At 54.0% G+C, this 122,894-nt stretch overlaps 2 protein-coding genes across 7 annotated transcripts; both read left to right on the forward strand.

Moving 5' to 3' along the window:
* Positions 1-15,631: 15,631 nt before the first annotated feature.
* On the forward strand, positions 15,632-33,059 carry Cetp (cholesteryl ester transfer protein). The gene is made up of 16 exons (XM_026395710.2): positions 15,632-15,898; positions 16,901-17,015; positions 17,907-18,041; positions 18,133-18,203; positions 18,437-18,524; positions 19,441-19,510; positions 19,737-19,797; positions 21,690-21,781; positions 22,919-23,098; positions 23,751-23,801; positions 26,951-27,118; positions 30,492-30,559; positions 31,171-31,204; positions 31,650-31,722; positions 32,624-32,709; positions 32,850-33,059. The coding sequence occupies exons 1-16, from the start codon at positions 15,781-15,783 to the stop codon at positions 32,922-32,924; spliced, it is 1,485 nt and encodes a 494-aa protein (XP_026251495.2). The 5' UTR covers positions 15,632-15,780; the 3' UTR covers positions 32,925-33,059.
* Positions 33,060-38,005: 4,946 nt separating this feature from the next.
* Nlrc5 (NLR family CARD domain containing 5) lies at positions 38,006-120,295 on the forward strand. Of its 6 annotated transcripts, XM_077793339.1 has the most exons (52): positions 38,006-38,034; positions 64,946-65,018; positions 65,499-65,573; positions 65,717-65,814; positions 66,532-66,648; positions 69,487-69,794; positions 70,977-71,024; positions 72,436-72,504; positions 73,706-75,380; positions 76,382-76,465; positions 76,611-76,694; positions 78,008-78,091; positions 78,209-78,298; positions 79,258-79,317; positions 80,805-80,870; positions 81,276-81,359; positions 83,257-83,340; positions 84,277-84,366; positions 86,323-86,391; positions 87,118-87,186; positions 87,851-87,934; positions 88,288-88,371; positions 89,551-89,640; positions 90,466-90,510; positions 91,287-91,376; positions 92,410-92,493; positions 96,112-96,195; positions 98,189-98,278; positions 98,460-98,522; positions 100,432-100,515; positions 101,243-101,326; positions 101,800-101,889; positions 102,170-102,238; positions 104,183-104,266; positions 104,351-104,434; positions 107,036-107,122; positions 108,073-108,153; positions 108,785-108,868; positions 109,107-109,196; positions 110,134-110,217; positions 110,596-110,679; positions 112,754-112,837; positions 114,196-114,279; positions 114,659-114,742; positions 114,955-115,038; positions 115,149-115,226; positions 115,874-115,957; positions 116,041-116,112; positions 116,347-116,430; positions 117,709-117,792; positions 118,128-118,211; positions 118,965-120,295. In XM_077793339.1, exons 5-52 carry the CDS (start codon positions 66,632-66,634, stop codon positions 119,074-119,076), a joined length of 5,634 nt encoding a protein of 1,877 aa, XP_077649465.1. In that variant the 5' UTR covers positions 38,006-38,034; positions 64,946-65,018; positions 65,499-65,573; positions 65,717-65,814; positions 66,532-66,631; the 3' UTR covers positions 119,077-120,295. The 6 variants fall into 6 exon arrangements, with proteins under 6 accessions (XP_077649465.1, XP_026251416.2, XP_026251415.2 ...); XM_026395630.2 differs by lacking the exon at positions 64,946-65,018 and having other exon boundaries at positions 38,012-38,034; XM_026395633.2 differs by lacking the exons at positions 64,946-65,018; positions 114,659-114,742 and having other exon boundaries at positions 38,012-38,034.
* The last annotated feature ends 2,599 nt before the right edge of the window (positions 120,296-122,894 follow it).

The raw sequence follows: 122,894 nt of genomic DNA on the forward strand, positions 1-122,894 counted from the left end.
CAAAGTCGGTCGGTCTTTGGTATGGTCATGATCACTGAATCTTTACTGGGAATATCATATGCATCAAATAGACACCCCCTAAACAACCCATAGCAAGATGCTAGCGGACACAAAGATATTGTATGTATGGTTGTGCTTGCAAGGGCCAACTAAATTATGTAGAGTTAAGTGGCAAAAAGTTTAAAATCGCAGGGTGCCCTGGGAATAGGAGCTATGAGAACGTGGTGGTGATATTGAGAACTTATACAAGATGATATTTGCTTGAAGGAAGCAAAAGGCTCGAGACTGGAGTTTTTATTTAAGGAGGTTTATAGGTGAGGGAGTGGTGTGAGATGAGGGCAGCGTTTGCTGAGCACGAGAGAAAAGAGAAAAGTCACAGCAAGCCCGAAGGGCAGCTGTGGGACTTGCCCATCTTGCCAACACCTGATTGGGACATGCTTGGGAGGTCCTGTATTGTTGGTTGAAAAGGCACTTGTTGAGAATTGGTGAAGTCTTGGGTGGAAAAGCCTGTTGATTTTCAGAGGCAAAGCAATCACCATTTGGCAAATGGCCTGAGGCCCTCAAGGAACTGGAGCCCATCCCCTGTTTCTGTGGGAGCCTCTTGTGGTATCTGGGGGCTGAACTCTGCATTCCACAGCCCCCGGATCAGCAGTGCCAGCCAGCTTCCTACAGCCTTAGTGTGAGTAAAATGTTCTAAGGCATCAAATATGTGGTCACATCATACTGTGGTCTACTGGTGTCCTCAACTCCTGGAAAGAGTCACCAGTGCTGTTACATCTACAGAACCAATTTTGAAACCCCAGACTAATTCAGAATGCTCAAGATTCTGTTCCTCTAGGACTACTCTTGGCACTAAATCTCTTATCAACCACAGTTCTAGAGAAAGCATTAGTTCCTCAGAATCCGTGAGACACGTGTTTTAAGACCTAGTAGGCTGGGCATGGTGGCACATACCTGTAATCCCAGCTACTTAAGGCTGAGGTAGGAGGATCAGAAGTTCAAGGCTAGCCTCAGCAACTTAGACTGCCTAAAAATAAAAAGGACTGAGACTATAGTTCAGTGGTAGAGTGCCTGTACTAGACCCTGGCTCAATCCCCAATAACACACACAGTTGCCCAGTAGTACCAAAGCAATATGAACCCAAATAGCTACTAGGTGACTAATGGGAAAGTAGTTGACAAAAGGGTGATTCATATCCCACTGAGATGATGTGAGTTTTCATCATGCTACTCAGATGGGTATGCAATTTTCAAAAACTTTTTAGAATATGTATTTTTTTAGTTGTAGGTGGACACAATACCTTTATTTTGTTTATATGTGGTACTGAGGATCAAACCCAGTTCTTCACACATGCCAGGAGAGTGCCCTACTTCTGAGCCATAGGCTCAGCCCTGTAATTTTTATTTCTAGAATTTCCCATATATCATGTTTGGACTATGATTGGCTATAGATACCTGGAAGCTAGTGGTAAGGTGAAACTACTAGACTTTTATTTTTTATTGATTACGTGATCAATCATGGGGGCTAGGTAGGCAAATCTGAAATCATAATCCGGTGCACAGGAGCTAGGGATACAGTCCCTAGGTCTAATTTCTTCCTCAAAGAAACCTCGATCTTGCTTTTAAGGTCTTTAAAATGAGAAAAGAATGATCCTAGGGCTTCAAATTACCAGCTTGAGTCTGCATAAATTATCTGAAAGCTCCTGTGTCTGCCCTGAAAGAAACCCTTTAGCTTCGGCAGTGGGATTTCTGAAAACCAAGCTCACAGTCTCATCTTGGAAGTGACTGAATTACAAAGCAAATTGAATCCCCAACCTTGCAAAGAATAATAAGGACAATAATAATAAGGATAATAAGAATGTGGGATAATTGTGGAAGGAACATAAAGTTGGTTCAGGTGGAATTTATTGATAAGGGCTCACTAAGTAGAGATCCCGGGTTCAATGCTTTTGGCATGAGGGGTTAAGAAGGCTCTAACAGCCTGGTTGGCTGATCCTAGGACCAAAAACTGGACTCTGCTGAATGAAGTTGAAATCCCAGAACTACCTTGGTCAAAAATCACAATGGGAATTTCTGCCACTGAACTGGTATATCTAAATACAGTGGGAATGACTGCAGTCCAGAAGGGCAGGGACCTGATGGCAGCCCTTGGTAACCAAAGGCCAGGTAGGTGTGGTTATCCTATTAAAAGTAGAGTCGAGACAGTAATCCATATAATTCAACCTGCAGAGACCTGTGGCAGTGGCTGGTTGGTTCACACGGTGACTCTGGGAAAGGGAGAAATGGACAGTCTACTAATTCTTACTGCATCCATCTAGTAGAAAATTCTAGATCAAGTGAACAAAGTTGAACCTGAATCATAAAACCAGTCATAGCCCCTCAATCAATTCCCAGGCTTAAACCAGTCTAGACCCAGAACCCCTCAAGTGAGGGAGTCTGGTCCCCTTGAGGAAGGACCCTGCAGCTTTTTACCAGGGTGAATCCACTTTGGCAAAAAGGAAGCAATTGTAATGTGGGGGAATTACTGGGCACAGGCTTTAAATTGGCACTAATTCTAGGAGCTCCTAGAAACATCACTGGCCCACCAGCTGCAGAGGCAGGGGGGTGCTCTCTGGAGCCTCAGGCTGGCCCCATAAGTGAAGCACAGCGTGGGTTTGGAACAAAGCCCACCCTCCTCTACACATCACTACTCCCATTTTGAGAAAAGTCACTTACCTCACCTTAGCAGAGAAGGAACTCTTCACCATGAGCCACCAAGTTACCATGATCAGAGCTGCCTCTCATGAACTTGGGTGATGTGAGAGCCACCAAGCCAAGAAGTTGGCACGCGCAGCGGCACTCCGTCATCACAAGTGGGATGAATATATGTAATCAGGCCCTGGAGACACAAGTAAGACACAAGAAGTGGCCCAAATGCCCGTGGTCCCCACTCCCGACACACTTCCTTCTCTTTCCCAGTCGGTACTGTACCTATGGCCTCGTTGGGGAGTTCTCTATGATGAGTTGACAGAAAAGAGAAGACTCGGGCCTGGTTCTGCATGAGATGTGGGCACCACCTAAAATGGGGCACCTGTAGCACCATAGCCCCTTTCCAGGCCTCCCCTAGGTTAGATGACACCATGTGACAAAGACCTGAGAAAAACAACTAAAAGAAGGAATGATTCATTTTGGCCCACAGTGTCAGAGGTTTCAGTTCATGGTCAGCTGGTTCCTTTGTTTTCAGGACTGAGGTGAGGCAGACACATCATGGTGAAGGAAAGTGTCACCTCATGGCCACCAGGAAGCAGACAGCGAGCATGGCTGGGGATGAGACAGACCCTGTGGCCAGTGACTTGGCTAATTGGTCAGGGACTTGGAAGGAAAACGACTGAGAAACTGGAGGCAAGAGGTCTGGGAAAGACATATATAGTTATACCTTTCTGAACAGGTTAAGAGCATGAAGATAATTGTGTCCCATGTAAATTCTCACTAAAGGGTGACCTCAGCAGAAGGGGATTTTAATAATCTAGTGGATGGGATGACCTGTTTGTGGAGACCAGTCGGACTCTTTCCCTCGACACTCCTGTCATTGCCCAACAGGCTCATGAGCGAGGTGGCCATAGAGGCAGGGATGGAGGTGGTGCATGGACTTCTGCTCAGCAAGGCCGACCTGGCTACAGCCAATCTGCCGGTAGCCGAGATGGACGCTAAGTCCCCCATCTAGCCCATCTCCAGGGTGCTCAGCTGGCTACTTGGTGGCAGGTTCAGTAGATCTCTTCCATGGTAGAAGGGTCAGCACTTTCTTTTTGCTCTAGACATGGATTTGCCTTCCCCGCCTGCAGGGCTCTGCATGGGTTGACGTGGCCAGTGCCTTACCCACCATCATGTACTCCCCACAGCACTCCTGATCAAGGGACTTACTCCACAGCAAATGAAGTGTGACAATGAGCCCGTGCATGTGGAACTGACTGGCTTGTCATCCTCCCGTTGTACTGGATTGAATGGTGTCCACCAAAACGTATGCTCTCCTGGAGCCTGTGAATGGGACCCTAGTTGAAAATAGGGTGTTTGCAGGGATAATCAGGTTGAGACGAGGTCACACTGGACAGGCTTCCAAGAAGAGGGACGTCTGCACCCAGGTACAGGGGAAGATAACCCTGGGAAGACGGAGACGGAGGCTGGGCTCCTGCAGCCAGTCATCAGAGAGCAGGAGAGGCGAGGAAGGCCCTCTCCCAGAGACCTCAGAAGGGGCACGGCCCTGAGGACACCTGATTTCAACTTCCAGCTCCTAGAACTTGAGAAAGCAGGTCTGTGTCGTTTCAAGCCACCCACTTTGTGATAATTTGCTACAGAAGCCCGAAGGAACTGATAGGCTCAGTCCTCAAACAGCTGGCTTCCTACGCCAGCAGAATGACCTTTTGTAGACTCTGTGACAGTGCCAGCCACGTGGCAGGCCTGGGACAATGTCTCACAGCAGACTGTGGAGGACACATTAGACTCTAAACCGGAGTCTAACATAGGGCACGGTTCCTGCCATGGCCAGGATCTGCCCTGTAGCCCTCTGGCAAAACGGTGGCTTCCCCCATCCATGGCTGCCTGTCCTGCGGGCCCAGAGGTCTCGCTTCCTGTGGAGGATAGTAGATTCCCAGGGCTTCCCTAAGAAGCTCCCACAGCATAAACAGTAGAAGTTTATCCTCTCAGCGTCCCCAAGGCTCCACCGCTGACATCCAGGTGTTGGCAGGTGGCTTCCTTCTCAGGTCTCTGGGGGACAATCTGCCCTGTGCCCTTCTCCCAGCTTCAGGGCTGCCAGCACCCGGGTGCTCTCTAGCCTGAGCTGCATTCCTCCATCCCCCCGTCCTCAGTCCCTCTTCTGTGTCTCTGTGGCTTCGCAGGGCTTCTAAGAAGGGCAGACTTCGCCTCCCAATCATTGGACCTAAATCTGCAAAGGCTTCAAGTTCCAGATCAAGAAACAGGATGAGGTTTGGACGAACATGAGTTTGGGGGTACTATGGTCTGACTGTATCCCCCAAAAGTTCTCTGTTGAAAATTAAATCCTCAAATTCATATGTTGGGGGTGGGGCCTTTGGGAGGTCATTCGGGTTAGAGGAAGTCAAGAGGGTGGTGCCCACAGGACTGGTGGCTTTCTATAAAGAGGAAGAGATGGGAACTTAGAGTTCCTGTGCCCTTGTCATGTGACGTCCTCTTTTCTGTTATGACACAGCAAGGAGACCCTCTTGACCAGATGCTGGTACCTTGACCTTGGTCCCCCCAACCTGCAGAACCATGAACTAAATAAACCTCTGTTCTTTATAAAAACACCCAGCTTCTGGTATTCAGTGAGAGCCACAGAAAACGAACCAAGATAGGGAAACAATTCATCCAACGACAGGAAGGGACACTTCCACCGGAAGGCTTAACAGCGGCTCCATGGAACCGGCAGCGAGGACCGCTGTGGGCTGCTTGGAGCGCCTCGTACCTCTGACTGACAGGCAGAGAAGGGAGTCACTCTCTAGGCTGCCTTGACTGATCTTGATCACCTAGAGGACCTTGGGCTGCTGCTCTCCAGTGGAGATAAGGAAGAGAATGTCTGGAATCCAGGCGATCCCTCGGCAGATCTCCTAGTGGGGCCACAGTCTTGTTATCATCTGCAGGAAACTCAGCCCAGTTCAGGCAGGACGGCTCATGGCCCAGACCCATTAGGAATGAGGGTTTGGGTCACCCTCACAGGTGGAGCCCCACTGGCCAGGATGCCGGGCGAAGGGCAAAAGGAATGCGAAATAGGCAGTGGGAGAAGGAGGTTCTGAATACCAACCGCGGCCACGTGACCAGCTTCAGAAACAAGTCCTGCAGCTGTCACCAGCCTGCTGTCCTTATTTTGTAATGTCACAAACTTACATGTTTTCACACATCTGTACATGCACCTAATTCTCCCATCCCTCCTCATCTAACAGGAGACGTATTCACAGTAGTTAACCCTACCTTGCAGTATTTAAGGATACTAGGGAGAAGAGTGGCAGTCACCCAAGGTCTTGGCATCCTCTTCTGGGCAGCGGGCTGGCGTGTTTTCCATTGTGCGCAGGACAGATGGATCCTGTGAGCTGGGAGCAGGACTCCGTTCCTGTCTTTCTCTGGAGATTAAGTGGTTGAAGGAGATGCGTATGGATGTTGATGGTAAGATATTTTTTGGGTACCTGGATTGAATCCTGAAGCACTTAACCACAGAGCCACATCCCCAGCTGTCTTATATTTTGGGAAAGGGTCTCACTTAGGTGCTCTGTGCCTCTCTAAGTTGCTGAGGCTGGCTTTGAACTTGCAATCCTCCTGCCTCAGCCTCCTGAGCTGCTGGGGTGCCAGGTGAGCACCACAGCACCTCACCAGGAGTTTCGTGTGTCAGGTGGGTTGGCCCTAGGTGCTGTGACAGTGGCGTTCCACAGATGTGAGGAAATCTGCACCCAGCCAGCTGTCAGTCGGAAGGATAATCTTCCATGACCTGGTGCACCTCATCCAATTAGCTCAACGTCCTCAGTTATAAAGCTGAGGCTTCGTCGAGGAGAAGCCCTTAAGCCTGTGACTGCAGGCTTGGCACCTGCCGAGTGACAGCCTTCCCCTGTCATTTCCCATCAGCTTCCATGATGCTCTGAGAAACACACACCTGCACAGCGTCTTGTGGCTTCTGCTTCTCTCTGGCCAAACCTGGCTGGATGCGCGTCCCGGCTCCAGAGCTCCTGGTGTCCAGCTTCTCGTCCTCGCATGGCACGCTCCTGGTGCAGTGGCTCTGGGCAGGTGTGTCACCGTGCAGAGTTGGGGCCTTTTCTCCCATCTGTGCCTGAGGCCAAAGGCATTCAGGGCAACTCCAGGGAAGGCCCCTGGTCCCCACCGCAGGAAGCAGCTGGGCCACCTGAAGGCAGAGGAGGCCTCGTGGGAAGGACGTCACTGGGTGGAGCCATGGGATTGAAGTGGGGAGAGCACCTGGGCGTGGGGTGCAGGTAGCTGTGTCCAACTTGGTGACACCTGAGAGTGGCACCACTGACCTGGCCGTGGGGCTGGACTCTGGGATGCCCACTGTACCCATGAGGACGTGCGCCTGCGTGCGTGGGTGCTTACCTCACGTGAACGTCTGCCCGCTGGCCGGCTGGCCATGTCTGCCCATTTGGGTTGGACGCTAGGGTGCCTGTGTGCATGTGGGGGCAGAGGTAGCCGGGTGGTTGTGTCTAGGTGGCATGTGCCAGTCGGGCACTTGTACAATAAACAAGAGCCAGTGCTGAGGACTCACCGGGTCCCCTGCCCCCAGCCCCCAGCCCCATGGAGTTCACATCCTGGTGAGTCTTTGGGGTCCAGAGGGTGACTGGAGCCCTGGGAGGGTGAGTCCATGGTGAGTCCACGTGGCTGCGAGGCCACATGCCAACAGGAAGGCAGGTGGCCTGGTCTGATGACACCCTGCTGGCTGGGGTTGGCCTGACAGGGAAGAGGTGGCCCCAGCAAAGGACAGTGGGGGTGGGGGGAGGGCCCTGGCTGTGAGGCTTGGACAAGTCCTATGACCTGCGCCTGCTGCTTCCCTACCTAGGACCCGGATCCCTGTGACATGTAAAGCCTGCTCTGCAGCCACACAGGGCTCAAAGCTCCGAGGAAATGGTGGCATGCTTTCCCAAAGCGACAGAACCGCGCAGGTGCCAGACAACGTTAGCGGAGGAACCCTTCGTCAAGTGCGTGGCCTTTAGATGTGTCAGATAAAGTGTTTTTTCGTTTAAAGTGAGGACGTCAAGTTCCACGTAAAGTCCATTTGAGTGAACAGGCGAAGTAAATAAGAATCTCCTCGGGGCGCAGTCCCTGAAGGACGGACATGCGGGAGCAAGACCCACTGAGCACTCGGTGGACACAGAGCCCGGGAGAGGGTTTCTGACATGAGATGGACAGCAACGCGTCTGCGCATTGGGGCTGGAAGCCGGGGGAGCCTGTGAGCCTGAGGGGGCAGAGGTAGTTGGGTGGTTGTGTCCAGGTGGCATGTGCAGATGTGCACATTGAACACACACACACACACACACGTGTGTGTACATGGCTTTCTGCGTGTGTAGTGCAGAGTCCCCTTCTCCCAGCACTATCCAGAGCAACAGGGCTGGGCAGGAAGCCTGGGGCTGGCTGGTCACCAGCCACCAGGGGGCAGCAGATGGCTGGGCAGGGGCTGCTTCTGCCAGCCCTGGGCTCCTCCCAGGCCGCCTCTGGCTCTTCTCAGGCCCTGCACAGGGTCCACCAGGGTCTGCGCCGAGCCTGACAGCGAGGCCTGCCTGCATGTCCCCTGACCCTCCTCCAGGCCTCTGCGTTGCAGCAGCCCCTGGCTGAGGCTTCCTGGAGGGCTGGGGTTCGGGAAGCAGACTGTTGTGTGTGTTGGGACCTGGAGGGGGGGGGAGGCAACTCCAGCTGGTGTCCTGGGCTCTTAGGGGGCAGGGTCCCTCTTGCCCAAATGGTCTAGATTCCTGAGACGCTGATCCTAGGGCCTCTGGGAGCAGGGATGGCTTATTGGCTCTGTGGGGTCCCTCTCCTGGATACTCTGTGGCCGCCTGTCTCCTCTTCCCAGCCCTCGGCCTGCTCAGACGCTGCTGGTCTGCAAGGCTCTTGCTGGCTCATGGAAAGTGGGCCCCTCTGAGCCTCCAGTGTGGGCAGCTGAAGCCTAAAGCCTTTCCTTCTTTCTCTCTTTCTTTCTTTTTGGTACCACGGATTGAACCCAGAGGTGCTTAACCACTGAGCCACCTGCTGAGCCCAGTCATTTATTTATTTATTTATTTATTTATTTATTTATTTATTTATTTATTTATTTTGAGACAGAATCTAAGTTGCCTAGGGCCTCACTGAGGCCGGCTTTGAACTAGTGATCCTCCTGCCTCAGCCTCCCGAGGGCTGGGATTATGGGCATGCACCACCTCGCCTGGCTACCTTAAAGCCTTTCTGGTGGGATACCCTCTGTTCAGGATGGCCACTGCCCCTGCCAGCGTGGAGGGCTGTAGTGCAGCCGGGGGTGTCAGCACAGCCCAGCAGGACTCTCCGGCCCTCCTTCCTTCCTCTGACCTGCAAATCCTTACTGAAGCCTGCTCAGGGCGGGTCCTGTTCAGGGCTGTCACCTTCCAGGGACAGCTGTCTCCTCTGCTGCCAACCTCAGAGGACCAAGCCTTGCTGAGGCACCTAGTGCTGGTGGGCAGCAGGTTCCTGCCAGCCCGGGCAGGAGGGCGGTGAGCCCCTGGGAAGAGGCAGAGGACTGTGGCCCAGCGCGGTGCTTAGTTCTTCCCAGGTACCAGCTCCTCCCATCCTCACACCACCCGGGGAGGGAGATGCTGAGGCTCAGAGGTTCAGGGCTCCTCCTCAGGGGTTCAGTGACTCCCCTCTTTAGAGAAGGCACAGCGGGCTGGGTGCGGCGAAACACTCCAGTAATCCCGGCAGCTTGGGAGGCCGAGGCAGGAGGATCTCAAATTCAAAGCCAGCCTCAGCAACAGCGAGACACTAAGCAACTCAGTGAGACCCTGTCTCTAAATAAAATACAAAACAGGGCTGGGGATGTGGCTCAGTGGTCGAGTGGCCCCCAAGTTCAATACCCAGTACCCTCCACAGAGAGAGAGAGAGAGAGAGAGAGACAGAGACAGAGACAGAGACAGAGAGAGAAGGTTCAGTGGCCTCCCTGTGCCTGTGCCCAAATGCTGAGGAGCCAGGCAACCTGTGGGCCTCAGGGTGCCTTAGTTCCTCGTGCCTGCCCCTGTTCATGACCAAGTGAGCCAAGTGCGTGTCCTTCCCGTTAACCCTCCACACAACTACACACGCAGAGTGGCGTCATGGGTCTGGGACTCGGTCGTCAGGGTCTGCTGTAGAGAAACAGTCATGTTGAGGACATTCACTCCACAGTGCTCTTTACACCTGCGGATTCAGCCAACCTCAGATGAAAACAAATACATATATGTTGAAGCATTACCGTCTCACAGGCCTGGCCACGTAGACAGGCCTACAGTGCTGGCACCTGAACTGCCTGTGCGTTGGCTTCTGTCCCCTGGCCCTTATCCCTTACCCAATCCAGCAGAACTCTCGCCCACACGCTGTCCACATTGTCTGAAAGTAGGCGGAGGAGGTGCCCAGTTCACATGCAAATACTACCCTGAGGATTATAGTTCCGCAGGGGCCCTGGGACCAATCCTGGGGTGACTCAGGGACCATTACACATACTGTTTTCCTTCGATGTCACTGTGGCAGGCTGAATGATGGCTCTTAAAAACAAAGATAGCCCTCCCTAATCCCTAATCCCTGGAACCTACGAATTTACTTTATAGAGGAGAAAAAAAAAAAAGATTTCACAGGTATGATAAAGTTAGGGATGTTGGGATGAGGGATTATCCTGAATTAGCTGAATGGGCCCTAAATGCAGTTACAAAGATCCTTACAGAAGTCAACGTGACTGTGAGGCAGAGATTGGAGTGATGTGGCCATAGGCCAAGGGGTTCTGGCAGCTACCAGAAGTGGAAAGAGGCAGAAACTGGGTTCACCACAGGGCCCTGCAGGCACCCTGATCTCACCCAGGGCTATTGGTTTCAGACTTTTTAATACATTTAAAAATATATATTCTGCACTCTTCCAACTGTGTGAGCACAAATTTCTGTGGTTTTAAACAATGGAGCAGTCACAGAAACCTAATACAGACTTCAGATGACTGGAGCAGGCATGTTAGCAAATAATAAAACCGTAATTTTAAAACAGCAGGACATGGAACAGCACTTTTGTAAAAGATATGAGTGCGCATGTTCCCAGACACAGAAAGAAAAATACTGGGCAAATCAAAACCAGACGCGGAATTACCCAGAAAGCCATCCTTCTAGCAGTTTATCCTAAGGAGCACTTAACCCGGGCTGCTGCAAAGGCACAGAGCCGTTCATCAACCAGGACACTTCACAGGACAAACAGGGAGGAAAAAGATTTAACTTTGGAGTTTGGTTCAATAAATCATAATGTAGCCACCGAGCGGAATGCTGTGTGAATTATTAAAGATCTTGTATAATGGCCCTTATTTCTGTAAAGGGATTGTCATGAGATGGTAGGTAAGAAGTCACTATAAAAGAATCTGCGTAGTGTGATCCCATTTAAAAGTAATCACCCCCCCCCCTCCGTAAGTGCCAGGAAAAGTGTTCAAAGGGCCACACCCAGGAGTAAAGTGGTGTCACCGGGTGGGAGGACAATCACTGGTATTCTGGGGTGTAATTTCCAGCTACCGATGTGGCATTCCTGAACGCAGCACTAGTCGGAGGCCCAGGGTGGCACATCGTCACTCAGTTAACCCCACCATACAGAGAAGACCTCAGGGTAGAATTTGCATGTAAACTGGCCACCTCCTCCCGTCTGCTTTCAGTTACTCGTGATGCATAAGACAATGTGGATACTGTATGGGTAACAGTTCTGCATTGATAGAAGCAACCCGTAATAAAAGCACAAATTAGGAGAGATAAGATTTGAGTACTGGCTTTGTTTTTAATATAAAGCATCTCATTGTAATTTGTATGATCTATTTATTTATTTATTTTCTGGTACTTGAGGTTGAGCCCAGGGGTGCTCTACCACTGAATAACACTCCAAGCTCTTAAAAAAAAAAAAAATTTTTTTTTTTTTTTTTTTTTTTTTTGGAGACAGGGTCTTGCTAAGTTGCTGAGGTCGGCCTCGAACTTGCAATCCTCCTGCCTCAGCCTCCCAGATGGCTGGAATTACAGACGTGTGCCCCTGCGCTGAGTCTGTATAATCTGATCTTTGATAAGGCTCTGTCTAATAATTGCCCTGCAGAATTCCTGAGAATTTGACAGCTGACTCTCACAGGTAGCCCAGGCCTCCCACCAGAGCTCCTGCAACTGAAGGGGCTGTCCCCTGGTCCCCCAGGAGCTGCAGGCCGGAGACCCTAACTGGGAGGGAGCAGTGACGGTGGCCGGGCTCTGTCCTCAGTCCTGAGTTTCTCCAGGTCGGTGACCTACCCCAGGAATGCCCGGCCCCTCCCGCAGGCCCCGGTTGTAAACAGAAAGATGGCTCCTGGCTCCTCCTGTCCGGGTGGAAGGCCAGGTCTCTCCCTGCAGCCCGGAGGGTGACCTTCCTGCCCCAGTTGGCTGACCCCGCATCCTGCCTCCCTAGAGGCCTGGTGAGTCCACTTTCTGTCACTAAGAGCACAATGCCCGGCTGGAGAAGGGACACAGAGGATAGGTTCATCTGGGCTCACCTTCTGGACCAAGGACAGAGAGAGGCAGAGAGAGGTCTTGCTTCTTCCTGCACGTCCACCAGCGTTCAGCCGCGGGCCTCCTGAGGGTCTAGTTAGTCCTGATCAACTCTCCCGAGCCCCACCCGAAGCCCCATGTCAGGTGACGCCCCTGCCTTCTCCAGACTCCTGAGGGGGGCCGAACTTCAGAGGGACAAACCACTTCACACCACAGGACAGGCCCCCAGGCTAACCCTCAGGGACAGATTCAGCGTTTCTGGGAGGGCCATGGTACCCACCCCTGTCCCCGGGTGGGCCTCTCCCGGGCTATGGTCCACTTTAGGCCACAGCTGCTTTTAACCCAAGTCCCCCCCAGGCCTGGGCGTGTAGGGCCCAGCACCCCAAATCCCTGCACACAGCGACTCCCTCCAGGGCCAGTGGCCAAGTCAGGCCTTCCCCCCAGCCTCCCCATGTAAGTCCGTTCCCCGTGGTGTCCCCTGCCCCTCTGGCCCGAGGCCACGTGCTTCTCTTCTCCATCACCAACAGCCGCTCCCAGGAGTCCTGCCCGGTCCTTGCGGCTATGTCCCTTGTTGACACCGGGCCCATTCTTGGACGGAAGGAGGTCCCCCGTGGTGGATGGGAATGTCCCACCTGGGTCCTGGGCCCCGCTCTGCCCCAGATCCTCTGGCTGCGGCCTCCGACACTGTGGATTTGGCTTCACGGGGCGGGGGAGGAGGACCTGGGGGTCAGTGGGCCGTCACCCTGCTCTGCCACGGGACAAGCGCAGCCATTGAGCTGGGACAGCCTCAGGCCAGAGGAAAACTCAGCAGCGCTGATGTCGAGATTCGGTCTTTACAAACTCGGCTTTGTTCCTTAGGGATGATTCACATTCACTCAGATTTTTCTGGGGTCGGAATATACGTGACAAGACGCACCATCTCAGTCCCTGTTACGGGGGCAGTTTTGTGGCATCGATGACATTCCCATCGTGCCTCCCATTTTGTTCATCCTGCAAAACTGAAAGTCTACACCCTTCAACAAGGACTCCCCATCCCCCCCTCCCAGCCCCCAACCTTCTAACCTCAGTTCACCTCTTGACTGTGTGGACCCGAGGTTCCTCTGTAAGGGGACCTGTCTTGCTGGGTCGGGCCTGTTTCGCTTAGTGTAAGTTTTCAAGGTCCATCCAGGTTAGAGTGTGAGTCAGGATTCCCTTCCTTTTCATGTCTGTGTAATATTCCATGGTACATCTACACCACACTTTACCTTCTCCTCCAGAAAGGAGTGGAGGGCTGGGTACATGCCACAGTGTGGGTGCCCTGGGAAAGCCTCTAGTGAAGGAAGCCAGCCACATGTTCCACGACTCCACTTATAGGATGGTCCACAAGAGACAGATCCACAGAGACACGAAGCAGATTGGAGAAGGAGGAAGGATGGGAGTCCCTGCCAACGGAGTGTGAGAATGTTCTGGAATCCGGCCAGCCGCTGCCCCGCATTGTGAAGGTCCTAAATACCTTCTTTAAGAAGTGCCCACTTTAAGATGATCAACGCGGTCATTTTAATTAAATGGTAAATTTAATTTCACCACCATAAAAAACTGACTAAAAAGAATAAAAAGGATTAAAGTAGATTATACCCCAAAATGCCCGGCTGGAAAGAGCTGATACCTTTAGGATCATTGCTGAGTCCGAGGCCCAGGGTCCCGGCTTCTCTGGGCGGGAGGTGGCTCGGACGTTGTTCTTGACCCACTCTCTGTGGGTGACTCCAGCTAGTGCCAGGCCCCTGGCCAGGCTGTGCGAGAGGGTGGGGCCTCCTCCTCGCCTCCTCGCCTCCCCGCTGACCACCAGTGGCTGACCACCAGTACTGGCCAGGGTACTCCCGGTCATCGCCCTTCCCTGCCACGGGAGTGGAACAGCAGCGGGACAATAGCTCCTGGGAGGTCCCGCCAGGCCTGCGGATGGGGTGTGGCTACATGGCTGCCCTCCAGCCCTTACCCCGGAGACCCGTGGACACCTGACCTCAGCTGAGGGGAAAGCTCGTCGTTTTTCTGGGTACAAACCTCCAAGGCTGGGTGTCCCGGTGAAGTAGATTAACCTCTCTGAGCTGTGGGACATGTGGGGCGCAGCCTGCTCCGTACATCCTCCTGACTGGGAGCAGACACGGGCTGGGGGACCCTCTGAGAAGGAGCTGGTGAGTCCACTCCGTCCACCCTGCCCGGCCCTCCCTTGGGGTGTGAGGCCAGGCCCATTCTGACCGCCCTGGCTCCTTTCCCTGGGCTTCAAGGAGGAGCTGCCAGTCATTTGATCCCAGTTGTCACAGGGGACTCGTTGGCCCCGGATGTGGGTGAAATACTGTATGGTGCAACTTTTGAAAGATAACACGTCCGCGTGACAAAACTCAGAAACCAGAGAGCCAGCCCTTTCTTCTAAGACCCAGGTCTTCCCAGACACCAGTGCCTCTGGGTGGGCGTGCCCAGGCTCAGCACCAGGAGCCCGGGGCTCTCCCAGTGCGCATGCACCCACCCTGCCCCAGACAGGCTCCCTGTGCCCCGGAGGCAGGCACCCCAGACCCTGCCACTGTGCTGTGTGTCACCTGCCACTGGGCCTCCTGGGCCTTCCTCGCAGGGGTCTGTCCAGCTGCAGCATGAGTGCGTGTGGCCACTCCCACTCTCCTTCCCCTGAAGCCCAGGACAGGGGACCCTGGGAACCCAGGTGGTCCACACCCAGGAGAATCCGATTCCAGGCAACTGTCATTGCTCACACAAAAACCGAGGCCGGGAGGCAGCCTGGGGACCCAGGGGTGCCCTCTAGGGGAGCCCCTCAGCAATCCCACCCTAAAGACAGGAGATGGGGGGAAGCTGAGAACCCCCAAGGAGGGGCAGAGCCCTGGAAGCCCAAGTTGGGGTTCAAGAGAGAGCCCAGGCTGGAGACGCCCTCTCACCCACTGCTGTGTGACCGTGGCCAGTTCTCCTGGCCTCCCTGTGTCTTAGACTCTTGCTTAAGACAAAAGGGAGGCTAAATGCAAAGATTTCTAAACCAGAATATCCCCCAAAATGAGGCACAGGCCACTGGGCCGGGGGCTGCAGATGGAGGATGGGGTTGTATTTCAATCTTTCAAGTCACATCAAGAGGAAGGTCAATGCCAAGTTCTTGGCCTTCCCCCACATGCTCTCCCTGGTGGGCAGGAACGGCAGGCCTCTGGCTTGGGTCACTGTAGGGCAAAGGTATCTAGCAAGAACTGGATGTCTCGTTTACGGCCATTGTATTTTGGTTTCTGTTTGTGGCCATTGAGAGATGACATTTGTTCTTGGATTCATTTACTTAAGTCAAAAGAATGAATTCCAGGAAGGATATTAGCAATAATCCAGATAATATAATATTATCCAGATAATAGGAGGGTCACAGACATGGGGCCGGTGGGGGGACGGGCAGAGGAGGGCTGCGCTGGCCCCAGGTCCAGCGAGGAGGCCCGAGGGGCTGGACAGGAAGGAGGCCAGAAAGACCCTGCTGCCCGGAAGCGCCTCACGTCCCGTGGAGGCTGGGCAGACCCGCAGCTAGGAGCTGTGCCGGGCGTGCACAGGGCCACTCGCCGCAGCCACCGGGAGCCATGCTCGCCGCCGCCCTCCTGACCCTGGCCCTGCTGGGCAGTGCCCACGCCTGCTCCGGAGGGACCCCGTGCCAGGCGGGCATTGTGTGCCGCATCACCAAGCCCGCCCTCCTGGTGTGTAAGTAGCACCCCTCGCCCAGGCCTCTGGGTGCCCAGCAGGGAGCTTTTCAAGGACACCCCCGTGGTCAGGGGCCAGCCCTGGGCAGAGCTGCTGCACCGTAGCCCAGAGAGAGCGGAGCCCTGTTCGAGGGGCTGGGCGGGCTCTCCCCTCCCTGCTACCTCACCTCACGCTCCTTGGTGGGAAGGTATGTTCCCCTTCTGCAAAAGGAGGGGGATGCCATCCCGGAACTTTGCCACAGAGATCGTGGAGCTGGGAAAAGACAATATCCTAATAAACCAGTGAGATCTCAGAGGAGCAGACTGCCCGGGTAGATCCACAGGTGACCACGGACCAACACGGACACCGCCGGGGGCTAGCAGCCAGGCATGGGATTCGTGTTTGGGACTGGGACCCCAGTCATTCTGGGGTTCAGAGGAAGGCCTTCTTGGGAGGTCACACTTGGGGACAAAGTTTGGGTTCGTGTGTAGCTGGTGTTGAAGGTCATTCTATGGCCAGAGTTAGGCATCAGCAGAAGCCCAGGCAAGCGAGACTCTGTCACCTGCTGCTGTGTCACCTTGGTTGACTTCATTGCCTTCTCTGGACCTCAGCCTCTTGCTCACTACAAAAAGGGCACAGAGAGGCTCAATGATATGACCTCTGACACAGAATTTCTCCAGTGTAAGACCCAGGATTATAGACTCAGTTGTTTTGGGAAGGGGGTTCCCAGCAGGTCAGGGTACAGCTGGGGTCAGTGTGTAGCTGGGGCTGGGGCTGTCACTTTGACTAGGATCATGGGTGCCTGTGTGTTAGGATCCAGAGGCGAGGGTGTGAGCAAGATCTCTGGCTGGGCTCAGGGTCAGGGCTCTCTGTGTCCCCTGCGAATTGCCACCTGACATGCCCCTCAGCTTGGAGTCCTGTTGTGGGGAGGGGGCTCATCCCAGAGAGGCTGAGCCATGGCTGGGGCTGAGCTGGGCGGCCGACCTGGGTCTGCAGCCCCTTAACCTGCATGGTCCCCTCTAGTGAACCAGGAGACGGCCAAGGTCATCCAGACAGCCTTCCAGCGAGCCAGCTACCCGGACATCACGGGCGAGAAGGCCATGATGCTCCTCGGTCGAGTCCACTATGGTCTGCACAAGTGAGTGGCCGGGAGGGGAGGGACAGTGGGACTGGCTCCAACCCCAGGCAGGACGGGTGGGGAGCTGGACGGTCTACCTTGGGCCTGGAGGTGCGCGCCTAGCACCGCCAGGGGGCGCTGGCGGCGCTGCTCGGTTCAGGGCGGGGCGGGGCGGGGCCGGGCGGGGCGGGGCGGGGCCGGGCGGGGCGGGGCGGAGCCCGGTGTCACCCCTGAGCTCCCTCCGCCCAGTGGTTGGAGAGGCTCCTGCAGCTGGGCAAGGGCGGGAGGGGCGTGAAGGTGCCCGCAGGGCTCTCGGTGAGGCCTTGGAGGTCAGTTTCCCCTTCTGTAAACCGAGGATAATACCATCCTGGATCCTTGTCTCTCCCTCGGGGCGCTCCCGAGCCCCACTCTGACCATGTCCTCCTACCCCAGCTCAAGGCCTGGCTCCCCTCTCCCGGCCTGCTGAGGCCCACTCTGCTCATTTCCTCTTGGCTGCCATAACAAATCCCCAGAGTTTGGTGGCTTCAGACATCACTGTTTATTATGTTAAAATCCGACACTGGTCGCACTGGGCCAAAAATCCGGGTGTCAGCAGGGCCGGGCTCCCGCTGGCCGTGCTGGGGAGACTCTTTCCTTGTCTTTGTGAGGCCACCCCAGGCCTGAGCCCTGAGCCCCCCATCTCCAGCTCTGCCCAGGTGCATCTCCGGCCGTCCTCCCTGGTGGCGTGTCGCATCTCTCCTCCCGACTCTTGATTCCCAGCACCCTGTGGACACTGCAGCCACCCAGGTGGCCTAGGGGCACCCCCCACCTGCCTCAAGGTCTTTGGCTTTGTCATAACCACAGCGTCCCCTTTGGCCCCTCCCTGACCCTGCCACGGCCTTCCTCCCTCCCTCCCTCCTGTGGCTCTCGCAGCATCCAGATCGGCCACCTGTCCATGGCCAGCAGCCAGGTGGAGTTGGTGGAGGCCAGGTCCATCGACATCTCCATCCAGAACGCATCAGTGACCGTCCGGGGGACCCTGAGCTACGGTTACACAAGCGCCTGGGGGTAAGCACGCCCCTCAGCTGACGTGCCCCCTCCCGGGCCCTGTCAGTGTCACAGGGCAGGACGAGGGTCCTGGGTCCTTGGCTCTTTGCAGGCTGAGCGTCAATCACTCTGTTGACTTCGAGATCGACTCCTCCACGGACCTCCAGATCAGCACCCAGCTGAGTAGGCGTCGGACTCCCTCTGGGGAGGCAGGGAGGCCGGGCTCTAGGGGTGGGTCTCAGCAGAAAGGGAAGGTGGGGCCGGCGGAGGTTCTGAGGCCGGAAGGAGGCCCAACCCGCGAAGCTTGCAGGGTCGGGGCGCCTGGAGCTGAAGGGGCTCCTAGCTGGGCTGGGCACCCCGTGGGCACTGCCCAGGAGCCCAGGCTGCCCTGATGTGACACTGGGGCCTCTCTGCAGCCTCTGACTCTGGCCGAGTGCGCACCAGTGCCCCCGACTGCCACCTGTCTTTCCATAAGCTGCTCCTGCACCTCCAAGGGGAACATAAGTAAGTCCGCGGCCCCGGCACCCACATCCCCACCTTGCACCCCATTCCCACCTGCACTCCATCCTGTTGGTGTGCCCGTGCCCCGTCCAGGGTCCTCCATAGGGCATGCCTGTGGACTACCCAACCTGGGGCCATCGGTACCTTGGGTGGTGCCATTTCCAGTCCCTCCCCATCCATGTAACCTCCAAGAATGGGAACCAGCAGTTACTGAGAACATTAAGGGCTGAGAGTGATCGTGACCGCTTCGCTGAGTTGATCTGATGCTCACCCAATCCAGTGCTAGGAGGCAGACTCTGTTATTACCCCCATTTTCACATGTGGGTAAACTGAGGCCTGGGGTTAGGAAGGCAGGATCGTTCTGTGTCCACCCCTGTGTCCTACACCCCAGTCACCCCCATCAAACCTCAGACTAACCTGCAGCCAAGCTCAGTAACTGCTGCAGACACACAGCTCGCTGCTGAGGGGTGGGAGCAGCGTCCTCTGATCCAGGACCTGAGCTCCTCCTTCCTCACCTGAGAGGTTCTTGGTCTTGGCCAGTCTCCTCTGTCAGGGAGCTGGGAATAGTCTCATTGCACAGAGGAGGATACTGAGGCTCAGGGAGGCCCCAGTCTCAAACCTGGAATGCAGGAGAGACCTGGAGGCTGGGGTCTGGGGAGCAGACACATGCATGGATCTGGACCCTGTACATGACGTGGGCCCTCCTGAGGAATTCTGAGGTGATGATGTGGTTCATGCTCATGTCTGAGCTCATGTCTGGGGTTCAGTGATCTCAGTGTGAATTGGGGACAATAATTGCCACCTCCTGAGCTCTCTGAGGATTCTGAGGCCAGCAGAGACCCAAAGGTACGCACACAGGAGGTGCTCGGCAGACGCTCAGGACCGGCTGGAGGCTCACTAGCTCTTGCTACTACCTCAGGCCCAGCTGGATCCAGCAGCTGTTCACAAACGTCATCTCCTTTACCCTGAGGCTGGTCCTGAAGGGGCAGGTGAGTGAGCAGCTGTGGCACCTGCGTCTGGAGTCGGGGCTGGGAGCCAGACCCACCTCCTCTCCTGCCCTTCCCTGAGAAGGTGCCCCTCCTACCTTCCCAAGGTAGCCAGTCCCCTGTGCCCGTTCCCAGCATGGCCACCCACACACAGCTTGAGGGAGGCACACCCTGCTTCCTCTCTGGCCTTGTTTCCTGCCTGATAAGCTGCCTGCCCTGTCCACCCCAGATCTGCAAAGAGATCAACTCCATCTCCAACATCATGGCCGACTTTGTCCAGACAAGGGCCGGTGAGTTCTGTCTGTGTGCCTCAGAAGGCAGTGGTGGGAGCAGAAAATGACCACAGTCGCTGTGTGATCCTGGACAGTCACTCCCCCCTCTGGTTCTCTTGGTCCCTGTCTAGCTCTGGCACTGGTGATTAGTGTGGCTACGGCAAGTTGCTTCCCTTGAAGCTGCAATCTCATAAGCTGTGTGACCTTGAGCCAGGGACTTACCCTCTCTGAACCTCATTTTCCTCATTAGTAAAAAGGGGATCATAGCACTTACCTCACAGAGTGACTGTGAGAATCAGGTGGAAAAAGAAAAAAAGTATGGAGGAAGCATAAGACAGAACCCGGTCCATCACCAGCCCTAATCAGCACCCCGTACCCCAAGCACCAAGCTCAGTGTCAAACACATTTCAAGAACATGGATAGACAATAAGGAGGAGGAGGGCAGGATGGAGATGGAGCACTCTCCCACTCTTCCCGGGCCTCTTCCCTCCAATCTCAGGGGGACTCTGGTCAAGGGGCAGCTCCCACGGCTTTGCAGTGGAGAAGAGAGGACTGCCTGGGCCCGGTGGTGCACCCCTGTAATCCCAGCCATGGGGGAGGCTGAGGCAGGAGGATCTCGAGTTTAAGGCCAGTCTCCACAACTTAGTGAGACCCTGTCTCAAAACAAAAAGATAAATTTAAAATGCCAGGAATGTAGCTCAGTGGTAGAGTGCCCCTGGGCTCAATCCCCAGTTCCAAAAAAGGAAAGGGAGGAAGGACAGACTCAGGCCTCAGTTTTGTCATCTGTCCAGTGGGAACATCCCTGGGCCCCTGGAAGGCACCCAAGACAAGAGGAGGAGTGTCCTGAGAGTGGGAAGCTCCGTGCCCCCACCCCCAACGCAGAGAGCACGGCTGTTTGTTGAACTTGCTCTTCCTGACGCAATCTCCCCAGTGACCCGGGGAGGAGGGAACCATAACCCCCATCCTACTGATTTATGGGCCCACGAGGCCCCCAATCCAGAAGCAGAGGAGAGGCACCTGAGCGTGGGCCCTGCAGTGGTTTCCCGCCGCTGCTGCAGCCACTGCGCCAGGCCAGCTGATGAGTCCCGGGCACCGAGTAGGTGCTCAGCGAACAGGGAAGCTGCGGTCACAGAGAAACCCCAGATCAGGGGACCCTCCAGGTGGCTGCGGGGTGGTGGGAGGGGAGCCTTCAGGCAGTGCCAAGGGCGTGGTGGGCATCCCGGCTCCAGGCCTGCTGTGAGTGGCCAGCCCTGGCCCTGCGCCTGGTCAGGAACGGGGTGCGGGCGGAGCTGGGCTGTGGACCACGCTGGCCTCCCACCAGGCGCCTCGGCCTAGGGTCTCCCCAGCAAGGCGCTGAACGCAGGCCCAGGGAGGCGCGGGGGAGGGCCCTGCGCTCCAGGCCCAGCCGCTCCAGGCTGGGAACCACAGCAGGGGACCGTGGCCATGTCGCTGTCCTCTGCTTTTGTAAAGTTTTGATTGTCACGTGGCCACTTCCACTCACCTGCAGGGTGGCCCCTTTTGGGCACAGTTGGGATCTTAGTGGCCGAAGAGCCTCGGGCACTTACCCTCTGGTGGCTTATAGAGAATGTCTGCTGACCCCTGTCCCCACAAAGACACAGCCCCGGGGTGGATGGTGCCATTGGAGGCGAGGACATGACAGAGAGGTTGGCTCCCTGCTCCTGCTGTCCAGCCCCCGAGGGCAGTTTGGGGCTCCAGCGTCCAGCACTCCTGCCGGTGGAGCCACCAGAGGGACAGGCGCTGGGAAAAGAGAATGAAAAGTGCCCCCAGAGCCCCCAGGACCCACTCTACCCGGGAGCACGGGCGGGAGGGGGGCTCCTGTGGGGGGCTGGGGGACCCCTGCCCCAGGCAGCTCCCGTCCCGGGCTCCAGCCTGCCCTTCTCTCCCCGCAGCCAGCATCCTGTCCTCTGGAGACATCCGGGTGGACATCTCCCTGACGGGACCCCCTGACATCACTGCAGCCCACCTGGAGTCACACCACAAGGTGGGCGTGGGGGTGGCAGGGCTCCCCTCCTGGGCGCTCCTCAGCCTCGGTCCTTACCTGTGTCCTGGTCACACTGCCCCCAGCCTGGGGAAGCCACACTGCACCTTCTGCTGCACCTCTTCAGGTGTCCCCTGGTGTGGCAAGGCGGGGGTGGGGTGCTGCTTCTGTGTCTGACCCTCTGTGCTCACCCTCCCCTCCCAGGGACCTCACAAAGCACCAGCTCCTTCTAGAAGGCTTATTTGGCTCCCAGCATCCTCCATTGGGTGTGGAGAAGCCAAGGCCTCTTGGGGCGTCTGGGGAAGCTCTACCCCTGCTACTTAGGACTAGGTTCTGCTGCTGTAACGAAGATGCCCAGCGTAACAGCAGCTTGAACCCTCAGACGTTCACTTCCTGCTCAGAGTGGCTACCGCGAGCAGCGCAGGGGGTGGCAGTGCCATGCTGTTGGGCATGCAGGCCCCGTTGTGTTGCTGGCTGGTCACCCCACACTCTGCTCACATCCAGTGGCCTGACCTCGGTCACATGGTCACACCTAGCTGCAAGGAAAGCAGAGAAGTGTACCCCAGGCCGCTGTGACCTGGTCAAAGACGGGGTGTCACAGAACTCTGCAGTGGTGCGTTTAGAGAACCAGCAGCCTGTCTGGGATGGAGCCTGTCCCCAGAAAAGTGAGCGAAGGAGCATTTCAGGGAGCTCGTGGCCGCCCGCGAAGCCCCTTCACCCCTCGCGGGCTAGAGGAGCAGGCGCCGGGCACGGGCCTGACTTCCGATTGCCACTTGGGGGCTCCCTGTCCATCCCCTGGTCCCAGAAGGTGCAGGACTGCGCTCAGGCTGGCCAGCTGTCCTGGTCACAGAGCACAGAGGCCCAGGGCCACCACGGCTCTGCCTGCGGTCCTTCCTGGAATGTCAGGCTTTGAGGGTGGTGACACGTCTGCTGGGTCACCTCGCCCGGGGCTGGGAACAGAGCAGGGCCTCGGGATGAACCCTTAGGGAGGAAGGCTGGGCTGGGAGCCGGCCGGGGGCAGCTCTTTCTGGGCTCCCCACGCTCCTCTGGGCTGGGTTCCCCAGGCTCCTCTCAGTGTCCCTGGAGCCGCTCCAGCAGGGACACAGGGGAGGGGCAGCCAGCGTCCCCCGCTTCCTCCAGGGTCATTTCATCTACAAGAACGTCTCCGAGGACCTCCCGCTGCCCACCTTCTCGCCCAGCCTCCTGGGGGACGCCCGCATGCTCTACTTCTGGTTCTCGGAGCAAGTCCTCGACTCCCTGGCCAGGGCCGCCTTCCAGGATGGCCGCCTCAGGCTCAGCCTGACCGGGGAGGAGTTCAAGGTGAGGGGCAGGTGGCTGCCGGGACGTCCCTGGGTGGGTGGGTGGCATGCGTGACCACAGCGGAGGAGCACGGAGGAGATTCTGGGGGCACCAGAGCTGCCAGGATCCATCCCAGCTGCAGCCATGACCCTGAAGTTCAGCATCGATTGGGACCTACTGTGTGTTGGGTGGATCGACCCATCAATTGAGGAATCAGTACATAAGTAGGCAGATGCTTGCCACACGGGAACTAAGCCATGAACGTGAGCTGCCATTACTATCTGTGTTGAAAGTATTTTGGCTGCACTCAGTCTGTGGGGTAAGTACTGTCACTACCTCCATTTTCCAACAACAAAAGCACAACGAAGCTCAGAGAGGGTAGATAACTTGTCCAAGAACACACAGCTTGGACGAGGTGGCTCCAAGTCTGCACTCTTCCATACCAGACGTGCTCACCTGGTTCCCAGTCCATGCCGGTCATTGAATTCATGGGGGAACTGAAGCCTTGAGGGAAGAGACTTCCCCAAGGTCATGTAGATGGTGTGGCCTCCAGTCAGGTCAGGGGTCCTCTGCACCCCACCTGCCCAGAGCATGTCAGATCATGTGGTGGGGGGGATTGGGAGTTGGTTTGTGAGGACTGACCCCCTGGCCATCTCTGGCCCCTCTCTTTCAGGCAGTGCTGGAGACCCACGGCTTCAACACCAACCAGGACATGTTTCTGGAGGTAACTGCCCTGCTGCTGGGGCTCGTCTCTGCACCCTGATTCTACTTTTGCATCAGAAGTCCCTATTCAGCCAGCCACAGCAGCAGTGGTGACCAGGACAGCTCGGCCTGAGCTCCATCCAGGGCCCCGAGCTGGACCCTTTCTGCATGTGACTTCCTGCCATGCTCATGACAACCCTGGGGTGAGGCACGGCCATGGTCCCCGTCTGCACACAGAGGAACGCAGCGAATGGCGGGGCTGGCTCAGAGCCAGCCGTCATGGCCCCGAGGACCGTGCCCTGTTACCCAGGCCGCAGGGCCTTGCGGGAGGCTGGAAGCCCAGGATCGCCCCAGGCTCGGAGGGCCCTGGCGAGAGGATGAGGCCACTGGTCATCCCTGATCCCAAAGCCAACCTTGGGCAGACTCCTTGGGGGTCACAGCCTCTGCCTGCTCTGCCGAGTGGCAATGATGCCCTAATCCCTCTCTCCGTGGGAGGTTCCACTGTGAATCCCAGGTCCCGGGCCTGAGCAGACCCTGGCCGTCTCTGGGCAATCTGCCCCCAGCCTCTGGTCTCGCCCGCCCCGCCCACGGCAGTGGCTTCATCCTGCCCCTCCATCCTTGAGCCTCCAGCTGCCCCTCGCCCAGCCTTCCGCCACCCGCTCCCTGTCCTCACCAACTCAGTGTCTGCCTGGTGACCACCGCTGTGCTACTTCCCCAGAGCTGGGCAGTGGCCCCAGTGAAACTCGTCCCTCAGCTTCCTGCTTCCAGCCCCTCCCCCACCTGCTCCTTCCTGTGTCCTCCTGCTGTCCTCGTGGACATGGCCTCTCTTCCCTCTGAGCTTTAGCGTGTTCCCAGCCCTGCAGACGCCTCGCTTCCTTCCAAGTGTGCAGCTCGGAGCCTCTGGGGTGCCCCTGCCCTCCCTCCTCCCTCCTCCCCCTTCCCGAGTCCTGTCCATCAGATGTCCTCACTGTTGGTAGGGTCTGTCCACCTCTCTGTCTCCACCTTCCCCCTGGAGGCTCCCTCTGCAGGGAGTCCTCCTGCATCCTGATACCCCTGACCATCTGTTCTCTAAGGAGGTCAATAGAACAAGCTATTGGAGAAGTAAAACTGATCACCTTCCTGCCAGGTCACAACTCGTCAAAGATAAAGGACCAGGGTCGCGGGATATGGCAAGGTTCTCTGTGCTGGCCTCGAGGATCCCGTATTGCCTGGCCCCTGTCTACTCTCAACCTAGTTGTTTTAGACACACCGTCATGGTTCACCTCTGGAAACAGCTCGGTCTCCATCTCTTCAATTATTTCCTCTACTCTGTTTTCTCGCCTCCTTGAATTAGACGCAGGTTGGACCTTCTCTCCATCTTCTATATCTGTTAGTTACTCTGACGAATTTTTTTCATCTTTTGATATTTCTGTGCAAAATTCCTAAATTCCGGATAGTTTTTCCAGACATTTCTTCCGATTCATTAATTTTCTTTACAGCTAGGTCATATCCATTTATCCACCCACTGAGTTTCCATCTTAACCTCAATAACTTTTATTTATAATAACTTTTTGAGTTTGTTTTTTAAAATCTTCCTTCTCTCCCACCCCAGAGTGCCATCTTTTCATGGGGGCTCTTTCCTCTAATCATTTTTTTAAAAAAGTTTCTTGGGACTTTCTGCCAGGTTGTTCTACTATGTCCGGTTCTTGGGGTCCTCACCCTGCTGCCTGTTGGGTTTGCTGGCGGCCCTCATAGTGGGTGGTTTCCTTGTGTGGATTGCCATTCCTGTCTGTCCACGAGCTCGTCTTTGGCGGAATGTGATTTTCCCATGGACAGACTGTGCCCTGGATGAACCTAAATTCCCTAAGAGACTGTTTGGTATTTATTTCTGCCAGGAACCCCAGGACTACGTTACGTGTTAGTCTTGGATGTGACATAATCACGCGGCTCAGGACGCCCTGCCGTATAAATCATCCTTCAGTCCTGCTGAGCCTGGCTCAGCCTTTTGATTGACATCTCTCGCCTCCCTCTGACACTCCCTGGGACATTCTTGAACAAGGAAAGATTTTTAGTCTCCTTTTCACTGAGTGGAAATGACTTGGTTCCTCTTCGGCCTCTCACGGCTCTCTCTCTCTCTCTCTGAGGACATAAAACCCAGACAGTGTGGTCTGGAGCCACATCCTAACTCTCTGGGCCACACTGCTTAGAGCTTTGCCTTACAGTGTTCCTCCCTCTCTGAGACCTGGGGTTGGCCCTGTCTTTCTTTTGAGCTTGGCCATGTATTACATAAAACCTTTTGTTGTAAAGCATCCGCTGGGTCCGTGGGTTCCAGGGTGGAGGTCTCTTTGAGCCCAGTCCCACAGGCTCTCCTTCTGCAGGCAGGTGCAGCCGACCTCAGGCTACTCGCCACTCCCAGCCTCACTCGCCACTGTCCAGTCCTTGTTTGGCCAGCCCCCTTCCACAGCGCCTTTGCATGTGCTGTCCTCTGTCTAGAAGGGCTTTCCCTCCCTCTGTCCTATCTGATTCCTCCTCATCCTCAGGGAAGGCCTCTCCCACCTTCCTGGATACAGATCAGATCTCCTCTTGAGGGCTTTGGGGCCACAACCTGGTCCATCTCTCCTTTAAACTGCTTCTCAGGTGAAATCTTGCATTTAGCTTTGGAATCATCTGATAAATTTGAGCTTTGCTGGTCTGTTTGGTTCTCTGCTGTGACTATACTTCTGGCCCAGGGATGAAGCCTAGTGGGGAGTTCTTGGATATTTTTAGAAGTGGGGGTCACCGTGTGGCAGGGCCTAGTCTCAGCTCCTTCTTGAATGATCTCATTTAATCCTCATAACAGTCCTCTGAGGCAGGAACCGTTATCCCCTAGAGCCGGGAGCACAAAGGCTAAGCCAAGGCGTCCTTCCCACCCTTGAGAGGGGACAGGGCAAGGAACAGCTTCACTAGCCCACGGGGGACAAAAAAACCCAACGGTCAGAAGAGACAAGTCTTACTTTTTCAGTTAACTGGCAGATTTGTGAAGTGGTGCAGCTGAGGTTTCCAGAGTTGGAACCCAGCCTGGGGCCGGAGCCTCTGCCCCAGCAGTTTCCTCTCCTCCCAGCCCTGGGACACCCGAGTCAGCTCCATCCCTCACTAAGGGCATCAGTGACAGCTCTTCTAATGGCCTCCGTCCCCCACCCCTGTCTCCCACAGCTATTCGGCAATATCCCCACCCACCAGACCCAAGTGATCGTCTACTGCCCCAAGAGGCCCAAGATCGCTTGTCAGAACAAGGGCGTCGTGGTCACCTCCTCCGTGGTGGTGAAATTCCTCTTCCCCCACCCGGATGGCCAAAGTGCTGTGGCTCACACGTTTGAAGAGGTGAGGTGGGTGCGAGGGGAGGGGCGGGGACCTGGCCATCCAGGGCAGGGGACAGCGTCTCCAAATCCTTCTCCCCACCTCTGTGTGTGGCTCCGTGGCACGCCAGGCCCGGGGGTTCCTCCTCCCAAATCCATTAGGCCACGTGGATTTCCAGATTCAAAACTTTGTGTGTTTTAGAAAAGCAGCGCAGTGCGTGAGAGGAACACTCTAGAGGGGCCGGGGCGGGGGAACCCCACAATCCACACGCACGGACAGACGCTCAAAAGAAGCAAGAGAAATACACTATCCAAGGCCTCCCATTGGGACAGCCAGGCTTTGGCCACACACTTAAAAAACAAACAAACAAAAACAGCTTTCAGTTTGCAGAGCTTATTTGATTTTGTGATTGTAGATAAGGAATCAAAGCTCCATGTGATCCCTGATGTTCTTCTCTGTGTCCTTAATACTTCTTTTTTGTTTTCTTTGTTTCTTCATCCCCAGCCCTTTTTATTTTAAGACAAGTTCACACTAAGTTGCTGAGGCTGGCCTTGAACTTGCCATCCTCCTGCCTCGGCCTCCCGAGTTGCTGGGGTTCCAGGCATGCGTGCGCCCCCACACCCAGCTTCTCAAAGTTTCTTAGTACATTGGAAACTAAAGATAAAGATAAGACAGGTACAACCTGGAAAATAGAGAAATCTAAAGAAGAGAACCACACTCCCTGACAATACTTTGCCCTCAGCCACCCACAAGGGACAAATGGAGCAGAGTTCCCTTTGGTATTTTATTTTTTATCAACCTCTTATTTTGGAAGAACTTCAGATTTGAATGAAAGTTGTAAAGACACGCAGAGGGGTCACTTGCTGTCCACCTGGCTTCCCTGTGGCTGATGTCTCTCAGAACCCACCCCATGGGCTGTGTCTCAGCCCTGAGTGTGGAACACCGTCAGGATCAGACTCCAGACGGGCTCCCACCAGTTTTTCCACTGATGTCCCTTTTCTGTACCAAGAGCCACTCCAGGAGAGCATGTGATATTTACCTTTTTGAAAATCTCTTAAAATTTTCTTTACTTATTGTTTGTTATTGAAGAATCTGAAAATTTCAGAGTATTAGAGAAAAAAGCATTCAATACTTTTTAAAAACTTGTGAAAGTGAAGGCTTTGTTCAGCCTGTAGGGATGATAAGGACAAGGACCACCGCAGGGGGTCTTAGGGTGCCCTGAGAGGGCACCTCTGGGCTAAGGAGCTGGGACCGGAAAGAGATCTGACAGGATTCTTGCTGAAGCTGGTCCAGGGTGATCAGATTTCCCACACCACGCGGAGGATCAGAAACCAGATCAAAGATGAGGCTGATCAGACACTGAAAGTGGGGATTCTTGCTAGACTGGTTTAGCGGTGTTCTTGCAAAAACTCATTTATAGGCAACACATCGTGGTCCTAGGAGAAGGTTCTGGAGCCTCCCTGAATTTTGGTCAAGCAGAGAATCTTTGCAAACACAACAAACACCTCCTCCCCGGGTATCCTGTTTCACCCCCCCCCAACTTTTCCAGTAATCCTCTCCTGTCTCTGCCCCACCCCCAAACCTCTCTTCTTACTTGTGAATCTGGTGGTGAACATCAGCTGTCAGCCAGGGTGGGATCAGGTGGAGCTGAAGGGGGCTTTTCCAGAAGGGAGTGTCGGCCAGCTCTCCAGGGGCCAGGAGAGAGCCAGGGCAGGTGACCCATGGGGGGCCCTGGTGGGAGCTGCCCCCAAGGATCCACCAGGCCACCCCTTTACCAGACAGAGGCCTCTTCAAAGGGAGAACCAGCAGGTCATTTGTTCAAGGTCACACATCACATTTTTACTGAGTAATTTTTGCAGCCCCAGAACATTCATCCATTCATGGGTTTTTAACTACGTCTCTTGAGTTCTTCCTCTGGGCCAGGCCCTGTGGTCCGCACGAAGCTCACAGCGTAATGGGCAGAGGCAGAGAATAACTAGCTCGCCAAACAAAAGACCGCATAACCTCTACTTTGTTTTTATTGTTCTTTTTATGATACACAGGACAGCAGGGTGTATTTTGACATATTATACATATGTGAAGTATGACCTATTCTTATTTAGGGTCCCTTTCTTGTGGTTGTACGTGATGGGGAGTTTCACTGGTCGTGAATTCATACATGAGCATAGGAAATTTATGTCTGATTCATTCCACTGTCTTTCTTATTCCCATCCCCACTCCCTTCCCTTCCTTCCCTTTGTGTCTAATCCAGTGAACTTCCATCCCGGTCCCCATATTGTGTGTTAGTATCCACCTATCAGAGACAACATTTGGCATTTGGTTTTGGGGGATTGGCTTACTTCACATAGCATGAGAGTCTCCAGTTCCATCCATTTACCTGCAAATACCATGATTTCATTCTTCTTTATGGTTGAGTAATATTCCATTGTGTTTATATTCCACAGTTTCTTTACCATTCATCCTTGAAGGGCACCTGGGTTGGTTCCATAGCTTAGCTATTTTGATTTGGGCTGCTATAAACGTTGATGTGGCTGCCTCACGGTGGTAGGATGATATTAAGTCCTACGTATGTGCCGAGGGGTGGGATAACTGCGTCAAATGGTGACAACCTCTACTTTTGGCCAGCACCGTAAAATAAAAATGTGTACTTCAGGAAGTGCTAGAGCAACTTCAACTCCACATCAGTTTGCTTGAGAGTCGCCTGGTGCCACAGGTCTCCTGCTTTGGCGTGGGCATCCCCTGGGGAGGCTGTGAAAGCAGATTCCTGGGTCCATCTGCAGGGTCTCCGCTGGTAGGTCTAGGGCAGGGCCTGAGAGTCTGCATCTCCAGCACGATCCTCCTCCTGGTGCTGACGCTGCTGGTCAGGGGACCACAGGGGAGCATCGGCACTCTGGTGTGTCTGACGCCCAAAGTGTGAAAATGCAGGTCAATCCCACCCCAGGCAGAGGAATCCTCAGGCGGCCGGATGCGGCTTCACTCTGGAGGTGGAAGAAGCGAGCCGCATGGGGAAGTCCTGCTCCTCTGTGGTCTCTGACTAACCAGCCCGAGGAGACTGGGGATGGGTAAATCAGAAACCAGGACAGGAAGTGCCAGCGGTACTTGGGGTCCTGGGCCAGCACTGCAGGTGCTGGGGACTTGTGCAGGTTTGGCCTGGGTTTGATGCTGGGGAGGAAGCGCAGGCCCTGGAGCTGCTGTGCAAGCCCTCTGCCCCCGGGTCACACGCCCGGCCTTCCCGCTCTTTTCAGAAGACCAGGAGTTCAGCTCCACCCCAGGATCCCGGGACCCCAGCTCTCCACACCTCTCCATCTGGTTGCCTGTGCAGTCGGGGCCCCAGACAGAGGGCTGCTCTGTGCTTCGGGAAGCCCCTGGCTCACAGCAGATCTGGTTCTCTCCCCAGGACATCGTCACCACCATCCAGGCCTCCTATGCCAAGAAGAAGCTGTCCTTGCACCTCCTGGATCTCCAGTAGGTGCTGCAGAGAGGGGAGGGGACAGCAGCTTGGCCAACCTGGTCCCGACTAAGCAGGGTCGGGGGTGGCAGGGGGGGGACCGGATCCTGGGGGGAAGTGCAGACTTCCGGCTCGGCCACAGGGAGAGACCTTCCCTAGAGTCTAGATGAGGAGGAAGAGACGCCACGGGAGGGAATGGCGGAGGGCCCAGCAGAGGGGAGGGGACCTGAGCTTAGGTCTGGCGTCTGGAATGGCAAAATCTTTTTTTTTTCTTCTTCTTGGTACTGAGGCCTGAACCCAGAGGCACTTAACCACTGAGCCCCGTCCCCAGCACTGTCGTGTATTTTATTTAGAGGCAGGGGGTCTTGCTGAGTGGCTCAGGGACTCGCTAAGTGGCTGAGGCTGGCTTTGAACTGGCCATCCTCCTGCCGCAGCCACTGGGATTACAGGCGTGTGCCACCGTGCCCGGCTGAAATGGCAGACCTTGGGACAGTATTCCAAAGGCCTTTCTTACCGAGGGCCTTAAGTATTGGGCAGAAGCACCTAGATTCCTGGGGTTTCTTTTCTGGGGGGTGTTCCAGCAAGGAGCCCAACCGAGGGCCCAGTTCCCTTCTCTTTTTGATTTCAGGACTCAACCCAAGTCTACTTCAGGCACCGATGAGGTAGGTGGGCTTGGGAGATAAGTCTGCAGGGCCTCATGCCTCGAAGAAAGCAGGGACAGGTCCCTGAATGAAGCCAACGGAACCCTAAGAAATGGCCCGATGTCCCCTCCCAGTCACCTGTGACCCTCTCCCTGCTGTGTCTGCGGGGGGAGCTCTCCTGTTGCAGAAATGGGGTCGTGGTAGTGTGGACTGAGGAGGCGGGAGAGTCCTGGCCATGGGGCCTCTCCCTGGGCCTCAGTTTCCCCCTGTGAATGGGATAACAGCCCCCGCCCTCCCCAGGGCCTCGGAAGGACCTCGCAGGGAGGAGGCAGGAGGCGGGGGCTGGCTGGGAGGCCTTTTTTCTTGGGCACCTGGATGAATGCTCACGTGGACTGTGTGGCCGTCCACCCGTGGGTCACTGCTGGGCTCCCAGGGAGCACTCACCGTGGGCCTTTCTGATTGACAGAGCAAGTTCAAGTCCGTCCAGAACTCCCTGTGGTCGATGGTCTCCACCGTGGGCATCCCTGAGGTCATGACTCGTAAGTGTGGCCGGGCGGAGAGCTTGGGGTGCAGGTCGCACTTGACTTTGTCCCCACACTCTCAGATGGTGGAGTGCAGAGGCCCCGCCCCTTCCCAGGCAGCCCCCGGGGCCTCTGATTCTGCAGCCAGGACACTTAGGGGTCCTGCGTCCCTTCCCTAAGGTACCTCTCCCTGTTGGTGGCAATGCAGGCCACTGACCTGGCCAGATGCATGGACCCCTGATTCTGGCTCCCCTTGAGGACATTACCACTGCCACCCACATGGCGGCTGAGCCCACTGCCCACGGCAGAGAGAAGGCTGGGCCTGGTAGCCGGAGGGTGCGACCTTGTCGTACGTAGCCCAGCCTCAGTTTCCCTTCCTATGAAATGAAGTCAGCTCGATGGTCCCCAGATTCCCTTTGGACCTTGACACTGTAGGATGTTTGTCCCTCTGCAGTGACTTTAATGGTGGAATCTGAGACACCGGCACAGAGTAAGGGGGTGGGTGTTGGACAAGGCCCTTCCAAGAGCTCTGTGCCCTCTTCCCCATGGGCATAGGGGACAGGCCGGTCTCCATTTTTTTATATCTGCTTGTTCAAGAGGAGAAGAGTAGAAACGGGAATCACCCTGGCTGACTGTCTCCGTCTCTCTTGGCCTCAGTTTTCCCCATCTGTGTCATGGAGCTAAAATGGGGGGTGGACTGAGCTGGGTTGCTGGGGAGACTGCTCTGTGTGGTGGCAAAGAGCACCTGGAAGCTCAGTGAGGAGAGGCGAGACCCCCAGAGCAGGCCCGGGAGTGATGGCTGCTCCCCAGGGTCGGCTAAGCAGGGCAGATTCACAGAATGTTGTCCCAGCGTCTCCCACAAGCCAGGGGCTGGGCCTGCTCCCCAAGAAGGGCTGACTGGGGCCCCCTCCCTGCCCAGGGCTCGAGGTGGCGTTTACGGCCCTCATGAACAGCAAGGGCCTGGACCTCTTCGACATCATCAACCCCGAGATCATCTCTCGTGATGTGAGTGCACGGTCCCACCTCCTGGGGACGCAGCCCCAGACAGCTTCCCTGGGGTGACTGGCTGCTGGGGAGACGGGCAGAGGGGCACGCCCAGTGCCTCCTGGTGGCCTTGGGGCCAGTTAGCCTGCTGCTCTCTCCAGGGCTTTCTGCTGCTGCAAATGGACTTTGGCTTCCCGGAGCACCTGCTGGTGGACTTCCTGCAGAGCCTGGGCTAGGGATCCTGGAGCTGCCTGGGTCTCCAACCAGGAGGCCCCGACCAGGCTCACAGCTGAACCCAGCCTCTCTGTCCATCCGCATGGAGTCAGGGTGCGCGTAGGGAGACGGGGGCCCAATGGCATTAAAATTTTGTGTCCAGGAGCTGTGTGGTTCTTCAGTAGGGGGGCCCTGGGGCGGGGCGGGGAATGACATTGTCCTTTGCTGGCCAGATCTGACAAGCCCAGCCCTGGGTGTCCACCCTCCTGCCAGCCCTTCCACAGCCGTTGCTCCCGATCCCTGCACCAGAGCCTGGAGGGAGCCACCCAAACCTCCTCCCTGGAATTAAGGGTCTCCCTGACAGGCCCCCTGGTACCTGCCAGACCCACCCAGAATCCACCACTCTCGGCCAGACCCTCTGTCCCTGTCACACCAGTGCTGCCCCCTCTGCTGGACAGTCTTGAACAGCCCCTCTCCTGGCAGGTGCCCCTCCTTGAAGCCCTCCACCCTTCAGGGCTAGATCAAGGCCAGCCCCTCAGGGTGTTGGTGACCTCTGGAGTCACATCCTCTAGTGACTCCTCTCCACGTTCAGACGGCAGCCGGCCACGGGCACACTCGTGGCCCTGAACCCAACAGGCCTGAGGCTCTGAGGGGGCACCAGGTGGCCAAGACATAGATAGTGTCATCAAGGTCCTCAGGAGCAAATCACAGGACCCGGCACAGGTGCCATCTGGAGACGGGAATGTGGTCTGGGGTCTTGAGCAGCACATAGTCTGAGTGGGAAGGAGGCCGCAGTGCCAGGCTTAGGTCGGGAGCATGACCCGGGCATGGGGGTCACGGGCAGCAGAGACCCTCTAGGGGACACTTCATCCCGCTGCGCCTCCACCCGGCACTGCACTCCCCGCAGAATCCGAAATCCTGGGTGCCCGAGCCTGGGCGGCGTCCTTAGCCCTGGCTGGGCCATCTGGGTGAACGGCGGGTTTCCTGGGTGGGGGAAGCTCACAACCACGATCGGTTGGGACACACGAACACACCCTTGCATCTTCCAGTGGCCAGGGGAGGAGGGGACATTGGAGCTGCATCTTGGAGTCTAAGGAGGGATTTGCAAAGACAGCTAGAGCCGGGGGGTGAGGGGTTGGGGGGTGGCAAGGAGGGGTCCCGAGACAGTCACCCACTCCCTGAGCCACTCACTGACACACTCACACTGCCTCTCACTCCTGGCCAGATACCCAGGCAACCGTGACTGTCCCTGAGTTCTCTCCAGCGTCCTGATGGGGGGGCCCTGGAAGCTGGGGAGCAGGAAGGCCCTCCCAGACCCGTCTCTCCCGCCCCCACAGCACCCGGGCCTTCGGGGCCTTTGTCCACCCACCAAAGTCCAGGCTCCTCTTCTAACCAGCTTCCCTGCGGGGCCTGAAGCAAGGCTCCCAGACGGTCTGGTCCCCTGGGATGCCAGTGCTGGACAGGAAGTGGGGAGGATGGAGGCTTCAGATCCCCAGGGTGGGGCAGGGGCACTCAGAGGCCGCTGCCCGGCCCAGGAGGAGGAGGAGGATGGAGTCTCAAAAAGGAACATGAATCATACTTTAGTGAGGAAGAGAAGCGTCTCTGAGCGTGTTTCCAGCCCACGTATAAGGCTCTTCCTCCTCCTGTCCCCAGGCTACAGTCCTAAAGGCCGGCTCCCGCCATCAGTCCAGGTGGGAGAAGAGAATCCCCGACACACCTTGGAGTGGGTTGGGAAAAGCACAGGGTGTTGGCTGGAAAGTGATCTGTCCCCCGGAAACCCACGTGATCAGGCCATGAGAGGGGGGCTCTTGCCTCTTGAAGGAGGGGGTTCATGAGGGAGAACAGCCTCTTGGAAGCAAGGCTCTCATGCTTTGCCCCTGTCACACGCCCACCTGCACTTCTGCTTTCTGCCAAGAGTCCAAGCCGCAGGAGGCCCTCTCCCGGATCACACCGAATCATCTTTTCTTTCTAAAGCACCTGTCTCGGGTATTCTGTTATAGCAACAGGAAACGGACTAAGACACAGCAAGATGCTGGCATGCAGAGTCCCTCAGGTAGAGGAAACCGTGACAGAGTCAAGAAACACAGAGAGAAAGCTGGGCACCGTGACACTCGCTTATAATCCTGGTGACTGGGGAAGCTGAGGCAGGAGGATCGAAAGTTGGAGGCCAGCCTCAGCAACTTAGTAAGACTCTTGTCTCAAAATTTAAAAAGGCTGGGGAGGTAGCGTAGTGGTAAATTGCCCCTGAGTTCAATCCCCAGTGCTACAAAAATAAACGAATAATAAATAAATGAATAAGAGAACAGAGAGAAGCTGAGGGAGCCGAAGGCAGGGTCCACACCAGCGGTGGCCGAGGGGCCTGATCTGTGGTTTTAACAGCAGCGTGCAAGGCGATTGGGCAGGCCATGCTTGGTGGGGTTGGCCCATCACTAGGGACACACAGAGAAGTCCCATGGAGCATCACGTCACCTTCAACAACCCCAGCCCAGCTGGGACCTGGGGAGACCGTGAGACTCACCCCTGTTCCTGAAAGGAAGGTAGCGGTGGCTCCAGTTCCTTCCCCATCCTTAGCGTCTCCCCAGTTTCAAGGAGAGTAAGTAGCTGAAGGAGCTATGGAATCCCAGAGGATCTTGCTAGAACAGGACAAACCTGCTGAACCCCTCTCCAAGCCCTGTGGCCTCCCTCCAAGCCTAGAAGTTCTGACCTAGACCTACCTCAAAAGTCCAGGAAGTCCTCCTGGCCCGTGTGGAGTGCTGGGCTGCCCCAGGGGGACATCAGTATCTGCTGCTTCCTCCAGGGAGCTGAGAGGGGCTCCCCAAGGCCAGGGCCCAGTGGAGGCCCATCCTGCTGCCTGGGCAGCTGAGCCTGGGCTCCAGGACCAGGCCTCAGACAAATGGGAAATGCACGGGCCACTGTTGCTACCAGCTGACCCTGGCATGCATCCCAAGCCTCACAGGACAGTCATTCAGGCAGCAGCTGAGCAGCTTGTGTTGGCCACCAACCCTAAAATGTGTTGAAGCATGCTAGCTGTTTGTGAGAGACGCCAGGTCCATTCCAGGTGTCCCTGCCCACCTTCGCCTGGCGAGCTGTGTGCAGTGCTGCCTCCTCCTTGGGGTGTGGGGACCCCCCTGCCTTGTTGACACCAGGAAATGCTCTTGTCCGCAGCGCCCCATAAGCTACCCATGGTGCCATCCCAGACCAGGCTGCTTCTTTCTTCAGTCTCACAGAATCTTGAGCTGGTTCTCATACACAGGACTGGGCCGTTCCAAACCAGATGGACGTGTAATTTACACCAGAGGACCGTGTACACTGTGAGCCAGAGAAAATGGGCACCAGGCTGAGCACAGGGAGGGTTTAGGAAAGCATCTTTCCCAGGACTCTTCTTGACAGGTCTTGTACCCCTAGGGTGGAAAGACTCAGCTCTGCTCCGGATTGCTGTGTGACCATGAGTAACTCACCTGACCTATCTGGACTTCATTTCTTCATCTGCCCCCTGAATTGGAAATCTTTGTCCTACCCTCCTTATGGGGCTGTTCAAGATTATAAATGGTCTGCATTTGTCTTTCTACATTGTGGTTGTCTGTCCGTGTGTCCATTTGCCTACCCTGCCTGCATGGAAAGCAGGCCAGAGTCTCTCCTGGGACTTTGGGTAGGGACAATCAGACCTTGGGTGCTCAGTGAACATGAGCTGAACCCTGATCTTGGGACACAGTCAATCACTCTCATGCACAGTTCCACAATACATGCCACAGTGGCCTGGGAGGCTGGGAACAGCCCATCTGACAGATGAGGAAACTGAGGCTGGGGACCATCAAGGCATTTGTCTGAGCTACCAGCCAGGAGGAGCAGATCTGGGAGTCGCACACAAGCACTCAACTGCAAAATCCACACCCGGCCCCCTCCCAGCTGCAGTGCAATTTCTGGCTATCTGGTTTGGTCCTGGGAAGACAGGGGTTCAAGTATGATGGGGATGTGGGGCCTGCAGAAGGAGACAAAAATAGAAGGCTGCTATGGGCTTCAGGTACAGAGGGCACCAGCCCCAGTTTGAGGTTGGCTGCAGGCCAGATTCTCACAACCAATCTATGGGCAGGGATTTTATCATTCCCATCTTACAGAGGGTATAACTGAGGCTAGGGGTTGTCAAGGCATTAGGCAATGTGAATAGTCAGTAAGAAAGGAGGACCTGAATCCAGGGTGCCCGATGCCGATGGTCCCACCTCTGACCCCTGACTTGGAATGCCCGCCCACCTCCGCATACACACCTGTTCTGGGGCACAGAAGCGTCTGGGAATGGAAGCTGGGACTGTCACTGAAGGTGAGCATGTCCTCTGCAGGGAGAGGAGATGCCCCATCTCAGGACAAGGGGAAAAGGCTGGGGAGACTGTGGGGAAACCTTGGACAGGTGACCTTTCAGGACGGCCACCCCACTCACCTTCTCAATGTCCCTGGCCCCATCCTCCCTGCCCTCTCTCCCTGCACCTTCTTTCCATCTACCCCTCCTCTCTGCCAGTGGTCCCTGTCTGACTTGGGCAAGGTCCTTCACCTCTGTCCTCTCTGAACCTCAGCTGTTCATCTGCAGGCAGGGTGACACCCCCATCTGTATTTGGTGCCACTTTGAGGATTAGATAGGTTCCTAGATGGCGTTTCTCCGGGTCAGCCGGCCCAGGGCTCGGTCCCCACACCTGTTACTCCCTTCTCCCTGCCCCTCTCCAGGAGCGCTCCCCAGGCCAGGGCTCAGGACCCCGGGGCTCTAAGCGCCCGCTTCCCGCCCAGTGGCACCTCCTCCCTTTGCTCTGGTCCGGTCCGCAAGAAAGTCCTGGCGGGGACTCCTCCAGGGTCCTGCAGCGCCGCCGACTCCCGCGATCTCCGGCTTCACCCTCCACCCCAGGGTCGCATCCGCGGAGGAGAGGACCCTCCTTCTGCTGGCTGTGACCTGGGATCGAGCCCCTGGCCCGGGTCCCGAGCGCAGCAGGCGGGGCGCGTGCGGGCTCCTGCCCCCAGCGCCCGGGTCCGGGATGGCACCTCGAACCCACGTGATTTCTCGGCAGCGGCCGCGGTTCCAAGCACTGGCCCGCTGCGCCCGGCGTCTGCTTTCAGTTTCGCACGGAGCGTGGACGAGCCGGCAGCGCAGCGGTGAGTGCAGGGGCCGCGGGACCCCGGCCGGTGCGCGGGGCGCCTGGCGGTTCGGGGTTCCGGTTCTGCAGGGAGGAGAGGGCAAGAGCGGATGCCTGAGATCTGGGGATGGGGATGTGCCCATGCCGATGGCCAAGTGGTGTCCGGTGGCAGATGGACAGATGGGGTGTCGGTGGCTTTGCGCTGTGCAGCTTGGGGGATGGCAGGTCGGGGTCGCCACTGGTTGGGGACATGGTCTGTGGCTGTGCAGACCCCCTCCCGGGGCCGCACCTGTTGCCTCCCTCTGTCGCTATTTCTTCTTTCAAACTTTTCATTGCTGAATGAAAAGTTAGAGGTCACATTGTTCCTGATGCACGATTCATACTTCGGAGCCTAAAAAGCGAAACAACTTTTCATTGAGGAAAATCACAAACGTAAACAAGAGTAGGAGGAAGAGGACTAGGTGGGGCCACATGGATTTGCTGGTTTTAATGTATGGAAGCCCCCTTGGATCCACTGCTCGTGGTCAAGGGTCACCAACCCTAGATGGGGGCTTTCATATCTATCACCCCTTATTTGGAAACAAATGGCAGACATCATAGCATTTCAACGGAAATATGTGAGCATGTACTAAAAGAGAAGGAGTCTTTAAACACGGCCACAATGCCATCAGTGTGCACACGGGGGTCTTAACAATTCCTTAGGGTCAGGTCTCCACTATTTCTAGTGACCATTTTAACTCAGAAGTGGTAGGGACTGCACGGCTGTCGTTTTCGTTACTTGCTTTTCCATGTGGTTTTCAACTACTTTCTCACTCAGAAAGCCAGGGCCTGGAGCACACTGGGGTGGCCATTTACCCAGGTAAAAAGGCCCCACCCGATTTCCGTGCTGTTTGCACAGGTTTCATAAGTTGGGATTTTTACATTTTCTTTTTTAAAGATTGGGCGTTCGGGAGGTGCAAAAAGCAGTTTGAAACCTGGAAGTTCCTAGCCTCTAAAAACCGGGGAGACAATGGAGTGGACCCCAATCAGTACCGGGAACTTCATCTCCCTCTGAATGGAGTTCCTTCTCTCTAGGGGAGAAATAAGCCCGGAAATGCACTAGGTTTAGGCTGGGCTGTCGTCCAGTGGCCCTGAGTTTGACCCCACACCACTAACTAACTAACCAACTAACTAGCTAACTGGGCTTGGTTTCGTGGCAGAGAGCCCAGGGAAGGACGGCTGATGGCATGGAAGTGAACGTGAATGCCCATCAGCATGCTGTCCACAGACCACCGTTCTGTAGCCCGGATGGGCCATTTGTCATGTCTGCCCGCCCGCCTACAGGAACAGCACCAGGTGGGCAGGCACCTGGCCTGGCAGGCTGACTAAGGCTCTCAGAACCTTGCATTTTATCTCTTGGAAGCTTGGTTTCTCATCTGTGAAATGGGCCTAATAGATCCTTCAAAGTTAGCTCCATGGATTGAATGAGGCAAGGTACGCCCAGTTCCTGGTCAATTTTAAAGTACTGTAAAAAGGTCTGGAGTCCTTCTTGAGGGCTGACCAGCAGAGGGGTAGGGAGTTTCACAATATGGCGAATCTCCTTCCTGGACTCCCGAGGTGTCCATGTCTGCAGAGCCAGGTCAAGCCCTGAGGAGAGTCTAGACAAGCTTCCTGGTGTGTCTTCTCTCATCTGTTGTGGCTTCAGTTGTGTCTGCTAAGAGAAATGTGTTGAAGTCCCGACCCCCAGGACCTCAGGATGTGGCCTTATTTGGAAAAGTGGTTGTTGTAGATATAACCAGTTGAAATGAGGCTATACTAGAGTAAGCTGGCCTTAAGCCAATATGACTAGTATCCGGGTAACAGGTGGTGGCAAGACGGCCATGTGGGGAGAAAGAGATTGCCAAGAATTTCTGGCAGCCACCAGAAGTTGGAAGAGGCATGGAAGGATCCTTTTCTAGAACCTTCAGAAGGAGCCTGACCCTGTCCACACCCATATTTCAGACACCTAGCTTCCAGAACTGTGAGAGAACAAATTACTTCTGTTCCTTTTTCTTTTTTCTCTTTGGCACTGGGGATTGAAGCAGTGATGTTCTACCACTGAGCTATGTCATCATTTTGTTTTCTTTTTTTAAATTGGAGATGGGGGAGTCTCACTAAATTGCTGAGGGTCCTGCTAAACTGTCAAGGCTAGCCTTGAGCTTGACGATCCTCCAGCCTCAGCTCCCCGAGTCCCTGGATTACAGGCGTGTACCACTGCACCCAGCTCGCCTTCTGTTGTTTGGATCCACTCTCTTGTCACCACCTCTAAAGCATCACCTCGCAGCTCCTCTCTACCTACCACATGCAGTTGGACAGACACTGGAAATCTTTTGGGGTCTGGGGGTGTAGTTCATGGGAGGAGTGCTTGCCTGGCATACCCGAGACCCAGGGTTCTATCCCCAGTACTGAAAAAAGTGAGAACAGAAAACTCTGCAGTTGGTCTGAGAATGTAAGCTGCTGTCTTTCTTTGTCGGATCTGTTTTTTTTTTTTTTTAAATTTTTTTGAGTGTTGGTTGGGGAACTAAAGCCTATCGAAGTGAAACGGAGTCTACAGGATGATTTGAAAGAGAATAGTTCAGGAAAAGTGATGATGGTGCCTGCTAACGCAGCTGGCTAGAGAAGAGAGGCTCTTTAGACCACATGGCAAATCATCAGATGCACCAAAACCTGGCGGAAGTGGTGAAGAAGGCAACACTGGCTATTCACAGGACGTGTTACCCGCAAGATAAACAAGGTTGTGTACCCCACGTGCTGTCTGGGGTCTCCTGGGTCCTTGAGAGCTGGGAACAGTTGGCACGACCCTCATTCAGCTCTTGAAGGAAGCCCTCAGTGTTCCCAGGCTTTCTGTGTTTCTGGAGGCTGGGGATGGAGTTAACCTAGTTCTCCTGGCCACATCTGACCCCAGGCTCCTCTTCTGCTGTCGCCAGCCTCTCACCCTGGTTCACTGTGGCGTGAAACCAGCCAGTTTCCTAGGGAAGGGAGACGCGCAGCCAGGGAAAGCACGAGTCCACTCAGCAATTTAGTGGGGCCCTAAGCAGTTCAGTGAGACCCTGTCTCTAAATAAAATATTAAAAAGGGCTGGGGACGTGGCTCTGTGGTTAAGCACCCCTGGGTTTAAACCCCAATACCAAAATAAATAAATAATATGGGATTGCACGTTTAAGGAAAATCAAATCTATGATGTCGCTTAACTTAAAAAAAAACAATAGCTAATATTTGTATAGTAGAAATGAAAAATGTACAGAAGGATATAATTAAAAATATGCTTCCTTCCCTCCCCTGTCTCCCAGCCACTCAGTTACCCTCTCTGAAGGCAGACAGTGGTATGCGGTTCTTAAGTCTTCTTCCAAAGATGCTCTGAGTGGACCTTACAAACACACACACACACACACACACACACACACACACAGAAACATGTGCATACATATACACGTATATACATAACACATATGCATACCCATAGATTTCCCCAATTCTCATAAATGGCAGTATGGAGTGTCCGCTTTTTTTCCCCCTTAATTCGGTTTGGAAATCTTTCTATAGCAAACAAAATCTTGCATCTTTTCTTCAGTGCTCAAAATAGATCCCAAGACCTGGCATATGCTAGGCAGGTGCTCACCACTGAGCCACACTTCCAACGCTCTCTTTTTCTAACAACTTCATAGTATTTCCCCACATGGCTGATATGTCATTGATCTGTTTTGAATTTTTAGGTTTTTTTCCTGTCTGTTGCTATTCCAAATAGTGTTGTGATCAATATCGTTGGTCGAACTTCATTTTTCCATATGTGGGAGTCAATCTTGAAGAAAATCCAGGAGCAGGTTTGGGACTTTGAGGGCATGTGCAGTTTGAACTTGGGTGACTATGACCCATGACCCTCCTTGAGTATAGTGCTAATTTTCCCTCCCACCAGCTCCGTGTGAGGACACCTGCAGCCACACCTTCCTAGTATGGATGTTATCAAACTCTTCCATATTTGCAAATCTAGTCGATGAATAATGGTGATTTTTCTCACATCTCTTCTGGAAACCGGGGTTTCTGCACTCTTGCTGGTGGGTGGGGTCTGCATAAGCTTCAGGCCTCTGCAGCCGTGAAATGTGTTGTACTCGTAACGGGAGGTTCTGCTCCCCACTGTTGCCCCCAACCCCAGCAGCTCACTGACAACAACTTTTTTCTGGGTCAGTGCTTTGTGAGTTCGAAGAATGAAGTTCACAGGTGGGGATGACTCAGTGTAAGAGTGGGATTTGTTCAAGTGTGAATAAAAACAGAGCTCTGGCCCAGCGAGAGGGGAACCAAGAAGAGTCACCTTCTAAGTGTGCTAATCTTGGGTTTTGTATAGCACTGGGGTCAGAACTATTGGTCCACATTTATGCTCATTAGGGTTTGGAAAAGTACCAGTGCTCTCGGTGGCAAGTTACGCTAATTAGGGTTTGGGAAAGTACTAACGCTATTGGTGAACTCCTAAGTGAAACCTTTCACCAGGTCTGCCCCACTTCTGTGTCCTTGCTGCTCATCTGCAGTCACCGCTTCCCAGGAGCTTGAGGTGGGCGGACTGAGCGGACTGTGCATGCTTGGGGTTCAGAGCTGCAGCGCTGCCTGGAGTGGGCTTCTGTAGCAGGTGTCTGCGCTGCGCCCAGGTCTGGCCGCAGGTCATCTTTTAAACGTGTAAGGGCCACCTGTCTTCCCTTTTCCATAAATTGTCGGTTCTTGTCCTTGCCCACTTTTCTATTGGGTTGTTGAGCTCTGCAAGTTCTTTGTATATGAAAGAAATTAGCTCTTAGTCTACAGCGGCATTATAATATGGATTTAAAAGGTGGCATGGGGGCTGGGATTGTCACCCAGTGATAGAGCACTTGGCTAACATGTGTGAGGCACTGAGTTCGATTCTCAGCACTGCATATAAATAAATAAAATCAAGGTCCCTTGACAACTAAAATAATAATAATAATAATAATAATAATAATAATAATAATAATAAAAGGTGGCATGGCTGTCCACAGAATGGCTGAATGTATCCATCATTGTTAGACACTTAGATTTGGTCTCATTTTCTTCCTCTGCATGTGGAATATTTTGTTTTATGTAAAAAAAACCAATAAGATATATGATGTTTTAATTCTTCCAATTGTGCTTAGCAGGAATCCTCTTAGGGAAGGGGAGCAAGGAGGAAGGGAAAACACTGAGAGTGTTTGGGGTGGGGAGGGCCTGGGTGCAAGGTGGTCAGCAGGGGCCAGAACATGGGGGGGAGGCCGGGGGAAGCCGTTTTGCATGGAGTCTGCGCCTGGGGCTGGGGGTTTTATGTGCTCACAAAAAGAAGGCAGAGAAGGAAGGAGGGGAGCAGTCAGGCCACCCAGGAGAAGATTCCAGAAAATTCTTGGGTGTAGGTGACGGAGGAGCGTCTCCAGCCTGAGGGTGCTGGCTGCTCCAGGACACCAGCGCTGGCTCCACCCTGCGCCCTGAATCCACCCACGTTGTCCTCCAAGTTCCCACAACATGGCGGGCGGGCGCTGTTGGAGGCGGCGGGCTGGGCTGGGAGCACAGCAAGTGCCACTTGGTGGAGCCAAGGGCCGATAGGAGCAGGATAAACAAGTACTCACAGATGTGCGACAGGGGGGCACGTCGGGTCGTGCTGACTGCGGGGTGGGACACCTGGCAGGTGAGGGGCAGGGTGTGGTGCGCGTTTGGGATAGAGGCCAGCTGGGGCCTTCTGGTGAGGAACACTTGGGCCATGTGAGAGAAGACTCCGTGGGTGACACAGGGGACCCTGAACCCTGAAGACAGAGGGAACCAGGCAGGGGGGGATGGGAAAAGGAGGAAGAGGGAGAGAAGAAAGTGGAGGAGGGAGGAAGGAGGAGGGAGAGCAGAAGGCCAGACTCTGAAGTCTGCCTCCATGCTCCCCTGCGCTTCCCGTGGGTGAACTGTGTGCCCTCATTTCACAAAGTGCCAGAGCAGGGGTCCCGGCTGGAGGAGGCCATGTGATGACCCCACCCCAGGAGTCCCGGGGCCCTGGGGGAGGCCAGAGCTTGACATCTGAGCCAGTTTTTTCCATCTCCGGAGAGAAGAGGTGCCCCTGCTGACACCCCTGTGCAGAGATGTCCTGGGGAATGTCCTGGAAGCCACCGCTCTGTTCCCATAGGCTCGAGGTGCGCCTCTCAGGGGATGTGTGGACCTTTCTTTTTACAGCGACTAAGAACACAGGGGCAACTCCTAAAGACTGGGTCAATATATAAGGCTTCAGCAGCCAGGGATGACCGGATCCCAACACCCACCTCCTGCGGGGAGGGATGGAGCCTGGACCCCAAGCAGACCATCATCAGCTTTAGAGGGGCCCCTTCTGCTCTGCAGGCGAAACTGTGGGGCGCTGGCTCCTTGGGGAGTGGTTCTCTGAGGCATTCAGATCTCGTGGTAGCATCTTGTTCTAAGGAAGGAATAGCTTGCAGTTTATGTGCCCCACCCAGGTTTTTGAAGATGTTTGGTACCTCTCTGGGCATCTGGATGCTCTCACTGAAGTGGACAGGACAATGTGGAGTCAAGGTGGCCTCAGGAGGTGCGTGGATGGGGCTTTGGACCGAATTGGAGTGGAAAGCTGTTCTCTTTTCAGTTCTTGTTAATGCTTCCTGATGAGTCAGGGAGAAAGTCTCAGCTGGGTGGCAAGCGTCTGCAAAGCCTCTCACACCTACTGGCGACAGCACCCGCTCCAGTGCCCTAGCAATGTTTTGAGTTTTTTTTGTTTTCTGTGGGCGTCTTTTGGGGATTTACCCTTAGTTCATGGCAAAATGGTACTTTTACAAGTAAAGTCAGGGACCGGGGTTGTGGCTCAGTGGTTAAGCGCTTATCTAACATGTGTGAGGCACTGGGTTTGACCCTCAGCACCACATAAAAAATCAATCAATCAAATAATGGTGCTGTGTTCACCTACAACCCAAAAGAAAAATTTTAAAAGAAAAGAATAAATAACGTTAAAAGTGAAATCGTTTCCAGAACAACTTTAAGGAAGTGAGGTTCTGATTAAAATTTAAAAAAAAATTTTTTAGTCGTTGATGGACCTTTATTTTATTTATTTTATTTTACATGTGGTGCTGAGAATCGAACCCAGTGCCTCACCGGTGCTAGGCAAGTGCTCCACCACTGAGCCACAATCCCAACCCCATGATTGAAATTGAAGGCACAGAGAGAGAGGGAGGAAGAAAATTAAAAATGTCCTCAAGCATAGATAAGAGTCTTAAACTTCGCACACCCATTCCTAAAGGATGAGATCATCGGAAAATTTCATGCTTTATACCTCCATGGGAGAGATATTTGTCTATATCTTTAAGCAGAAAAATAATAAAACTATGCTGAAATGGTCATTTTGTTTTGTAAAACGCCATTGCATGGAGTTTCAGGTAAGAGGCAGCCTGGCTCTGAAATCTGCACTTTGCTTCTTCCCTTTACGGAGCTGTGTCTTCCCTGTACCTTGGAGGACGCCTCAGCCGGGGTAGGCTGGCCTGGGCAGCGGTGAGGGGGTGCAGGTGGGATGCCACAACCTGGGGCCACCTGTGCTAGGAGCTCCGTGCATAGGAGCTGGTGGTGAGAGCTGAGGCTGGGGGTGGCCTTCACTGTGCCGTGTGCTGTGTATACATCTGTGTCTCCAGCCCTCACTGTGAGGTGCATGTAAAATCATCACCCCATCAGCAGATGAGGAAACTGTGGCCCAGGAGGTTAGGAAACCTGCCCAAGGTTGCACAGTGCCGAGTGTTGAAATCAGAATCTGAACCCAGGCCTCCTGACCTCAGAGGCTCTTGCCGACTCCACAGACCCCTGGGAATGCCGGGGGAGAAAGCACCACTTGACATACCTGCACACAAACCCTCCTGATTCAGCAAATCGGTTGGGGTAGTGAGACCCAGCTCCAAGGCTCCACGCCCTTGTCTCTCAAGCCTTTCTTCTGCACCATGCGCCTGGTGCCGGTGGCCAGGTGGGAGAGTGTTCGGAGGGTCCATCCTGTAAGCTAAAAAGTTCCTCTTCTAACTCTACTTCCAAAAAAATGGACCCATCTTCACCGCACAGGTCATGCGTGACCCAGTCCTCTTGCTAAAAAGCTAGGCTCTTGTCTGCAAGGCCGAAATCTCCTTTCTATGCTGCTCCCAGTCCCACCTCTGTCCTCTCCCAGAGGTAGCCACTGTTTGCTGTTCCTTCTAGAACTTTATCCAAGCCTTCACGTCATAAAAACAATCCTTCTGTCATGACTACCAAGCACTTTCAAGTACTTTACACATATTAACTCATTTAAGCCCTACAATTACTTCTTACCTTATAGATGAGAACATCAAGGCCCAGGAGGCTACTGCAGACTAAAATCCAGGACAAGGGTGCCACCCTGGGGTGGGGGGTTCTGGTGAGGCCCCCCTTCTGGGTTGCAGCCTGCCGACTCCTCACTGTGTCCTCACTGAGGGCCAGAGAGCTTTCCGGGACTTTGATCAGGGCATGGATCCCATTCTCCAGGACCCTACCCTGTCTCCTCCCCCAGCCCCGCCACCCACCCTGGGAATCATCACCTTGGCAGTTCGGATTTCAACATTTCAATTTGGGGAAAACACAGACATTCAGTGTGCAGGGCCCTGTGTCCCAGCTGCGTGGCCTCCATGTGACTTTAGTCACAGAGTCAGAGGGTGGACGGAAGTCGCTGACAGCATTTCTCTCACAGAGGAAAGCCCATTTCCAGGCTGTGAGCCTAACCCTGGGGACCTGGGACTCCTGTCATTTACACCTTGAGCTTTCCCTGTCCCCTGCCTCCATTCCCGAGCCAGCACAAGATGCTTCCGGAACCCTCATACCAGGCCCCGTGTGTGTGGCGCTGCCGAGGGGATTTCCAAACCATGCTTTTATTTTCACTTTTGTGAGGAGGTGCCGAGCTCTGAGCTGCAAGAGAGGAGCTGGCAGAGCCACCGAGCTGGGGACTGACATGCAGGGAACAAAGGAGAGGCAGAGGCGGGCACCGCCCTTGGTCTCCATCTAGATAGGACAGTCTCAGCGACCTTGTCACCCCCAGGGCCTTTGGGCTGCTTCGAGATCAGGAATCCTAGGGTCTGGTTTGCTGGAGAATTGGGACCCCAAAGCAAAGGAACAAGGACAGTGGAGAACTGGCGTCACTCAGAACCTCTCACCTCAGGCTTGAAGCCCAGTGGACGCCCATGTTCCATCCCCAGAGACTGTGCTGCCCTCGGTCTGTAATGAGGGGTGTTGGAATTTCTAAAAGACCCCCCCCCCACCCCATCCTGCAAATGGATAGTGCTCGGGTAGCTGGTGCAAATATCCACAAGAGACGCATCTCTGAGCTCAAGCAAAGGTGTGTTAACAGGGTGTCTGCCAGGCGCAGCAGCAACGTCACTTGAACAGAGGTTTTAGATCTTTTTTAACAGGGAAAAAGAGCAAGCTGGAAATGACCTTGCTGCTGGTGGCTGGGTACCAACAGATTTTTCTATGTAGGGACCTTGCGGGGGAGGGGGGTGGTTCTGGGAGCAGAATATCTCAAGTTTCTTTTTCTTGGCAGTTTATAAGTTTCGGTTCTGAGTCCCAGAACCAAAATGGAGTTACTAATGTCCAGGGACCTAGCGGAAAGTGCAGACAGCCTGGGAGCCACGGGTTTGCAGGATCCAAGAGGAGTTTCCGGGGACTCCAAAATGAGCTGGGCAGGAGCCCTCCCCTTAGGCCTCCCCAGCGTCGGCTGCTTCCTGTGGATGCTGGACCCGAGAGGCCAGGACTGCACAGGAGTGACAAGGACACCCTGGCTGCCTGCTGTGCCAGCCAGGTTAGGGCCTGTAATAGGGCTGCCCGCTCCTGGAGGAGGGCACATGTGGACACCCCAGGGAGCCCTTGGTGGGAAAGGTGAGTAGGAAGGGGCCGGAGGAGGGAGGTGGACCAAGACATGAGGACATGGTTTGGGACCCAGAATTCTGGGTTTCCAATGACAGGAAAAGAGAAGCCTTTTTGGATTTGGAGGAAGGACCTACAGGCCGGGGCTTGGGCCCGGGGTGCAGGGGTTCTCCCTGGACACCCCCTTATTACCCCCGGCAGGCTGTTTGTTACCCCCAGCTCTGAGACGCTAGCTGGTGACCTGAGCGGGTCCCTTGTCCAACAGGAGCCTCCCGTGTAAAGCACTGCCACCGACCATGCATCTTAAGTCCTGCAGGGCCTGTCACTGTGAGGGACAGTAGGGATAGAGGTTTTTAAAAAAAACAGCCACCAGCCCCCCACATCATGTGGCCCCACGGAAATGGGTGACTGTATCGGAGCCGCCTCGCCTGCTCTTCTAGCTTCCTGGGTAAGGGAGGAAACCGAGGCTGGCACCTCTCGCAGGGTCCCCCTGAAGGGGGGTCGGTGCCGCCCACAGGAGCCCTGCGCCGGCTCTGGCCCGGTCTCTGCTCCTTGTCTGCGGCGACACCCTTTCTCTTCCACGGCTGGTGCCTGCAGCCTTTTGCTTTCTGTCCCTTCCTTCCCACGGCTCGTCCTCCTCCTCTTCTCTTCTGCCAGCTCCGCAGGGACACGGCTTCTTGACCCGTCCCTCGCGGACAGCCGGGAGCAGGGGGGCAGGCGAGGTCCCCCATACAAGTGAGGAGACAGAGGTCCTATCTGTCCCCTGCCGCACAGCGTGGCCGGCCCCAAGCCCAAGCCTGGGGAGGCCAGAGGCAAAAAAGAGCCAGAGGCGCCTCAGGCCCCTGTCCCGAGCCTGAGTCATGTCCTCTTTCTTCCCTCCCTTCCTTCCTCCCGCTGGGGAGGCAGAGGAAACGCCAACAATGACGCTAAGAATAGCCACGGCGTGGAGGCTTCTCCTGTGCCAGACGCCACGCCAAGGCTTCGCATGCCCTGTCTCACAGCCACCTTGCCCGGTCCCCGTCACCAACACCTCGGACCCACCCCCTCCTCCAGCTGCTAACACTGGTGACCAAAGGGTCACCCTTGGCTGATGGCCTCAGGTGTCTGGGTCTTTGAGGCTCCTCCCCACCCACGGGGCATGTCCCCAAGCTAACCTGATGGTGTGGTGTGACAGCCCAGAACCCTGGCCTCTTGGGGACCCACCTATGAGCTCATCCCCATTCCAGATCTCCCCAAGGTCAGGTGGGAGCAAGGCTTCTCCTAGACCACGCTTGATGAGCTTCTCCAGCGCTCAGCCCGCTTCCCTGACCCCTCAGGGAGGGCTCGTGTAAGAACCCCCAACTTGGACTCTGCTTCTGTGGCCCAGAATATCCCCATTTTACAGAGGAGGAACCAAGAGGCCAAGGAGCCTTTCAAAGTCATGCAGCTGGTGACTAGCAGACACATGAGCCCAGGGCCCTGGTGCCAAGGCATTTGCTCTTAGAGGGGACCAGGCCCAGAGGCAAGGCCATGCAGAGAGGCAAGACCTCCAACAGAGGAGAAAGGGGGAGGCTGAGGAATGAGACCCGGGGAGGGAACTGAACTTGGCCTGCGGAGGTGGGTTGCAGGAGGACCCTCCTGAGGAGGCAGCAAGAGTTCAAGGCTGGGCTGGGGAAAGAGAAGTGCTTGGGGCGTGAGCAGCATCTCTCGGGCAGGCCAGCAGGTACCCAAGGGGGCCAGGAGAGCCAGGGAACAGGGATGAGGGGACCTTTGTTCCTTCACCCTGACCCTTTCCTGGTGCCCCGATGTGTCCCAGTTTGTGGAGGTCACAGAAACATGGCATGACTTTCTTCTGGAGGAGACGGTGGGGTGCTGATAGGAGATTTAGGCACAAATAAGACCCGACCAGGGCTGAGCCTGAGAGAAAGTGCTCATTTTGATTGGACAGCGCGGGCATACAGGATCACATTCTAAGGCTTCTTCTCCAAGGGAACAATTCCGATTTTAGGTTTTTCATGCAAAAGTATAAAGTTATAAACATGCACATTTATTTCTTCTTCACACAAATGCAGCGTATCCCACACCTGGTTCTGATCTTTGTTCTTTTTTCTATGTTCAGTTTGTCTTGGACACTGTTTATATCATCCTATATGCTCTGCCTCAGTGCTTACATAGGATTCCTTGGTATGGTATGCCATAATTTAAGTATAACATGTCCTCTTTGGTGGATATTTAACTTTTCTCCCAATTTTTTGCTATTTCGAGCAAGGCCATATACCTCTGGGCATATGTCATTTTGTGCATTCTGCATATATCTGAAGGTTAAATGCCTGGATATGGAATTGTTAGTTGTGGTTATATGGCACTCGCAATTTTGGTAGATGAGATACTGATTAACAGGCCCATTAGCAACGCAGCAAGGTATCTATTAATTTACAAACTTGCAAATCTAACAGCTAGGAAATGGCATATCTTTTTTAGTTCTAATATGTATTTCCTTCATGGTGTATAAGGTGGAACATCTTTTCATACATTTAAGAGCCATTGGTATTTTCTTTTCCTTAAACTCTATATCCTCTTTACTATCAGGTCATTGGTCTTTTTATTATTGATTTGTAATAACTCTTGATATATTAAAAAATTGTGTTTTTGTGCTATAACTAGCCAATATTTTTTCAGTTTGTCATTTGTCATTTAATTTTATTTGTGGGGTTTTTTGGTACTACAAAAATTTTAATTTGTGTCTGATTGATTTCATCCAATTTTCCTTTTATGATTTCTGAGTTTTGCCCAGTGCTTGGCAAAAAAAAAAAACTTCTTGAATTGTTTTTTATTATTTCATTTTATGTTTGTATTTATCTATTTATTTTGCTGTGCTAAGATCAAACCCAAGGCCTTACACATTATGCAAGTGCCTGATCACTGTGCTACACCTTTAGCCCTGAAATTTGGAGAGAGGGAGGGTACTGGGGATTGAACTCAGGGGACCTTGACCACTGAGCCACATCCCCATACCCTATTTTGTATTTTATTTAGAGACAGGGGCTCACTGAGTTGCTTAGCCCCTCACTTTTGCTGAGGCTGGCTTTGAACTCACAACCCTCCTGCCTCTGCCTCCTGAGTCAGTGCCACTGCGCCCGGTTGAAATTATTTTCAAATACTTTTTCCTATGTTTTGTTTGAGAACTTAAGTATCTTTAATTTAGTTGTAAAATATAACACATAGAAAAAAATATAAATGTATAGCTTTGTGAATAGTTATAAATTGAACATGGTTTTTGATTACTTTCAGAGTTTAGCTTTTTACTTTGTAAATTCTGACCCCATGTAGGCTTTATTTTGATATAAATGTGAGATAAAAGTCCATCTTTGTTTTTAAAAACACTTTTAAAATATTCACAAAATTTTAAAAATGTTATCATATGGCAAGGAAAAAAAGAAAAATCTTAGAAATAAACAACCTCCATTAAATTAAAAACAACCCTCCATTAAATGACTCAGTTTTTTACTGTCATGTGTGACTAATTACTGTCATGTGTAAATAATAAAAAATAAAATAAATAAATAAATTTTAAAAAGACTCAGTTTCAACTTATAATTATGATCTACTTAATAATATAAATGATCTACGTAATAATATAAATGCTTGATATAAATTTACGGAAATTAGGCCAAAGTATTTTATTACTTTTTAAAACAAGAAGAAGACGACTAGAAATGACCTAAGCAATAAAGTTCATAAATTTAAACAACTAAATAAATAACAGGCAAAGTTACAAAAATAGAAAAAGGAAAATTCTAGCAGAATTAGTCAATAGAAACAAAGGTTTCAAGAGATGGAAATGTTAACCATCCCCATTTAGGCATCACACATTCATATACACATATTGAATCATCACACTATACCATGAACGTGTACAATTAAAAGCATAATAAGTTTTTAAAATTTGTTCTTTAAATATAAGAGAAAGCAACTGCTGAAAAATCTAAGAAAAAGACAAAGGAAAATAAATTGCATTAAATGTGAGAACATGGAGCTGGGGGGCTGTAGCTCAGGGGTAGAGTGCCTGCCTCACATGTCTGAGGCCCTGGGTTTGGTCCTCAGCACCACATAAAAATAAATAAATAAAGATATAGTGTCCACCTATAACTAAAAAAATTATTTTTAAAAAATGTGAGGACATGAAGAGGTTGAAAATTATAAGAAAATTCTCTAGGGGAGATTCAAGATGGCGGATCAGAGGGGGGCTGCCTTCCAGTTGCTGAGACTCAGGATCCAGGCAGCCAGAGTAGCCCTTCTCAGAGAAGTGGGTGAGAGAGGGGCTTCACTACAGTTCAGTATTGGACATCAGAGTGTCGCAGAGACTCGGAAATGTGGGTGCCTTGAACAAAGAACAAGAAAGAATATGTCAGTGCCAAGCTGAGTTGACAATGGCAACAGGCTGGTCCACACAGAGGGGAGGGAGGAGGAAACAGGGAGAAACCAGACAGATCTGAGGTGGAAAACCCTGCCCATCAGAAAGCAGCCGGAGCCAAGTTGATCCACTGGCTGTGTCAGGGGACAGGGAGGTGAGAATGGTGGGACACGAGGTTGAGAGAATGACTCTATAAAATGAGCCCCCTGGGCTGACCCCCACATGCCTTCTATGCCAAAGAGCAATCTGCCTGCAGTCCGGCCTGGCCTGAGTGGACAGGACATGTCACAGTCTGCAGCAAACTGAGGTCAGTCATTTGTGTAGGTAATGAGTGACACGTAGGAGAGAGGATGAGGACTGGTTATCACGGGTGGTCAGAGAGGAAGTGGGTTGTTAACCTCTGTGGTCATGCCCCTGGGCACTAACAATTAACCTCTGCGTCCCTGCCCCTGGTCACAGCATGCAGAGGAGACAGACAAGGCAATAATTAAGAAGAGGGGTTCTGGGGTCCCCTCCTTGGACACCCAGCTCGGGGGCCCCTTCTTTTGGAGCAGTCTGCTTCTGTCCTCTTCTTCAATCACACTTGCTTTCTGTGCTTGCCTCGGCATTTCTCGGGTGTTTAATCGTCACCACTGAGGGACAAGGACCTGTTCCTGGTCTCTGAGACGGGTTTTAGCTGTCCAGAGAACCGGTATTTGGAAAGTGCTCTGTATTTCTCCACTGGCAAAATGGGAGCCGAGGCGGGAGACACCCCGAGGCAGCATGCTGCTCCATGTGGGAGCCGGGAGATCCCAGCCAACACTGTGACGCTGTCCCAGCACCTGCCCTGTGCCTAGCAGAACATGAGTGAAACAGGCACCCAGAAGGCTGCACCCAGGGAGGTTCAGGTCACAGGGGAGTCCAACTCGCTCTCCCTTTGGGTCCACTGAAGAGGGCCAGGAAAGTGGACAGGCCACCCAGGGGCTAAGCCTAGGAAGGCCGTGTTCACAAACAGCGAGTGGGTGGAAGACGGACTGTCCTGTCCTGGGAGCAGAATGTCTGGGAAGCTCCCGAGTGTCAGACTCCCAGAAGAGATCGGTATCTGTCAGGCCCCCGGGGAGTGTTGATCTGATCTCTCCAGAGGAGCTGCCACCCAACAAAGCCCCTAAGACCTAAGCCCCTGCCCCACAATGGCACTCAGGGAACTCTGTAGCAGCCCCCCTGGGCCCTGGGAGACAACATTCTGATCAACAGAACTTCCCACTCCATCCCACCTTATGCTGGTGAGAAGGGAAGCTGAGAGCCATTTCAACCAGCTTCAGTTTCAGGCCACTCCAACACCAAAAGAGGAAGGGGTTAACAACCCCCAGCCCTCCCTACACACACACTCCGCCCCCCCCCCCCATGGCTGAAGAAGAAATGGAAAGGACAGTTGGGCACCTGCAGTCACCATCCATCCTCATTGACTATTTTGATCACCTCAGTGGAGACAATTCCTTTATTTTCTGGATCATTTGTGTGTGTGTGTGTGTGTGTGTGTGTGTGTGTGTGTGTGTGTGTGTTCTTGCTATGCTCATTGGTTTGTGAACATATAAATGTATACATTTTTGTTTCTTTTTTTCTCATTTTTAGCATTTTTAAAAACAATTGCTTTTCCTTTTGAGGGTTAGGGTTTTTGGTTCATTTATTTTGGTTTGGTTTGGTTTTTGCTTATTTGATCTCCTCCCCCACCCCACCCCCGCTTTCCTTTCTTCTTCTGCTAACAGTCAAATTCTCTCAGTTTTCTCTCTGTCTTCCTTTACTTTTTCATTTTTTCTCCTCCTTCTTTATAACCATCTCTTCTGTATTCTCTCTGTTCATATTTTGAACATCCTAGTCTCTCTTCTACTTTCCTATCACAATTTCTTTTCTCTAAATGAACTGTATTTTTGCCATCTTTTAGAACTATTTGCATTATCTAACTCCTGCCCAACCATTCATCATGGTGCAATTATTAGTGCTGTGGATGACATATTTGACACCTGCTGTTTACTTTAATGTCAGATTTAATTTATGGTTGTTTATTGTTTTTGCTGTTGGCAATTGCTGACCCCACCATTCCTGTTTCTGCAGTATTAGTGTTACAGACGTCATAACAGGCACTGGATACTTACTTTAATGCTGTATATTATTTGTATTGGTTGTTGCTATTGTTTGTTTCCCCTATCCTGTGAGGTGCTGGGAACCCACAGGGAAACTACATGTTCATAGGGTAAAGACTCTGCTACTGAACTAAACTCAGCCAAAAGACAGTGCAGCTTCCTCCACACACAAATTAATGACACTCAAACTTCAGCTCAGGCTGGGGTTGGGGCTCAGTGGTAGAACACTTGCCTAGCATGTATGAGGCACTGGGTTTGATTCTCAGCACCTCATAAAAATAACAAAGGTCCACCAACAACTAATAAAATATTAACAAAAACTCTTCACTTATACTTTAATATAAAGAATAGAAGTGTCAAAAACCCAAACTAAAGACCAGACCCCAAGTAGGAATGGTGAGGGGTAGGCCCTCAGGCCCTATTCATGGACATCCACTGGTATAGAAAAAAGAGAATTGATACAGTGTCTGTGGACACTACACCTATGAGTGAGCTCAATCTAGATCACTCTAGGACACATTGCAAGAGAAGGAGGGAGAGAAATCCACCTCAACAGACACATGAAACTCAATAGAGAAATACAAGAAATATGGGGCAAAAGGTAACATGATATCTCCTAAAGTTCATAATTTGCCAGCAACTGACTCCAAAGATACTGAAGTGGGTGAAATATCAGATAAAGAATTTAAAAGACTGCTTGTAAAAATGATCAATGAATTCCAAGAGAACACACACACACACAAACAACTGAATGAATCAAGGAAGTCTGTACAGGATATAAATGAGAAATCCAATAAGGATAGAGAGATATTGAAAAAGAACCAAACAAAAATCTTCAAAATGAAAGACACAATAAATCAAATAAAATGTTGACTTGAAAGTCTCTCTAATAGAGTGAACCATGCTCAAGAAAGAATCTCTGGCTTCAGAATGAATTAAAAAACAAGACTCAACGACATCGTGTTTGCAAGAGACTTACAGGCAAAGACAACCACAGGCTGAAAGTGAAAGAATCTCTGGATTCTTCCTGGAAGAAAAAGGCTGAAAGACAAAGTGACCAGCCTTGAACATTCAGACACCATTAAAGAAAAGAAAATAAGTAACCATGATCCAAATGTACAAGAATTCTGGGGCAACATTAAGAGACCAAATTTAAGAATCACTGGAATTGAAGAGGGTTGTGAGATGCCAGCTTATTAAATAGATAACCTCTTCAGGAAAATAATAACATAAAAATTTCCAAACCTCTAGACTGAGATGGACTTCCAGATAGGAGGCATTCAGAACCCCACACAGACAAGATCAAGGAATGACACATTATAAGTCAAATGCCTAACATATAGAAAAAGGATAGAATTTTTAAAGCCTTCAGAGAAAAATCATCAATGCCTCATTTTGGGGCAAACTCATCAGAATCGCTTATGATTTTTCAGCATAAACTCTAAAAGTCAGGAGGGCTTGGAATGATGTGTTCCAAGTCCTGAAAGAAAATAACCATTAACCAAGATTGCTATATCCGCAAAGCTTTCCTTCAGAATCAAGGAAATAAGAACCTAAAAGAATTCATGACTACTAAGCTGGCACCACAGAACTTATTTAAAGACCCCACACAGAAGAAATAAAAAACAAACCCCAGAGTTCATAAATGAACAAATCTCATTTGAAGAGTAGCTAAGCAAATTAGAAACAGGACCAAGTTAAACATTAGAAATAAATCATATGGCAGGAATCAATAAGCTCTTGTTTATAATAACACTGAATGTAAATGGTCTCAACTCTCCAATTAAAAGATAAACATTGACAGGATGAATTTAAAAACAAGACCTAATTACATCTTGTTTGCAAGAGACTTACAGGCAAAGATAATCACAGGCTGAAAGTGAAAGTACCAAAATTGATATAACATGCAAATGGAGCCTAGAAACAAGAAGGATTAGCTACTCTCATGGTGACCAGAGTAGACTTCAAGCCAAAATTAATCAGAAGTGACAAAGATGGTCACTTACACTGGTAAAGGGAACGATTCAACAAGAAGATCTTATAATAGTAAATATTTATGCCCCAAACTTCGGTGCACATAATCACATAAAAGAGACACTAGCTGAACACAATAGCACACATCTGTAATCCCAGCAACTCAGGAGACTGAGGCAGGAGGATCACAAGTTCAAGGCCATCCTTAGCAAATTAGTGAGACACTAAGAAACTTACTGAGACTCTGTCTCAAAATAAAAAAATAAAATGGGCTAGGGATGTGGCTCAATGGTAAAGCATCCCTGGGTTCAATTATCAACAAGAGAGAGAAAGAAAGAGACAGAGAGAGGGACAAGTCAAATTAAGACTTCACATAGAACCCGGTGCAATATTGCCTCTGTCATCAGGAGACAGGTCATCCAGACATAAACTCAGTAAAGACTCTTTTAGACTTGAAAATATATACACATAAAATGAATTTAATGGACATCTACAGAATATTTCACCCAACAACAGTTGACTACACTTTTTTAGTAGCTCATGGAACCTCCTCCAAAATAGACCAATTTTAGACCACAAAGCAACTCTTAGCAAATACAAAAAAAAAAAACAAAAACGGATATAATTCCTTGCCTATTATCAGATCATAATGGAATGAAAACAACAACAAAAAAGCCTTCAGAAACTATATAAACACAGGAAGATTAAACAATGCACTTCTGAATGGTGAATGGGTGATAGAAGAAATTTTAAAATTCTTAGAATCAAATGAGAATAGTGACCCAACAAACCAGAACCTTTGGAACACTACAAAGGCAATTCTGAAAGGAACATTTATAGCAATGGGTGCCTACATGAAAAAATCAGAAAGACCTCAAATAAATGACCTAATGATGCTTCTCAAGACCCTTGAAAAAGGAGAACAAACTAAGTAAAAAAACTGAGAGAAGGAAGGAAATAATTAAGATCATAGCCAAAATCAATGAAATTGAGAATTTTAAAAAATAGTACAAAGGATTAATGAAATGAAGAATTGATCTTGAAAAGATAAATAAGATTGATCAAATTTTATTCAAACTAACTAAAAGAAAAAAGAGAGAAGACCAAAATTTATAAAACTAGAGATGAAAAAGTATAAATCACCATGGACATCACAGAAATCCAGAAGATCATGAGGGACTATTTTGAAAACTTCTACTCCAATAAAACCTAGAAGAAATGGATATATTTCTAGACATACAACCTGAGAAAATTAAATCAAGAGGATCCAGAAAACCTAAAAAGATCAATAACTAGCAACACAATAGAAGCAATAATAAAAAGCCTTTCAACAAAGAAAAGCCTAGAACCAGATGAATTCTCAGCTGAATTCTCTCAGACCTTTAAAGAAGAGGTAATGTCTATGCTCCTCAAATCACTCCATGAAGCAGAAAGAGATGGAACACTCCCAAATTCATTCTGTGAAGCCAGTGTCAAACTCAGACCAAAACCAGACAAGGATACATGAAGGAAAGCAAACTACAGACCAATATCTCTGAGGCACTTAGATGCAAAAATCCTTAATGGAAAACAAGTGAATCATATCCAACAACATATCAAGAAGGTTTTACATCACTACCAAGTTGGTTTTGTCCTGGGGATGTAAGGATGGTTTAACATAGGCAAATCAATAGATGTCATTCATCACATAAATAGAATTAAGGACAAAACCACTTAATTCTCATCCCAATAGGTGCAGAGAAAGGCTGACCAAATTGAGTATATTTTCATAGCAAAAACATTTAAGAAACTAGGGATAGATGAAACCTATCTCAATATCATAAAAGGCTGTATATGACAAACCCAAAGCCAACATCATAGTGAATGAGGAAAAACTGAAAACATTTCCTTTAAATTCTGGAACAAGACAAGGATGTTCACTTTCACCACTCCTATTTAATATAGTACTAGAAATTCTAGACAGAGCGGTTGACAAGAGAAGGAAATAAAAAGGATAAAAATAGGAAGGAGCCGAATTATCACTGCTTGCAGATGATATGATCCTACACTTAAAAGATCCAAAAAGTTTCACTAAAAGACTCTTAGAGCTAATAAGAAAATTTAGCAAAGTAGAAAGCTACAAAATCAACATATAAAAAATCAATAGCTTTCTTTCATACCAATAACGAATCTCCTGGGAAAGAAATCAGGAAAACAATTCCATTCATAATAGCCTAAAAAAAACAAAAACAAACAAAAACCTAGGAAGAAATCTAATGAAGGAGGTGAAAGACCTCTACAATGAAAACTATAGAACATTGAAGAAAGAATTCAAGACACAAGAAGATGGAAAGACCTCCCATGTTCATGGATAGGCAGAACGAATATTGTTAAAATGGCCATACTATAAAAAGCAATATATAGATTCAATATAATCTCCATCAAAGTACTAATGGCATTCTTCACAGAATTAGGGGGAAAAGGGAGCCTAAAATTCATTTGGAAGAATAAAAGATCCAGAATAGCCGAAGCAATTCTAAGCCAAAAAAAAAGCAATGTCGGAAGCATCACAATACCTGACTTCAAATCATACTACAGAACTATAGTAACAAAAACTGCACGGTACTGGTGTAAAAACAGATACAAAGACAATACAGAATAGGGATAAGCACAGTCAAATGTAGTCATCTGATCCTTGACAAAGGTGCCCAAAACATAGATTGGAGAAAGGCAGCCTTTTTAACAAATGTTCCTGGAAACACTGGTGGTCCATATAGTAGAAGAATGAGACTAATCCTTTATCTCTCACCCTGCACAAGTGAATCGAATACCTAGAAATGAGAACAAAAACTCCGCAACATAGAAGAAGATGTACAGTCAACACTACAGCACATAGGCACAGGCAACAACTTTCTCAATAGGAGCCCCTAAAGCTCAGGAAATAATGCCAAGAATTAATAAATGGGATGGCATCAGGTTAAAAAGCTTCTGTACAGCAAAGGAAACAATTTAAAATGTGAAGACAGAACCTACAGAATGGGAGAAAAACTTTGCCAGCGACTCTTCTGACGGATGATTAATACCTAGAATATATAAAAAACTCAAAAAAGCAAATAACCCGACTAATAAATGGACAAATGAACTAAACAGACTTTCAAAAAAAGAAATACCAATGGCTAACAAATACATGAAAAAAAATGTTCATCATCATCGGGGATAAACTAATAGAATCACAGTGCCAATCAGAGTTCACCTGTAGTCAGAATGGCAGCCATCAGGAACACAAACAATAACAACTCTTGGGGAGGATGTGGAGAAAAAGGAACACTATTACACTGTTGGTGGGCTTCTAAATTAGTCCAGCCACTGTGGAAATCAGTATGGAGGCTCCTCAAAAGACTAGGCATGGATTGGGCGCAGTGGCCCCCGCCTGTAATCCCAGTGGCTCAAGAGGCTGAGGTAGGAGGATTGCAAGTTCAAAGCCAGCCTCAGCAAAAGTGAGGGGCTAAGCAACTCAGTGAGACCCTGTCTCTAAATAAAATACAAGATAGGGCTGGGGATGTGGCTCATTGGTTGAGTGCCCCTGAGTTCAATCCCCGGTACCCACTCCCCATCCCCCCCAAAAAATAAGACTAGACATGGAACCATCATATGACCCAGTTAAATCACCCCTTGGTTTTTATCCTAAAGAATTAAAAAGTTATCATACTATAGTGATATATGCATACCATGTTTATAGCAGCACAATTCACTGTAGCCCCATTATGGAACCAGCCTAGGTGTCCATCAATGAATGATGCATAAAGAAAATGTGATATATATATATATACATACAATGGATTTCTATTCAGCCGTAAAGAAAAATGAAATTATGGCATTTGCAGGAAAATAGATGGAACTTGAGAACATTATGTTAAGTGAAATGAGACAAACTCGAAGATCAAGGGTCATATTTTTTTCTCTCATATATGGAAACTAAAGAGGAAAAAGGAAAAGAAAGTTGGGGTGGGGGATCTCATGAAAATCAAAGGAAGATCATTAGAGTAGGGGAAAAAGCACCCAGGGAAGGGAGGAAAGGGAACAATACTCGGAAAGGATAGTAGCCAAGTTACATTGTTACATTATGAGCAGGTAGGAATGTGCAACAACAAGTCCCACCATTACGTACAATTATAATGCACCAATAAAAATGGGAAAGACAGCATATGCAACTGTGAGCTATCCTATTTTTGAACATCTCAAGAAAATCAGCAACTTTTTCAAAAACATAAACCACCAAGAGTTAGTTAGAGATAAATGAATCAACATAATAAGGAAAAAAATTAAGTTACTAAGTTTGATTTTTGAAAGTGCACCTGAAGTTCCAGTTATGGTGGAGGTTGAGGCAGGAGGATTGCTTGATCCCAGGAGTTAGAGGCCAGCCTGGGAATATGGTGAGACCCAGTCTCAAAACAACAACAACAACAAAAAGGTCAGGTTGGGCAGGGATTTGGTTTTGCTCTGGGTAAAGTTGTTGAGGACGGGCAGAAAGGAAAGCAGACAGGAAGCCAGGTGAGAGTGAGTAGCTGGGGGAAAGCAAGACTCTGGAATATTCTCAGAAAATGAAGGCATCATTGACCCGAACTCAAGGGAGCGTGATGCTACCTGTGCAGGTGGTGGGAAGGTGGGAAGGTGGCCTGGGGAGCTGGTTGGGAGGGGAGATTAGGAGCTCAGTTTTGGACTTGGGAATTTTGAAATCCACCTGAGGCATCAAATGGAGCTGTGAGAATTAGATCATCCCCAGAGCAATTTAGCTCAGGGCACCTAGCAAATATGTGTTACGTTGTCTGTTCAACTTTGCAACAACTTTCCCAGTGGAAATGTATTAATATCCATATACATAAACACACACACACACACACACACACACACACACACATTAAAAGAGCAAGTATATCTGCGTCCTGGAGAGGAATGGATTACTTTTTAAGTGAGCGTTCAGTCCCCACTGAGTGCTGGACTCCAGCCCTGTCTCTGGTCTTCCTTTTTCGGTTTCAGTGCCTGGTGTTATGTAGGGACTTTCATTCACACCCGCCATCACTGATCATTTCTCCTGCTCACTTTCTCTTCCCTACACTTTTGAGGAAATGGCTATTCTAGATTTTATTTTTATTTTTTGATACCAGGGATTGGACCCAGGGGTGCTTAACTGCTGAGCCACATCCCCAGCCCTTTTTGTATTTTATTTTGAGACAGGGTCTCACTAAGTTGCTGATGCTGGCCTTGAACTGTGATCCTCCTGCCTCAGCCTCCTGAGACACTGGGATGAAGGCAGGCGTCATGGCACCTGGCTATTCTAGGTTTTAATGTCAGTGTTTACGTGGTTTTGGAAATCAAAATGTGCATATTTTGATTCTTGCTCTATAGGAGTCTTATTAAGGAGGTCAGGGCCTAATCCGACAGGATGAAAAGTTGGGACTACTTTTTCTTCTACTAGACACAGGATCTCTGGTTTAACTAGGTCCTTGACCCAGTTCGAGTTGAGTTTTGTGACTGACAAGAGATGAGGATTCAATTTCATTTTGTTGCATATGGATTTCCAGTTTTCCCAGCACGATTTGTTGAAAAGCTAACTTTCCTCCAATGCATGTTTTTGGCTCCTTTGTCTAATATAAAATAATGAATGGGAGGGGAAGGGAGGGGGCTGGGGGTAGGAAAGATGGTGGAATGAGATGGACATCATTCCCTAAGTACATGTATGAAGACACAAATGATGTGAATATACTTTGTATACAACAAGAGATATGAAAACTTGTGCTCGGTATGCATAATATGAATTGTAATGCATTCTGCTGTCATATATATCAAATTAGAATAAAACATAAATTTTAAAATGTGCATTTTTAAAAATTCAGATGGTTTAAAAGAGGACAGAGGATAAAGGGTTCTCCACCCTCCTCCCTGCATCCTCCAGGTCTCCTCCCCAGTTACAGTCCCATTACCAGCTTCCTATGTGGCCATCCAGAGTTGCTCCCTGGGTATGCAAATGTACACACACATATAAAATATGCAGATTAAATACATTTGAATTATTTAATAGAATACTTTGGAGTTCTTACCATAACATTACATTACTTAGCTATTTTTCTTTTAAGTGGCTTTTTTATAATGATGTAGCGTAATTTATTTCCCATTGATGAATTTTTGCCTTTTTTTCTGATCTTCTGGGGCTACCACAAGAGAGTGGTCAATATCCTTGTCTTTGTATAAAGGGATTCTGACTACCTAGATTCGAATCCCAGTGACTCTGAACAAGGTACTTAGCCTCACTTTCCTCCCCTGTTAAATGGACTTATTGTAAGTCCTTGCCTCGAAGGTCTACTGCAAAGAATAAGTGAGATGGCCTATGAAAGCATCCGGTGCTCCGCACAGTGCGCATTTGAAGCGTTGTCACTCAGAGACCTTTTCTGTGTGTCTAGTATGTTCTGAGCACTTTACAGGGAAAAACCATGAGTCCTACTGCCTCTCGATACATTAAAGTCACTATTGTCATTTCGTTTATTTTTTGCCACATATACAAGAATATCTTACAGTTACAGTCCTATGAATGTCAATGTCCATGAGGATGTGTGCATTTGTAATTTTATACACCTTGCCAAGTTTCCTTGATCTCCCTTTGAATTTCTTCCACAAACAAACCCTGAAACCAGCACAACTAGTTTATTTGAGAGATGATCCAAGAAAAACCTTCTCCAGACAGGAGAGGAGAGGTAGCTCAAAAAGTCAGGCTGGCCAGCGAGTGAATGCTCTGGGCAGCTGCTGGGGAAGTCGGGGAATCCGTGCAGGATGCCCCCGCCCTGTGGAGTTGCCCTGCCTGGGATGTGCTGGAGTCAGCTCTCGTCAGCCATTGGCGGGGGGTACTAACCCCTGACCCCCAGGCCCAGGGGTGCATGCAGCTGGTTGGAGGTTAAGTCTTGAGTGAAGCTGGGGTGATCTGCTGCGGGACCAGGACAGTTGCTGCACCCTCTGAAGGGTTAAAACCCCCAATACTCACCCCCCCACCCCGGTAGGGGAAAAAAGGGTTTGCTTCTCAGTCAGCTCACCATCAAGGACTGTGACCGTTTGTGGCTTTCCTTTTGTGCATTGCTATTTTCCTACACAGAAAATATTTTTAGTAAATGATACAAATATTTTACTTTAGCATATTAATTCTTACTGGCATTATTTTTGGCAACTGTATTGAGGCAGAGCTTATCCACCCTTTTATGTGTACAGGTCAAAGATTTCTAGATAACTTCCTGAGCCCTGCAGCCATCACCCTGGTGCCATTTGGGGACACTTTTTCCTTCAGTGCTGTAAGATTCTTCAACTAACTTAGAAAATTCCATCTCCTGCCCCAGACCCTGGCAACCACGGATCCACCCACTGTCTCTGTACCTTTGCCTTTTCTGGACACTTCCCATAAATAGAATCCTAGGAGATCTTTCCTGTGTGGCTCTTTCCACCTGGATGACCTTTGCTCCTTTTTATTGCTGAACAACATGCTGTCCTATAGGCATGCTGTGTTTTGTGTGCCCACTCATGAGCCGGTGAGTAGTCAAACTGATTTCACTGTTTGACTATTATTCATAATATGATATGAACATTCAAGAGCAAGTTTTACGGTGGTGATATTTTCCTGTCTCTTGGGTGTAGACCTAGAAGTACTGGGTTGCTGGTGACGTTAGGTTTGGTGTCTTAAGGAACTGCCTAACTGCTTTCCCAGGAGGCTGTATCACTTCCATTTCCACCAGCAAAATGTAAGGTTCCTGTTCCCCAGATCCTCACCTGCGTTTGTCCGTCATATATTTCTTCTAGCTGTCCTCTGGGGGGGGGGGGCGGCACACTGTGGTCTATTGCAGAGACCATATGTGGTCTCTGCACACATAGCTATGTGGTCATGTTTCTCATTTTGGAAAAAAAAAATATTTTCACTTTTGAATTAGAAATGACTTTTTAAACTTAAAACACTCATCTTACCATGAATTTTAAAATGTCATATATTTTCCCCACTTTTTCTCTCAAGGTCATTGATTCGTATTTGAGGTGAATGTGAGGCTCACTCAGACTCTATTCCATTCCTTTGTCAATTTTTAACCCAAGTACCTTAAAGTTTTAATAATGGGGACTTTATAATAGGCTTCATGATGTCTGGAAACACCCCCAGTCTTGACTGTCCTTCCCAGTAAGTCGTCTTTTGATATAATTGCCTTCAGGGTGTGTGTGTGTGTGTGTGTGTGTGTGTGTTTACACTCTGGGGGTTGAACCCAGGTCCTTGTGTATGCTAAACTACTATTGGGCTACACACCCAGTTTACATTTTTTTAAAAATATTTTTTTAGTTGTAGATGGACACAATAGCTTCATTTATTTATTCATTTATGTATTTATGTTTATGTTTATATTTATGTTTATGAGGATCAAACCCAGGGCCTCAGGAGTGCCAGGTGAGCACTCTACCACTGACTGCAACCCCAGCCCCCCAGTTTGCCTTTGAATGTCCAGTCCCGACTTAAAACATTTTATAATGAAACATATAAGGCATATAATGTCTTGTCTGCCTTTCTTCTCTAGAGGACAGTTAGTGGGATGTTATCAAGTTGTCTGTCCTGCTGGAATTCAAGTGGCATTGCCTTCCCTCCACGTGGTAATTTAGATTTTTTTTCCTTTTACTTTCTGCAGTCACAAATAGATTTCTTAGTTCAGGTTGCTGTAACAGAACACCCTGGACTGGGTGGCTTACAGGGCAGAAATGGACTTCCCCCAGCTCCAGTGGCCGGGAAGTCCCCGGCTGGGGTGCCAGCACATCTGGTGTGGCTGAGGCCCTCCACCTGGTTGGCTAGCTCTGCGTTCTCATTGTGCCCACACTTGGCAGAGAGACACAGTCAGACAGAGACCACGCAGGGCGAGCTTTCCTGTCTCTTCCTGCGAGGGCACTGATCCCACATGGGGGGTCCACCCTCATGACCCCCTCACCTCCCAGAGGCCCCGTCTCCAGATGTGTCATCCCAGTGGATTTGGGCCTCACCACGGAGCGGACCCAAGTCCATAGCAAGCTCAGATCTGATCTCCACTTGCTCATGCTCTTGGGTTCCTTTTTTAAAAATATTTATTTATTTATTTTTAGGTGTAGATGGACACAACACAATGCCTTTATTTTCATGTGGTGCTGAGGATCGACCCCAGGTTCCGCCCGTGCTAGGTGGGTGCTCTACCGCCGAGCCACAATCCCAGCCCCTTGGGTTTCTTTTTGAGTTATCGAATTTAACAAAAGTTACATTAAAAAATATCCTGAGTCCCCCAGGACCTCTTCAGTGAGACCTCTTTTCTTATCTCTAATCGCAGCACTCATCCTTGTCATGTTAGAATACGCCCTATTAATGTGGATTTCTCCAAAGTCCTGGAACGTTCTAGTTACTTTCCTCACATTTCACAGGTGGATGGTAAGAAAGAAGATTGCAAATTCCAACCTTCTGGGGGAGGGTTGTTTTGTTTTTGTTACTAGGGATAGAACCCAAGGGTGCTTAACCACTGAGCCTCATCCCCAGCCCTTTTTAGTTTTTATTTTGAGACAGGGTCTCTCTTAGTTGCTTAGCCTCGAGGAGTTGCTGAGGCCGGCTTTTGGTTGTTGTTGTTGTTCTAATTAGTTATACATGACAGCAGAACGCATTTCAATTCATTGTACACAAATGGAGCACAAGTGAGGCTGGCTTCCAACCTGCAATCCTCCTGCTTCAGCCTCCCAGGCTGCTGGGATTACAGGTCTGCACACCGCACCCAGCTGCCTGGGTGGTTTTGTGTGAGGAAAAAAGTTAACACATGAAATGGGGGTTGTTCTCTATTCCTGTGAATGAATGAGTCAAGATAAACCTGCTGAGTTTGCTGGGCGCACTGTGAGTCCACAGACTCTGAGCTGGAGGGGGAAGAGGAACATCCTCTATTCTAGGTGTGACAGGAAGTGACACCCGGGAGGGTCAGGGTTGTGGTGTGTGGTTGAGGAAGAACTCAATCTGCCCAAGAAGTTGAGGGACCTCCACGGGTTGAATGTCCTCAGGTACCTGCAACAGGCAGGGCCAGGGCTCGGGCTGGGGTCCTTGTCACAGGGCTCTTTTTGGAATTTGGGAAAATGGAAAGAGCAACCTGTCTCCCTCTCTCCTTAGGAACGTGCACCATGGAAACACCTGTAAACCCAGCTCCAGGGACAAGACAGGGCCTAGACACCCATGAGACCCTCTCCATGGGGACCCTAGAACATCTATCATGAACCAAGAAACCAGGTAGGTGTTTTGTTCTCCTCTTTCCCTCCTGCCCTTCTCCCTCCCATCTGCTCCTTCACTCCTGCTGCTAAACCACTTCCTACCCAGACCCATCACCGCAAACCTGCTCCTGGCCACCAGTCAGCATGACAGTGAAAATCATCAGACACAGCAAACCGGGAGGAGCCACAAGCACCTAATCTACCCACTTTACAGATGCTGCGACTAAGGCACACAGAGAAAAGAAACTTACATAAGGTCACATTATGAGTGTATGAGCTAGGTTGTGCTGCAATAACACACACCCTCAAAAATCCCACATCAACAAAAGTTACTATCTCCTCTTCTTCTTCTTCTTCTTCTTCTTCTTCTTCTTCTTCTTCTTCTTCTTCTTCTTCTTCTTCTTCTTCTTCTTCTTCTTCTTCCTCTTCTTCTTCTTCTTCCTCTTCTTCTCCTTCCTCCTCTTCTTCTTCTTCTTCTTCTTCTTCTTCTTCTTCTTCTTCTTCTTCTTCTTCTTCTTCTTCTTCTTCTTCCTCTTCTTCTTCTTCTTCCTCTTCTTCTCCTTCCTCTTCTTCTTCTTCTTCTTCTTCTTCTTCTTCTTCTTCTTCTTCTTCTTCTTCTTCTTCTTCTTCTTCTTCTTCTTCTCCTTCTCTTCTTGTCCACTATTAATGGATTGAGATCTCCATTCCACATCATCCTCCCTCCCAGACCCAGGGTAAAAGAGATCATGTCTGCATGATCTAAAATACTGCTGATTCCTGTAGCAGAGGAAAAGAGAGAACATGGGGAATCCACACTTACTCTTCCAATGTCTGCACAGATGGGACATAGGTCGATTTTTTTTTTTTTGCATATGTCATTGGCCAAAGAAAGTTTTGTGGGTGTGGCCACAAAAGTTTTGTGGGCGTGGCTGGAGGAGAAATGTGAAGATGAGGAGCATCCCCAGAAATCTGGCCATCCAGGCACCCTTACCTCCACCAGGCATGGTGTGCTGGGTCATTTCTTTATGGACAGCATGGACTTGGCTACTGTAGCCAGGAGAGAAGTTATGCCCTAGGCTGTGGCCATATCCTTGTTTCAAGACCACGTGATCCAGGGGCTGGCTCTTGTCTGGTGCCATCTAGGGCACTGAGACCTTGGAAATGTACTGGCCTTGGAGGCAAGAAATCTTAGTTGTGATCCTGGCTCTGCCATGTACTTGACTATGATCTTGGGCAATCTTTCATCCTTCCTGAGTCTTCCATGTGCTCAACGTGGACAGTGATCCCTACCTGAGGATTATGGAAATGAGCATATTTCATGAATTTGAAAGCTCTATGTCTGATCAAAGACCTATTGCTATCAGGCTAGTTGAGGAGGAATGACAGAAAGGGAAGGGGGCACATGCCGTGGGCCTCTGCCGGGTGCTCAGGGAACAGCTGGGGTCTAAACATCAGGACACACAACAGGAGTCGGTGAGGCTGGCTCTGAGTGGGCCCCTCTTTTCAGAGTTAGAAGTATAATCTCTGGAGTTGGGAGAATTGGATGAGATATAGAAAGCCTAGCCTAACACACTATGTGCTTTTCAAATGTGTGCCCTTATTAAGGAAAGAGTACCACAAAGTACACTTGGAAATGTTGCAGCATATTCTAGTGTAAGAGGTCTGCCATTTAGTCAACCAATCCCCAGCTGTTGGATTTTAGGTTGCTTCCAATATTTAACTATTATTAATAATTGTGCAGTGAACATTTTTATAATTAAAAATGTAATTTAAACAGAGAACCACTGGTGTTTTGCCTGTTTCTATGTTTTTTACCCAAGGTTTATATTTATGCTGAACTTTGGTCTGTGTTGGTTTAACCTGTTGTGGAAAGACATTAGGTTATCAAAGTCTTTGAAATAAATTGAGATTCCTTTCTCTAAAAAAAAATTTTTTTTATATATACCCATGATTGTTTCCTAAGGTTTTAGAATTGCTGGATCAAAGGAACTGCACAGTATTTAGGCTTTGGCTTGTAAATATGCTCCCTTGGCCTCTATTGGTACTCTTTCCAGTAGGTGGTTTGAGAGTTCCAGTTTAGAAGGGGAGAATTACCATAGAAAGAGGGGAAATGTCTTGTCTTAGCTAACATTAGAGTTTGCTGTGATTAGCAGAAAGCCCTAAACAACAGTGGTTTAAACGGAGTCGAAGTGTATTTTCCTATCAGGTGATGGAAGTCCAAAGTCAGTGCTGAGGGAAGTTGGGCAACTTTACCCTAGACCTTCTTTAGCACTGGCTTCTGCTTCATGATCCACCATGGCTTCCCAAGGTCTAGCCATCACAGTGACATTCCAACCAACAGCAAGTAGCAAAAGGAGATAGATAGACAGCACTTCCAGTTACATCCCATTGGCCAAAACTTACATGGCTACATTTAACTCCAAGGGAGTCTGTGGGATCAATCTATTCTAGATCACCAGGGAAGCTGCAGGAGTTCTAGTACCAAAGAATAAAGGAGGAATAAATTTGGGGAGATAACCACATGCGTCTGCTCCATGACGTTAGCTCAGACTGAGAGAGTAGCACAATGGTCCATGGCAACAAGGATGGCCCTCAGGGGGCCATCCTCAGGGGAAGGACTAGGCCGTTCCAAAGAGCCAGGGTGTAGGGGAAGGGGGAGGGGCTACAGAGAAGCAGAGGAATATCTAGAGCTGCACCCTAAGCAGAAGCTCAGGGCTCCATGGAGAGCCCACTTACCTGCCCACGTCCTGCTGCTCAGAGGTGGGGGTGGTTCTTCCTCTCCCTTTGGCTTCTCCCGTCCCACTTCCCCTCAGTTCACCTGCCTGTCACGTCAGCTCACCTGCACCCCCCGACTCACCCGCCTTCCGTGTCCCTACAGGGCCAGCTCCTCATGGGACCCCATTGGCCTCCAGCTGGGCACCAGGAACCTGTGGAGCTGGCTCATGAGGCTGCTGAGCACACAACCGGAGTGGCTGAGCACCAAGATGAAGTTCTTCCTCCCTAACGTGGAGCTGGACTCCAGGGACGAGGCCCCCAACCCTGAGCAGAGGGTCGTCCTGCAGCTGCAAATGCTGCACGCCCAGGGGCAGGCCACCTGGAAGTCCTTCATCCACTGCGTGTGCATGGAGCTGGAGGTGCCTCTGGACCTGGAGGTGCCACTGCTGAGCACTTGGGGCCAGGAAGACGGTAAGGGTGGACACGAGGGGTGCAAAGCAGCCAGCCCAGCCCCATGTCCACTGGAGGCCCCGGGAGGCCCGCGCCCATGCAGGCCATACACAGAGGATGATGTGCAGAGCCAGGAGCGAAGTTCCGTATTTCCAGTCACTCCCCAGAGCAAATCCCCAAAGGCCACAAAATCAGCTGGAGCCTGGGGCCCCTCCTGCCACCTTGCCCCTCCTGAGTCAGGCACGGAGAGAAAAGACCAAGTGACTCCGTGAAGCCGGAAATTCCAAACCTCCCACAATGCCCTGGGACCTCCTTCTGCAACATGGTCAGAAGCAGTCCCAGGGAGAAGCCCCTGAGCTCTACCCACGGGCAGGCAGGTTTAACTCTGTCCAGTTCAATGGGCATTGCTTGGACACCTTCTGTTTGCACAACAGTAAGGGGAACACAAGCCAGTGAGGGATGGCCTTGGATAAAAAGGAAGAACCCCATCAAGAGCTCCATCATAGCTAGGTGATGGCTCTCGCCTGTAATCCCAGCAATTCGGGAGGCTGAGACAAGAGGATGGCAAGTTCAAGGCCAGCCTCAGCAACTTAGTGAGACCATGTCTCCAAATGAAAAGGATCAGGGATGTAGCTCAGTGGTAGAGCACTTGCCTAAATTGTGCAAGGCCCTGAGTTCAATCTAAGTACTGCAAAAATATAACAATGTGGCTGGGGCTGGGGCTCAGTGGTAGAGGGCTCACCTAGCATGTGCGAGGCACTGGGTTCCATCCTCAGCACTGCACGAAAATAGATAAATAAAGGTACTAGGTCCATCTACAACTAAAAATATTTAAGAAAAAAAATACAAACAAATGAACAAAACAGCTTGACCACAGGATGGCGTGGGAAATCCAAGGGACACACACACACACACACACACACATATGCGTGTGTGTAAATACAAATACACATATATCCATGCACACAGTGGCAGACACGAATAAATACAGGCATGTACACTCATGCAGAGACACACATTTCCACCACACAGCCCTCAGGGTGGGCCACCAGCCTCCCTCTGACAGATTATTGAGTGTCAACTGCATTTCTCCATTGCCGAACACCCACCCTGTGGCACGGCCCTGAGCAGACACCAGGCCAGAGCTGGACCCCAGGCATCTCAGCACCCCCACAGCATGTTCTGCTCTGTTCTCTCTTGCAGAGCTGGGAACTGGTGAGAAGCCCCGACTTGGACCTCAGCTCCAACATGGTGAGGAGGAGGGGAGGGGGAAGGGAGGGGGAGGGGAGGGGGAGGGTATCGCTGCTAAGCCCCCACGTTAACCTGTAGGAGACTGGTGGTGGCTGGTGACTGCCATTTCCCTCTGCACTTGGGCCATGTCCCCATGGCAGCTCCCAGCCCACCTCCTCCAGATCTGTGACTTCCCAGACCTGTCCCCAGAAGCCCAACCTGTAGTCGACAAGGGAGTCTGCTGGTGCTGGCCCTGGGCCCCTCCAGATCCCCTGTCTTGCTTTATCTGGAGAAGGTCCATTCTCACTTCCCTGTCCCCAGTCCCAGAGACCCACCTGCAGGCACCCCAGAGACAGGCTGAGCCCCAGAGCCAGGCTTCACCAGGAAGTGTGACCACACTCACCTCCCAGACCCTTCAGGCCTGGGTGGCCTGACACTCATGCCTGTTCCCACCAAAGGACCCTCTGCCTTGCTTTCTGATAGAGCTGGGGGGATCGGCACCCCTCGCTGTCCTCGGGCCACACTCTGGCCTCAGTCCTTCCTTTCTGTGGCTTCACTGGGTTTATTTCAGCAGGGCACAGTGGCCACATCCCAGGGTCAGTGCTAACAGAAAGCACCAGCCTTGCAATCCCAGCTCCCCAGCAGTTCTGAACCGAGTGTTCGAGTCCCTGGTGCATTTGGGCCCTTATCACTGAGCTAGCATGATTGTCACGTGGCTGTGACCAGGTCTGGTGAGCAGATTCAGCCAGTGACTCCCCGGTGGATGTGGGGCTTGTTAAAACACTGAAACACTCTCAAGCAGTTCCAGCCCCTCCGGAGGACCCCTGTGTCCCTCCACAATTCAGCAACGAAGAAGCTGACTCCCGCCAGGGACAGGGGCCCGGGCCCTGCACCAGGGGCCGCTCTGAATAGTTGTTGGTGCCAACTGTGTGGAATCCACTGTCCTTTAGACCCTCTCCTTGGGCTCCTTCCTTTCCTCTCTCTTTTCTCTCCTCTTGTTTCCTGGTTTCCTTTCCCACTCTCCTAAGAAAGGCATTCAAGGGACCCTGGATATCCGCACAAGATGAGAAATCTTGGCCCCATTCAGGGGAGCGAGGACCACGGTGATGACGAACGGGCCTAAGGCAGGAGGCAGGTGGCGGCCTGGCCCGGCCTGTGGACAGCCTCACTCCCAACCAGGCCTCCGGGAGCTGGCCCTTCCCTGGTGGAGGGACAGCCATGCAGTGCTCAGGGCTCAGAGCAGAGAGCCGCAGGGCTGCTGTCTGGGTCCTGGATGCCTGGAGCCTCCACTCCTGCCCCCGGGGCCTGGAACCCCCGCCTCCCCAAACTGCGCTGTCGTGGGCGCGGCCTTCGCCCCCTGCCTCCTCTCAAAGCACCCAGGTGGCTGCCCGGGTCCGAGTCACCCCTCCACCGCTCTCTTTGCTCTCTCCAGGCCTCAAGCGCCCTCACCAGGACTGTGGCTCCTCACCCCGCCGGAAGCACTGCAGGAAACAGCAGCAAGGTGGGTACAGGTGGGACGACCCAGCGTGAGCACCGGGCTGCCTGGGCCTGGGCACAGATCCTGCACCCTGTCCCTGGCTGGCAAGGACCTAGGGCCAGGGACTCTTTTTGCTTCCAGACTTCTAGGAGGAGAGGATTCGAGGTCATGGGGGGCAGAGAGGGCGCAGGATGCAGGGAGGGGCCTCCCTCCACAGGCGGGAAGCCGGCTTCTCCAGAGATGGCTCGGCAGAAGGATCTGGAAGCACAGGGCCCACGACCTTATCAGCCTGGCTCTTCCGGGGAAACCTGGTGTCCCCAGAGTGGTGGGAGCCTGACCACAAAACAAGTAACAGCATGACCTCAGGCCCAGGGCCTGCAGTGGCCAGTTTGGGGTGAGCAGGGATGGGAGTGCGGAGGGTGCCTGGGGCAAAGGCCCTGGGGACATGGTGAGGGTTGGCCAGACCAGAATGGTCCTTGTTACTAATCAGTACCTGGAAACATGCCCCCCACACACACCACCAGCCACAGGCAGGACCAGAGCATCCACGTCTGCATGGAGCAGGCCACTACCCCAGGCCCCGGTCTCCTCCGACAGTGGCCCCAGTCCTTCCCTGGCCACCCGAGACTTCCGAGTGACTCAGAAATTGAAAGGTCAACACCTGGACTGTAGAGACCAGCCCCCACAGTCCTCCTGACCCGTGCCTGGGCCCACAGGCTGGGGTGTCCACTCCTGGCCATCACAGAACTATGAAGCTGGGCAGGGGCCCGGGGCGCTCAGAGACCACCTGAAAAAGAGGCAGCTGCAATAAGATGTGCCAAAAGTCCCCCCACACTTACGGTATCCCCCAACCAATGGGGCCACCACTGTGTGTCCCCATTCTCTCTGCCTGTGTCGGTGGCAGCCACAGCCTGTGCTGATAGCTATGGACTCCGGGGAATTCTGGTGGTATAAGAACCCCCCATAGTACCTTACCTCCTCACCCCTCAACCCTTTTTATCTTGAGACAGGGCCTCGCCAAGTTGCTGAGGCTGGCTTTGTACTGGCCATCCTCCTGCCTCCGCCTCCCAACCGGCTGGGAGTACAGGCATGAGCCACTGTGCCCGCCCTCACCCCCCATTTCTGCCCCACTGGGGCTAGGGGCTCCAAACAGCCAAATCTTGGGGTAAAGGGACACAGTGGGGGCGAGGCTCTTGCACTCAGGCCCTCTCCCTGACCCCTACAGAACTGACCAGGAAGTACCTGCAGCTCCTGAGGACCTCTGCCCAGCGGCACTGTGGTGATGGAGTCCCCAAGCCAGGGCAGACCTTTGGCGCCCACCAGCTCTATGTCCCCCCAATCCTGCAGTGGAGCCGGGCCACAGCACCCTTAGACCCTCGAGAGGGAGCCGTTCTGGGGGACCTCAAGACCGAAGATAGCACTGACGTGAGCCTCCAGGACCTCTTCAACTTCAAGGCCCCCAAGGGCCCACGGGTGACAGTGCTCTTGGGTAAGGCTGGCATGGGCAAGAGCACACTGGCCCGCCGGCTCTGCCAGAAGTGGGCTGAGGGCCAGCTGGACCATTTCCAGGCCCTGTTCCTTTTTGAATTCCGCCAGCTGAACCTGATCACGCGCTTCCTGACGCTGCCCCAGCTCCTTTTTGATCTGTACCTGAGCCCCGAGGCGGGCCCCGAGGCTGTCTTCCAGTACTTGAAGGAGAATGCCAACCGAGTCCTGCTCATCTTCGATGGGCTGGACGAGGCCATCTACCCCTGCTCCAGCAAGGACACTCTGGATCCCAATGGCTCAGGCCCAGTCCTTACCCTCTTCTCCGCCCTCTGCCGGGGTACCCTGCTTCCCGGCTGCTGGGTGATGGTCACCTCCCGTCCAGGGAAGCTGCCTGCCTGCCTGCCCACCGAGGCAGCCATGGTCCACATGTGGGGCTTTGATGGGCTGAGGGTGGAGGAGTACGTGAGCCACTTCTTCAGTGAGCAGCCAGCACAGGAGGTGGCCCTCGCAGAGCTCCAGGGAAATGGGCACCTCCAGAGCCTGTGTGCAGTGCCCGCTCTGTGCCAGGTCACCTGCCTCTGCCTCCGCCATCTGCTCTCTGGAAATGCCCCTGGCCAGTCTGTGGCCCTCCTGCCCACCGTGACCCAGCTCTACATGCAGATGGTGCTAACCCTCAGCCCCCCTGGGAGTCTGCCTGCCAAGTCCCTGCTGGGCCTCGGAGAGGTGGCCCTCAGGGGCCTGGAGGTGGGGAAGGTCATCTTCTCTGCGGGAGACTTCCCTCCAGCCATCATGGCCTTCGGGGCCACCCACAGCCTGCTGACCTCATTCTGCATCCACACCGACTCTGGGCACCGGGAGATTGGCTATGCTTTTGCCCACCTCAACCTGCAAGAGTTTTTTGCTGCCCTGCACCTGATGGCCAGCCCCTCAGTGGACAAGGACATACTCACCAGCCATGTCACACTGAATTCTCACTGGGTTCTGCGGACCAGAACCAGACTGAACCTCTCGGACCACCTGCCCACCTTCCTGGCGGGGCTGGCATCCCCCACCTGCCGACCTTTCCTCAGGCACCTGGCCCAGAGGAACGAGGCCTGGGTGGGGGCCCGGCAGGCAGCTGTCCTACAGGTGCTGAGGAAGCTGGCCACCCGCAAGCTCACAGGGCCAAAGGTGGTGGAGCTGTGTCACTACGTGGCCGAGACTCAGGAGTCCGAGCTGGCCAGCCTCACTGCCCAAAGCCTCCCCTATCAACTGCCCTTCCACAATTTCCCGCTGACCTACAGAGACCTGTCTGCCCTGACCAGCATCCTGGAGCACAGAGCAGACCCCATCCACCTGGATTTTGGGGGCTGCCCCCTGGAGCCTCACTGCCCTGAGGCTCTGGCAGGCTGTGGGCAGGTAGAGACTCTCAGGTGAGTAAGGGCAAGACCAGAGAAGACCTGGAGGGACTGTACTTGGTGACAATGGAGGCCACCCAGTCTGGCCGACCCCTTCTAGAGAGACTGGATGCGGATCTCGAATATGGGACTGGAATTGGCCCTGTCTGCCCCTTAGCCTCTGGTGCTGGTGGGGTAGGGCCCTGTGCCCAGCTGGACCCTCCTCCTGACAGTGGTTTCCAGGCCCTAGGTCTCTCTCTGTCATGGCTGCAGCCTCTGATCCGGGCTGTGTTGGAGTGCAGCCTCTGGGTCAGCGAGTTTCTTCATCCCTAAAATGAGTCTGCAGTAGCACCTCACTCTCTGGTCAGTGTGAGAATGACCTGGGATCGTGCGGGACAAACACGGCCCAGCACAGCCCCCGGCCCAGAGCTCAGTATTTGTATTGGCTAGAGAAAGGCACAAAGGAAACCTCCCAAATCCCAGGGAGTCAACCGTGCAGAATTGAGTTTGTCTCTTCTGGAAGAGGCAGAAGTAAGCAGTCCACAGGGTCATGCAGGGACCCAGGCCCCTACCCTGGCTGCTCCATCATCTCCTTGGACATCCTATCTGCATGGGCAAAGCTGGGTCCTGGGCATATCTGTGCTCTGGCTTGAGGCAAGGGAAAGAGTGGGCATGGAAGAGACATGCCCAGTGTGTTCAAGGTCAGTCTTGGAACTAGCCACTTATCACTTCATTACTCATCACTTCAGCCACATTCCATTGGTGAGAACAGCCGCATAAGCTTGTGAGCTGCAAGGCAGGTTGGAAGTGACATCTCTGGCTGGGAAACCATATTCCCAGCTCTGTATTTCCATGGGTGAAGTGGAGAAGGGATTCCTTGATGAAGCAGACTCTGCTGTCCCCTGTCCTTGCTCCCAATGCAATCACAGTGGCAACTCTGCTACCTAATAGGGCCCCCATCTGACAGAGGAGGGTGTGGAGATGACCTCTAAGCTCTTCCTGGCACTGATCCTCTGCGCCTTGCTTCTTCCCCACAGCTTTAAGAGCAGAAAGTGCGGGGACGCGTTTGCAGAAGCCCTCTCTAGGAGCTTGCCAACCATGGGGAACCTGAAGACTCTGGGGTGAGCCAGGGCTTGGAACCAAGAAAGACCTTCATCTGAGGATGCCTGGCTCTCCCTTCCGCCCCCTTGTCCTGCACAGGGCAGAGTCCCGGGCTACCTGCTTCCGCCACCCCATCCTTCCCCACCGTCTTTGCTTACCCCATAGGTTAGCGGGAAGTAAGATCACTGCCCAGGGCGTCAGCCTCCTGGTGCAGGCCTTGCCCCTCTGCCTGCAGCTGGAAGAGGTCAGGTGAGTGATCTCCAGGAGGGCTCACTGGCTGGGGAGAGGAGTCATTCCCAGGACAGCCCCCCCCGGGTTCTGTACTAGGTCCTGCACATTCCATCAAGGTCTGACCAAGGTCTCATTTTTCAATGAGGTATTAGGTCAAGAATGGGATGAGGTGATTCCAAACCAAAGGTTTCCAAAGGCTCCAGAGCAGCCTTCTCGTATCTGATATTTTAGGCCCTTTTGGAGAAGCACAAGTTTTGGGGCTCCTCTTTCTGTGATGCTAGGAGAAGGGATGGCAGTGTATGGGCAGAACACAGGCACTGGGCTACACATAAAGGCATGAAATACACACCCTCTCATGCATGCACACGTATGCACACACGTGCACAGAAGTACACATTCTCCTACTCAAGTGAACACACCCACTCATTGATGCGCTGGTGCATACCACATACGTGTACATTTAGATGCATGCACACATTTAGATACAAGCACACACCAGCTAATGAGGCACACATATATACCCCTCCCCCGTGTCTGGGAATGAGTGCTCTGGGAAGGGTGGTGCCAGGGACGCGCCAGCAGCTCCCTGGCAGGACCACTGCTAGCAGATGGCACCTTTATGATATTTAGAGAAGCTGCCCCTCGCCCAGGTAGGCACATCCTGGCACTAGGATACAGCCCGTATGGAGTGGAACATAAGCTTGACCCCTGTTCCTGTTGCCCCCTCTGCTGGGAGCCTTTGTGCAGGGATCGCTCTGGTGGGGACAAAGGCCAGAATATTGATCTCTCTGTTGCTTGGTGACTATTGACAGTGACCTTCACCTTCTCCCCCAGCACCCACTGATGCTCTCAGTCAACCTCATATTCCCTCCAGCTAGGAGCCCAAGCAGGGCTGGGGTGTGGCCCCCAGTTAACAGGGATAGAGTGAGGTCAGAGAGGAACACGCTTGCTTGGGTGAGTCAAGGTCAGAGCTGAGGCCAGAAGCAGCATCTGCAGCATGCCCACCTGGACCTTGCAAGAGGCCCTGACCAACTTGGACTCCAGCCACATTCCAGACACAAGTCCTGGGATTGGGATTCTGAGTCTCCTCGCTCCACTTCATGAGACCTCTGTCATTTAGAAGCTATAGGTCATTAGCCAAAAAACCCATGGGGACAGAAGTGAGGCCAGTGGGGGACACTTCCTCCTAGCCGTGCCTGTTGGATGCTAGGGAGCAGATCACCCACAATTCCTGGTCCCCAATAAGGGTAACCTTGACTGTCACCTGCCAACTGTGAAGTCCAAGGACTCCAGCGCCAGGACTGAGGAACCGGGCCTTGGTCTCCCTGCAGGTTCCAGGACAACCAGCTCAAGGACCGGGAGGTGCTGAGCATCGCGGAGGTCCTCCCTCGCCTGCCACGGCTCCGGAAGCTTGAGTAAGCAGTCCTCCTGCTCCCCGTTCCTGCCGGCTCCTCTCCTGGCCTAAGTCCCCTCCCTCCCTTACACACCGTTGGGCTGGGGAGGGTCCTGACATCTGTGCCACAATCATGCAGCCTGAGTCGCAGCAGCTTCTCCACGTCAACAGTACTGTCCTTGGTGAAGGTGGCCGTCCTGTGCCCTACTGTTAGGGTGCTGCAGGTCAGGTGAGCCGAAGGAACGGGATCCTCGCCTTCAAAGTCTGTAGAAACGGGGATGAGAAAGTGGGGAATGGAGAAATGAAAAAGGAGCTCATCTGGAGAGCTTCCAGTCTGTTTTGCTCACTCCTGTAGCTCCAGACCCAAGCTCAGGCCTGACACCTGAAACTCAATAAATAGTGGGTGGCTGGATGGGTGCATGGGTGCATGAGTGGGTGGATGCACGGGTGGGTGAATGGGAAGATGGGTGTGGATGGACGGTGGAATCAAAACTGGCAACAAAGCACAGGCCCAGCCAATGGGATCCTTGGCTGTGTGTCACTCTCCATGGTGCTGAAGCAACCTTATCCGTAGCCGGTATTACAGCCGGAGCCTCCGCTCAGCAAGCGTCATGCTTCTTAAACCTAAAGCAATTTTTAGACACTCTAGGCTGGGCGCGGTGGCACATGCCTGTAATCCCAGCAGCTCTGGAAGTTAAGTCAGGGGGATCTCGAGTTCAAAGCCAGCCTCAGCAAATTTAGCAAAGCCCTAAGCAACAGAGTCAGACACTTGACCCTGTCTCAAAAATAAATAAACAAACAAACAAATAAACAAAGACTTTAAAAAAGCATCCTTGATACCAAAAACAAACCTTCTCAGAGTTCCTAATGTTTTATCTTATTTCTTGTAAGAAATTGTTTCCCTAGCTTGTTTGTTTTCAGTACTGGGGATCAAATCCAGGACCTCACACTTACAAGTTCTCTACCATTGAATCACATCCTGAGTTCTTTTTATGTTTTACTTTATTTTGAACAGAGTCTTGATAAATTGCAATCCTCCTGTCTCAGTCTCCCAAGGAGCTGGGATGACAGGCATGTGCCACCACACCCAGCTTTCTCTGGAGTTTGGAACAGGAATGGGTGTGCAGATAGGGGTGAAGGGCTGGTTTCTAGTCCCTAGGTTTCATGACTTGGTGTCTGACCCTCTAGGGAGACAGACCTCATCTTCCTTCTTTCCCCACTTGAAGACACAGCTGCAGAGCTACAAAGGTAAGAAGCCAGGGAGGTGCGGGTCTGGGCTCAGGCCGTTGAGGGGAGGGTACAGGAGAGCCTAGAAAGAGCTAGAACATGGAGATTCTTTATGCTACTGCTGCACTGAAGGGCGAGGGGTGGCTTATACTTGGAAAAGGATATAAACTTCCTTGTAAACCTGGGCCACATCTGGCCCCTGGGCAGAGAGAGCACTCCCCAAATCTCAGAGTGAGTCAGACCCTCAGGAAAGACAGGAAGACACTATTAACCTGACCCCCCTCCATGCTGAGAGCTGTGGCAAGATTCTTACAACTGGAGAAAAGAGAAGGCAGTTCCCTACAGCTTAGCATCACCATGAGAATTAAATAAGCAAATACATTTAAGTGCATGCAATGTGGCTGCTGGTATGCAGTTGGTGCCTAAATGCTGGCTGTTCCAGCTGTGCACAGGAGAAGAAAGGGCAGAGGCTTCCCCCCCAAAGAAAATCCCTACTGTGCTCCCCAAACTCTTCCCCAGATTATAGCTCAGTGATTGAACACTTGCCTCACATGCGTGAGGCACTGGGTTGGATCCTCAGCACCACAGAAAAATATAGATAAATAAAACAAAGAAATTGTGTCCATCTACAACTAAAAAGATTTTTTAAAAAGTCTTCAAGCAAGTTCTTTGCCTGCTCTGAGCCTCAGTTTCCTCACCTGTACCATGACCCAGTAGGACCATTGTCCTGCTCCTCTTGGTCTAAAGCTGGGATGCCCAGGATGACAGCCACCAGCCACCTGTGGCTAATTAAATTTAGATTAAGTGAAATGAAATTGTGAGTCCATCAGTCCCATTTGACACACCTCAAGTGCTCAACCACCCTGGTGGCTAGAGGTTCCCACAGGGAAATGGCACGTCACACCTCCATCAGTGCAGAAAGTTCTGTGAGACAGAACAATCTAGAAGTCTTTGAAACCTGGCTCATAATGTCCTAGGTTCCCTGCGGCCCCCTGCCCTCCGCAGGCCCAGCAGGAGAGAGTCTGGACACGCTGTGGTCCCCACCTCCGGGACCCACTTACACGCCACCCAGGCCCCCGCCTTCTATGCCACAGACAGTGTGTCTACAGCGGAGGCCACCGCGGGCTAGATGCTAGCCACCTCTGCTCATTAAGCTTCATCTTGTGCCTGTGCTGGACACGTGATCACACGCTGTCTCGTGCAGTCCTTTGAGAGCTCTGTATGTGAGAAAATGTCACCCCACCTTAAGAGAAGATGCAGGCTCCCAGGGGAAGTGACTTGCCCAAGACCACACACTGCAGATGGATAAAGCTTTCCTTTGACCTCAAACCTTCTGCTTCTGGTGCTGTGCTGAGTCAGACCTTGAGCACCGTCCAGCAACTGTCCTTGTGCCGACTCACCCAGAGCAGGGCTGCAGGGTCCCCAGCCCCTAGAAGCCAGGGGGAGAGGCAGGGCCCGCTAGACTCTGGCGCCCAATCCCCAACCAACGTTTGATTGGCTCTTTCCAGAGCTCCAGACCCACAGGAAACAGACGGCCAGAGGAAAGAGGCTGAGGACAGAAGGCTGACCCTCAGGTACCTCAGTGGGATCCGGGGGCCTTAAGGAGAGGGTGGTGTGGGGGAGGGGCTGTCCTTCTGCAAGAGGCACAACAGGAACGAGGAGGATAAAGGGACAAGGAGACGCGGGGCATGGAAGGGACATGAATAGCCATCTGGCTTGACTCAGGAGCCTCTGTCCTAACAGCAGCAATGGCTATAACTGAACGTGCCTCTGCCCTCTGCTGGGCGCCGAGCCAGGGTCACCTGGCGTGAGCCTTGGAAGCTCTAGGAAGCGCACGTCATTGTTCCCACTCGAGGGAGGAGGAAGCTGGGTCTCAGGCAGCCTCTGCTCCTTGCCCAAGATCCCCCGGCTACTAAGAGGCGTGCACACCCCACAGCTGCAGTCAGTTCCCTCCTGAGGCCCTCTGTCCTCTACCCCAGGCTCCAGAAATGTCAGCTCAGGGTCCATAATGCCGAGGCCCTCATAGCCCTGCTCCTGGAAGGTCCGCCTCTGGAGGAAGTGGAGTGAGTATCACTGGGAGGAGGCTGGGGAAGAGGGACAGGGCCTGGCCTTTGGGTGGAGGGTGCAGGGGAGGGGCAGGTGGCCTCCTGAAGAATTTGGAGGCATCAGGAATCCCAAGAGCTACCACTGTTTAGCACTTGCCCTGTGCTGGGTGCCCGGCCAGGGGCTTTTACATACGTATCTCATTTAATCCTGTCATCTCAATGATGTGAACAGTGTCACCATCCACATTTGATAGAGGAGGAAATGAAGCCACAGAGAGGTAGATTTTTCTCAAGGTCACATGGGAAGGAAGGGTCCAGGCCAGGGTGCAAGCCCAGACAGTCTGTCTCAGGGTCTCAAACCCATGACTGCTGTGGCTGGGATCTGCAGGGCTGAAGCCCCCGCTGCACCTGGGAGAAGCGCTCCATCAGGCTGGAGGTGCTCCTATGACAGCCAGCTCTTGGGGGGACTGTGGAAGGCAGGGTTTGGGGGTTGGTGGAGGTCTTGCCATGTCACTAGGAGGGGTGCCCCAAAAGGACAGTCCTAGGAAATCTTCCAGCGGGCACCAGGGTGGATTGCTGGGATTCCGTGGTGTGATTGAGAACAGAGGGACAGGGCGAGGGCTTCTTTGGTGACCAATTCTTGCTCCTGACCCACTGGGAGAGCCAGGGCAGGATTAGAAGGTATCAAGTACTTCTACCCACCCTGTCGCCATGGAGCCTGCCCCTGCCCCAGGCTCAGCCGCAGCAATCCCCCACCCACCTGGTTACCCAGAGAAGACATCTCCAGTCCCCTGGCCCCCCAGCCGGTCCACCCTGGGCCAACTGCAACAGTTCTCACGGCTGTCCCCCTTTCTCTATCCTCTTTATCCAGCTTCTTGTCACAAACCACCCTCCCCTCTCATCTGGTGACCCCAGCAGCTTCCTCACGGGCTTGCCTGCTTCTACCTTGGCCACCTCTTCCTGGCAGGGTGCCTTCATTTCATTGCTGCCTACCCCCCTTCATTGCCTCCCACTGCTTGAGATAACACTAAATCCTAAAATCCCTTGTGATCCACAACCCTGTCCCAGCCCCCAAGCTTCATCTTATCCTGCCACTCCCCCTCAATCTTGATCCATCCCGTTACACTGGCTCCTTCTAGGTGCCACAGGGCCTTTGAATGTACCATTTCAACTGCCAGAAAACTCCTCCCCCATCTCTCCTCTGTCCCTGACGTATTGAACTCCTTCTGGTTTTTCCAGCAAGCAGCTCAATCCTCAGGAAAGACTTCCCTAATCTTTACTCTAGGTCAGAGGTCCCTGTAATCATGAAATTTATCACAAGGATCAATTATGTAGATTGCACAAAGGAATGGCTGCTGATAAGGCCTTGCAGTCAGGCTGCCTGGGTTCAAATCTAGGTCCACCCTGGGGCAAATGCTTTAACCACAAATGCTTTAACTGCCTGGGTTTACTCATGAGTAAAGAAGAGATTAAGATAATAATGGTGCCTGCTTCCTAGGAAGAAGAAATATGTCAAGGGTTGCAGAAGCCTCCAGGCCATTCCCAGGTGTGCAGGGTGCAGCCTGTCCCCTCTGGCTAGTGTTAAAAATCAATTAAGAGCCGGGTGTGGTGGCACAGGCCTAGAATCCCAGAGGCTCAGGAGGCTGAGGTAGGAGGATTGCAAGTTGAAGGCCAGCCTCAGCAAAGGTGAGGCGCTGAGCAACCTAGTGAGCCCCTGTGTCTAAATAAAATACAAAATAGGGCTGGGGATGGGGCTCAGTGGTGGAGTGCCCCTGAGTTCAATCCCCAGTAACCCCCAGACGAAAAAAAATTCATTATGGCCGAGATGCTTTGTCTGGAGTCAGTGGGGGTCTGTGAGGGTGTGGGGGGGGGCTGCGGGGCTCCCCCACAGTGCAGGGCGGCCCCTCTGTTCCAGCCTCTCAGGGAACCAGCTGGAAGACGAAGGCTGCCGACTCCTGGCTGAGGCTGCTTCCCGCCTGCACATCGCCAGGAAGCTGGAGTGAGTTGCCACCCTCCCCTGGGTGACAGGAGCACCCTGGAGAGCCCCCAGAAGGTCCCTGCCACCCCGGTCCCTGTGCCACAGTCAGTAGTAATGCTGCTAACGCACCCGCCACCCCACTTTCTCCCAGCCTTGCCTCAGCTGAGCCACCATCTCCGCTCCAGCCATTTAACCCCTTGCACTTGGAGAGTGAGCTCACGGTCATCATCGGTGGCTTGTGGACCTGTTTGTCTTTTCAGTAGCACCGGAATAGGGGAAAGGGGTTGCCCTGGGACAGAACTGAGGCTCTGGGTGGATGGGTGCCAGGGTGTCAGATTAAGTAGGAGGTGGTGCCTTCGTTCAGGGTCACCTGGGGGTGAAGGGGTGGGGTGCTGGGTGTTGAGATAGGAGGGTCCCAGGCTGGGCTGCAGGGTGGGGCAGGGCAGTGCTTGGATGGCCGTGTTGGGGTGAGGCAGGGCTGTGGCAGGGCTGTGACTGGGTAGAAGTGGTTGGCTTTTACCCAAGGTCTTGGCTGTGGCTCTGTCACCTCGTAGCTTTGTGATCCTGGGAAAGTAAAGCGATGTCTCTGGGCCTCAGTTTCTCCATTTGTAAAACAGGATTCCCTGAGGTCCCATGTGTGCCCACACACGTGGTCCTAGAGAGCCTGGCACAACGGAGCTCAAAAGGTGGCTCCTTTACCGGCCAGGACGCTGGGCTTCAGGGACTTGAAAGCATGAGCGGGTTCCTCGGCTCCGGCTGGAGGACTCTGCTCTCTGAAGCAGGGGCGCCTTGCAGCTCTTGGCTCACCTGCATGGCCGGAATCCTTTGAGGGCCCCTGGCTAGGACCCAGGACATCTGAGAGTGACAGCCACCTCTCCCGAGTCATGAGGAGGGAGCTGGAGCCGTCGGGGGTTGAGGATCGTGGCCCCTCTAATGGCTGCCTCCACCTCCCCACAGCCTCAGCGACAGTGGGCTCTCCGTGGACGGGGTGTCCTGTGTGCTGAGCGCCCTGAGCACGTGCCAAGCCCTGGAGACGCTGCACATCAGGTGGGAGCTCCCCTTCGGCCTCCGTGACCTGCACCCTGTAGCCCGAAGCTGGACTGTCATGCTAAGTCCTTGGGAGTCTTTCGGGTCCCAGGATGTAGGGACCCCTAGAAAATGCTGCTGGTGCCCCTCCCAGACCCCCTTCCAGCAGGCACAGCTGTCCCCAGCTGCTGCAGCAGGTATGGTGTGCTCAAGGCCGGTGTCCCCTCAGGAGGACCGCCCAGGGCTGGTGGGAGCCAGAGGTGCCTGGGAGGTTGTGTACCAGTCCCCAACCAGGGTGGCCGGTGGCAGAGGCCGCCCTTGTCTCCATCCCCTTGCAACTTGGCTCCCCTGGGATCAGGCCCCTGCGGGCCTCCCTCGGTCCTTTCCCCGCTTCTCCTGAGAGCAGGCTCCTGACAGCACACACACCAGGGGTCAGGTGGCACGGGACCCCTGCTTCCCAGGCCCAGGCTCTGTTTCTAGGGAACCCGCCCAAGACAGGCCCCCGCCTTATTTCTGTGAGCCTCACTGTCTAGTCTGGCGAGCTGAGGACAATTGCAAGCCAAAGTCAACGCAGTTCCCAGCTTGGAGGGCATCTCCCTCGAGGCTGTTGGTGGAACAGAGCAGCCCCGCTGTACACACCCCCAAAGGAGAGAGGAAATCCCAATGCCCCCCAGTGGAAGGTCAGGAACCCCGCACACACCTGTAATCCCAGAGACTCAGGAGGCTGAGGCAGGAGGATGGCAAGCTCAAAGCCAGCCTCAGCAATTTAGTGAGAACCTGTCTCAAAATAAAAAATAAAAAGGGCTGGGGATAGATACGCAAACACATTTAGCTGCAGGGATATTCACTCCAATATGGATTATGATAGGAAAAAATGGAAATAACTTGCATGTTTAACAGTAGGATATTAGTTAAATAAACCAAGTTACCTACAAAGAAAAACACTCAATGGAACCATGAAAAAAAAATTTCAATATAGATGGGGTTTTCATATGAAGGGAAGACTGTGGGACATTAAATAAACATGAAATTTTAATTCATGATCTTCATGATAAAGCTTTTCAAACATACTCAAAGGTAGAAAGAATGGTGCAATCTGTTCCCATGAGCAATGACTGTTCATAATTCTAATCTGTCACCCTAGCTTCATCTCTGCCTTAAAAACAAACAGTAAAACAAAAACCCAGCCGGGTGTGGTGGTGCACACCTGTAATCCCAACTACTCAGGAGACTGAGGCAAGAGGGTCACAAGTTTGAGGCCAGCCTCAGCAACTTAACAAGGCCCTGAGCAACTTAGTGAGACCCTGTCCCAATTTTTTAAAAAACTTTAAAATGTTCTCACTGAGGATGTAGCTCAGTGGTACAACCCCTTGGGGACAATGCCCAGTTGGCTTCGTGCCGATGCCCGTTATCTCAGTAACCTGGGAGACGGAGGCCAGAGGATCACAAGTTCCAGGACAATCTGAGCAACTTAGTAAGACCCTGCCTCGAAATCAAATGAAAAGGACTGAGGAGGTGGCTCAATGGTTGGGCACCCTTGGGTTCAATCTGAAGAAGGAGGAGGAGGAGGAAGAGGAAGATGAGGAAGGAAGAAGGAGAATTTGTAATTCCCATTTTTGCAAGAAAAAAAAAATCGCATTTAAAAAGCAAAACATTTGAAGGACCCAATCCTAAAAGTTAACAAGGATCATTGAGATGTCCTCCAGGGACAAGGGACAGCGCCCTCAGCCCAGAGTGCTCCCAGTGTACGAGGATCACCAAGTGCGGAGGAGGGGCGTTGCAGCCTGAGGTCCAGACCACAGAGGGGGAGGGATTTCATGCTTCTCTCACAGTCTTGCCTGGAAACTGGCAGCGGAAGTCAGAGGAAGGGGTTCAGCTGGAGCTGGGGGGCTCCCTAGGGCCCCTCAGATGGGATGCAAGGGGGGCACCCAGCAGAAGTCCTCACCTCTCCCTCCCCCACCCCTCCTCTCTCCACAGCCTGCTGCACAGAACCGCGGTCCTCACGTTTACCCGAGAGCTGGAGGAGCAGAGGGGGACCCAGGAGAGGTAGGCCCAGCGTCCTCCCAGCCCCTGTCTGGTCAGGGTCACCCACAGCAGGGTGGCAGGAAGTCCTTGACTAATGCACAAAGGGACAGGAAGTGAGCAGGCTTGGCAGGGGGTGCTGCTGTCCAGGGGGAAGGTCAACAGACAGACGCCTCCCCATTTTTTGGTGCTTAAAGACAGCCCTGAGATGGAGGGTGTGGACACACGCTGCGGGGAGGGGTGGGGGGAGCCAGAGGCCAATGCTCCGGAGTCTGAGGCCCTGCAGCCTCAACCCAGCGGAGGCTCAGGCTGCTGGTCAGGACTTCCAGCTCTCTGTGGCACGAGGCCTCATTTCTGCGTGTCCTCCTCCTGGGCTGCCCTGGCCTCGCACACGGACAGACCCAGCTCTTCCTCCTCTGTGTCCACCGCAGTCTCTTGTGCATCGTCTGAGGTCAGAGCTGGTCAGAGCTGGCGTAGCCATCGATGGTGTCACTGATGAGGATGTTGAGATTAATGGCAGTAGCAGTGGAGGTTCATTGAGCATTTACTATGTATGCAGTAAGCTCTGTGCTGAATCAATTCACACATGTCACTATGGAGTGACACACCCCGGGCCAACTTGGAATCAAGGTCTCACTGACTCAGGGCCCAGCCTAGAGACTGAATGGTGCACAAGATGCAGCTGGCGAGGGACTGTGAAGACAGTGGGCGAAGTGTCTGCTTACCTGGCCTTGGTGTGTGTCCCTCCAGGGCTGCATTTCTTGACAACCTCATGTCCCCCCTGTCCTGTGAGCTACCCCCGAGCTCCCGAAGGATCAGGTATGCCGATGACCTCCAGGCCCCGTGTGGTTCTAGCCTCCCCTCTTCCTCCGCCTGAGGTCTGACCCAAACCTCAGGCTCCAGCCCCCTATGCTCCCCGGAGGACACCATGCCCTGCCGTGTCCAGGACCTGTGGCCCAGCTGTCCCCCACCCCAGATGGGGCTCAACGAAGCAGCCCCCTCAGCCCCTTCCCCTGCCCGGGGGACCTGCTCCCCCAGCTCTCTGAGCCCAGCAGCTGAAGACGGGGACTCTGGCTGGGGAGGAGGGGACTCCTCGGGGCCCTGCTATCCTGACCCTGGGCCTCAGCCTCCGCAGGGCCCCTCCGGGGCTCTTCTTGGCTTCTCTCGTTCTGTCTGTCTGTATCTCCTCTTGTCTGTCTGTCTCCCTCATTCCTATGTCTTTTGAGGTCTCTCTTCCTCCACCAGCCTTAGTCTTCTGTGGTCTGTCCTCCTCTGTCCCTGTCTCTGTCTGTGTGTGATGTCCTACGGAGATGCAGGGTACAAGTGGGGTGTGGTGGCCCCCCTCGTCTGTCTGTCTGTCTGGGTGCCAGATGTGTTCCTGTCCCTCCTCCCCTGCAAGCCTGGCTCTGTGGGTGTGGTGGGTGGCGGGACTGTGACCTCCACCTGTGGGCGGGCGTGCAGGGCTGCGGTCTCCCCGCTGCAGGCTGACGCACTGTGGCTTCCAGACCAAGCACCTGGAGCAGCTCTGCAGGGCTCTGGGAGGAAGCGGCCACCTGGGTCACCTGGAGTGAGTCCGGGGCCGGAGGGTGTTGGCGTGGCGTTTTGACTGCTTAGATCGGGCGGGTGTTCTTTTCCTGGAGTTAGGAGCCCATCAGAGAATCTGATGAAAGCTGTGTCCCCCTACTCCCCAAATGCACGTTCTCAACATTTGACGCCCTCTGAAGCCCACCCCCGCACCCCCCAGGAGTGCATGAGCTCAGGAAAGAACCTGGGGGAGGCCCAGCGGCCCCCTGTAGATCTGCGGGACCCAGGATGGCAGCCCAGGCTGTGCCCATTTCAGAAGAAGCCAGTGACAGGGCCGAGGACCCAGGCCAGCGCCCGCCCACCCCCCACTGACAGTTTTTCTCCCTCCCCCTCCAGCTTCTCAGGCAACTCCCTGGGGGATGAGGGGGTGACCCTGCTGGCCCAGCTGCTCCCGGGGCTGGGCCCCCTGCAATCCTTGAAGTAAGTAGCCAGCTAGGCAGAGCTGGGGTTTGTCCTCTGCAGGATGGGGTGGGGACACCTGTGTCACTCACCCGCCCTCCTGGGGTTACAGAAAATGCCTGTGAGTCCCCAGACCCAGTTGCCCATGCAGAAAAAGAGAAAGTGCTCATGCAGGGCCGCGGCTCCTTCAGCTTCGATTGGGCAACGACTTCTTTCCCGTGGAGACAGGCCCGAAGGCCAGCTTCTCACTCGGGGTTTCACTTCTCAAACTCAGCTCTGCATGGACCCCTGGGAACCCAGCCACCTGCATTAGGGCGGGCACGGGTCGTGTTCAGGGCCTGGGGGGTCATGGGAAGTCCAGCGGAAGCAGGGGGAAGCATTGGTGACTAACGGCTGGCCCCGTGCTGGCCCCTGGGAGCCGCCAGGGACTGTGGGCTGGGACTTGGTCTGGGTAGGAAGGGAGGGTTTATGCCAGAAAGGGCACTCTAGCAGGGTGACCAGAGAGGAGGCTGTCCACTGTGGAAAGGAGCCCTGCAGCAGATCAGAGCATCCTTGGCTCCTACAGCCCCCTCCTCCAAAGTGAGAGGAGCACTGGGGAGAGGGCACAGGTCCTGGGGCCCCAGCTGACTTTGCTACCTACTGACTGTGTGACCTTGGGTGGGCTGGCTCGCCTCTCTGAGCCCCTGGTTCCCAGTCAGCAGACACATGAACTGGAGGCACGATCACTGTTTGTCCAACCTCTGGACAGGAGGACTGCCCCGCAGCCTGAGTGCCCTTCCTGCTCGGACACTGTGTCTTGGGACAAGCTTGGGAAAAAGGAGGTTGCTCCTGGTCCTGCTGGGGCCTGCACCTGGGCAGGAAGGAAGGCCTCCGCTTCGCAGGCAGACGACACGTAGCTTGAGCCTGCAGAGCACGTCCCTGTGTGACCTCCTAACACGGGGCTCCACTGACCAGTGCCTGGGAGGGCCCTGCACACTCAGGGTCTTGTCACTTTGGGCGACACCTGGCCTCTGCCTGGCCTCTGTCTCCCTTTCTGTCCAATGAGGTTGGGAGGAGTGATCTCCGAGCACCTGGGGCTTGGTGGGTTCTGTCATCTGAAATCAGGGACAATACCCCCCAACTCCCTGTCCTGTGCTCTGACCAAAGAAGGTGTGTCTGAGTCCTGGGTGGCCTCCGTCATTGTCACCCTGTGATCTGCAGCCTCAGCGAGAACGGTGTGTCCCTGAGTGCTGTGTGCTGTTTGTCCCAGTGCATGTCTGCTCTGCAGTGGGCGGCCCACCTGGATGTCAGGTGAGTGCCCCTCTGCCCCTCGCCCTGCCTGACCCCTCATCCCACAGGCCATCAGCTTCCAGTTGGGTCCCTCGTCTGTCTTGTCACCACACATCCATCCTCAGAGCCCTAGATGGTACCAGGTCCAGTGAGGAGGTGCTAGGTGTCCAGTGGAGAGATGGAGGGGTGGAGGGGTGGAGGGAAGGGTGGAGGGATGGAGGGATGGAGGGAGGGGTGGGCGGAGGGAGGGGTGGAACAACATGGTCCCAGAAACACCCAAGTTTCCCAAATTCTCCGTGGGACAAAGCCCATCAGCCCCCCTTACTCCCTCTCCCAGTTGTTCTCAGAGACTTATAGGAACACTGGGAGCCCTGTGGTGGCCTTGGGAGCTCAGGGATCTGAGACCTCTGGAGCTGATGAGGCCACAGAGGGAGGACACCAGCCAGCACAGAGCTATGGCCCCCCATACAGAGCTCCCATGGTTCCAGAGGCGCTGAGCCTCCTACCCCCAGGTCCCCAAGAACAGGAGGTGCAAGGCAGAGGGACCCGGCTGAGCCACCTCCCAGCCATGCAGCTTTGGGCAGATCCTTGAGCTCACCCACACCTCAGTTTCTTTATGTGAAAAATGAAACTCAGAAATTCTAATTCCTACCTTCACGGTGTTATCGTGAGAACCCAGTAAGAGGACATTGGCCAGGGGCTCCGATGTGATCTCCTGTTGCTGGACTGAACTCGCTGAGGAAACAGGCTGTCCCCCAGCCCTCCTGTACGGGGGTCTGGCCTCTCCAGGGCTGGGTCGGAGGTCCTCTGCCCTTTCTCAAATAGCTGCCTCCTCTCTGCTTCCAGCTTGGAGAGCCAGCAGATCCTCCTGCAGGGTGACAAGAGAGGCAGGTGAGGAGCGGGCATTCCAGGGGTTTGGGTGGGCTCCCCTCTTGCCCTGATCCCCATTTCCTCCAGGGGTCCCCACCCCACACCCATGCTGGCCCCTGGGCTTGGGCAAACCCCCACCCCACCCCCGGTCAGGCACCGAAAGTCACCCTGCTTCTGAAACCGCCCCTGCCCAGGGTCCTGGAGGAGGGCGGGGCGCTGCGGGGAGGACCCGACGGCAGCCACAGCTAAGCAGCGTGGGAGGGCACCGGGCAGCTGTGTTTCTGATCTGGGGCTTTTGCCGACTCGGCTTCATGAGACTCACTGCCCCGCCGCACCCCGAGAAACCGTCGATGCTCTTGGAAAAACCGCTTTGCGGGTGCCCGCGGCTGCCCCCTAGTGGGGACGGGCGTCCCGGGCTCTCCTGGGAAGGGGCCCGCTGGGCAGTGGCTTCATGACTTATGGGGTGGGCAAAGCATCGCTAGTCACGTGGGCCATCTAGGGCCTCGTTTCTGGGGAACCTCTCGGGGACATGGAGGCAGAAATCACATGGATTGCAAAGCCCATGATGGGGCGGGGAGGGGCTCGGTCCTGGCTCCCTGCACCTTCTGCAGCCGCCCTGGGACAGCTTTGAGCTGCTTGCTTTTCTCACCCTGGTTTCCCTGCCCCGGGCCTCAGTTTCCCTGTCTGTGCATGGAGGGGCTGGCCCTGGATCGAGGGCTGGCAGCCTGTGGGAGCCCCTCCAGCCCTGACTTCTGAGTGCCCGGTTCCAACGTGGCTGATTCCAACTTTCCTTGCAGGGATGGGTGGATGGGTGGCTCCTCTGCAGAGTTCCCAGCCAGAGCCCACTTCTCCGGGTTCGGTCAGCGCAGCATCCCCAGGAGCTTCTGGTACTGTCTCCCGCTTTTGGTTTGGGGTAACCACATGGAGTGTGGAGGGGGGGTAGGGAGTGGGTAGAACCTAGAGGGCCCGAGCTGGGGATTGGGAACAAGGGAAGAGAAAGAGTCGGAGAGAAGGTAAAACCACAGCCAGGGGCGTGGGCGCTGCCGGAGCCCTTGGGGCAGCTCACAGCCCGGCCCCAGTTCTGAGGGAGCAGACTTCACACTTCTCTAAAGCAGACAGGACCGTCCTGCCCTCCAGGGAAGCCCAGTCCCCAGAAGGGGGTGTGGAGGAGAAGGGGGCGAGGAGGGTTGCCATGTGCTTCGGGGACACCTATTAACAGAAAGGGGCTACCTCTCTCCCCAAATATACTACCATGCACAAGAGAGGTGGGGTGCGGAGAGAAAGGCGGAGTGCTTTTGCTGGAGCCTGGCCTGGGAGGTCAGAGATTTCCCTCTCTGCCACCAGGGACTGAGACCCCAGCTGGGACTCAATGTCCTCCCCCAAGAGAGATACCTAAGCTGAGGCCCCAACAGAGTTACAGGGAGGAGAGAGTGAGTAGTGCCCCAGGCAGGAGGGACAGGATGAAGGAGCCCCTGGCTCTCAGAGAGTGTTTCTGTGTGGCTAGAGTGCAGAGGACAAGAGCATGGCGAGGCCGTGGGAAAGGCATTCCTGCTTGGTCTAAAGGTAATCGGGAGCCACAGAGGGTTTTAAGCAAGTGGAGAAGCCTGGTCAGATTTGCAGATTTGCAAAAGGAGAACTCAGAGAGTGTTAGATGGTCCAGGTGAGTGAGGATGGTGGCCCAGGCTCAGGTAGGGCAGTGGGAGGGACGGAAGGATCCCCGGACGGGATCAATGGGACACTCAGAGGCCTTGGCTGTCCTTGTGGTAGAACAGGAGTCGCCAGGGAGTCGGGGATCCTGGGGAGAGGAGAGAACGCTGAGCAGGGTAGGGAGCCTGCCACTGAGGAGGAGGAGAGGGACCCCGGCTGCACAGGGCCCTGGGCCCTCTCTGATCCCCTGCCCCTCCCTCTGTCCCTTCTCAGCCTCAAGGAGTGTCAGCTGGAGCCTCTGAGCCTCACCAGCCTCTGTGCCACTCTGGAGCAGTGTCCAGGGCCACTGGAAGTGCAGTAAGTGACAAGACGCAGCCCCAGAGGGCCCCATGTAACCAGGGTGGGGGCCCCTGTTTAGAAGACAGGAGTCTCTCCCGTCCCTCCCTGCCAGGCCCTGCCAGCCCTCGCCCACGGGGGACCTCCGGCCTGTTGGTAGGAGACTGGTTGTCCTCAGCAGCCCCCAGCCTCGGACACCACCCCTCCCACCGGAACCTGCCATGCTGGACCTTCCACTCCCCACACTCACCCCAGGACACCGGGGAGCCCTGTCTGTCCCCACCCAGGCACCCACATAGGCCGGCCTGTGTGGCTGGAGGCTGTCACCTCTAAAAGCCCTTCTTTGGAGTTCCACACCCCCAGGACCACCTCCACCTGAACACCTGTGACAGGGGACTGGACTTGCAACCAGGAATCTTGGTTGAGCCACCTACAAGCTGGTGACTTTAGGCAAATGACTTTAACTCCCGGGCCTCAGCTTCCTCACCTGCAAAGCCCATGGTCAGCCTGTCCTTCGGTGGTCTTCGTTGTCCTTGTATTACAATAATTACCTCAAAGAGCCAAGACAAGCTGCCTCGCCCGCACAGCCCCCTTCTCGGGTCAAATCCAATCCACGCCCCCCTTCCCCCGTTCTCCACGCCCCCCCCGTTCTCCACGCCCCCCCCCGTTCTCCACGCCCCCCCCCTTCCTCCACGCCCCGCCCCGTCCTCCACGCCCCCCCCCCGTCTCCACGCCCCCCCCCCCCGTCCTCCACGCCCCGCCCCGTCCTCCACGCCCCGCCCCGTCCTCCACGCCCCCCTTCTCCTCCACGCCCCCTTCTCCAAGCTCATTTGCATATTCAGTTTTTACCTACTTAAGTAACTGAAATGCTTGGGACCAGCAGTGTCCGAGATCTGGGACTTTGCTTCAGATTTGGGGATATTTATGCAAACACATAGTGAGATGTCTTGAGGATGAGACCCAAGTCTAAACGGAGTTCATTTCCGTTTCCTATATACCTTATGCGCGTACCCTGAAGGTAATTTCAGACATTTCTAGTGCAACCCCTCACCTGAGGTCAGATGTGGAATCTTCCACCCGTGGCATCATGTCAGCTGGCACTCAAAAAGTTTCCAGTTTTGGAGCATTCTTGATTTCGGATTTTTGGATTAGGGGTGTTCACCTACATTTACAGTCCGGCGCTGGGACTTTCTGCTGCGTCTTGCTTTTGGTTTCATCTCAAATGCCCTCCCAGCCTTTCCAACAAGATAATCCATGTTGACTTCCTGGCCCGTGTCCTTTCCAGACCTTTCTCCGTGTTCAGACACATACAGATACTGAGGCAGGGGGTTACTTCATTTGTCAGTCAGGGATCTTACCATGCAGGAAAAATCCCTCTGCAACTCATAACTGAACGACACGGTTTTCCCTGAAGATCAAGATCTGTGCATCAGATTTGATTCTATTTGTTTGTTTGATTTTTTATTTTTCCTGCACTGCAGACAGAGCCTGGGGCCTAGTGCATGCTAGGCAAGTGCTCCACCACCCAGCCACATCCCCAGCCACCAGCTCATTTTTTAACAAGCTATTTTAGAACAGTTTCAGATTTTTTGGGGGGGGGATGGTACCAGGGATTGATCTCAGGGGCACTCCACCACTGAGCCACATCCCCAGCCCTAGTTTGTGTTTTACTTAGAGACAGGGTCTCACTGAGTCGCTTAGCGCCTTGCAAAGTTGCTGAGGCTGGCTTTGAACTCGCCATCCTCCTGCCTCAGCCTTCCAAACTGTGGGGATTACAGACATGCACCACCGCACCTAGTGCCAATTTCAGATTTGATTTACAAAAATGTTGCCAAGAGAGTCCCCGAACCCGTTTCCCTTGCTGTTAACATCTTACACGGCCACAGTGCACCAGACACAGTGAAGAAACCAACCTGGGCACATGACCATTAACTCCAGCTTTATTCAGAATGTCCCAGCTTTTTTACCAATGCTCATTCTTGCTGTGACCCAGGATTCCACTCGGGACCCCATGTTGCATTTGGACACCCAGCTCCTCGGCCTTCTCTGGCCTCTGGCAGTTTCCTGTTCTGTCTGTGTCTTTCCTGCTCTTGGTGGTTCTGAGGAGGACTGGTCAGCTGCTGTGGGAAATGACGTTTGGTTGGCGTTTCTCTGTTTTTCTCTTAACTAACCTGGGCTTGGGGGAAGAACGTCACAGAGGCAAAATGCCCTCTCTACACACCCTCTCAGGGCCGGTGCCCTCGACGTACCCCTGCTGATGTGGAACTTGGTCACCTGGCCAAGGTTGGGTTAGAGTCCCCGCTGCAAAACCACATTGTAATTTCAACAGCATTTTATTATGGAGACTCTGAAGCATCTATAGAAATTAAAGAACACTCAGGTGGCCTCCACCTACCTCAACACGCTCACACACTCACTCGGGGTCTTTTTTTTTTTTTCTTTTGGTACTGGAGAGTGAATCCAGGGGCGCTTAACCACTGAGCCACATCCCCAGCCCTTTGTATTGTTTTTTTTGATTTTTGTTTAGAAACAGGGTCTCACTGAGTTACTTAGGGCCTTGTTAAGGGGCTGAGGCTGGCTTTAAATTCACGATCCTCCTGCCTCAGCCTCCCAAGCCTCTGGGGTTACAGGCCAGCGCCACAGCACCATGCCTTGGCCCAGCTGTCCCAATGCGCCCTGCTTATATTTTGAATCAATTCCCATTACCTTACGCACTCATCTGTGTGTATTCCAGTGTGCAGAGCTTTGTTTTTAACATGGCCACAAAATCGTTATCAGACCTAAAATACTCACAGTGATTCCTTAAAAATCATACATCCCCACGATACCCAGTTGCCCCCGATGGTCTCCTGCACGTTCTTCAGAGTGTTTGTGTATCCACGTCTTTGGATTCCGACCCTCTGCCGTGAGGCCGTGCTACGTTCTGCTCCAGGTCCCCCCAGAGTCTAGAGTGCATCTAGGCTCCTTCCAGGCTCTCTCGAGCAGCGACGCTGCCACACAGCCCGGAACACACTTGGAGCACTTAACTCTCAAGCACCAACTTCTACCAGGCTCGGGACCGGGCTCTGGGGGACACAAGGATGACCCGAATGCTTCAGGCCTTGCCCACTGCCTGCCCTGAGACCACAGGGACCACAGGGGAGAAAGCAGGACCACAAGCGGCTCCTGCCCCCTAGTAGAGGACGTAGGTGTGAATCCCAGGGGGCTCAGAGAGAGCAGAGACCCCGGGTGGGTGTCTGGAGGTCTCCTGAGTGCAGCGGGGTGGTTGGAGCGTCCAGACGGACGAGTGATGAGCAGGAAGGTGGGCTCTGACGGGCTGGCTTGGCCTCCTCCTGCTGACCTGCCTGCACTCTGAAGCTCACTACCGGGGGTGCAGCGGGCGCTCTCAGGGGCCCGCAGATCGCAGCCCACTCGTCTGTCTGGGAAGAGGGGAAAGCCCTCGGGAGTTCGTGGTGCAGCGTGCAGAGGGATTGGGTCTGGCCCCTCCCAGTATTCTCCAGATTTCTCCAACCTTCCAGCCCCAGCACTAACTCAAGGCCCCCGTGTGGCGGGGAGGAGTCTCCAGAAGGTCCTGGCTGGGAGGCCCTGCTCCCTGCTCTCCTGGAAGGTTCCCCTCCTCACTCAGATGCTCTTTTGCAGATTATCCTGTGAGACCCTGAGCGACCAGAGCCTGGAGACCTTGCTGCAGTGCTTGCCGCGGCTCCCCCAGCTGCGCCTGCTGCAGTAAGATCCCACATTTCTGCTCCCGGGCCTTGTCCCAAGGCCCTTCTGTTACAAAGCCGCCTCCTCTTCCTCCTCCCTCCTTCCCTCGGCAAGTTCATGATTTCATCAGGCGCAGCTGGACACTCAAATCTGCTTCCAACGTCCCCCAACTCTCTGTCAACCTGAGAGCAGGGGAGTTATTTGTCCCCAGGGGGTCTCAGTCTCCCCATCTGGCAAATGGGTTTTCTGTTCCCTTGCCCTTCCCCAAGGTTGGGACCCACATAAGCCAGTTCCTCAAAAAGCACTTGACTGGAACAGCGTGGCCAGTATACTACCATCCTCCTCCCGGCCACAGGAAGGTCACCTGCTCCTAAGAAGGCCAGTACAGGTGCAGGCCACATATATGTCACACTCCTTTTTTTAAAGGTCACCATCTTAGCTCCGTCACAGTGAAGCTTTGAAGCAGCCTCTCCCAAAGTATTTAAAATTTCTATTTTCTAATTTCAGCTCAGACTGGTTAGAATTTAAAAAGGATTTACTTTAAATATTCTTCAAGCAGAGGGGGAAACAGCTGCGGCTGAGATGCAAAATACAACAGGAAACTAAATCATAATATTAATAACAGCACCCTGAATACCAAGACCGAGAGCCTGGGACGCCTAGGACGGCTCATGCCACCTCTGGGGTCTTGCTTATCGTCCACTTCTATGGGGACAGGGGAGGCACGGCAGCATCCAGAGGCCCGCAGCTGCACAGCAGCCGACCCACGGTCCCTCTGTGGTCCTCCCCACCTGCCTGGACAGAATGGGTCGGGAAGGGCTCCTATATTAACCATGAGGCAGTTAAAATGAACAGGTGGGAATCCTCACACCAGAGAGGGGCTGTTCTTTGCCTGAGTCACACAGCCTTGGTCCCAACTCCTCATCTGTCTTTAGCCAGATGACCGACCCTTACCAGGGCTTACATTTTGTTTTGCTCATCCTTCGGTGTTTGTGCATCTGCTGTGAGCCAGGCACTATTTGGGGCACTGGAGACACAGCAGGGGCAAAGAAAATGAGCAGGTCCTTGATTCTTGGAGCTCGCCTTGTCGCACAAGGAGCCAGGCCATATGCAGATCGAAATCAAATAAGACGAATGTGGCCAGGGGTAAGGTGATTTTTCTTGATGGTAAATGAGTGGACAACTGGACAGCTGAGTTAGAAGATGGCAGAGTGGCAGGGAACATATCTTAGGGGGGACCCTGAGCTGCCACCTCAAGTAGGAGAGGGAGCCAGTCTTGTGAAGAAGAGCAAGGCACTGCATTCCAGGCAGAGGGAACAGCAGGTGTGAAGCCCCGAGGCACGATGGAGTCAAACTGGGGAGCAACGATGCTGCAGGGAGACTCCTTGGAGAGAAAGTGGAGGAGATGGGGGTTAAGGAGGACCTGAGGATGCCTCCAAGGCAAGGTGGACCTCACGCTTCTCTAAGGCGGTGGCTTGGAAGTGGAAGTGATTCTGGCCCCTCAGGAGACATTGGGCAGTGGAGGTATTTCTGGCTGTCACACTAGGAGTGGGGAGCGCTACGGTGGCATCTAGCGAGACAGCTCACTGGTCGGTCCCCACCACAAAGAAGTACTGAGCTCAAATCTCAATAGAGGCTTCTCACTCTGTAAGGACTTGCCTGTCAAGTCTGTGTTATGGGCACAAACATTAGTGTCACAACAATAGTAAACACGGTGGCGGGCCAGTGTCATCCCTGCTGGGTGTAATCACATCCCCAAGCACCAGAGAGGAAGGTAGATCAGGATCCGATCCGTTCTCTTTTCCAAATAAGGAAGCTGAGGCTGAGAGAGGTCAAGTAACTTATTCAAGGTCACACAGCAAATCCAAGCCTGCTGGCCTCCCAGGCCCCTTGTCCCTCTCGAGTCCCTTCCCCACGGCTCTGCGTGCCCCCCCCCTTTCCTGCCCTCTGTCCTGCCCTCTGTCCTGTCCTGGTTTCTTGTCCATGATCTCGCTTCTGTTCCTTTCCTTCTCAGGCTGAGCCCGATGGGGCTGTCCCCAAGAAGCCCCTTGCTGCTGGCCGACGTCTTCAGCCTGTGCCCGCGGGTTCAGAAGGTGGACCTCAGGTGGGCATTGTCCTGGAACGACCAGGCTGGGCTCAGAGGGCTGGGCCTGGAGTCTGTGGGTACAAGGGACAGGACGAAGGCAGTGGGACCCCGCCACAGGCTGTGCTTCTGAGGAGGGATGCCTGTCCCCTGGGAGCACCCTGTGGCCGTGGGTGGCTGAGCCGGGTGCTGTCTGCTCCAGGTCCCTGACTCACGCCACCCTGCACTTCAGACCTAGCGAGGACAAGGAAGGTGTGAGCTGTGGGTAAGTGCCCCTTCCAGACCGGGGGGCTTTGGGGACAGTAGACTGGCCTCTTGCGTAGTCAGACAGAGCGCAGACCGGAAGGACCCTGCAGGGAGACTCGCTGCATCCGACATGAAGACGTGGACGTCCAGAGAGAGCTGAGGGCCTCCAAAGGGAGGCAAGAGGTCTGCGCCCACCCGGCCAGAACACAGGGGCTGCAGGCCAGCTGCCCAAGCCCAGCTCCACCGAGGCCTGGCACCTGGGCGAGCCCTCGTACTGGCCCTCCGATTCCGAGCCACCGTGCTGCGGGGTTTGTGAGCCCAGTGAGGCCATGCCCAAGGCGGCTGCTCCCCCAGACCTAAGGGTCCTTCCCCTGCTGAACCCAGCCAGGCTCTGTGGGCCCCAGGGGAGAAGGAGGAAGGTGTTGCATGAAAGCAGAACCCGGAGCAAGAGGGGACCCTCTGGCCGGGCACGGTGGCCCATCCTGTAATCCCAGCTGCTCAGGAGGCTGAGGCAGGAGGATCTAGAGTTCAAAGCCAGCCCCAGAAAAAGTGGGGCGCTAAGCAACTCAGTGAGACCCTGACTCTAAATAAAATACAAAATAGAGCTCAGGATGGGGCTCAGTGGTCGAGTGCCCCTGAGTCCAATCCCCAGTACCAAAGAGAGAGAGAGAGAGAGAGAGAGAGAGAGAGAGAGGGCAACCTCTGAATGCAGAGATGATGTTTCTAGAAACTATTGTCACCAGCTCTCCTGTGAGACTTGGACCCATCCCTCTGGTGGTCCATCTCTGTCACCTCTGCCAATGTACCCATCAATGAGCTGGACAGCAGGGAAGGACAGGAGAGGGATCTGAATCAGCGTGGGCATGCCGGAAAGAGCAGATGTGGGGCAGAGTGACCAAAGATGTGTCTTCAAGGGACTGACAGGAACTTTGAGGTTTTAGAGAACAGGGGAGCGAGGGCAGGGGTGGGGACATCTATGGCTGGGGTTTCTGCAGCTGGCGGAGTCGGTCCTCTTGGTCAGGCCAGCCCTGCTTGGCCATCATCTGCAAGGTCGCTCTGGAGACGTCCTTATCACTTGAGGGACAATCCAGTCCCCATGAGATGATGGCTCCTGCGTTCGGCCTCAGTTACTGGCATGGAGGTGACCTCATGGGGGTGGGGCACAGTAATCTGTCCACGAGGCTCTGCTTTTCTGGAATCCGAGGTGACTGCCGTTTTTCTGGGTGCCCCTCCAAGGCTCTGGTCACCCTTGAGAACAGTTCCATGCTCTTATCTCACTGTCCTTAGTCTTAAAGGGGGTGGATAGGTCATGGGAATCTAGGGCTAGTCAACCCACCTCCCGCTGCTTACAGGATCAACGTGCCCCCTGCAGAGGTGAGCAGGGACCTGGTCCCCAGTTAATAAAGGAGACAGACACAAAACACAGGCAGAGATGCCGTTAGGGATCCCCTGGGCACCTGCAGGCGCTGACGAAGAGTCAGTGCTTTGAGCAAAAGCAGCTGCCAGTTCTCTGTTACTGAACCATTTTAAGAACCTTGCTCACACTTACGCTTAGCAGCTGCCAGCTGTGGTCACAGAGCAGTAGGGACAGGGCCAGGATGGGCACCCCAGCCATCTGCATGGGCTCCTCCCTCAGTGGCAGGCAGCTCTTCTGCAGGAGGTGAGGAAGCGGAGAACCGGGGCCTGGGCGTGCGCCTCGGTGGTGGAGTCGTGCCCAGCAGACAGGGGCCCTGGGTTTGATCTCCGCCAACACCAACCTGGGTGCCCAGTGGAGCCCGTGGGGGGGTGGGATGGGGGAGGTGGGGCGGTGCTGGGTAGTTTCAGAAGATCCAAGGTGGAGCCCAGAGGCCACGCCCAGGTCTAGCCAGGATGGAGAGGTCCCAGAGCTGACCGCCTGGTCCCCTGTTGATGTCCTCCCTCACCCCCAGGTTCCGGAGCTGCAGCCTGAGCCTGGAGCACGTGGAGCCCCTGTGCTGTTTGCTGAGCAAGTGTGACAACCTCAGCCAGCTGGAGTGAGTCCAGGGAGGGGCGGGACTCGTGCCTGGGTGGGGCTGGGGCGCTGGCGCGGGTGGGCATGACTCCCACGGGCCACCTACACCTTCGGATCCGCTGTCAGGAGAGGCGTAAGATTCCCGGGACATCCTAAACCTGCCTGGGCCCGTTTTCTCTCTCACATCCCCGGTCCCCACGTGGCAGAACCAACTTCTGGGAGCCCTTCAGAAAGGGCCCTAGGACCTGGGCCCCGGGGCTGCCCCTGTTCTCCCAGCTGGTGACATTGGTCCAGAAAGTGTGGCTCAAACCACAGACGGCTCGAGGACAGGGAATGGGAATGTCCCATGGTTTCACACGTGACCCAACCAGAGGGGCAGGCCCCAACCTTTCTCTGGTCCCTGAATGTATCATGGCTCCGGACACGGGCCAGGGGTCGGGTGAGAGTGAACTGGCTCTTCTCCAACTCCTGAGAGCCTCCTGGACGCGCAGGCCTGGGGCGCCCCCAGATACTGAGGGGCAGCCTGGGGCGGGCCTGCTGGGGAGCTGGGGAGCCGGGGAGGGGGGTGGGGCGGGCAATGTGGGGTGCTGGTCGATCCTGGGTGAGGGTGACGGTGGTGATATTGTGGGTGTGGGGCCGGGGATGGCGTGGTGACATTGAGTAGCCGTGACAGTACACACGGTGGCCACGGGGACCGTGGGGAGCAGGCACGGGGACCACCACCCACCCCTGTGACCGACCCCTTGCAGTCTCGCGGAGAACCTGCTGGGTGACGATGGGCTCAGATGCCTTCTGGAACACCTGCCCCAGGTGCCCATCTCGGGGTCGCTCGAGTAAGTGGGGAGCAGGCCCAGGACAGGGGACAGGGAGGCCTCCTGGGCCAGGGCATGGACGCGTCCCTGGAGGGAATCACTGGGAAGGAAGGGTCAGTTCTGGGGGACACAGATTTGGAGATGTCCCCGCAGGAAGAGGAGGGTCCCCAGGAAGCCATCCACACTCTTGCCCCACCTCTGCTGGGCTCTGACCTGTTGCTAGGCAACAGAGCTTTGTGCCCTGGTTGTCCCTGTCCCTGTTCCAGCAGGTGGGGCTGCCTGTGGGGTCTTTCACGCCCTGTGCAGGCCACAGGGGCAGTGGCGCGGTGCAGCTCGCAGGGACTCGGGGCCTGGTGCCGCTCCGTCTGGGCGTAGAAGTGTCCCCCTGGTCCTCTCGCCCCAGCGCCCTGGCCTGGACACTCAGCCTCTTCTGCAGTGACGGCTGCGGGGGTGAGGGGCTGGCGGGCGCCATCCTGAGCCTCCTTTCCCCCCAGCCTGAGCCTCAATGGCATCTCGCGGGAAGGCGTGTGGCAGCTGCTGGAGACCCTGCCCTTCCACCCGCGGGTCCGGGAGGCCTCCGTGAAGTAAGGCGACAGGACGCAGCACCCGAGATCGGCAGCCACTCGGGGCCTCTGCCCCTCTCTGCTCAGGGAGTCACAGCTTCCACCCCCTGACACCCAGTGCCACGGGGAGCGGGGCTCGTGGGACGGGGAAGGCCAGGTCCATCATGAGGATGACCATCTCCTCCAGTTTGCCAGGGTCCTTCTGCCTGTAGCTTCGCCACCTTGTCCCTGTGGGTGTCCCCTTCCCTCTGTGTCCCCTGGGCACCCGTGTCACCGTGCTCCCTGTCCTCTCTCCCTGCAGCCTGGGCTCCGCGCAGGACTTCTGGATTCACTTCTCCAAGCCGGGGGAGACCCCACGGACCACACTTAGGTAACCCCGGGGGCAGTGCTCGTGGGGTCTGGCCAGTGGTGGCCTCCAAGCCTCCTCCACTGGGGCCTCTCCTCCTCAGTCTGCCTCAAGCTCTCTGCCTGCGCTTGGTCCCCCACATCTGCCACGGACTCCCCAACCTCCAGTCTGAACTCTATACTGGGGCAATGGGGAGCCACTGAGGAGTCTAGAGCAGTAGAGTGGCATGGCCAGGGGTGTGTGTGTGTGTGTGAGAGAGAGAGAGAGAGACTATGTGTATGTGTGTGTGTGAGAGAGAGTGTGTGTGTGTGTGTGTGTGTGCGTGTGTGAAGATCCCCTGGCGCTGTGGGGTGAATGGGTTGGAGGAGGCCTGGCCAGGGGCAAGGGGACCCGTTTGGAGGTGGTGTTTATAGCTGAAGTGAGACATACAGAGGAACTGGCCCAAGGACACGATAGTGAGGCTGAGAGAGACAGAGCCCAGGGCCCTCAGGGGATGATGATGATGATGATGATGATGATGGCCGATACATCTCCCCAGCCAGCCAGGCCTTTCCGAACACTTTATAACATTAACTCATTTAATACAATAACCCTGAGGGGCAGGTTGTCCTCCAATCCCTTATTGTACAGATGAGGAATTAAAACACAGAGAGGTTCAGTAACCTGTCCAGGCTCACACAGCTGGGAAGTGACCAGACTTGGATTTATTCTCAGATGTTTCCAGAATCTGGACCCCAGAAACCTCAAGACTTACAGTTAGGGTGAGGCTCCGTGGCCCAAGTATGACCCAAAGGCCCTGCCTCATCTTGTTCCTCAATCTGAGCACCTTCCCTCATGCCCTCCCCCAGCACCCCACATACTCACACACACTCACACTCACACGCTCACACTCAGTCACACACACACTCACACACACACTCACACACACACACTCACACATACTCTCTCACACCCACACACACACTCACACACACACCCACACTCACACTCTCACACACACCCACACTCACACCCACACTCTCACACACACGCTCACACTCACTCTCACACACACGCTCACACACTCGCACTCACACACTCTCTCACACACACGCTCACACTCACTCTCACACACATGCTCACACACACACTCACACACACACCCACACTCACATACACACTCTCACACACACGCTCACACTCACTCTCACACACCTTCACACACACTCACACACTTATGCTCACACTCACACTCACACACGCTCACACTCACACACCTTCACACACACTCACACACTTATGCTCACACTCACTCACAAAAACACTCACACTCACGCTCACACACACTGCGGCCTCAGGGCCTTTGCTCTGTGGGTGTGCACACCCGACCTCTGCTCACCTGGGCCCGCAGCCTGCAGCCTCTTCCCTGCTGCTTCTGAGAGAAAATTCCCAGAGCCCTGAAGTCCAGCCAGAGGCCGGTCCCTCCTGGAAGCCCCCGAGCAATAGCCAGGGCCCTGTCCCCTGAGCGGGCGGCCCTGTGCTGCCCCTTTTCAGCTGAGGGTCCGGTGAGTGGCCGCCTGTCCAGGAGGATCTGCCTGGCCTGCCTCCTCTCCGGGGCTCTGAGCAGGAGGGCTGGCCACGCTGGGCTGGACGGAAGCGGCTACTCCTGGCCTCCTGCAGCGGGGGAGGCCCTGCCTGTACCCACGCTGTGGGGATTGGGGAGCAGTGCACCTGAGGCCGGTCCCCTGGGCACCCGGAGGCCTGCCCGGTACCTGGCCGGAGCCAGGGTCCCCAAGTGACTCACTTTAACACTGCTGGGGGGAGGGGGTCCTCCATCAGAGACAGGCAGCGCCCAAAGCTGACGCCGTCCCTAGCCCTCCGCAGGCTGGCCCAGGCCTTGGCCTCCGTGGGGCTCCCCTGTGGGGTCCCTGGGGGGAAGCAGAGCCAGCGGCCCTCGCCCACCAGGCCTGGCCCTACCCTCTGCCCCAGGCTCAGCGAGTGCAGCTTTGGGCCCGAGCATGTGCCCAGACTGGCCACCAGCCTGAGCCAGGCCCTCCAGCTGACAGAGATCACGTGAGTGACCAGGCCAGCCCCTGGGACAGCTACGAGGTGGGGCGCCCGGCCAGAGCCACGCCAGTGACCACCGTCTATCCCCAGGCTGACCCGGTGCAGCTTGGGCCTGGAGCAGCTGACCCTCCTTCTGAGCCGGATGAGGCCCCCTGCAGGGCACCTCTGCCTCAGGTACCTCCCGCCCTCCCAGGGGGCCCAGGACCCTGGCCCTGGCCCTGGCCCACACCCACACCCACACCCTGCACTGGACCCATCTGTCCCCGAGTCGCCCCTGGGCACCCAGAGAAGCTGTCCCTCCCCAGGGTGGGGCTCATGCTTTGGGTTTAAGAAATGAAAGTCCCAAAGGACTCCCAACCAGGGGTTAAAATACATACGCTTATAGAGCCCCAGAGTTTAAAGGCACCCAGGGGCTGGGCGAGGCTCGGTGGCAGAGCGCTGGCCTCGCATGTGTGAGGCGCTGGGTTCAATCCCCAGCACCACATAAAGATAAATAAGTAAAATAAAGGAATTGTGTCCATCTACAGCTAGAAAAATATTTTTTAAAAAAATCCGAAAAATAACATACCAAAAAGCAAAAAGGTTTTGTTTTTGTTTTTGAGGTACTAGGAATTAAACCCAGGGGCTTGCACCTGCTAGGCAAGTGTTCTATCACTGAGCCACATCCCCAGCCCTTTTTAATATTTTACTTAAATATTCATTTATTTTGAGACAGGGTCTCACGAAATTGCTGCCTCAAACTTCTGAGCCTCCTGTCTCAGCCTCCCCAAGTAGCTGGATTATAGCTATGTACCATTGTACCTGGTTAGAGAAAATAATTTTTAAGAACTTTTATCCCATTACTGAGGTGAAACAATTGCTGACATTTTCCCATATTCAGTTCATATTTTTATCTTTTGGCTCAAGTATTTTAAAATAAAGTATAGACCTCATAAGCTATCCTTCCTAAATCTCGAAGAAGTCAGGAGGTTTTCTACACAATCACAGTTCGATCAGGACACCTAAGAAACTCAGTAGCGATTCCTGGTCTAATCTAAAATCGCCCCCATTGTCCCCCAGCGGGACAGCTGGTTGTTGGACCCAGGACCTGGACAAGGTCCACATTTGCATGGGGGCAGCTGACTTCTGGTTTTTCAGTTGTGGCCTCTGTGCTGCAGACCGCCACCCTCTGGCTCTGTCTGGTCGCCTTCTCCTGATGCCATGGAGATGGTCCCCCTACCCCCCACCATCCTGTCAGCTAGAAGTTAGATGAAAGGCTTCAGAGATGAGCTCATGTCTCTGACTTCATGGACAGCACGGTCATCGCAGCCCATGACAGGACATGGGAGATCCGGCTGTCCCCAGACCACATTTTTAAAAAGTGTAACAAAATACACATCACAAAATCTGCCTTTTTTACCACCCCCCTCCCCCCAGCAGTACTGGGGCTTGAACTCGGGGCTTCACGCATATTAGGCAAACCCTCTGCTCCTGAGTCACAACTCCAGTCCCAAACGTACCATCTTTAAGTGGACAGTCCAGTAATGTCAAGTGCATTGGGCAGTAGATCTCCAGAACTCTTTTCATTTTGAAAAACTGAAATCCTGCACCCAATAAATAATAATTCCTGATTACATTTCCTTCAGCCCCGGAAGCCTCCACTTTGTTTTCTGTCTATGCATACGACTACTCGAGGGACCTCTGCTAAGTGGAATCAGACCATATTTGACCTTTTGTCCCCAGCATCATGTGCTCAAGGTTCTGCCTTGGGGTAGCCTGTGTCAGAACTCCTTCCTTTTTAAAGGCTGAATACTATTCCACTGTACGGATAGACCACAATTCGTTCGCCCATTCATCTACCAAGGGACCTTAGGTTGCTTCTACCTAGTGGACTTTTAAATAATGCTGTTATGAACATGTATTCAAAAATGTCTTCATGTCCCTCTTTTCAATCCTTTTGGGCAGACACTCGGAATTTTTGGATCTCCCAAAATAACATTTTAAAATAAAACTTTCCTAAGCCTAAAAATAATATGTACTCGTTGTAGAAATTTGTGGAAAATCCAGAAGAGCATAAAGAAGAAAATAGTGTTTTTTTAAAAAAATGTAACATAACTATAAAGGAAGACTATTTTAAATCACTCTCTTTTTCCTGCTTCTAAATTAATGCACATTGCAAAAAGTTTATAAAATATAGCCGGCAGTGAGGGTGCACACCTGTAATCCTAGTGACTTGGGAGGCTGGGGCAGGAAGATCTCAAATTTGAGGCCAGCCTCAGCATCTTAGTGGGTTGCTCGAAATAAAAATGAAGAGGGCAGGGGGTGGGGGTGCTGGGGATGTAGCTTAGTAGTGGAGCCCCCAGGGTTCAGTCCCCTGTACTGAAAAAAAATCATAAAACATAGAAAACTAAAGATAATAAAATTCGACCAAATGAACAAATATTTAATGTATTTTCCTCATATCCCCATCTCCCTCTTTCTCTCTGTATTTTTTCCTCTTTAAATGCAAAGTCAGGGTCACAGGGTGGTTTCCTGTCTTTGTCATGTTAACATGATAGGGATCTTTTTTTTAAGAAATAACATATTCGGTTGGCATTGCTGCAGAATGATGGTTGGCACCAGGGTGACCTTTATTTCCGTTGTATGCGTCTGCCTAATTGTATAATTTTATAGTTTTAAAATAAGTCCCCAACTAAAAAGCCTCCCGCCCCTCCCGGTTCCCCTCCCCCACCCAGAGTGCAGATCAGCTGCTGCTGGCCCTGGGGGACCTTATCTGAGTGTGCCCCTCTGTGACAGGGTGGAGGAGCCGTGGGTGGGCAGAGCCGGGGTGCCCGCCCTGCTGGAAGCCTGTGCCCAGGCCTCGGGCAACGTCACTGAAATAAGGTGAGTCTGGGGAGGAGTCCCCTTGGGCTTCTTCCTCTCTCCGTGACCCTGGGGACCCTCTTTTGACCAACCCTCTTGGAGACGTTGACCTCCGAGACACTGATCTGGGCGGGTTATAGCTGGGTCACGGGCAAGTTCCCTGCGTCCCCCGAGATTGTGGGGGTTCCAGGGACCTCCAGGAGGGCCACGCCATCTGCTGGGATTGTGCAAAAGTCAAGCCACAGGATCAGACGCAGGAAAGAAGGAGGCGGGCAGGCGTGGCTGGGAGCCCAGAGTGGTCACCTGGGTGTGGCTCTGTGACCAGAGATAACAGAGGGACATGTGGCAGCTGAGAGCGAGGGCTTCGCCTCGCTCCTGTGTCCTCGGATCCCAGCTGGGTGTCCACTGCTCTGAGCCTGTTCTGTGACTCTCTGGCCTCAACCTCCTGCTCTAAAAACTGGAGTCTCGTGGCACCCCTCCCAGGGATGGAGGCTCTGGAGAGCGTCCAAGAGGCTGGAGGGCTGCCATGGGCCCAGAGCACAGGTCCTGCCTCTGGGAGGGACCGAGTCAGGGCCCAGGGATGCTGAGGCACCTGCCCCCTGGGAGGCCCCACCTGACATTCAGGCCAAGCCCGTGAGCTCAAGGGTGCAGATGCCACCTGCAGATGGGTCCCCTGCCCCATCCTTCTACCCCGCTGTGGCCCATGATCTTCCTTGAAAAATTCTGGAACTGCCCTGGACACCTGAAAAGGCTCTCGTCGTGGTCTGAAAAGCCTCTATCAGTCCCTTAAAATCCATGTGAAGACTCAGGGCAGGAACTGCTTTCTGACCCCCATCTGGGTCCTGGCTGGAAGGAGGCGGCCCAGGAAGGGGGTCCGGGAGCCCTGGTGGAGGCCTGGCAGCCCCCGCCCTGGCTCAGCCTCCAGGGGAGGCTGCCACAAGCCTCACCCTGGCTCCTGGTGCCCCCGGCAGCATCTCTGAGACCCAGCAGCGGCTCTGTGTGCAGCTGGACTTCCCTCGTCAGGAAGAGAACCCAGAGGCTGTGGCCTTCAGGTGGGACCCAGCGGCCGGGGCCCCGGGGCGTAGGTGGTGGCGGGGAGTGGGTTCGAGGCTGTCCTCACCGAGATTCCCCGTGGCTGGGCTCAGAGCCTCTGACGTCCAGTCTTTGCCTGTCCCACGAAGCCTCCTGCCTGTGTTCCCCGTCTGCACCCCAAACCTGTTCCCAGCTGCAGGCACCTCCATCGGCTGAGTTCCTCCAACACCACTGTGCTCTCTTGGACTCAGGGTCTTTGCACAGACTGTTTCCTGAGGCTCCCAGGTCCCCAAGAGCGTCAAGTTCTCCCATTACCTACTCTCAGAGACCTAGAGCCACAGCACATTTTTGATAATTAAAACGTCACCATTTTTGAGTGGATGCGGCCCCACATGGATACATTCTGGGGAATAGGGTGCGGCTGAATCTCAGTCCCCCCCGGCCTCCTTGGCCAGGTGCCCCCCCTTGTTCAGTGAGCAACCTGTACGGCCATACCAGCGGGTGCACCTGGACCCCTCCTCTCAGCACTGTGCATAACTGGACAAACTGTGCGACGTTCCCCTCTGCCATGCGCTCCATGAAGAAGGAGGCTGAATCCTCCATCTGGAGCAGGTGTTCATTTCCTGCCACCTCTCCTCCGTCTGCCTCCAGGTTGGCTCACTGTGACCTGGGGACCCATCACAGCCTTCTTGTCACACGGCTGATGGAGACATGTGCCAGGCTGCGGCTGCTCAGGTGGGTACCCAGCAACACAGGTCGAGACCTGAGGTCTCTGCTGAGCCAGGACCTGCCCCAGGCCATCGGTGACACTGGCCTTCTGGCTCCCCTTTGCCGGAGGGACGTGTACAGGGAGAGCCCCGGGCGGCACCGGGAGCTCGGGTGGTCCTTGCCCTCTCCTGGCCTCCCCTTCTGCATGGGAGGACCCCGAGATGCGTCCAGCCTGCAGTCCTCTAGCATGTCCTTGGTCTCTCAGCTTGTCCCAGGTTAACCTCCCTGACACCAGCGATGCCAGCTGCCTGCTGCAGCGCCTCCTGCTGGCCCTCTCAGAGCTGAGGAGCTTCCGGTGTGCAGATAAGACTCCCCCCAGCCCCTGCCGCTCGCCCCGCCCAGCACTTCCTGTCCCCCCAGCCCTGGGCCTAGGGGACTCTTGTTCCCCCCGGTGGGCAGGTGGCACAGGCTCCTAGAGAAGATGCCGAGGGCCCAGGGTCACAGACAAGAAAGAGCTTTCTTAGTGACAGGGTTATTCCCTTCCCAATGCTCTGGTGTCATTTTTCTTTTGAAATAATTGCAAACTAGTAAAAAGTGGCCAGATGACCCACACCTGTCATCCCAGCCCCTCAGGAGGCTGAGGCAGGAGGACGGCCAGTTCAAAGCCAGCCTCAGCAACTTAGCCAGACCCTGTCTCTAAATAAAAAATAAAAAGGTGCTGGGGATGTGGTTGAGTGGTTAGGCACCCTGGGTTCCCTTCCTAGGACCAAAAAAAAAAAAAAAATGACGATGTAAATGTCTGCTTCCTCAGTCTGTCCCTTGTTGGCAAGTCTCATAGGATCAGTATGACAGTTGCAAAAGGAAGCTTTTCTAACGTTCAGTCCAATCCACTGCCTCATGAAGAGAAGCTCTGAAGCCACAGGTCCTTGGCCCCGCCCACAGAGGCCCTTGGTCCCGCCCACAGAGGCCCTTGGCCCCTCCCATGGTGGTCCTTGGCCCCGCCCACAGAGGCCCTTGGCCCCGCCCACATACTGGCTGAAAGTCGCAAAGCAGTGATAGACAGCAGCCCAACCGTGGCGTCCTTGTGAGTCGCAGTAGTGGTTAGGAGATGGCCCAGGCGCCTGCCTCCAGCTATATCTTGGCTTAATAAGTCCACACTGGAGAGGTTTTTAAAGACAAGGAGGTCCCCACACCCTGTCCCCAGGAGCACATCCCTACCCTCTGCTGCCAGCCTCCGGGGCTCCTGAGCCCCAGGGCTCCTGCCTGACTTGCTGCCCCCTGATCCCCACCAGGCTGACCTCCAGCTGCGTGAGCCCCGAGAGCCTTGTCCACCTGGCAGCTGGCCTGGGCCACTGCCACCACCTGGAGGAGCTGGAGTGAGTCTCAGGGTGGAGGGACTAGGGAGGGGCTGGTCCCGGGAAGGCACGGGGGGGGGGGGGGGGGGGGGGGGACAGGACAGTGGGGCCTTAGGTAGGTGCACAGGGATGATCCTCCTGCTGAAGTTCAGCCGCTCCGAGCGTGGCTGGGCAAGGCTGGGCACTGGGTTCTTGGTCTCAGCATTGCCACTGACCTACACAGTGTCACTGGTAGGCCTTGTCCCTGGTGTCCTTTCACAGCAGGGCAAGCAGTGCCGCCACGGGGACCCCAGAGCTGGAGGCCGTCTGGGATCTGCGGGAGCCTGCGGGTCGGGGGCAGAGGGGCGGCTCAGCTCCAGGGCCAGGCGGCCCACCTAACTGTGCCTGTGCTTGGTCCAGCTTCTCCAACACCTGGCTCAGTGAGGAGGGCACCAGGACACTGATGGGGGCCCTGCAGGGGAAGTGCAGGCTGAGGAGACTCGAGTAAGTGGCGGTGGTGAGTAATGGGGAGCCGGAGCAAGCGGTGGGTGGGCAGGGAGAGGGAGTGTGCCTAGGAACCCTGATATCTCTTATGGGCACAGACTGGCAAGTCTCTGATGGCCCCAGGGGAGCTAAATGCCTTCCCAAGATCTTTTGATTTTTTCTGGACTCTATCATCAAGGTGATTGGTCTCAGGAAACTCAAACCAGGAGGTTATTGGCTTATGTCATGGAAAATCCCAAGGCAATTGACTTCAGGCATGGCTGGATCCGGGCGCTGGCTGCTGGTCAGGTTTCTCTCCCCCACTCCACTCAGCTTGCTTCTCAGGTGGGCTGTCCCATGGCTACTGGCTTATTTTCTCCCATTTTATTGGAAAGAGAGCACCTTTCCCCTTATGGTCATAACAAAAGGCCTAGACTGAGTCTCACTGGACTGGCTTCAGCCACACACTCACCCCTCAACCAGTCGCTGAAGCTCTAAATACAAACTGTTCTCAGTGGCCAGATGCGGGTCACAAACCAGCCTAAAAGAAGCCCCATGCACAGATTCCTGTTCAGACAGCATCCAGGGGGAAAAAAACATCAGCATTTCCTGCTTTTAATCTCTCAAAAGTTTTTCTGATGACCAAAAATACCTCCTGGTTATAAAAAGTCCCATCCTGATGGAAATCAGTAACAAAGGACACCAAGTCCCCAGGAGACGCGACTCCCTCGAGAAAACTTCCGGGAACAATCTGTTTGTGACCCTTTTCTCCGGTTTCTTCTCAACATATATTCTCAGTGCAGCTTAAAAAGTGGCCTTTGACTTTTGGCCATAGCAATGAGATCCTCCGTTCGGCTCCTCTGCTTGCCCTGGGGAGGGGGCGGGGGCTAGAGAAGCCTGGGACCACAGGGCCACTGTCTTCCCAGAGCCCCCCACGTGCCCGTGTTTCTCCTCGGCTTTCCGGAAGTTTTTATTTGGGAGCGAGAGGCCCCACGAGGTCATTCTCTAACTCACTGATCCATCTGACAAAGATTGACAGGCACCTGGGCCAGGGCTGGCAGCTGGGGGTCCCAGAAGCACTCAGTCCTGTGCCCTGACCTGGGCACCTTGCCTCTTCTGATTTCCCTGGCACCTGAGCTGCTGCTTCCCCCGTGTGGCCTCAGTTACCTACCTTTGAAGTGGGTACATCAAAACTATGTCCCCAGGAGGGAGCCACATACACTTGATGTCTTTCCTTTTGAAAAACAAGAAATCAGTCCTCAGTGACCAGGGGCCTCTTTGAATTCCAGATCTGTCCTTTTTGCGTGTCTCTTTCCATGGGAAGCTCTCCTGAAGTCCAGCTGGCTTCTTCCAGCTGTCCCCCTGCAGCAGGGTGGTTAGGAGCCACACCAGCTGGGGGTCAGCTCTTGGCAGGGTGGTCAACTATCCTGGTTTGCCAGGGCTGTCCCAGCTTTAGTGCTGAAAGTTGCCAGTCCTGGAAAACCCTCAGCTCTAGGCAAACCAGGACAGTGGATCGCCTCCTGTGTCCGTCCACCTCTTACTGTGTGGGCTTGTGCAAGTCCCTAAACCTCTCTGTGCTTTAGCGTATTTTCTCAATTTTGAGGATAAAAGCAGTCCCATCTTCCTGGGGTTATTGTGAGGATGAAATAATACACGGTAGGAGCTTCAGGCAGAGGCTGCACGGTGTCGTTAGTAGGAACTGTTGCTACTGTCCCCTCTGCCCAGGCTGGGTGATCCCAGGGGGCCCAGCCTTGGAAATCCTGCAGACTTGGCTTCAGTTCTGGACGCTGCTGTGCTCTGGGTGGAACTCGGAGCAGGTTCTGTCTCTCTGAGCCTCAGGGCTCCTCGTCTGTAAAGCAGAGATGACAGAGGGCCCAGCCCAGTGCGTGGTTCCTATTATCTACTCGATGCACCTGCTTACCGTCAGTCTGGGTCCCATGGGGTCCAGAATGCAGACTGCTACCTGGGGGGCCCCCGTCACTCATGCAGCAAACCCTAGGCCCAGAGGCCTCGACCCCCTGGCCTGGACAGGGCCGCCGTGGGCACCTGGACCCCACACCACACTGCCAAGTTCATGTGGCCTCCTCTCTTCCAGCCTCAGTCAGCTGCTGCTGGGTGGCTCCACGCTGGCCATGCTCACCCAGGGACTCAGCCACATGACCCTCCTGCAGAGCCTCCGGTGAGTGGCCACAGGGATGAGCGGGAAGTCACACTCCCTGGCTCTACTGGGACGTGGACCCGGGAAGCGCTGGGCACCTCCCTGAGGTCCCTCTGTGGCTCCCTCTGGGGACATCTCTGTGCCCTCCTAGGTCGATGCCCACTACTCTTGCCTCTTGGTGTCACCAGTTTCCTCCTGGTGACAAAAGTGACCTGGAGGAGCTGAGTCCAGGTCCCTACACAGCCCTTCACGTGCCCCTGCTTCTCCTTGGGCTCTTATTAAGATGCCAGTCAGGCCCCACAGCGAGTGCCCAGCTTCTGTGTTTCCAGCACGTTCCAGGGGACGCCAGTTCTGAGAAGTAAGGGTCTGAACTCAGACCTGGTGGCCTCCATGGCCTCTCCCTGTGGTCTCCACTCCCTGTCCACCTGGATAAACAAATACCAGGGACTGAACTCAGGGGCACTCGGCCACTGACCACTCCCCAGCCCTATTTTGTATTTTATTGAGACAGGGTCTCACTGAGTTGCTTAGCGCCTGGCTTTTGCTGAGGCTGGTTTTGAACTCATGATCCTCCTGCCTCAGCCTCCTGAGCCACTGTGATTATAGGCACGTGCCATCGCACCCGGCTAAATAGCACCCTCTAGATGTGGTTTTTCAAAATACGAAATATGGGGCCTCAGATCAAAGCACCAGCACAAAGCCTGGCTTTGGTTTGTCTGTCCCTCCTCCAGCAGGGCAGAGAAATAGGCTGTAAGGTAGAGCTGAGTGAGGGATGGGGGGCGGGGTGCACAGGACCAGGAGGGTAGCGGGCAGGACATTGCGGGTCATTCCACCCAAAATAAACTCACTGGAAGACACTTCAGTAAATTTTAATTTGCAAAAGACAAGAAAACCACCTCCAGGCAGATCCTTCGCAGGGGGTGAGACGGTTGCCCAGGCCCTTCCTTTAGGTGTGTTCTCCCCTCGCACAGAGGCAGGGGGTAGGCTGCAGAGAGGGCAAGGCCCCAGTGGGGAAGGCCGCCATTGGCAGGAGGGGAGCACTGTCCCCTGCAGCCGGGGGCCTGGACTCTAGAACCACATGGAGCTGGCTTCAGCCAGGCTGGCCCAGAGCCCCTGACCCGGCAAAGCTAACACAGTCCACCCTGCCTGCTAGCCACTGGAGCCTGGCTAGTCTGGCTCACCTCTGGGCCTCGGTTCTCACCTGGATGTTGGGGACATTCATGCCCATTCCAGTCGCCACCCTCCCCAGGAGTTTTGTGAGTGGTCCACAAGCCCCTGGGTGTAAACAGGTTTTGCAAACTGTAGAGTCCTGGTGCAGCCCCTGCGAAGGCCTTTAGGCTCTTTTCTAAGGTCTCTTGGCCTGTCCCCTGCTCCTCCAGACTGAGCGGGAACAGCATTGGTGACGTCGGCTGCTGCCACCTCTCTGAAGCACTCAGAGCTGCTGCAAGCTTGGAGGAGCTGGGGTGAGTGGCCTGTCCCCTTCCCCAGACCTGATGACGTTGGCAGGGGAGACAGCACAAGGGCTGCTCCAGGAAGTTCTCGGCTTCTTAGTCGTCTCCCCTCCTGGCACCTCACACTGCCTCGCCATTGCCCGGCCGAGAACCGTTGAGACCCTAAGACAGGGTGTAAGAGAGTCAGTGGCAGCAAGAGGGATGTAGGTCGGACAACAGGGAGAACATCTTAAACAGAAGCCAAAAGTTGGGAGCCCTCTCGCACACAGGGTGACAGGGCTGCCCCGGGGTGAGCCCAGGCCTCTCTGTGCTCCTGCTCTGGAGGCGGGTATGGACCAGATGAGGGGGTGGAAGGCCGTGGGTTTGATGGTCATGTCATTCTCTCCCCAAGCTTGAGCCACAACGCCATCGGAGATGCCGGTGCCGGGCACTTAGCCGCCATCCTCCCCAAGTTGCCCGAGCTCAGGAAGATAGAGTGAGTGGCCCTGTGAGAGGAGGGGCCCGCGGTCCTCGCCCCTGCTCCCAGGAGACACCAGCCCCCGGCTCCGCCAGCTCTGAGATCTCCCTCCCCCGCCTCAGTGTCAGGGCAGTGGGCCGGGCCACCTCCTGCTGTAGGGTGTCCCCTGGCCCTGCAGATGGGTGGGGTGTGGGAGGAGAGTCGGGATCCATGGCTGTCCCCTCCTACAGCCTCTCAGCGAATGGCATCGGCCTGGCTGGGGGGGCGCAGCTGGCCAAGTCCCTCGCTCTTTGCAGGAAGCTGGAGGAGCTGGGGTAAGTGCGCCCTGGTGGGATGTCCCCCAAGTCCCCAGGCCCTCCTGTCCCCGGGGGCCGCAGGGGTCCTGACAGGTCATCCAGGCTCAGCGTGCCCTCTCCTCTTTCAGGCTTGGCTTCAATGCGCTGGGGGACCCCACTGCCCTGGGGCTGGCTGAGGGACTGCCCCGGCACCTGAGGGTCCTGCAGTAAGTGCTTCCCGTCCCCAGAGCCTGAAGGGACAGCGGGGAGGGGACCTGGGAGCAAGGGGGGGTCTCCTGCTGGGACTCAACTGCAGCATGTTCTGGGGCTGCCTGTGCCCCTCTGGTGTCCAGCAAGGAGTCAGGAGAATCAGCTTCCCTGGGTCCTGCCACCTGCCCCTGTCCCCGAGAGCCCAGGCGCCTTCTGAGACTCAGTTTCCCATCTTCAAAAAGAGTCCAATGTCCCCAGCTCCGCCTGCCCTGCGAGCCAGTCTCTGAGAGGGGACGAGGGTGTCGGCCAAGCGCTCTGTGGGAGGGGTGCCCCCAGCACGGCCCCCACCTCATGGTCTACGTCGGTGGCCTCCTCTGAGTGGCCCGCAGCCCCTCGGGACTGGAATGTCCCCGTGCCTCATCTCCAGAAAGGGGGCTGGGCCTGGAGAAGAGGGGGAGCTTGCCTTCCTAATGCACTAAGAAGCTGGCCTTGAACCTGGGCTCTCAGACCCCAGAGCCAGGCCACAGGTGGAGAGGGGCTGGGGCCGTGGTTAACCAAAGGCCAAGGGTCAGGTGCTGCAGGAGAGGGCGCCGAGGGCCGGGGGCTCTGGAGAGGCCCCCAGTCCACACAGCTGGTCCCCAGGCTCCTGTTGCCCCCCCCCCAGCCTGCCTTCCAGTCACCTGGGCCCAGAGGGGGCGCTGAGCCTGGGCCGGGCCCTGGACGGATGCCCGCATGTGAAGGAGATCAGGTGAGGGGTGCCGCCAAGCGGGGGGAGGGGGAGGCCGGCAAGGGCCTGGGGACCCCTCTCACAGGGTCTCCCCCGCTCCCCAGCTTGGCAGAGAACAGCCTGGCTAAAGGGGTCCCACACTTCTGCAAGGGGCTCCCGCAGCTGCAGCGGATAGAGTGAGTAGCCTCCCTGACCCTGGGCCCTGCGCTGGGGATGCCCTCCTCTGCTGCACCTGACCCGGGGCGGGCAGTAGAAGTGACAGAGACCTCCGGCCTGGGCGTGGGAGGGACAAGAGAGGGCCACGTTCCTGGGACTCCCCACCTGCCCTGGGCCTGAGCAGGTGGCTCCCCCTGCAGCTGGAGCTGCCCCCGACCCAGACGCCCCCTCATCCCACACCCTTGTCCCTCCAGCCTGGCTTCCTGTGACATCGACAACCAGGCTGCCAAGGGCCTCGCCGCCAGCTTCACACTCTGTCCAGCCCTTGAAGAAATCCTGTGAGTGCCTTGCAGGAGCCCTGAGCCCTAAGTGGGCGCTGAGTGCCCAGGGCCCGTCAGGCCTCTCTGGCCGGTGGCCCCATATATAAATGGGGACAGTCGTTCTTGTTGAAACCTCTGCTTGTAGAAGCTCTCCCACGTGGTGGGCTTCGAGGGGTTGGGCACAGCCATCGGCTTCCCCTGTCTGTGCCGAGTGGGAGGGGAGGTGGCCCAACCGTCTCTGAGAGGTGGTCGCCTCTGAGCTTCCCTTTGGGAGGCGCCTCTCCTGGTTTGGGGAGCCACCATGGGTAGTGCAGGGCGCCTAAGCCAATCGACACCCGACCTCTTGCCTGCCCTGCCCGCGGGACCCAGATCCCCTTGTCAGTCACACTGGCCTGGGGCCAGGCAAGCAGACTGCTGGACTAGCCTGGGACCCCGCCGCAGGGTGGAAGGAAATGCCACCTCCCAGAACAGAGGCCACAGGGGATCACGAGAGGGTGCTGGTTTGAATCTTAGCGGCCTTGACCTTGTTCATTACACCAGAGAGAACCTCTCAGGCCTGGCCGACTCACACCCGTGAGCCTCCCTTTGAACCAACAGGCGCAGGGCACAGACCCAGCACCTTAGAAAGGAAATAGGTCGAAGCTAGAAGTTGTCGCCACTGTTTGCACTGTGCTTACCCATGGATGTAGTCTTCTGTGTAGGATCCTGCGCACTGGGTTCCCATTGACAGGCGTGATGTTTCCTGTTAAGATTGATTTCTTAGCCGGGCGCCATGGCGCATGCCTGTCATCCTAATGGTTTGGGAGGCTGAGGCAGGAGGATCGTGAATCCAAAGCCAGGCTCAGCAACTTAGCAAGGCGCTAAGCAACTCAGTGAGACCCTGTCTCACAAGGGGCTGGGGGTATAGCTCAGATGGTAGGGTGCTTGCTTCGCATGCACAAGGCCCTGGGTACAATCCCCGATACCAGGAAAAAAAAAAAGATTAAGTACAAAATAAGAAGTTTGACTTAAAGAGAAGCATGGCGGGCGATAACCTACACAATGAGATGGGAGGCCCACGGGTGGGCGCGGCACCAGGTGGGGGGAGGCTGCATCATGGCTGAGCTCCTAACCATGCCTGCAATCTCTTAAGATGCCTGGGTTGAGAGTAGACCGGCTGGGGAACAGGGGATGGGTACAGAGGAAGGAGGCACCTGTGCCTGGAGAAGTCCCCAAGGGAAGGTGACCTCCCCTGCGTCTGCCTGCCCTCCCACCCCGCCCCTCCTGGCTCTCCCACAGCTGACTCCCCCCTTGCAGGTTGTCCTGGAATCTTCTTGGGGATGAGGCAGCTGCTGAGCTGGCCCAGGTTCTGCCCCGGATGGGCCGGCTGAAGAGAGTGGAGTATGAGAGAAGGGCATTCTGGGGTGGGGAGGGCTGCAGGGGAGGGGGGACCTGCATCCTGCGAAAGCCCAGAGGCCACTGGGCCAGTCCCCTGCTTCCCAGGGAGCCCCCTTGAGTTGCACCCTGGTCTGCTCCCTGCCAAGCTCAGTTCTCCCTGGGATCTAGCCTGCAGTCTCCTTGCTGCATCAGCCACAGTCCACTGTTGTATGTTGGTAGTGTGGGGAGGGTATGTCCCCATCTTGGCCTGAGACCTAGGGACGCCCTTCCCCCAGTCTCATGCCTCTCTCTCTCTCTCTCTCTCTCTTCCCCCTCTTCTTCCACTGTCCACTGGGAAGCCTGGAGAAGAATCGGATCACAGCTTGTGGGGCCTGGCTCTTGGCGGAAGGCCTGGCCCAAGGGTCTGCCATCCAAGTCATCCGGTAACAGAGGCGCGGAGGGCAGGCGTGGTGGGTGGGAGGTCTCAGCAACCCCCACAATCTAAGGGGACTCCCTGTAGGAAGAGGCAGGGTCTAGGTCAAGGATTATTGAAGGAGACTTGGGCCACTCCACCAAGACCCTTGCAGCAAGCCGACCTGGATCAATCCCAGCTCCGCTATTTGCCAGTTGTGTTAACTCTGCACCAGTAACTCAGCTTCTCTGAACCTCAATGTCCTGATCTGTAAAATGGGGATAATAATGGTATCCACCGCAGAGAGTAGTTGTGAGCATGTAAAGCACTGAGCCTGCCCCGCAGCAAGCCCTTAGGTAGTACTTGTCATCACTGCCACCTGCACATGAGGACCTCATCACTTCGCAGACATACTAGATTTGTAGTAGATGGGGTAAATGTCAAGTTCCATCAACATCAACCTATTAGGACAAATTCAGAAAGTGGAAGTGAAGTATCTTGAAGAAGGGGAGCATTGTCCGTATTTGCACAAATGTGTCATAGGTGCGTACCCCTGGCTGGGACCACCGCCCTCCAGGGAAGAAGACAGCGGGAGAAGTCAGAGGTGGGGGTGGGGGACACCATCTCCCTGGGGCAGCCGTGCTGGTCTGGATTGCTCTGTGGGGCAACTGGGTACGGCTCCTCTGCTCTGGGTCCTTGATCCCCCGATCTATAGGCAGGACAATCAGTGGAGGCAGAAGCCGAGGGGCAGCTCTGGGTGCTGATGCCCGTCTCTGCCCTGCAGCCTCTGGAATAACCCCATTCCCCCCGGAGTGGCCCAGCGTCTGCAGAGCCAGGAGCCCAGGCTGGACTTCGCCTTCTTTGACAAGCAGCCCCAGACCCCTCGGGGTACTTGATGGCTCCCTGAAGACCCTCGGGATCCAGCCAAGCGATGCCAACTTCCACCTCCAGGAGAGAGGGCTCAGCAGAAGGGCCTCAGCTGGCTGCCCTGCGCCCCGCACCTGCACCAGGAGGGTCCTGCATGGTCCTCAGGGAGGACATTTTTCGGGGACTGGGAGCTTATGGCCAAAGGAGGACACTGCTTTATGCATCATCTACGTGACCAGGGGGGACATGTGGCACAGTGAGGCTGTCATGATGTATCTGTGACACAGCAGACCATGCATGACTTCTTGGCATGTGGCACCTACATGGGACTTGTCATGTGTCCCATGTCAATGGCCTGGGTCCTAGCCCTACACGTGGCAGGACACATGATTGGTGAGGCACAGACATTAGTGAGATACATTTGTAGTGTTCTTATCACATGATGCATGACCTGCCAGATCACCTCGGGCCGGTCCAAGGTCTAATTTATTACTTTTTTAAAGCAAATATCTATTTATAGATTGCATTACCAGAGCAGCTGCTGCAGGAAGAGACCCCCGCCCTGAGCTGGGGGAGAGACTATCTGAGTACTGTCTGGCCCCGTGGCTCAAAGGCCAGGGCTCTGGGCCACGCTGGGGCCTCAGCCATGAAATCCCCTCCTGCCTCCAATCTCATTTTCCCATCGAGGTGACCTGCCCCCTTAGGTGCTGGGTTTCTAGGGACTCTGGACCCAGGTCCAGGCAGAGCCAACCTGACCTTGGGAGAGATCAGGCCTGTTCTGTCCTATTTAAGGGAAAAGCCAGGTCCAAGGGTTCTAGATGGGCACTACCAAAACATGGGGTAAGGCTGCTGCATTTATTGCTACCTCGGGGGCCCAGGTGAGGCTCTGGGGACTCCACAGTATTCTTGTGACTTCAAGCAGGACCCAGGTTGGTCAAGTTTGATCAATATGTGGACTGTCTCCCAGCTGCTAGCTTGAGTCTGATGCTTCCTGCCACCCCACAGAGGTTAGAAGTGAGTCGGTCCTGCCCCAGGGACTGGAGAACAGAGCAGGTGACCGGTGTGCTAAGAGGGGGACAGGGGTTCAAGTCCAGACTCTGCCTCTCAACGGCCATGCTATAGAGGGCAGGCCACGTCCTCTGTACAGACCTCACCTGCAAGAGGAGGGTGTCGCGGAAGCGCACAGTGTTAAAAATACCTAACAGCTTCTGTTTGACTCGCATCATATTAAACCCTTTTATAAACTAATTGCATTTGAAATGTGAAACTGTTGGCAGATCCAGACGGTGACTTCTGTCAAGTGCCGGTCCAGCCCTCCCACTCAAGGGTGATCTGCTGGGGTCACGTGGCTGTGCCCTCTGGAGGGGACCCACACCCCTCTGGTTGCTGCAGTCCCCCCAACACTCCCCTTTCTATCAACACCCTATTGCCCTGCCCCTGGTTTTCACAGCTCACCTGGTCCTCGTGTGCACCTGAGTGTGCGTGTGTACACACACACACACACACACACACACACACACACACAGAGACTATTGATGAGTTCAGGGAAACCAGGTGTGCAAAGTCCCTGGTATAAGAAATAAACCCTGGTTACATGCCAGTTCCATTCCCCTTTTAGAGCTGAATATCTTATGGGATTGGAAAATGCCCCAAATGACAGAATCACAGCACCCCCTCTCTGTGACCTGCCTGTGGGTGGAGCAAGTGGAGCTTGTGGGGGCGCCTTCCCCACTAATGTGAAAAGCCAGGCTGGGGGTGCAGTTACAACCGAGCGCCACAGGAGGGCAGGAGAGCCCACTGGCAATCCCTGAGATGTGTTCATCCGTGGATCCCAAAGGTGAGGGGCTGTTCCCACCTGGCTAGGAGCTTGGGGTGTCCCTGCCTACTTGTGGCTCACTGGTCCTGACCTTTGTCGCCCTCCACATTGTCCCCGGCCTCCCGCCAAGAACAAGGAGAAAGTCCTCCGGCCGAGTGCCAAGCACCCACGTGTCGCACTGGGACATCCTTATCTGGCCAGGTCAGGGCACAACTGGCACCAAATAGCACCATCCATCAGTCTAGTCACGGGGGAGTCAGGTGGAGGATCCAAGAACGGTACCTGAAAACCCCGAGCCCAAAATTCTCTCTCCCCTTCCTGGGACCCGATGCCAAGTTGGAGGCCCACGTCACGTGGGTGAGGAATCCCGTGGATGACTGTGTTAAGATACAGCCTCTCCTGCCACCTACCTCCTTGGAGGCCTTGAGTGACTTTCTGTCTGACATCGATGGGGACCAGTCTCCCTGCCCGAAGTAGGTCCCATTTAAATATATACAGGACATCAAATAAAATTCAAAGAACAATAGAGCAAGCGTGTCAATCAAAACAGAGCTGCCAGTTCTGGGGGTAAGCCGAGGAAGTGAGGGGGCCAGTGGCACCCAGGTCCACCTGCCAGGCAGGGAGAAGCTCCCGGGGCGACTCTGTCCCTTGGCCTCCAACCTGGGGTTTTGTCCCCCTTCCTATTTTCCAGGGCCGCTCAGTTGCCTCTCTGCCCTCCCCCACCCCTAGTGCTTCCCAAGCTCTGAAGTTGCAGTTACAGAAATGATAATGCGCATGGGTCCAGTGCTCGGGGGCCGGGCCTGAGGTTCTGAATTTCCCCCAAGCGGTGTCTAAGAAGTCACCTGGGGAGCTTTCTATAAGTGCGTTGGGCTGGAGATGTGGCTCAGTGCTAGAGTGCCTGCCTGGCACGTGTGAGGCCCTGGGCTCCGTCCCAGCACCAGGAAAGACAAAAACAGCATTTAGAAAACTCCCTGAGTGCTTCGGATTTGCAGTCACTGCTCCAGAGGAGGCCGTCCCTTGGAGGGGTTGGGCATGCCTTCACACCTAGGCCTCTTATTCTGTCCTGAGAATCCTGGTGACCCTCCCTCCCCAGATGAGGACACTGAGAACCACAGGCTTTTTCTAACATTCTGGAAGGCACAGAGTCAGTAACTGGCAGCATCTGCATTTGAACCAGGCCTTTGTGACTCTGTGACACCCTCGGTACCGCCTCGGTTTCCTCATCTGTATCATAAGCAAAATGAGACAAGGCACAGGACCTATTTCCTTCCGCTGCAAGGATGACCCTGTGGCTACTTCTTGATGCTCCTGGGGAGATTTCTGGATTCCCTGGTTATTTCTATAGAGAATCACCATCTCTGACCTCGAGACGCATCACAACCTCAGCAACAATCTCCCCACTTTACAGATGAGAAAACTGGGGGGCAGAGAGGGTGCATGACTTGCCCAAGGTCACACAGGGAGTATTGAGTGGGGCTCAGATTCCAACCCTGGATCCAAAAGGTAAAGAGGGCCTCGGAGTGGTCCTGGAATGAGGATCCAACTAGCTTGCAGGTCTGTGTGCTCTTGAGGGAGAGGGGTTGCTGGGGAGATGAAGGGGATGCACCCTGCCTGGGCCCTGCTTCTGCCAGGCCTGAGGAATGCTAGTCCAGCCAACATGCCCTTTGGACACATCTGGAGCCACAGCAGAGACCATTGGGTGGTTGGCTTGGTAAAGGTCCTCCCAGGGTGGGGCCCAGGAAGCCCTGACAGCTGGTGCTCCTTCTGCCGTCCAGCTGCACCTGCGAAGACCCCACCCTACCCGTGGGTCTCCAGGCCACCAGCACCCTCCTCCCCAGCTCTTGGAAACCACATTTGGTGAACTTATGCCCCCAACACCCGACTCCACCCTGGCTGCCCAAAGGGACCTTTGACTTGGGGAGGAGGGAGCAGAAGGGGTGCTATCTCCAGAGAACCAAGGCAACTGGGGTCCCCTGGGTTAGAGCCGGGGTCCAGCAGCAGCACCCAGCCCCCCCCCCCCACTGCCTTATA

This window comes from Urocitellus parryii, chromosome 15, assembly GCF_045843805.1.
Source record: "Urocitellus parryii isolate mUroPar1 chromosome 15, mUroPar1.hap1, whole genome shotgun sequence".
Taxonomy (NCBI): Eukaryota; Metazoa; Chordata; class Mammalia; order Rodentia; family Sciuridae; genus Urocitellus; species Urocitellus parryii.

Bases quoted from the DNA above. Each gene is read 5' to 3' on its own strand.
- Nlrc5 (XM_077793339.1), top strand. The intron at 76,695-78,007 runs GTGAGTGATCTC...GTCTCCCTGCAG, and splicing joins CTGCAGCTGGAAGAGGTCAG to GTTCCAGGACAACCAGCTCA. The intron at 87,935-88,287 runs GTGAGTCCGGGG...CTCCCCCTCCAG, and splicing joins GGCCACCTGGGTCACCTGGA to CTTCTCAGGCAACTCCCTGG.
- Cetp (XM_026395710.2), top strand. From the start codon at position 15,781: ATGCTCGCCGCCGCCCTCCTGACCCTGGCCCTGCTGGGCAGTGCCCAC. The intron at 18,204-18,436 runs GTAGGCGTCGGA...GCCTCTCTGCAG, and splicing joins CCAGATCAGCACCCAGCTGA to CCTCTGACTCTGGCCGAGTG. The intron at 31,723-32,623 runs GTAAGTGTGGCC...CTCCCTGCCCAG, and splicing joins CATCCCTGAGGTCATGACTC to GGCTCGAGGTGGCGTTTACG.